This window comes from Salvelinus fontinalis, chromosome 5 (assembly GCF_029448725.1).
Source record: "Salvelinus fontinalis isolate EN_2023a chromosome 5, ASM2944872v1, whole genome shotgun sequence".
Taxonomy (NCBI): domain Eukaryota; kingdom Metazoa; phylum Chordata; class Actinopteri; order Salmoniformes; family Salmonidae; genus Salvelinus; species Salvelinus fontinalis.
In genome coordinates, this window is record NC_074669.1 from 46,584,382 (window position 1) to 46,715,719 (window position 131,338).

General features: G+C 42.2%; 4 protein-coding genes across 8 annotated transcripts; 3 read left to right on the top strand and 1 right to left on the bottom strand.

The window, feature by feature from the left end:
• Positions 1-13,790: 13,790 nt before the first annotated feature.
• On the top strand, positions 13,791-36,650 carry LOC129855705 (serine/threonine-protein phosphatase 4 catalytic subunit B). Of its 2 annotated transcripts, none has more exons than XM_055923648.1 (9): positions 13,791-13,929; positions 14,394-14,697; positions 14,791-14,842; positions 28,495-28,545; positions 28,760-28,861; positions 29,207-29,380; positions 34,601-34,727; positions 34,873-35,062; positions 35,264-36,650. In XM_055923648.1, the coding sequence occupies exons 2-9, from the start codon at positions 14,588-14,590 to the stop codon at positions 35,391-35,393; spliced, it is 936 nt and encodes a 311-aa protein (XP_055779623.1). In that variant the 5' UTR covers positions 13,791-13,929; positions 14,394-14,587; the 3' UTR covers positions 35,394-36,650. The 2 variants fall into 2 exon arrangements, with proteins under 2 accessions (XP_055779623.1, XP_055779624.1); XM_055923649.1 differs by having other exon boundaries at positions 14,487-14,697.
• A 20,504-nt stretch (positions 36,651-57,154) lies between these two features.
• Positions 57,155-63,604, top strand: LOC129855706 (mucin-2-like). 2 transcript variants are annotated; one of them, XR_008759550.1, is made up of 3 exons: positions 57,155-57,298; positions 57,616-60,845; positions 61,451-63,604. XR_008759550.1 is itself a non-coding variant. In XM_055923650.1 (3 exons), the coding sequence occupies exon 3, from the start codon at positions 62,021-62,023 to the stop codon at positions 63,221-63,223; it is 1,203 nt and encodes a 400-aa protein (XP_055779625.1). In that variant the 5' UTR covers positions 57,156-57,298; positions 57,616-60,845; positions 61,451-62,020; the 3' UTR covers positions 63,224-63,604. The 2 variants fall into 2 exon arrangements, 1 of the variants encoding a protein (XP_055779625.1); XM_055923650.1 differs by having other exon boundaries at positions 57,156-57,298.
• Positions 63,605-64,747: 1,143 nt separating this feature from the next.
• On the top strand, positions 64,748-85,234 carry LOC129855707 (tetraspanin-4-like). The gene is made up of 8 exons (XM_055923651.1): positions 64,748-65,439; positions 66,898-66,967; positions 75,778-75,969; positions 76,152-76,226; positions 76,530-76,625; positions 83,447-83,560; positions 84,018-84,101; positions 84,434-85,234. The coding sequence occupies exons 2-8, from the start codon at positions 66,899-66,901 to the stop codon at positions 84,500-84,502; spliced, it is 699 nt and encodes a 232-aa protein (XP_055779626.1). The 5' UTR covers positions 64,748-65,439; position 66,898; the 3' UTR covers positions 84,503-85,234.
• A 19,413-nt stretch (positions 85,235-104,647) lies between these two features.
• Positions 104,648-110,370, bottom strand: LOC129854780 (paired box protein Pax-6-like). Of its 3 annotated transcripts, none has more exons than XM_055921931.1 (8): positions 110,109-110,370; positions 107,424-107,559; positions 106,844-107,011; positions 106,605-106,687; positions 106,233-106,389; positions 106,029-106,099; positions 105,663-105,807; positions 104,648-105,533 (listed from the first exon to the last, which is right to left on the bottom strand). In XM_055921931.1, the coding sequence occupies exons 2-8, from the start codon at positions 107,509-107,511 to the stop codon at positions 105,466-105,468; spliced, it is 780 nt and encodes a 259-aa protein (XP_055777906.1). In that variant the 5' UTR covers positions 107,512-107,559; positions 110,109-110,370; the 3' UTR covers positions 104,648-105,465. The 3 variants fall into 3 exon arrangements, with proteins under 3 accessions (XP_055777906.1, XP_055777905.1, XP_055777907.1); XM_055921930.1 differs by having other exon boundaries at positions 107,424-107,562; XM_055921932.1 differs by lacking the exon at positions 105,663-105,807 and having other exon boundaries at positions 107,424-107,562.
• Between the last annotated feature and the right edge of the window lie 20,968 nt (positions 110,371-131,338).

Sequence of the window (131,338 nt, forward strand, 5' to 3'; positions counted from 1 at the left end):
GACACTGCCCTCTGGTGGTTAAATAAAATAAAAACTGTCATTGAACCCATTGAAATTTGGCGATCTCAGTGGAGAAATATTGTCAAGAAGAAGAAAAAAAAAAGGAAGAAGGAACGTAACACGGTGTGTACATTATTACAAATGAGTGCAGTGAACGAAGTAATTGCAGAAACTTCTGAAGTGAAGAATTAGAGGACAATTAAGGAATACAAGGAATAAGGAAACTGAACAATTAACTGTGAAAATGGCAACCATTGGTCGAGTACCAGAGTTTGAGGCTACAAAAGAGGATTTTGATTCCTATTTGGAGCGTTTTGAGCATTGGCTGTCTGCAAATGAAATCAAAGATGAAAAGAAAGCAGACGTATTTCTCAGTGTTTTGGGTCCAACTGAGTATGGATTGCTGAAAGGTCTCATTGAACCAATAAAATCAGTGGAGTTGAACTATGCAGAACTGACTGAAACTCTTTCAAGACATTTCAAGCCTAAGCCAATTCTCATTGCAGAACGTTTCAGATTTTACCAACGTCAGCAGAGTCAAGGGGAAACCGTGGCTGACTACATCCTTGCTTTGAAAAGGCTGGCAAGTACATGTGAGTTTGCACAATTTCTTGATGATGCTCTTCGAGACAAGTTTGTATGTGGTCTCAGGTGAAGCATATCACAGAAGGCTTCTGTCAGAGAAGGACCTGACCTTTTGGAAAGCCTGTGATATCGCACTTGGACTCGAGCTTGCCCACAGGGATACTATTGAGCTATCGGGATATGCAGAACGTCAGAAAGGTGTTCACAAGGTCAGTGATGCACGTGGTGAAAAAGGTTCACAAAAGTCACACTTTTCTCAGTCCCGTCCTCAAGGTTACACAAGAACAAAGCAGCCCACATCTCAAAGGTCTAAGCCAAGTTGCTACAGATGTGGGGGAGATAATCATCAGCACAGTGAATGTCGATTCCAAAATGTAAAGTGCCACAATTGTGGAAAGGTTGGACATTTACAGAAAGTGTGTAAAGCCTCAAAACGCACAGCAAGAGCGCACAAAGTGTCAGACGCAGCACAAAAAGAGGAAGGTACTACTGAAACAGTATTGGAACTGTCCACAGTGTACACAGCTCAACAACAAAAAGATGGAATCTATCTCAACATGGAGTTAGCGGGAAAACCGGTAAAAATGCAGCTGGACACCGGAGCGTCTGTATCTCTGGTTCCAGAGAGACTCTACAAAGAAAAACTGAAAGAGTGCCCTCTTCAGCCAGCGTCCATCCGCCTTTCTTCATACACTGGTGACACTATTCCTGTGTTAGGGCAGATCCAGGTACCAGTCCGGTATGAGGGGAAGGAGTGGACGCTACCGCTTGTCATTGTTAAAGGAGAAAAATCAGCCTTGCTAGGCAGAAACTGGCTACAAAAGATCAAGTTGAACTGGGGAGAAATCTTCAGTCTGAGAAAGGACAAACCAGTGAGTCAGGCTACACTCACTATCATGCTGGAGAAGCACAAAGAACTTTTCAAAGATGGCTACGGCGAAATACAAGACTTCACAGCAAAAGTCAGAGTGCAAGAAGGAACCAAGCCTATCTTTCACAAACCACGTCCAGTTCCCTATGCTCTTAAGGAAGCAGTAGAGAAGGAACTGGACCGCCTACAGAAGAATAACATACTCACGAAAGTAGCGAGGAGCGACTGGGCCGCTCCGATTGTTGTAGTCCCAAAGAAAGACAAGACCGTCAGAATGTGCGGTGACTACAAGGTCACAGTAAATCGCTGCATACTACCAGAGGAATATCCACTACCAAACGCTGAAGATCTGTTTGCCACTCTAGCTGGTGGGAAGGTTTTCAGTAAGCTGGACCTGGCATTCAGCAACTGAAGCTGGATCCGGAGTCAGAACAGTATCTGACCAGCAATACACACAAGGGGCTATTCAGATTCAATTGCTTGGCCTATGGAATCTCGACAGCTCCAGCGATATTCCAACACACAATGGATCAGATCTTGGACGGTATAGACAACGTTGTGTGCTTCATGGACGACATCCTCGTGTCAGCACCAACCATTGGAGAGCACCTTGTAGTGCTGGACAAAGTGATGTCAAGACTGGAGAAATACGGGGTGAGAATGAAACGCAGCAAGTGTGAGTTCCTCCAGGACTCAGTGGAGTATCTCGGATACATGATTGATGCACAGGGCCTGCACCCAACCAACAGCAAGGTGGAAGAAATCGTAAACGCACCAGCACCCAGAAATATCTCAGAGCTGAGGTCATTTTTGGGGCTCCTGAACTATTACGGAAAGTTTGTGGCAAACTTGTCCACATTGTTGCATCCGCTTCACCAACTGCTGCAGGCCGATACAAAGTGGAATTGGTCCCCACAATGCGAAGAAGCATTCAAGACTTGCAAACAGCGTCTGCTAAAGAGCAAGTGGCTTGCCCACTACAACACAGAGATGAAGCTGAGACTCGCGTGTGATGCATCTCCATACGGAGTAGGAGCCGTCATCTCACATGTTCTATCGTCAGGTGAAGAACACCCTATTGCATTTGCATCACGGACTCTGTCACCAAGTGAGAAAAATTATGCTAAAATTGAGAAGGAAGCCCTGAGCATAATATTCGGAGTGAAGAAGTTTCACAAATACCTGTACGGAAGGAAGTTCCAACTGCTGACAGATCACAAGCCTCTGTTGGCCATCCTTGGACCAAAATCAGCTATACCAACCCTTGCTGCACTTCGAATGCAACGTTGGGCCATGATATTGTTAGCCTACGACTACGAGATTGAGTACGGACGATCCAGTGATCACGCAAATGCAGATGCACTATCAAGACTACCATGCAATAGTGACTCCGACAGTGAAGATGATAGAGCAGTCTTCCAGATCTCTCTCATTGACGAACTGCCCATATCTGCTTCAGACATAGCAGAGGAAACAAGGAAAGATCCAGTGCTTTCCAAAGTCTTGGACTTAACATTAGGAGGTTGGCCAAACTTCGTAAATGACGATAACCTTCGTCCATTCATCGACAAGACAGACCAGTTGTCCACTGATCAAGGATGTGTACCTCACAAATTCCAGAGGAGACTGCTATCTGACCTGCATGAGGGACATCCAGGGATCACTCTAATGAAAGCACTCGCTCGCAGTTATCTGTGGTGGCCTGGACTGGATCAGGACATTCAACAGCATGTTGGCCACTGCTCACCTTGTGAAGCTGTTCGCAACAAGCCTGCTGCTGCACCTCTTTATCCATGGTTCTGGGCTGCTACACCTTGGGAACGCATCCATGTGGATTACGCCGAGATTGACAAGCAACATTTCCTTGTTGTCATCGATGTCCATTCCAAGTGGATGGAAGTGTTCCCTACTCAACTGTCCACAGCTGAGAAGACCATCAATCTTCTCAGACACCTGTTCGCATCCTTTGGACTAGTCAAGGAGCTCGTATCAAACAATGGCCCTTCTTTCACGTCAAACGATTTTGAAATGTTTCTCAAGAACAATGGAGTAAGGCACATCCTGTCACCACCTTACCATCCGGCATCAAACGGAGCAGCGGAGAGAGCCGTGCAAACCTTTAAGAAGGCCTGGACTAGACTCGAGGTTCAGTCTGTACCCACCCACCAAAGGCTTCCCCGGTTCCTGTTTACTTACCGTAACACACCACACACAGTAACGGAATGTACACCAGCTGAACTGTTTCTGAGACGCCAACCACGTACCCGCCTGACATTGTTGAAACCAGACTTGTCAAGCACTGTGGCAACGCACCAGCTACAGCAGAAGAAAGCTCATGACAGACACTCAAAGACTGTCAGAGAATTCAAAGAGTGGGAGAGGGTGATGGTACGTGATTTCAGACACCCCAAGAGCCTGTGGAACTCAGGTGTGATCTTGCAACGCAAAGGACCTTTGACTTACCAAGTCCAAATTGGTCATCGCCAGGTCAACGTTCATGTGGATCATCTGCTACGGTCCAACGCCCCAGCAGAGACACGCCGAGAGAACAATAACGACCCCCAGGACTATTCTCCTGACTGTGGACGTACGGGAGAGACAGAGCCTGACCTTCCACCCGAACCTGGCCCACCACCGGAAGCCCAGGAGGAGCGGAGATATCCTATTCGACAGCGAAAGGCACCTCAAAAGCTTGACCTGTGAGTTGAGCTGTTTAAGGTAACAGACAGTAAAACAAACAAACACTTTAATATGTCCTAGATAAAAGGAAAGAAAAAGGACATTACCTGGGTTAGTTATTAGGACACAAACTCCATCTTCGGGGCAGAATAATCCCCTGGATTTGTGCTGGGCTCTGAAAAGTCTGCTTCAACCCAGTAGTTGAAAATTGTTAAGAATGCATTGTTCAGATATTGAATTAGTAGTTCCCTAACATATTTACCTTGTTCTCTGGGAGTTAAACACTATGGGGGAGGAGTGTAGTATCTGGGATCTACATCTGTTTATATTAGTTACTATGCTGTTACTAAGCAGTGATGTATTACGACAGTGTTACGTTACTACACCTAATAGGAAATGCACATGCGCACTAGTGTGCCCGGGAACTGTAGAGCACAAGAGGTTTTGACTAAACGAAAACGAACTCCCGTCTCCTGCCTGGTCATTTCTCCACAACACAAATATTACATACACCAATGCAAAGTGTTGGGCCTTTTCACAGGCAATGGCCTTGACTGAGAAACCCAGATTCCAAGCATTTCTGCTGTATTCTGCCACACTCAAACTTCCTAGTGGCGCAGAAAATGTGACCACAACTTACACGGTATGTTCTATTAGAATCGTTGACAGAGTCTGAGGATTGAACTTTTGAAAGTTAATTTTAACGTGTTATAATATTGTTCAGGTTAACTCAGAAAGGTGCTCTATAACCTAATCTTGATACAGCGGGGATGTGGTGGGGGGGTATTTTGCGCAGCTAGCTTTCCCAGTGTCAGGTTTGTAGGAAAAGAGAGCAGCTGTGTGTGTTTTGTTTCTATGTTTGTTTAGGTGTTTCGTTTAACTACTCTCAGGTTCTTATGAGAGTGGGCTTCAGGAATGGGGGTCTGGCGACCATAGTAAGGGATGGATTTGATCTCCAATTTCATGCACAAGATTATTTTTGAATATATCACATGATGACACTACAGCTAACAAGTTGGAATGCTAATGGGATAAATGGCCAAAATAAACGAGTGGTTTGCTTAGATTACTTTTGTAGACATAACATTGATGTTATATCTCATGCCCAAAGATTTGGAAACAGGCATTATTATGTTGCAGCGTCATCCTCTGTAGATTCCAAAACTCGTGCCTCCCACGTCAGAAGACATAGTTTATCATGGACTGTTCTGTAAAAATATGGTAGTGATGACGGTAGGATATTATATATCAAAACTGTAATCTCAGGTAAGAAAATTGCTTTCCTATCAGTTTTTGCGCCAACCTAGTATGATCCTACATTTTATGAGAATCTAATGGAGTTGCTGGCAAATATTACAGATTTTTCTCTGATCAAATTAATGTCGTTTTATCAGCTCTGGACTGCTCTGGCTACTAATCTCAAACAGCTCCCACACCTGTGTCAGTGGTATTTAAGAACCTGGTCAAGGATTTTAGTCTCACTGATATCTTCCGATTTGTCAATCCTACGTCTAGACAATTGAGTTTTTTCCTCTGCTAGACATAAATTATACTCCAGAATAGATTATATTCTAGCTTCCGGCACTGCATTTGCAGATATTCATAATGCAACAACATGCCCACATCCATTTCTGATCATAGTTTCAATATAATATTATTAAAGAGCAAACAATTTTGTACTTTATTTGAAAAATAACTCGATGTTTATCTAACACAGAATGTTTGGTCTGTTGAAGATATCCTATGGATGTCACGACTTCTGCCGAAGTCGATGCCTCTCTTTGTTCGGGTGGTGCTCAGCGGTCGACATCACTGGTCTTCTAGCTATCGCCGATCCATTTTTCATTTTCCATTTGTCTTGTCTTGTTTTCCCACACACCTGGTTCTAATTTCCATCAATATGTGTTGTGTATTTAACCCTTTGTTTCCCCAATGTCTATGTGTGGTATTGTTTATTCTGTTTCATGTTATGCGCACGTTAGTCTGTTGCGCTGGGTTATGTTAACCCGTATTGTTATTTCGTGTTCACTTTGCCGTGTGCTTTTGGTTTGCCTAAATAAAAGGCTCCGTTGGCAACCCAATATCTGCTCTCCTGCACCTGACTCCCTTACAACCATTCACGCATACCTGACAATGGAACTCTATAACGGAATGTATTAGGAACTTCTCAGTGTCATTTACATCTCACCTTAATAAAACCAGAATGAGAACAATTAACAAACTAGAAACATATTTGGCTAATCAGGAACGAGAACAACAAAACTCTTACGCTGATGACAAAAAGAAAAGGATAGATGTAGTCAAGTTATAACTTCATTCATGCTCAGACGTAAGGCAGAATTCTTAATTCATCGAACCAGACAACTATTATTTTAATGGAGCTAAACCTAGTTATCTTTTCGCAATGAGACTCAGAAACAGGGAGACATGCTCTAATATTACAGCTATTAAAGCACATAAATTATTGTTAAGTAATCCTTTGCTAATCAATGCGGTTTGGTTATTTTTACTCTACTTTATGTAAATCTGATATTACTTTGGATAAATATGCCTCAGCTGAATTTGTCCTTACCTTTCCAATGAAGAATCACAATCCCTTGGGAACCCATTTCAATGGATGAACTTAAAAAGAGGCACTAACAAAGATGAAAAAAGCTATATCCTCTGGTTTGGATGGGATTCCCCCAGATTTCTACCTTGCCTTTTACTCGATGTGTGAGGATAGACGCTGGAGATGGGAAGCAAGTACAGGGAGAGAACATTTAATGAAACACGGACAGGAACAGAATACAGACAGCGTCTGGACAGGGGAAAACAAAACGACAATAATGCTGACACAGGGATCTAACCGAGGAACAGGCAGATATAGGAGGGGCAATCAACAAGGCAATGGAGTCCAGCGAGCACTGATGCGCGTAATGATGGTGACAGGTATGCGTAATGTTGGGCTGCCTGGTACCCTCGTGCACCAGAGAGGAGGAGCGGGACCAGGAGTGACAGTATCCCCCACTCCCACCTGGGCGAGCCTGATGGGCCAGCCGAGGCATGGGTGCTGGACATGCCGGCTGAGGCGTAGAAGCCCGACGAGCAGGCTGAGGCATGGGAGCCTGATGAACCTGCTGAGGCATCGGAGCCCGACGATCCAGCTGAGTCGTGAAAGCCTGACGATCCCGCTGAGGCGTGGGAGCCTGACGAGCCGGCTAAAGCGTGGGAGCCTGATGAGCCGGCTGAGGCATGACGTGGGAAGTGAGTCTGATGAGCTGTAATGATGGGCAGCCTGGTGCCCTCGAGTGCCTGAGAGGAGGAGCGGGAGCAGGCGTGACACAATGCAATGACAATGAGCACTGATTTCATCAAAAGTGTATTACAGTGGCTTGGAAATAGAATGCAAAAGGAGGCAAATAATTAGTAGGAAGACTTTTGTCATAATTATGTTATCGCCAGATTGACTTGAGATGCAGTATTATGTTAGCTAGCTAGCTAGCTAAGATTGAGCGGAAACCACCGGATTTTAGCCAGCTAACGTTAGCATTACTAGCTCGCTATTTTTGACAAAATTTACTAGCTACTGAGAATGTTAAAAACAATGGCATGATGTGACACAGTGACAGAGGTGCAACCTATGAATGACAACATTTGTTTTACATTTGTCTATTTTGCTATGCTCTCAGACTGTGTGTGTTTGTGTGTGTCTGCCAGCCTGTCTGTCTGTATTGGAGTTCCAGATGTGCCTTGAGGAGTGGTGGTGGCCACTGGAGGGAAACGTTAAGGTACAATTGAAGTTGGAAGCTTATATACACCTTAACCAAATACATTTAAACTCAGTTTTTCACAATTCCTGACATTTTATCCTAGTAAAAATTCCCTGTCTTAGGTCAGTTAGGATCGCCACTTTATTTTAAGAATGTGAAATGTCAGAATAATAGTAGAGAGAATGATTTATTTCAGCGCTTATTTCTTTCATCACAATCCCAGTCGGTCAGAAGTTTACATACTCAATTAGTATTTGGTAGCATTGCCTTTAAATTGTTTAACTTGGGTCAAACATTTCAGGTAGCCTTCCACAAGCTTCCCACAATAAGTTGGGTGAATTCTGGCCCATTCCTCCTAACAGAGCTGGTGTAACTGAGTCAGGTTTGTAGGCCTCCTTGCTCACACATGCTTTTTCAGTTCTGCCCACAATTTTGGGATTATTATGGGATTGAGGTCAGGGCTTTCTGATGGCCAGTCCAATACCTTGACTTTGTTGACCTTAAGCCATTTTGCCACAACTTTGGAAGTATGCTTGGGGTCATTGTCCATTTGGAAGACCCATTTGCGACCAAGCTTTAACTTCCTGACTGATGTCTTGAGATGTTGCTTCAATATATCCACATAATTGTCCTCCCTCATGAAGCCATCTATTTTGTGAAGTGCACCAATCCCTCCTGCAGCAAAGCACCCTCACAACATGATGCTGCCACTCGAATTCTTCACGGTTGGGATGGTGTTCTTTGGCTTGCAAGCCTCCCTCTTTTTCCTCCAAACATAACGATGGTCATTATGGCCAAACAGTTCTATTTTTGTTTCATCAGACCAGGGGACATTTCTCCAAAAAGTACAATCTTTGTCCCCATGTGCAGTTGTAAACTGCAAACTTCTTCCTTGCTGAGTGACCTTTCAGGCTATGTCGATATATGACTCGTTTTACTGTGGATATACACTGCTCAAAAAAATAAAGGGAACACTTAAACAACACAATGTAACTCCAAGTCAATCACACTTCTGTGAAATCAAACTGTCCGCTTAGGAAGCAACACTGATTGACAATAAATTTCACATGCTGTTGTGCAAATGGAATAGACAAAAGGTGGAAATTATAGGCAATTAGCAAGACACCCCCAATAAAGGAGTGGTTCTGCAGGTGGTGACCACAGACCACTTCTCAGTTCCTATGCTTCCTGGCGGATGTTTTGGTCACTTTTGAATGCTGGCGGTGCTTTCACTCTAGTGGTAGCATGAGACGGAGTCTACAACCCACACAAGTGGCTCAGGTAGTGCAGCTCATCCAGGATGGCACATCAATGCGAGCTGTGGCAAGAAGGTTTGCTGTGTCTGTCAGCGTAGTGTCCAGAGCATGGAGGCGCTACCAGGAGACAGGCCAGTACATCAGGAGACGTGGAGGAGGCCGTAGGAGGGCAACAACCCAGCAGCAGGACCACTACCTCCACTTTTGTGCAAGGAGGAGCACTGCCAGAGCCCTGCAAAATGACCTCCAGCAGGCCACAAATGTGCATGTGTCTGCTCAAACGGTCAGAAACAGACTCCATGAGGGTGGTATGAGGGCCCGATGTCCACAGGTGGGGGTTGTGCTTACAGCCCAACACCGTGCAGGACATTTGGCATTTGCCAGAGAAATCCAAGATTGGCAAATTCGCCACTGGCGCCCTGTGCTCTTCACAGATGAAAGCAGGTTCACACTGAGCACATGTGACAGACGTGACAGATTCTGGAGACGCCGTGGAGAACGTTCTGCTGCCTGCAACATCCTCCAGCATGACCGGTTTGGCGTGGGTCAGTCATGGTGTGAGGTGGCATTTCTTTGGGGGGTGCACAGCCCTCCATGTGCTCGCCAGAGGTAGCCTGACTGCCATTAGGTACCGAGATGAGATCCTCAGAGCCCTTGTGAGACCATATGCTGGTGCGGGTGGCCCTGGGTTCCTCCTAATGCAAGACAATGCTAGACCTCATGTGGCTGGAGTGTGTCAGCAGTTCCTGCAAGAGGAAGGCATTGATGCTATGGACTGGCCCGCCCGTTCCCCAGACCTGAATCCAATTGAGCACATCTGGGATATCATGTCTCGCTCCATCCACCAACGCCACGTTGCACCACAGACTGTCCAGGAGTTGGCGGATGCTTTAGTCCAGGTCTGGGAGGAGATCCCTCAGGAGACCATCCGCCACCTCATCAGGAGCATGCCCAGGCGTTGTAGGGAGGTCATACAGGCACGTGGAGGCCACACACACTACTGAGCCTCATTTTGACTTGTTTTAAGTACATTACATCAAAGTTGGATCAGCCTGTAGTGTGGTTTTCCACATTAATTTTGAGTGTGACTCCAAATCCAGACCTCCATGGGTTGATAAATTTGATTTCCATTGATAATTTTTGTGTGATTTTGTTGTCAGCACATTCAACTATGTAAAGAAAAAAGTATTTAATAAGAATATTTTCATTCATTCAGATCTAGGATGTGTTATTTTAGTGTTCCCTTTTTTTTGTTTGAGCAGTGTAGATACTTTTGTACCCGTTTCCTCCAGCATCTTCTCAAGGTCCTTTGCTATTGTTCTGGGATTGATTTGCACTTTTCGCACCAAAGTATGTTCATCTCTAGGAGACAGAACGCGTCTCCTTCCTGAGTGGTATGACGGCTGCGTGGTCCCATGGTGTTTATACACGCGTACTATTGTTTGTATAGATGAACGTGGTACCTTCAGGGGTTTGAAAATTGCTCCCAAGGATGAACCAGACTTGTGGAGGTCTACAATTTTTCATTTGTGGTCTTGGCTGATTTCTTTTGATTTACCCATGATGTCAAGTAAAGAGGCACTGAGTTTGAAGGTAGGCTTTGAAATACATCCACAGGTACACCTCCAATTGACTCAAATGATGTCAATTAGCCTTTCAGAAGCTTCTAAAGCCATGACATCATTTTCTGGACTTTTCCATGCTGTTTAAAGGCACAGTCAACTTAGTGTATGTTCACTTCTGACCCACTGGAATTGTGATACAGTGAATTATAAGTGAAATAATCTGTCTGTAAACAATTGTTGAAAAATTACTTGTGTCATGCACAAAGTAGATGTCATAACCGACTTGCCAAAACTATAGTTTGTTAGCAAGAAATTTGTGGAGTGGTTGAAAAACGTGTTTTAATGACTCCAACCTAAGTGTATGTAAACTTCCAACTTCAACTGTATCTGTGACCAACAGATGCATATCTGTCTGTATTCTCAGTCGTGAAGTCCATAGATTAGGGCCTAATTTATTTATTGACTGATTTCCTTAAACGCAACAACCAACAATTCCATTAAATGTATTTATATTTTTATTCAGTATATTATGTGAGCTAAACATAAAAATGAAAAGAATTAATGAAAACATTTTCCTTAAAGTATACATTTTTTTAAAGTACTAATTTTAGTGTCCCCACTACAACAACAAAAAATACTTAAATACATATAATATTGTCCTTGAAACATTAAATTGAAATACTGTAGAATTCCATTCATCTTATAGAGGACTGCTCCTTCTGGGGAGTGCAAATGGATTCAAAGCCTCTCATTGGCCAATACATAGCATTAACAATTTAGGGTTTGTGTACATCAATGGGTATAAAATTGTTTGTGCATAGTCAATTAATATTGTTATTATTTGACGTTTTCACGATTGGAAAAACGCTTTCAAAGTAAACGTTTCGACAGCATCATTGCATTTTTGTACACAATAATTACATACGTTTCCAACGAAACACTGCGTTTGCCTTGCAGGATTGCGTTGCAGAGGCATTTGCAGTGCGTTTGGTGTGGTGCATACCTTGAATTTATCGAACGTATGCGTCAAATTGTATGACAGAAATGGTAGCAGAAGTTGAATGTTGAACTTTTGTTACATACATATCCAGATGATGCTGCATATTATTTTGCGAAATGACGCTGTTGTAGAAAAGTTATGTAGACAGTCAGGCCCCCATTGATTTTGTTATAATGTTTGACCATAAGAAGACAGCAATAGCCATGTCAAACTGTAGGATATTTGCTTAATGTTAAGGATAGGGGGTGCTGTTGTCACTATTTATGGAAATCGTGTAATTTTTGAAACTGCTTCCTACAAAATTCTTGATCGTACAATATGCATATTATTATTATTATTGGATAGAAAACAGTCTATAGTTTCTATAGGCGTTGAAATTCTGTCTCTAAGTGGAACAGAACTCATTCTACAGCAATTTCCCTGACATGGAGTCAGATTTCACACATTTTGGCCCCTGTTCTGGAGTCAGTTTTAAGGCCACTGTTATTCCTATGAGTATACGGACACTGCTTACGTCTTCCCCTGGATGCCTTTACGTGATGACGCTTTGAATGGTATCGATTGCCCAATCACAGCCACTATAAATGAAAAAACCCTGTAGGTAGGAACTCTTTTCTTGGTGCGTCATGCGCGCGGAGGATACCGACCTACTGTTTTTCCAAGCATTAGTGTAGCCAGTTATATTTCTCCGGTCATATTTTTACTCGTTATAGGAGTTAAAAACATCATAAGGTAGTTAATTTAAAGCGTTTTATAGCAATTTATATCCGTTTAGTGCGATTTTGGGACATTTATTTCTGAGCCACTGTGAATCTCTGGGCACCGTTCCAGTTCATGCCGAACGCAATGTGCATTTCTGCATGGCAAGAGGACAGCTTTCGACCAAAAGACGATTAGACCCAAGAAAGGATTCTTTGACCAAGATTCTGATGGTAGAACAGCTCAAAGTAGGAACAATTTATTATGATAAATCGTGTTTCTGTCGAAAAATGTTAGTGGCTTAGGACGCCATTTTTTTTGACTTAGCTTCGCTTGGCGCAAACTGTATTGAAAAGTAAGGATAATTTAAAAAATGTAATTCCGCGATTGTATTAAGAATTAAATTGTCTATCAATCGCTGTCCACCCTATATTTTTTAGTCACGTTTATGAGTATTTATGTATACGACTAGATCACTGTCTAATATGGCGCATGAACATTTTCTGACCAGCTGGGCTACTTTTCTCATTGTCTAACCATGATTTTGGTGGCTAAATATGCACATTTTCGAACAAACTGTAAATGTATGTTGTAATGTGATGTTACAGGAGTGTCATCTGAAGAATTCTGAGAAGGTTAGTGAAAAAATTAATATATTTTGGCGATGTTTACGTTATCGCTCTCTTTGGCTAGAATCAATGCTGGGGTAATGTTTGCACATGTGCTATGCTAATAACGATTTATTGTGTTTTTGCTGTAAGACACTTAGAAAATCTGAAATATTGTCTGTATTCACAGGATCGGTGTCTTTCGATTAGTGTATGCTGTGTATTTTTACGAAATGTTTGATGATTAGTAGTTAGGTAAACACGTTGCTCATTGTAATTATTCTAGTCCATTTGTGACGGTGGGTGCAATTGTAAACTATGACATCTACCTGAAATATGCACATTTTTCTAACAAAACCTATCCTATACCATAAATATGTTATCAGACTGTCATCTGAGGAGTTTTTTTCTTGGTTGGTGGCTATCAATATCTTAGTTTAGCCGAATTGGTGATAGCTACTGGTGTTGGTGGACAAAGAAAAAATGGTGGATTATGCTAATGTGTTTAGCTAATAGATTTACATCTTTACATATTGTGTCTTCCCTGTAAAACATTTTAAAAATCGGACATGTTGGCTGGATTCACAAGATCTGTGTCTTTCATTAGCTGTATTGGACTTTAATGTGTGAAAGTTAAATATTTAAAAAATATATATTTTTTGAATTTCGCGGCTCTGCCTTTTCAGTGGGGGCGGGGGGGGGTTGTGCTGCTAGCGGCACCTCGGGGCTAGACAGGTTAAAAACTGAAAATTCCCCTCCCGTTTCATGACTACGAAATGCGCGTCCCCGACAGCGGAAGTTGCAGACAGAGCCCGTCCGGCGGTGGTTATGTGAACCGGTGAAAAAGGAAAATAACCGTGGAATAAAACAGCTATATGTCTGTATTTCGAGTTCTTCTTCTCCAATATTCAAAGGTATTTGTGTTAACTTGGTTTAAGCCATTTTCGCCTAAAAAACATAGGTACCAGATTGCTAGCAAGCTAAATTAGCTAGCTAAGCAACGTTAGCATTTCGTACTACTTGATGAACGGGCCGAGATTGTTAGCTAACTAGTTAGCTAATGCTAACAACGCAGTGCGTGGTAGAGAAGATATCTATCTGGGTATTAAATATTAACACAAATATACCCATAATACCAACCTTAATGAAAAGACTAGCCGACTGAGTTAACGTTACCAATTAACTAACGTTATGTTAGTGTTGAACTCACTTCATGCTAACTAACTCGCTAACTTCGCTAGTAACGTTAGCTAGCTATAAGCTAGTTAGTTTATTGGGATTTCCACTATTTGAAGCTCTCAGACTGAACAGAACGACATATAACAATGTGTTAATGTAACCATGCTCTAAAACATGTCATATATTATATCTTTCATAGATCCCTCTCTATTGCACCAATCTGCCGCTCTCTCTTTGTGACTAGAACTGCCTGAACAGCTAGAGAGAGTGTGTTTGTGTGTTCCCGGACCAGGGTGACTGTGTGTGAAGTATATACACCCTGTGTTTGCGAGGCTCTGTGGGAGACTCCTCCAGACCCCAGAGTGAGGATTGTGTGTGAGCCTCTCGCTCCATATGTGTGTGACAATGGGGGACATCAGTGATCTGGACAGACAGATAGAACAACTTAGGCGCTGTGAACTCATCAAGGAAAATGAAGTCAAAGCACTGTGCGCCAAGGCCAGGTAATTAAACATACACAGGCCATATCACAACATTTCTGATACTACCTAAATCTTCATCACTAAGCCTGTCGTCTGCTTGTGTTTGTGTTACAGGGAGATTCTGGTAGAGGAGAGTAATGTACAGAGGGTGGACTCTCCAGTTACAGTGAGTATTTTCAGAATAGAAGACATCTTGATTACTTCGTAGATCTGCCTAGACTGCCATTATTTGCACTTCCCAATCTGATCCCTCTTGTTACATGTGTAATGTTGGATGGCTGAATACATTAGGGGAATGGAAACGCTAGGCTTTAGAACACCAGCTAACTGTAAAGGCCAGTTTATACTTGGTCTAACAACATGTTTGTAGGCAATTATGCAACAAGTGTCGCTGGTCAAAACATTTAATTTATACTTGGTGGAATATCTGTAGTCTGTCACTGCGACTGTCAGTTTCCTTGTCGTGCAGACATTAAAAAAAGTCTGCACTGTCAACGTCTGTTGTCGTGGTTACCGTACTGTCACAGCAACCAGACCAAATCCTCCTGTGACCAGATGATGCAGTTCTAAAATTCTCAGAATGAGAATGACCTACTTTTATTTCGTCACACTGTGGCAGTAAGCTATTTTCTGTAAGCTCGCCATTACCTTGTAAATAATTGTTGTTGTGGGTTTACTTTTCTGTAATAATGAATAAGAAGTAACTCAAGTTTAGACGTTGTCAGCTATACTCTGATCATTATTTGAACTGGCTAGACAATGAACCAAAACATTGTTTAGAAAATTGCTTTTAGTTGCCTGGCTTGCTAGATTGACATTTACTGAATTCATTTTTGAACAGATGGATATATTGGTCTTAAAATAGAGAAAGTATGCTATTTGGAGCACCGGGCTGCTGTTGTCATGCAGAGGCTGTTTTGTGTTAATACTTTTTCATAAGTATAAAGTTCGATGTCGGATGACAATAGAATGTTCATGATGTCCGTAAGACAATTGTCTACAGACATGTAGATAGACAGACTGTAAACCAGCCTTAATTGTAAATCGCCATATTGGCATTGTTGCATCATCAGTAGGAGAGTTTTGAAACTCCAGAATTGACTGAGATCATGGCTAGGGCTTTGCGGGGAACGCATTACCGGCACACCGCCAGTCAAATTCCACATGACCGCTTAGTCACGGTAATTAGGCTTTTCCAAGCTCTGATGCTGCTGTTCATTTAGTAGCCCACCAAACTTGCTAACTGCCTGGTACTCCGCACTCTTGTCCCTCTAATCGCTCTGACATCAATGCAAATGTATTCAAAAATCTAATCTAACACATTCTAATCTAACACACGCAACATTTATATAGGTTATGCAATTGCAGGAGAAAACATGTTGATGACCGCTAATAAAAAGAGGATCCATCAGCTTTCTATAGGCTAGGCCTACTATATTTATTATTCAACTTTACTAATATTAACCCTTGTGCTTTGCTGAAAATAAATTATGTTCATTGTGGTATGGGTCAGATTGACCCGGACAGTTTAAACACGCTCAAGACAGTCAAATAATCAAGTTAAAACAGCCAAAACTTTATTTAGTCTTGTCAGACCTTTCAGAAAGAAGAAATACAAGAACATTAGATTTTTTTAAAACTCAACATTTAAGAACTATTTGTTTGACATATTTCCTTTTTTACAGCAAGCATTTTCAGTTTCCCCAAGTATTGTATTTTCCAGTAACACTTAGGTGTGATTTGACCCTATTGGTCAAAATGATCCCTTCAGTCTTTCTCTCTAAATGTTGAACACAATGTATGTGTGTGCTTCCTGCATATGTATTTATTGCATTCTACACTGCTGGTTTTACTGTCTTTGTGTGGGGGGCCCTGGAACAATTTTGATTACATTGGAAGCTGACAGTCCTACCTTGACTTCGTTGTGGGGACAGTGACCATTCTATATTACCACTTTAGACCTCCATGTCCTCTCTTCTCTGGATGATGGTTGTTGCGTGCTCTCTCTCTCATCTGATGGAGGGGATGGTATAGCAGACTCCTCCTCTTCACCAAAGAAAAATTCACAATCTGGATCATCAACAGCATTGTCCTCTATCTCTGAAATATCCTCTGTCTTTGAAACCTCTTATTCTATTTCACTGTCACAGTCCAGAATTTGTGATAAGGCTTCATTGACTGAAAATCTTTTGGAGATAATTTTTGAGTGTCTGTGTCAGAGATCTGCTGCTCTCGCACTGAGAAGGATTACCTTGGGAAACTCCTTTTCACCCAAACATAGTTATAATAGTGCAACCAGAACCAGTGAAAACAAAATACAAAGACACTTGTTTATTTTGGACCTGTGCCAATATCTATACACATGAAAACCTCTGGGTCAAAAGGATCCACAACATCATGTTTGTATACAAAATCTACACAGACATTCCACAACACATCAGTGTGTCCAAATTTTGAAGTTAGGTTCATGACCCTAAATGAGGAAAAGTCCTTTAATTTCATGGAGAGAAAGGGAGGTTAACTAGTATTTTAGACAACTCAAAAGTGGAAATGGGTCAAATTGACCTGCAACATAACAGGAGGGTTAAGCACATTACTTATTTTTACAACATGAGTACAGCCTACCTGGCATGAAATAAACCACGTGGAAAAACGTCCCTTATTTAAGTGCATAGATTACATGTATTTTTTCCCAGTGCCCCTGTTTCGAGACAGGTTCATGATAATGGTCCATTCTAAATCAAAGAAAATGTCACACATATATTATTTACTATATGTAAAGACAATATTAAATCAAGAATAGTTTGATGGGTGACAATATTAGCCCATCACTTGTGAATGATACCCAGCATAAGAAACAATGCCTTTTTTTGCAACTGCTTTACAAGGGGTGTAGAGCATATCTGGCATATAGATATATATCTCTCTCCTTATATATATATATATATATATATAAAAATAAATAAATAAAAGCTGCGAGTGAGTTTCAAGTTTGGGGCAAATCATTTTCACCATTACATGCATAATTGCATTTGCGGTCACTTTTCATAATGGTGTTTTCCGCTAATGGAACAATTGCGCTTATATCCTACTACCATGTGCTAATTTCTGAGCTTATAATGTGAAGAAATAGTGTAAGTTAAACGTTATGATCTGTTGCCTCACATTGCATAAAAAGTTTTTTTGATGCTAGTTGGTTGTATTAATTTGGGATCTATCGCATCCCACAACTGTCTCAGACTGTGTGGAATATTTAATTCTCGCACAGAATAGAATAGGTTGACTTTTGTACTATGGGGGATAGTAGATTGACAGGCTAGTGCTTTTGCTGTTTGTTAGGCCTGCTCATCTTGTTGGCTTACAAAAAGTAAATGTGCACAGTTCATCCAATATCTTCAATATGCACGTTGGAATGGGATAAGGACGCACACAGTTGCGTCCCCGATTTGTCCGTCTTAACTTGTATCCTGTGAGAAAGACCCGACCACGTGAGGGAGAGACGCTTCGGATTGTGCAGCACACTCAGGCAGAAGGGTTCAATGCAGCACTCCGGGCCGCAAAAGGCATGGATTTATTTTCTGGTGCTTTGCTTGTCAAATTGTGAATGAGAGACTATTGGAGTGTGTACAGCCTGTGCAAAAAACAAAGTAGACCTCATGCCTTTTCAAGTGACTTTTTTCAAATCATCATTAGCGTCTCATCATGCAGCCTTACAATGTATTAAAAATCCAAACATATAGCCCAACGTTTGTAGAACAACTAAAGTTACATTAATAACTCTAAATTAAGCATATAGGAGTAACTATTTCTTTGTTAGCCGCTCAACATAGAATAGCCACATATGCACACTCCCTCAAATCGTTTGGAGAAAATATATTTTATTCAGCTTTGTTCAATTGTATTCTTCATACTATAAAATAATATCAATTAATGCCACGCAATTATAAGCAAATGAACTATTGTAGCCCACTGCCATTTGACATAGCCACATCAGGACCTAACATAAGGACAACTCAGAATATGCTATTATTTTCTTCTGAAATCGACAATTTCCTTCATTTCATGCTTCTTTATACCTGTATAAAATAAATAATGGATATATTGTGAAGGTATAGGCTATATTGCATGGATTTCACCGGCTGATGAAATTTCGCAACCGCCACAGTCCTAATCATGACCCCTGCGTATATTAATGAGCCATACTTTGCTGTTGTCAAACCATTTATGAAAACATGATACATAGTTTGGAAGCTGAGAAACAGCCCTTTGAAATGATGTCAATCAAAAAATCACTTGTGTGTTATACATCTTAAACACCTTTTTCCCAAACAACTGCCATTTACACAACTTCCTAATTAAGATAAACACTTAATAGTATAGTGAGTCTTCCTTGTTTTGTAAGGATTGATAATCTGAAATCAGAATAGTACTACTATTTACTGTGAATGAGTGACAGCTGTTTTAATGACTGGTGGTATTTTTCTAGAATTTTATGGAATGTTCTGTGATCAGACACTTTATTTGCATAATATAGTAAATACATATATGCACCAAAACATATTACAAATTGCATTTAGTCTTACATTTGATAAGGAAAGACACACACACAAGTAATATAAATAAAACAAAAACTTTATGGAAAGAATAAGGTTAGGGGAATACATGATCTCATTCCACCCAGAAAATAAAGTGCAAGTTATATCATGCTGTCATAACCATAACATTATATAAAACATTAATCTCAGGGATACTGTCATCAAAATTTAACTGGAATACAAAATATTATAAGAATAAGGCATATAATAACAATTGGCTTTTACAACTTAAATTTCTTCTTAGGCCTATACACGAAGAGTCAAAATGGGAACAAATTAAAAGCATGCAAGAAAGGGGAAATGACCAGTGACAATCTGAGCTATTGGGTGATGACTAGGAGTCCCTTTTAATATTACCTATGTATGGTATGTACAGTACCAGTCAAACGTTTGGACATCTACTCATTCAAGGGTTTTCCTTTATTTTTACTATTTTCAAAATTGTAGAATAATATGTGAAGACATCAAAACGATGAAATAACACATGGAATCATGTAGTAACCAAAAGTAACCACTTTTTTGATCTGTTTAACAAATGTGTCCAAACTTTTGACTGGTGTTGTATATCTATGTATGAGTCCTGTGTGATTGTCCCTCAGCCCTGTTTGCAGCCTCAGCAGCATGTTGTCCAGTCTTTCCAGCCCCTGCCTATCCTTTTTACTGTGGGTTCAACTATTGACTGCCTGGTACACAGGTAACATGTCCATAGTGTCTTCCTTCTCAGATATGTCTGAGAGCTGACAGTGCACCACAGTGTCATAGAGAGCAAGTGAGTGAGTATAAAAATAACCTTGGACCTAGTTTATATATACAGTGCCTTCGGTAAGTATTCAGACCCTTGACTTTTCCTACATTTTGTTACGTTACAGCCTTATTCTAAAATGAATAAAACATATACAAAATCCTCAGCAATCGACACACAATACCCCATAATGACGAAGCAAAAACAGGTTTCCAGAAATGTGTGCAAATTTATTAAATAACTAAAAACAAAAATACCTTATTTACATAAGTATTCAGACCCTTTGCTATGAGATTTGAACTTGAGCTCAGGTGCATCCTGTTTCCATTGCTCATCCTTGAGGTGTTTCTACAACTTGATTGGAGTCCACCTGTGGTAAATTCGATTGATTGGACATGATTTGGAAAGGCACACACCTGTCTATGTAAGGTCCCACAGTTGACAGTGCATGTCAGAGCAAAAACCAAGCCATGAGGTCGAAGGAATTGTTAAGACAGGATTGTGTCGAGGCACATATATGGGAAAGGGTACCAAAACATTTCTGCAGCATTGAAGTTCCCAAAGGACATAGTGGCCTCCATCTCTCTTAAATGGAAGAAGTTTGGAACCACCAAGACTCTTCTTAGAGCTGGCCACCTGGCCAATTTGAGCAATCGGGGAGAAGTGCCTTGGTCAGGGAGGTGACCAAGAACCAGATGGTCACTCTGACAGAGCTCCAGAGTTCCTCTGTGGAGATGGGAGAACCTTCCAGAAGCACAACCATCACTGCAGCTCTCCACCAATCAGGCCTAAATGGTAGAGTGGCCAGACGGAAGCCACTCCTCAGTAAAAGGCACATGTTAGCCCGCTTGAAGTTTGCCAAAAGGCACCTAAAGATTCTCAGACCATGAGAAGCAAGATTCTTCTGGAGGAAACCTGGCACCATCCCTACGGTGAAGCATGGTGGTGGCAGAATCATGCTGTGGGGTTGTTTTTCAGGGGCAGGGAGACTAGTCAGGATCAGGGCAAAGATGAACAGAGCAAAGTACAGAGAGATTCTTGATGAAAACCTGCTCCATAGCTCTCAGGACCTCAGACTGGGGCAAAGGTTCGCCTTCCAACAGGACAACGACCCTAAGCACACAGCCAAGACAACGCAGGATTGGCTTCGGGACAAGTCTTTGAATGTCCTTGAGTGTCCCAACCAGAGCCCAGACTTAAACCTGATCGAACATCTCTGGAGAGACCTGAAAATAGCTGTGCAGCATCACCTCCCATCCAACCTGACAGAGCTTGAGAGGATCTGCAGAGAAGAATGGGAGAAACTCCCCAAATACAGGTGTGCCAAGCTTGTAACGTCATACCCAAGAAGGCTTGAGGCTGTAATCGCTGTCAAATGTGCTTCAACAAAGTACTGAGTAAAGGCTCTGAATACTTATGTATGTGTAATATTTCTGTTTTTTATAAATTAGCAAACATTTCTAAAACCCTGTTTTTGCTTTGTTATTATGGGGTATTGTGTGTAGCTTGAGGGGAAAAAAACTTTTATACATTTTAGAATAAGGCTGGAATGTAACAAGTGGAAATATTCAAGGGGTCTGAATAAATTCCAAAGCCACTGTAGGCCTAATAGTACACAACAATAATCAATGACAGTTACCTTCCAGTCAAAAATCTTGGTAGACGCAGCAGTATCACGTGGTGGTTCAAACTTCCTCCTGCTTGTCCATTTCAATCTCGTCCTCCCCAAGTAGCGAAGACCCTTCAGCACATTAAAAATGGAACCGTGAATGGAAGGGAGTTGTACAAGTTATCAATCGGCTTGCAAGGTGACAGTTACATTTTATTCTCCAAAGGTTTTCCCTCTAACATTTGAGAACATGTAACATCATTTAATATTTGATAGTCCATAATCCTTAAATCTATTTACACACCAGTGAGTCAATCAAATTAACATAATACACAAATTCCCATCCAAATCCTTCAGTTTAAGCTAGAGATATCAGTTTTCTTTTGTATGGGCTGTGTCTCATTCCAACGCATCCGCCTATTGGCCTTCCACATCCGTGGTGGAAAGTGGCAGAGCTACAGGGCTGTTTGTCAGAACAGGAGACATCTTGAAAATTGCTCTCCTCACGAAAACATCTGTAGCGTCCAAATATTACCACAACTGTTTTGCTCTTACGACCCCCAGAAGCCACACGGGACTCGTCTGAAGTCAGTACCGACGATATGCCAAATTCTGTCTGTAGCGTCCAAACTGTTTGGGCTACAAACTAGTATGACCCCACTATGGAAAGGGCAGACTTGTTTTTCTGTAAGCTCGATGTGCAGTTTCTGTAGAGCGAAATCAGATCAAGCCTGAACTGTGCAATGTAGTAGGGAGTTGTAGTTTCCAACAGGCCAATATTCTACATAATTACCACGTTTTCTGTGCTTAACTAACTGCAATGACCATACTCCATTGCACACCTGCTTAAACTTGTCCGGTCTGTGCGGAGCAAGACACTGAGACAGAGAGGAGGGAACACAGGATTGAGAGGGATAAAAAGCAGTTGCTTCGCAAGCCTGAAAATACATGATCTAAGGCGGGGTACGCGCAATGCCATCGGGGGTACGCCAAATAAAAATGTGATTCACATTTTCAAACAGCCCATTTATATTTTCCAATGTGGCTATGCATTTGGGTGAGTTTTTTTCCCTCGCCTGAGTAGCTTTGTTTCACTGCCAAAAATAAAGTTAAACCATCTAGTGTTGAGCGAAATAACAACACAATTTCAAATACAGGTAGCCTAGTCAAATAATTAACATCCAATCACATTAACTGTTGCTGTCTCGCGGGAATTTCACTAACGGTCCGTATGTAGCCAAATGTAGCTGCTGCTCATTCTGTTTGCTCTAAAATAAATAAATGGTTAAAAGTAAGGCCCGTGTCCATGGATACACATACCAGCTCTACTGGTAGTACTGCTACTACCAGCAGTACTAAACCTGCACCTGTTGACAACACAAGTTGTTCTGCTTACACAAGCACATCCAATGCTAGCATCAGTAATTCTATGTTTGTTTCTAGCCCAGCTAGTATGGACACTGACAGTTGTGAATCTGATGCAGCCGAAGAGCTACTGCCCCCTTACCCAGGAAAGCACAGAACAACAGATAGGGATGTTGGACCATCGAAGAGGCGCAAATATGATGAGAACCACATAGATTTGGGGTACACTTATATTGGGAGCAGTGCCTTTCCTCAGCCACAGTGTGGTATATGTGAAAAAGTAAAAAAAAGTACTCTCACAACTCAATGAAACCTTCACAGTTGTGCAGACATTTAGAAACTAAACATGCCTATTTGAAAAATAAGCCACAGGAATTTTGAGTGAGAATTGACGACTTTCGAGTAGTAAGACATGTATAAAAGCAACAGATACCATTAATAAGACGGGGCTAGAAGTGTCTTATATGGTGAGCTACCGAGTGGCTAGGACAGGCAAGCCCCATACTATTGTGGAGGACTTTATTCTTCCTGCTGCCGCAGATTTGACTGGGACAAAGCGGGGGGAAAGGCCAAAAAAAACTGTACAGACAATGACTTCATCAAACAACTGTTTCATGACGCATCAGTGACACGGCAGAAGATGTTTTGAAACAATTACTGCTTCGCATACAAGCCAGTGAATTCTTTGCGTTACAGCTGGATGAGTCAACAGACGTGGCGGGCCTGGCACAGCTCCTGTTACAGCTCCTGGTATACAGTTGAAGTCGGAAGTTTACATACACCTTAGCCAAATACATTTAGACTCAGTTTTTCACAATTCCGAACATTTAATCCTCGTAAAAATTCCCTGTCTTAGGTCAGTTAGGATCACCACTTAATTTTAAGAATGTGAAATGTCAGAATAATAGTAGAGAGAATTATTTATTTCAGCTTTAATTTCTTTCATCACATTCCCAGTGGGTCAGAAGTTAATGCACTCAATTAGTATGTGGTAGCATTGCCTTTAAATAGTTTAACTTAGGTCAAATGTTTTGGGTAGCCTTTCACAAGCTTCCCACAATAAGTTTGATGAATTTTGGCCCATTCCTCCTGACGGAGCTGGTGTAACTGAGTCAGGTTTGTAGTCCTCCTTGCTCGCACACGCTTTTTCAGTTCTGCCCACAAATGTTCTATAGGATTGAGGTCAGGGCTTTGTGATGGCCACTCCAATACCTTGACTTTGTTGTCCTTAAGCCATTTTGCCACAACTTTGGAAGTATGCTTGGGGTCATTGTCCATTTGGAAGAACCATTTGTTGAAAAACGAGTTTTATTGACTCCAACCTAAGTGTATGTAAACTTCTAACTTCAACTGTATGTCCGTTATGTTTATTGGGGGTCAATTAAGGAAGACATCCTCTTCTGCAAACCACTGGAAACCAGGACAACAGGAGAGGATATTTTTAATGTTCTGGACAGCTTTGTGACATCAAATGGACTTTGGTGGTCAAGCTGCGTTGGTATCTGTATTGATGGCACAAAAGCCATGACAGGGAGACATAGTGGAGTGGTAACGTGCGTGCAAGCAGTTGCTCCCGATGTCACTTGGGTACACTGCAGCATTCACCGAGAGGACATTGCTGCCAAGGGAATGCCTGACAGCTTGAAAGATGTTTTGGACACTACAGTGAAAATGGTTAACTTTGTTAAAGCAAGGCCCCTGAACTCCCGTGTATTTTCTGCATTATGCAATGATATGGGCAGCGACCATGTAACACTTTTACAATCTACAGAAGTGCGCTGGTTATCAAGGGGCAAAGTATTGACACGTTTAAAAAAAAAATGAGAGACGAGCTTAAAGTTTTCTTTACTGACCATAAGTTTTACTTGTCTGACTGCTTGCATGATGATGAGTTTCTCTCACAACTGGCCTATCTGGGTGATTGTTTTTTTTCCACTGAATGTGACTAGGATTACAGGGACTCCGCAACTATATTCAATGTGCGGGACAAAATTGAGACTATGATTAAGAAGTTGGAGCTCTTTTCTGTCTGCATTAACAAGGACAACACACAGATCTTTCCATCATTGTATGATTTTTTGTGTGCAAATCAACTCAAGCTTATGGACAATGTCAAATGTGATATAGCGAAGCACCTCAGTGAGCTGGGTGCGCAATTACACATGTACTTTTCCGAAACGAACGACACAAACAACTGGATTCGTTATCCCTTTCATGCCCTGCCTCCAGTCCATTTACCGATATCTGAACAAGAGAGCCTCATCGAAATTGCAACAGGCGGTTCTGTGAAAATTGAATTTAAGCAGAAGCCACTGCCAGATTTCTGGATAGGGTTGCGCTCAGAGTATCCTGCCTTGGCAAATCGATACTGTTAAGACACTGATGCCCTTTGCAACCATGTACCTATGTGAGAGTGGATTCTCGGCACTCACTAGCATGAAAACTAAATATAGGCACAGACTGTGTGGAAAATTATTTAAGACAGACTCTCTCCAATACAACCCAACATTGCAGAGTTATGTGCATCCTTTCAAGCACACCTTTCACATTAACCTGTTGAGTTTTTCACAATTTGATGAAATAGTGGCTTAGTGTCCTTAGCGCCCCATTTCCCACACTTGTTCCCGTTTTCTAAACGCATGTGCTATACAAAACAAATCTATCACTGATATTCACACTTCTACGCAATACAACATATTTAATTTAACTTCACACTGTTCACTGTATAATAGAATACTGCATAGAATGATTAATTTGCTCATATTTGCAAAGGCCTGCCTGTGATTTGGCTGGAGGAATGGGATGACTGAATATACATGCATAATGGTCTGCATGTCATTGTGGCAGTAAGGGGAAAACACTTAATTAAACTTTTACTCTTCAGTTAAGACTCACACATACTCTCCCTCCCTCACACACTCTGTCTCCCTCATAAACACATACTCACTGCTCCCAACTTTAAAAACGTTAGGCACCAAACAATGTAAGGAGCACCAGAAAGAGAGAGATTTTTGTTAGTTTAATCTTACATTAGGCCTATATGAATCCTACCTTTTGAAACACATCTCATGAGTAGTAGACCCTTTTCCTTTCTTCCTGTGCAAATCAAATATGCCTAGACCTACTGTCAAGTTACCAGGTTGTTAGCTACCTAGGTAACTTGACTGAACAATGGCCCGGGATTAGTTTAAAACAGCCCAGCCAGTGACATGGTTTGTGAAATTATATCAAATGCGTGCGAAATTGCGCAGGAAGAATAAAAGGTTGCTCCAGTAATGTGAGTCATATTTTTTAACCTTTCATTGCTACCCATCCTGGATCCGGGTTTTCTGTCATTAAAAACCCTGATTCGCATAGCCTAGCCTAGCGCCAGAGGGTAATCATAAAATATCATTTCATGAAATCACAAGTGGAGTATTGCAAAACACAGCTTAGCCTTTCCTTAATCCATCTGTCATCTCAGATTTTGAAATGATGCTTTACAGCATAAGCAATACATGCAATTGTGTAAATGTATCGATCGCTCGACAAAACAATAAGAACAGCTAGCGTCAGGTAACTCGGTAACAACATCCAGCAAAGCAATCAAATTGATCGTTTACCTTAGTTGATTTTCGGTTGGTTTCACTCACGAGACTCCCAGTTAGACAGCAAATGTTCCTTTTGTTCCATAAAGATATGTTTCACATCCAAATAACTCTGTTTGTTTGTTGCGTCATGATCCAGGAATTCACAGGAAAAAGCGTTCGCGACAACGGCGAAAAAAATTCCAAATGATATCCATAATGTCCACATAAACATGTCAACCGTTGTTTCTGATCCAACTTCATTGTGTTTTTCACAAATCTATTCGATAATAAATTAGATGGGACAGTTGGCTTCTCACTAGAGCGAAAGAAACAATGGCTACCTTTTCAGATTTACGCATGATTCACCCGGAGAGCCCCCACCTGTCCACTTACTCAATGTGCTCTTACAAGCTCATCCTTCAAAATAAAGGCCTGAAACTACGTCTAAAAGCTGTTGACACCTTAGGGAAGACATAGAAAAAGAGGTCTTATTGATGAGACTTCACATATGCAATAGGAAGGCTTTCGAACACAGAGCTCTCAAAATTAGTGCCACTTCCTGCTTGAAATTCTCTCAGGTTTTCACCTGCAATAAAAGTTCTGTTTAACTCACAGACAAAATTCTTACAGTTTTGGAAACTTCAGAGTGTTTTCTATCCTAATCTGACTATTATATGCATATTGTAGTTTCGGGGGATGAGAAATAGGCAGTTTAAAATGGGTACGTATATTTTGCCATATGTTTCAATTGTGCCCCCTATCAAGAAGAAGTTAACCCTTTGCAAAGCCTATCAGACTGTCCTGTGCTCTTGGATATACCAGGGATGAAATTATATAGAATGTAGACCTATCAACTTTGCTCGCTCTGCATGCTGCTCCAATGTATCAAATGTACAAATGTAACAACAGAAGACTGATCAGTGTCTGCATCCCCCCTCGCCATCACGGCTAAATTATATTTTAAAAACTGAGGAATAGATGCGCAGGAAGAGCGGATGGAGAGAAGCTGGTGATTGATAGCTGGAATGGGATGCGGCTAGCGGATTACAGCTGCCACATATGAAAGTGAAGGGGACATTATTGGACCGGTGCTAACAAGAGACTTGTTGCTGTTGCTTACATTTTTTTTACAGAATTTATTTAAAAAAATAATAACAGGTGCCAGCGGGTTCTTTAGATCAGTAGGGCTGAAAAATGTCATAGTATCATATGAAACGGTACTATGGTATTCTAAAATGTTGGTATCATGACGTTTTGGTACCGTGACACTACTGTGGTACTGGTATACCATGCAACACTTCTTCATATCTAACTTAATCATTTGCCAGTTTGTGTTAGCTAGGTCTCGCTCATACCTAATGACAAATTCTCTTCAAATTGTCAATAGGAGTATTTTAGTTTTTAGTTATCAATGAAACCATTTACATAAAAAAGACAAGACGAGCTAAATCAAGTAGGCTGGCTAGTTAGATACTTTGCCTCATTTTGGCTGATTGTCAACATTTCATTTCACGGACTCATCAATTGGAAAAAATACTCTAAAATGTACATATAATTACCAACATTAAAGCGAATTGTATACAGTTTCATACCTTAATATTGTTGTCCTGATCTTAATGACAGCGCTGTCAAAGTTGAGACATTTTTCAGGTCCAGTAGAGGCACGGCACCTCCCAGTGGCCACATTCACTTTGTCTCAACGCCAAAACTCACAATTTGCTCACTCCTACCAATGACACATTGGCGTCAGTTGTTACAATGGCAATTCAAGATGCCGCTACCCATATACCTCTAATAAACGTTGTTCAAGATCAAAATATAGATTTTTCTATTTTAGAAGCACATGTTTAGTATTAGTGAATTGAATACATGTTTGCTCAGCTTTACTTCCTGAATTGTTTCCCTTTAATTCCCTACAATTCTTATTTTCTATCACAGGTGTGTGGGGATATTCATGGACAGTTTTATGACCTAAAGGAGCTGTTTAGAGTAAGTTCAGTCTCCTTTCTGTCTGTATTTCCTGAATTTCATCTGTATGATTTCTCAGTGCCTCTTTGTGCGGTGTCTGTACAGTTCCAAACTCAACATATGCACCATTTTGCTTCATAATGCCATAAACTCCATGTCATTTACATACATGTCATATTCTGCTGTGCCATTTTTGATGTGTCATTATTTAACACTTCAATTGCGTGTGTGCAAGGTAGGGGGCGATGTTCCGGAGACAAACTATCTCTTCATGGGTGACTTTGTGGACCGAGGCTTCTACAGCGTGGAGACGTTCCTGCTGCTCCTAGCACTCAAGGTACTCGAGAGAAGCCAAATCAGAGCTATTCAATTATTCTGAGGCTAGATGTTTTCATTTTTCAGACACTCTTTTACTCCCTCTAGTAGTGTTTCTAATGCTATGCAGGGTTGGAGTTAGTTCAATTTAAACGTATGTAAATTCAGGAAATGCAATGATTGGACATTTTTTATACTTTGTCATTGTACTGTGCGAAGTGTGCGCTTTGTGTCTAGCCCCACTACTAACCTAAGCTCTCTATGGGACAAAGTCGGACCTACTACCCCTCTCATTTGCTTTTTGGCCAGTAGGGTCCCTTTGAAGGACCCATTCTAACAAGTAACTTACCCCTTCCTCCCCCCACAGGTGCGGTATCCAGACAGGATCACTCTGATCCGAGGGAACCACGAGTCACGGCAGATCACACAGGTCTACGGCTTCTATGACGAGTGCCTCCGCAAGTACGGTTCGGTCACCGTGTGGAGATATTGCACCGAGATCTTTGATTACCTGTCCCTCTCTGCCATCATCGACGGCAAGGTGCGCTCCCCGGCCCCTTCAGTCACATTTCTCTGCTTCTCTCTGATTGTTATTCGTGCCATCTTACCAACTCCTATGGTCATACCAAGGAGGGACGTGACAATGAACATAGGAGTTGATAATACAGCACAAATAGATCTGGGACCAGGCTAGATTGCTATGGTTAGATGGCTAGTCTCACTAAATAGCTAGGTCTCACTGAAACAGCATGACTCGTGACAATCTCCCCTCTTTATATCTTTCCTGCTAGCTTAGGTTTTCCTCTGTAATTAATGCAAGTAACTCTGGATCACAATCGCACCCATCGGTTCAAACATGTTTTGTTGCTTTATTGAGAAGAATGTTTTTAAAGAAACCTGTTTCTTGAGTTGGATTGTGTAAGGCCTTAACTATACAGAACAAAAATATAAACACAACATGTAACGATTTGAAAGGTTTTACCGAGTTACAGTTCATATGAGAAAATCTGTCAAATTAAATAAATTCATTAGGCCTTAATCTATGGATTTCACATGACTGGGAATACAGATATCCATCTGTTGGTCACTGATACCTTTAAAAAAATAAGTTGGCGGTGTGGATCAGAACCAGTCAGTGTCTGCTGTAACCGCCATTTGCCTCATTCAGCGCGAAACATCTCCTTCACATAGAGTTGATCAGGCTGTTGATTGTGGCCTGTGAAATGTTGTCCCACTCCTCTTCAATGGCTATGCAGTTGCTGGATATTGGCAGGAACTAGAACACGCTGTTGTACACGTCGATCCAGAGCATCCCAAACATGCTTAACCTGTCTGGCTCTGGCGTTCCGCTAGCGGAACTCCTCCCACATTCCACTGAAAAGGCAGAGCGCGAAATTCCAAAGATATTTTTTAGAAATATTTAACTTTCACACATTAACAAGTCCAATACAGCAAATAAAAGATACACATCTTGTGAATCCAGTCAACATGTCCGATTTTTTTTAAATGTTTTACAGCGAAAACACCACATTTATGTTAGCTCACCACCAAATACAAAAAAGACAGACATTTTTCACAGCACAGGTAGCATGCACAAAGCCAACCTAACTAACCAAGAAACAACTTCATCAGATGACAGTCTTATAACATGTTATACAATAAATCTATGTTTTGTTCGAAAAATGTGAATTTGAGGTATAAATCAGTTTTACATTGCAGCTACCATCACAGCTACCGTCAGAAATAGCACCGAAGCAGCCAGAGTAATTACAGACACCAACGTCAAATACCTAAATACTCATCATAAAACATTTCTGAAAAATCAATGGTGTACAGCAAATTAAAGACAAACATCTTGTGAATCCAGCCAATATTTCCGATTTTTTTTAAAGTGTTTTACAGCGAAAACACAATATAGCATTATATTAGCTTACTACAATAGCCTACCACACTACCGCATTCATTCAAGGCACGTTAGCGATAGCAATAGGCACGTTAGCGATAGGGAATAAACCAGCAAGAGATACTAATTTTCACTAACCTTCATAAACCTTCATCAGATGACAGTCCTATAACATCAGGTTATACATACACTTATGTTCTGTTCGAAAATGTGCATATTTAGAGCTGAAATCAGTGGTTATACATTGTGCTAACGTAGCATCTTTTTCCCAGAATGTGCGGATATTTTTATGACACCAACTATTCTGACCAAATAACTATTCATAAACGTTACTAGAAAATACATGTTGTATAGGAAATGATAGATACACTAGTTCTTAATGCAATCGCCGTGTTAGAATTCTAAAAATAACTTCATTACGACATCCAGCTTAGGTATAGCGAGAGAGTACCCAAAATCTGGGCGCAAACGACTAGTACAACATGTTCGACAGATATATGAAATAGCATCATAAAATGGGTCCTACTTTTGATGATCTTTCATCAGAATGTTGTACAAGGGGTCCTTTGTCGGGAACAATCGTTGTTTGGATTTAGAATGTCCTCTTCTCCAGTCAATTAGCACGGAAAGCTAGCAAAGTAGCGCGGAGCTCTCCTTCCTGAACAAAGGCACACAACGCAACACGCCTAACGTCCCGAATAAATTTCAATAATCTAATAAAACTATATTGAAAAAACATACTTTACGATGATATTGTCACATGTATCAAATAAAATCAAAGCCGGAGATATTAGTCGTCCATAACGACAGCTTATCAGAAGGCAAAACCAGGTCCCTTCACGCGCGCTCCAGAAAACAGGAAACTGGTGACATGTCATGCCGAGAGCTTTTATTCGACCCCAGATCAAGTTATACACTCCATTTCTTCTCTCACTGCCTGTCGACATCTAGTGGAAGACGTATGAAGTGCATCTATACTAATAAATATCAAGGACATTCATAGGCAGGCCCTAGAACAGAGCATCGATTTCAGATTTTCCACTTCCTGTCAGGAAGTTTGCTGCAAAATGACTTCTGTTTTACTCACATATAATTCAAACGGTTTTAGAAACTAGAGTGTTTTCTATCCAATAGTAATAATAATATGCATATTGTACGAGCAAGAATTGAGTACGAGGCCGTTTAAATTGGGCACGATTTTCCCCCAAAGTAAAAACAGCGCCCTCTGTCCTCAACAGGTTAATGGGTGACATGTCTGTGTGCAGGTCATGGAAGAACTATGATATTTTCAGCTTCCAGGAATTGTGTACAGATCCTTGCTACATGGGGCTGTGGATTATCATGCTGAAACATGAGGTGATGGCTGCGGATGAATGGCACGAAAATGGGCCTCAGGATCTCGTCACTGTGCGTTCAAATTGCCATCGATAAGAAATGCTCCACACAACGCCTTACACGTGGTCTGCTGTTGTGAGGCCGGTTGGACCTACTGCCAAATTCTCTAGACGTTGGAGGTGGCTTATGGTAGAGAAATTAACATTAATTTCTCTGGCAACAGCTCTGGTGGATGTTCCTGCAATCAGCATGCCAATTGCACGCTCCCTTAACTTGAGACATCTGTGGTAAAGGTCGACCGATTAATCGGAATGGCCGATTTCAAGTTTTCATAATAATCGGAAATCGGTATTTAATTATTAATTTTTACACCTTTATTTAACTAGGCAAGTCAGTTAAGAACACATTCTTATTTTCAATGACGGCCTAGGAACGGTGGGTTAACTGCCTTGTTCAGGGGCAGAACGACAGATTTTTATCTTGTCAGCTCGGGGATTCAATCTTGCAACCTTACGGTTAACTAGTCCAACGCTCTAACCACCTGCTTCTCATTGCACTCCACGAGGAGCCTGCCTGTTACGCGAATGCAGTAAGATGCCAAGGTAAGTTGCTAGCTAGCATTAAACTTAACTTATAAAAAACAATCAATCAATCATAATCACTAGTTAACTACACATATGGTTGATATTACTAGTTTATCTAGCGTGTCCTGCGTTGCATATAATCGATGCGGTGCGCATTCACGAAAAAGGTACCTAACCATAAACATCAATGCCTTTCTTAAAATCAATACACAAGTATATATTTTTAAACCTGCATATTTAGTTAATATTGCCTGATAACATGAATTTCTTTGTGTCACTTCTCTTGCAACAGAGTCAGGGTATATGCAGCCGTTTGGGCCGCCTGGCTCGTTGCGAAATGTGTGAAGACTATTTATCCCTAACAAAGACAGCCAACTTTGCCAAACGGGGGATGGTTTAACAAAAGCGCATTTGCGAAAAAAGCACAATCGTTGCACGACGTACCTAACCATAAACATCAATGCCTTTCTTAAAATCAATACACAGAAGTATATATTTTTAAAGCTGCATATTTAGCTAAAAGAAATCCAGGTTAGCGGGCAATATTAACCAGGTGAAATTGTGTCACTTCTCTTGCGTTCAATGCACGCAGAGTCGGGGTATATGCAACAGTTTGGGCCGCCTGGCTCGTTGCGAACTAATTTGCCAGAATTTTACGTAATTATGACATAACATTGAAGGTTGTGCAATGTAACAGGAATATTTAGACTTATGGATGCCACCCGTTAGATAAAATATGGAATGGTTCCGTAAAGAATAAATGTTTTGTTTTCAAGATGATGGTTTCCGGATCCGACCATATTAATGACCAAAGGCTCGTATTTCTGTGTGTTATTATGTTATAATTAAGTCTATGATTTGATAGAGCAGTCTGACTGAGCGATGGTAGGCACCAGCATGCTCGTAAGCATTCATTCAAACAGCACTTTCGTGCGTTTTGCCAGCAGCTCTTCACTGTGCTTCAAGCATTGCGCTGTTTATGACTTCAAGCCTATCAACTCCCGAGATTAGGCTGGTGTAACCGATGTGAAATGGCTAGCTAGTTAGCGGGGTTTGCGCTAATAGCGTTTGAAACGTCACTCGCTCTGAGACTTGGAGTAGTTGTTCCCCTTGCTCTGCATGGGTAACGCTGCTTCGAGGGTGGCTGTTGTCGATGTGTTCCTCGTTCGAGCCCAGGCAGGAGCGAGGAGAGGGACGGAAGCTATACTGTTACACTGGCAATACTAAAGTGACTATAAGAACATCCAATAGTCAAAGGTATATGGAATACAAATGGTATAGAGAGAAATAGTCCTATAATTCCTATAATAACTACAACCTAAAACTTCTTACCTGGGAATATTGAAGACTCATGTTAAATGGAACCACCAGCTTTCATATATTCTCATGTTCTGAGCAAGGAACTTAAACGTTAGCTTTCTTACATGGCACATATTGCACTTTTACTTTCTTCTCCAACACTTTGTTTTTGCATTATTTAACCAAATTGAACATGTTTCATTATTTATTTGAGGCTAAATTGATTTTATTGAAGTATCATATTAAAATAAGTGTTCATTCAGTATTGATGTCATTATCACAAATACATATATTTTTTAAATGGCCGATTTAATCGGTATCAGCTTTTTTTGGTCCTCCAATAATCGGTATCGGCGTTGAAAAATCATAATCGGTCAACCTCTAATCTGTGGGATCTGTGGTCATGCTGTTTAATCGGCTTCTTGATATGCCACACCTGTCAGGTGGATGGATTATCTTGGCAAAGGAGAAATGCTCACTAAAAGGGATGTAAACAATGTGTGTACTACATTTGAGAGAAATAAGCATTTTGTGCGTATGAAAAATGTCAGGGATCTTATATTTCAGCTCATGAAACATGTTGTGTTTATAGTTTTGTTCAATGTAGATTCTTTCTCTCTCTATTTCTCTCATTGTGTAGATATTCTGTGTGCACGGTGGCCTTTCTCCCTCTATTCAAACTCTGGACCAGATCAGAACTATCGACAGGAAGCAGGAAGTGCCTCACGATGGCCCCATGTGTGACCTGCTGTGGTCTGACCCAGAAGGTAAGATACTGGTAAATAACCCTTCCACCCCAAAAACGTGTAGCTATAAGCAGGATGGTGACGATTCCACCAAGTCGGTCTCACACATTTTAGCATTTATGCCCCAACGAAAAGGAATGAGACAACTCAAGTTTCTCTCTCCCAGACACCACAGGGTGGGGTGTTAGCCCGAGGGGGGCGGGCTACCTGTTTGGCAGTGACGTGGTGGCCCAGTTCAATGCGGCCAATGACATCCACATGATCTGCAGGGCCCACCAGCTGGTCATGGAGGGCTACAAGTGGCACTTCAATGAGACAGTGCTAACTGTGTGGTCCGCACCCAACTACTGCTACAGGTCTGTGTCCTGTCTCCATCTTTTTCTTGCTTGCTTGTCGTTTCGTTTTTTTCTCCCGTCCTATATATTCTGCATTTGGACTGCTGCGTTTATGGCCAAACTCGGCTGTGTATGCATGTTGTTAGCTTATAGCAATGTTTAGGTCACCATAGCAACCGTCTATCTCTTCTGCTCCCTCTCTCCCTCCCCTGTAACACACAGATGTGGTAATGTGGCAGCCATCTTGGAGCTGGATGAGCACCTGCAGAGGGAGTTCATCATATTTGAAGCCGCTCCGCAGGAAACCAGGGGCATTCCCTCCAAAAAGCCAGTGGCAGACTACTTCCTGTGACCTCTCACCCTGGAGGGAATATGGAGCCTTTGGTCGTGTTCCTCTGCTCAGACGTTGCATGCATCAACCAATGGTTGCGTGCCACGTCATTGACTGTCGTCGACTGCTATATTGCTATAACTTGATGTGGTTAGCTGATACTTAAAATGTCTATCCAGGGGTTGTAAGATCTGGCATGCGTCAGCAATGCCTGGGCAGGGGAACGCGCCCTTTATGTTAGGATGGATTCTGGTGTCTTGAACCTCTTTGGTTCTGTTTCAAACTGACCCCTAGACCAGGGGTAGACAACCCTGTTCCTGGAGTGCTGCAGGTACTGTACAATTGTCTCAAAGCACCACATTGAGCTACTAAGCTTATTGATCAGTTCAGTGATTGCCTAAATTCAACACATTTGGTCTTCCAGGTCGGTTTAATCAAAAACAGGAAGTGCCTTCCGCACACCAGGACCAGGGTTGCCTACCCCTGCCCTAGACACTTCTTGATTCCCCACTGTAGAGATGAAAGAGCTGTGTCAGTGTGAGCAATATGGCAGAAACTCCACCTAGCCCTCTATCCACCTACCCTATCAGAGGATGAGGTGGAGCTATTACCATACTGCTGATACTGTCCAGGCCTTGGTTGGAAGATCATGAAGTATCTAGTTGTGACTGCTTTGGGGGTCCGAATGAATCTGCCCATTTCAGCTCTTTACAATGGCCATCACGTCGTTCTTTTCTTCCTCCCTTCCTATTAACTTCTCTTATCCCCTCTCGCCACCATTGAGTTGTTTGGTATTTGCCCTTCCCTCTGATCTTGTAGTATTTTTACATTTGAAAATGTGAACATTGTCCTACAGATGGAGGGATACTTGAAAGGAGATGAAAGAATATTTTAATCTGCAGATATAGGAAATTAACCCATTTCTGGGTTGAATTTTCCATATGCATAATTTCTTACACATTTTTCTTTTCTTAGATTTTTGTATAACTGTGTAAAGGATGAACTGCAAAAATAATTTTTCTTCAGTTTGCTATTTCAGTTTCCTGTTTGCTTGTGTTTTCTCTAACTCAGTTTTCAAAAACATTGTTCTCAATGCTACTCAGCATATCCTAAACGGCACCTACACTCAAACAAAAATAAACTGGTTAAATGGAATCACTACACACACAAGTTTTTTTTTTACTTTCTGTACCTTGTTGATGCCTATTGATCCACAAATCTCTGTAGGGTTCACTGTTGACTTTTGATATTGTGAAAATAAAATCTTTTTGTATCAAATCTCCTTTTCTGCTGGAGTGGCTATAGTTTGGACGTTTCAAGTTCTGTTTATTTAGCCAGTTGATGCATGGAGTGGAAAAAAATAAAACGTTTTTGACCTAACCTTCAATTATATATCCAGACATGATATACTGTTGAGTGTTGTTCCCAACCAAAGTCCTAATTGCAATATTACAAAAGGTATGAAATGAGTAAGTGTGGTGATTTTAGCTAACATCTTAGTAATTTAGCAGGCACACATGTCCAGCGTGACTGTTTTATATATTTCTACATAAATGTTTATATTTAAATATATAATGTGGAAATTCACAGAGCAATAATTTGAGAGAGTGAGATGAGCAGATGGGCTCCTGCATTGTTCAGCATGTTTTTGCAAAAAAGATTAAGAGTTGGATAAACTCCAAAGTTGGATAAAAATCCAAACCTACAACCTAATTTTGGACCAAATTACCTGGAAGAATTCCTATCACCAAATATTCTTATTTCCAAGGTACAGTGGGGAGAACAAGTATTTGATACACTGCAGATTTTGCAGGTTTTCCTACTTACAAAGCATGTAGAGGTCTGTAATTTTTTATCATAGGTACACTTCAACCGTGAGAGACGGAATCTAAAACAAAAATCACATTGTATGATTTTTAAGTAATTAAGTTGCATTTTATTGCATGACATAAGTATTTGATACATCAGAAAAGCAGAACTTCATATTTGGTACAGAAACCTTTGCTTGGAATTACAGAGATCATACGTTTCCTGTAGTTCTTGACCAGGTTTGCACACACTGCAGCAGTGATTTTGGCCCACTCCTCCATACAGACCTTCTCCAGATCCTTCAGGTTTCGGGGCTGTCGCTGGGCAATAAGGACTTTCAGCTCCCTCCAAAGATTTTCTATTGGGTTCAGGTCTGGGGACTGGCTAGGCCACTCCATCCAGGACCTTGAGATGCTTCTTTTGGAGCCACTCCTTAGTTGCCCTGGCTGTGTGTTTCGGGTCGTTGTCATGCTGGAAGACCCAGCCACGACCCATCTTCAATGCTCTTACTGAGGGAAGGAGGTTGTTGGCCAAGATCTCGCTATACATGGCCCCATCCATCCTCCCCTCAATATGGTGCAGTCGTCCTGTCCCCTTTGCAGAAAAGCCTCCCCAAAGAATGATGTTTCCACCTCCATGCTTCACGGTTGGGATGGTGTTCTTGAGGTTGTACTCATCCTTCTTCTTCCTCCAAACACGGTGAGTGGAGTTTAGACCAAAAAGCTCTATTTTTGTCTCATCAGACCACATGACCTTCTCCCATTCCTCCTCTGGATCATCCAGATGGTCATTGGCAAACTTCAGACGGGCCTGGACATGTGCTAGCTTGAGCAGGGGGACCTTGCGTGCGCTGCAGGATTGTAATCCATGACGGCGTAATGTGTTACTAATGGTTTTCTTTGAGACTCTGGTCCCAGCTCTCTTCAGGTCATTGACCAGGTCCTGCCGTGTAGTTCTGGGCTGATCCCTCACCTTCTTCATGATCATTGATGCCCCACGAGGTGAGATCTTGCATGGAGCCCCAGACCGAGGGTGATTGACGTCATCTTGAACTTCTTCCATTTTCGAATAATTGCACCAACAGTTGTTGCCTTCTCACCAAGCTGCTTGCCTATTGTCCTGTAGCCCATCCCAGCCTTGTGCAGGTCTACAATTTTATCCCTGATGTCCTTACACAGCTCTCTGGTCTTGGCCATTGTGGAGAGGTTGGAGTCTGTTTGATTGAGTGTGTGAACAGGTGTCTTTTATACAGATAACGAGTACAAACGGGTGCAGTTAATACAGGTAATGAGTGGAGAACAGGAGGGCTTCTTAAAGAAAAACTAACAGGTCTGTGAGAGCTGGAAATCTTACTGGTTGGTAGGTGATCAAATACTTATGTCATGCAATAAAATACAAATTAATTACTTAAAAATCGTACAACGTGATTTTCTGGATTTTTGTTTTAGATTCCGTCTCTCACAGTTGAAGTGTACCTGTGATAAAAATTACAGACCTCTACATGCTTTGTAAGTAGGAAAACCTGCAAAATCGGCAGTGTATCAAATACTTGTTCTCCCCACTGTATATACAGCAAATGCTCTAGCAAACCAACGACCAGCAAATGAAGCACAAGAAACCTGAAAACACCATCCAACCTGGAACTGAGTGAGTAATGTTTAGTCTGAAGTTACTTTTAAAGCCAAGAAGAAAAATAAATTACAATTATATATTTGACTTCATAAGGACTGAATGCTAAGTTAAGGCTACCAAGCTTGCTAGGACAGATCAGATCAATTAGCACAGGTGTGAGGTGTCAAAGCCCTTGAGCCCAACAATGGCAGGAGAGTTTCACAGCCTCCCCCACCCAAATGCAGAGGCCTTTGAAGCCCTCTCCATCTGTGGTCATTACTATACAGTACCCCCTTGATTCATCTATTTTGAACTGATATGCTGCCAGGACACTTCGATTGTCAATTGCCTCAATAAGAAACAATATTGTTGCTTTGATCACATCAGAAAATATCCTCCCTGCAATCCAAAATACAACGGCCGCAGGACAACTTTGTTTGGACGTCGTAAAGGACCATTCGCCAAAACTAAAAAGTTATAGCTAGCTAACGACCTTCTCCACGTGGAAAAAAACAGTGGAGAGAGACTTGCTAGCTACGTTAGCTAGCTAGCTGGGATTTTCTACAAGGAATCTGCCTCCCGAAAAAAGCTTCTCCCAAGTGGGTGTGACATCTACTCCCGTTGCATGCTGCACTGCTGCTCGGACCACCTGGCGATCTGTTCACAGTGCCCTGGCCTGTCTCCCTCTGTCTGGTACAGGTACCCCTGCCATACTCCCCCCTCTCTCCCGAGCTTTCGCTCGCCTCCAGTACACGCACTGTTGCGGAGAGTGATTCTTGGCTAGCCCGAGTCGTTATATATTTTTTCTTGTGCTTTATACTATTTGCCCCATGACTCCTGTGTGCTTTGTTGACTATGGATTTGCTTGATTACCCAACCATGGGCCAGACTATGTTTGTTCCCACACTCGAGACTCTGACTCTCTATTGGTTACATGGACCCTTGGCCTCTCATCCTATTCCAACCACCTCACGCCTTTCTTTGTATTCATGTTACCTGATGAAATTGCTGTACAATAAGATCTTGTTGCCATCAAATGCACATTCAAATTTCATAAATCAACACTGCAGAGCTCTCCCTGTCCTCTGCCTTGCCTTATTGTATTACTGTTGATGATATCTGGAAATGTGTATGTACACCCTGGCCCATCTACTGTTATAGCCCCAATTCTGACTTGTGCTCTGATATCTGCTTCACTGATTTCTGCTCTCGTAAAAGCCTGGGTTTTCTGCACGTTAACACTACAAGCTTATTACCTAAAATTGATCAATTGAAATTTTGGGTTCACAGCTCCAATCCAGATGTGTTACTGAGACGTGGTTAAGAAAGTGTTTTGAACACTGATGTTAACCTTCCTGGTTATAATGTTTTTTTCGGCAAGACAGATCTTCCAAAGGTGGATGAGGGACAATCTTTACCAAGGAACACCTTCAGTGCTCGGTTGTCTCCACCAAGTCTGTCCCCAAACAAATTGATTTCCTGGTTTTAAGCATTAAACTTTCAAATAGCTCTTTGTTGACTGTTGCTGGGTTTATCGTCCACCATCAGCACCGGCCTGTACCCTAAATTCCCTAAGCTCTCTCCTGGCCCCTTACACTAAGTCGGAATTAGTCCTGCTACGTGACCTAAACTGGGACATGCTTAAACCACCTGACCAAGTCCTAAAGCAATGGGACTCCCTAAATCTTTCTCAGATTATTACCAATCCCAAAAGATATGACTCCAAACTAGAGGTTGACCGATTATGGTTTTTCAACGCCGATACCGATTATTGGAGGACCAAAAAAATGCAGATACCGATTAATCGGCTTCTTCCTTGCTGAGCGGCCTTTCAGGTTGTGTCGATATAGGACTCGTTTTACTGTGGATATAGATACTTTTGTACCTGTTTCCTCGAGCATCTTCACAAGGTCCTTTGCTGTTGTTCTGGGATTGATTTGAACTTTTCGCACCAAATTACGTTCATCTCTAGGAGACAGAACGCGTCTCTTTCCTGAGCGGTATGATGGCTGTGTGGTCCCATGGTGTTTATACTTGCGTACGATTGTTTGAATGTGGTACCTTCAGGTGTTTGGAAATTGCTCCAAAGAATGAACCAGACCTGAGGAGGTCTACAAATTTTTTTTCTGAGGTCTTGGCTGATTTCTTTTGATATTCCCATGATGTCAAGCAAAGATACACTGAGTTTGAAGGTAGGCCTTGAAATACATCCACAGGTAAACCTCCGATTGACTCAAATGATGTCAATTAGCCTATCAGAAGCTTCTAAAGCCATGACATAATTTTCTGGAATTTTCCAAGCTCTTTAAAGGCACAGTCAACTTAGTGTATGTAAACTTCTGACCCACTGGAATTGTGATACAGTGAATTATAAGTGAAATAATCTGTAAACAATTGTTGGAAAAATGACTTGTCATGCACAAAGTAGATGTCCTAACCGACTTGCCAAAACTATAGTTTGTTAACAAGAAATTTGTGGAGTGGTTGAAAAAACGAGTTGTAATGGTTCCAACCTAAGTGTATGTAAACTTCCGACTTCAACTGTAGCCTCGCTACTGTTATTTTATTGTTGTTCCTTAATTATTTGTTATTTTTCTATTTTTACTTCAGTTTATTTGATTAAATACTTTCTTAACACCTATTTTTCTTAACTGCATTGTTGGTTAAGGGCTTGTAAGTAAGCATTTCACTGTAAGGTTTACACCTGTTGTATTTGGCGAATGTGACAAATACAATTTGATTTGAAACAAGAAAATGAAAAACAGGTTCAGCCCCTGGTTCGACCATGATCTGACAGAGTTACTCCACCTTAAGAATTCCATTTGACAAAAGGCTTGGCACACGTGTACTCAGACTGACTATCTCTCGTTCAGGCAAATGAGAAATAAGTACACTCAGGCTATCCAGAAGACCAAAGTTAGTTACTTTAAGGAGCAGTTCTCTCTCTGTGGGTGTAACCCCAAGAAGTTCTGGAAAACGGTTAAATACCTGGAGAATAAACCCTCCTCCTCACAGCTGCCTATGTCCCTTAATGTTGATGATGTGGTTGTTACTGACAAGGAGCACATGGCTGAGCTCTTTAATCACCATTTCTTTAAGTCAAGATTCCTGTTTGACTCAGCCATGCCTCCTTGCCTGTCCAACATTTCCACATCTCCCACCCCTTCTAATATGACTAGCCCCGATACTCATCCCTCTTTTTTCCCTGCCCCACTACAAAGTTTCTCCCTGCAGGTGGTCACTGAGTCTGAGGTGCTATGCTAAAGGAGCTCCTGAAACTTAACCCCCAAAAAAGATCTGGGTCAGATGGTTTAGAGCAGGCCTTGGCAATTATTTTCCATGGAGGGCCACATTAGAATATATTTTTGCCATCGCGGGCCAGAATCATATTACAGGATTATACATGTATGACTGTGTTGACAGATATACAGTGGCAAGAAAAAGTATGTGAACCCTTTGGAATTACCTGGACTTCTGCATAAATTGGTCGTAAAATGTTATCTGATCTTCATCTGAGACACAACAATAGACAAACACAGTCGGCTTAAACTAATAACACACAAACAATTATACTTTTTCATGTCTTTATTGAACACACCGTGTAAACATTCATAGTGCAGGGTGTTAAAAGTATGTGAACCCTTGGTTTTAATAACTGGTTGACATCAATAACTTCACCCAAACGTTTTCTGTAGTTGCGGATCAGACCTGCACAACGGTCAGGAGTAATTTTGGACCATTCCTCTTTACAAAACTGTTTCAGTTCAGCAATATTCTTGGGATGTCTGGTGTGAACTGCTCTCTTGAGGTAATGTCACAGCATCTCAATCGGGTTGAGGTCAGGACTGACTGGGCCACTCCAGAAGGCATATTTTCTTCTGTTGCAGCCATTCTGTTGTTGATTTACTTCTGTGTTTAGGGTTGTTGTCCTGTTGCATCACCCAACTTCTGTTGAGCTTCAATTGGCAGACAGATAGCCTTATATTTTCCTGCAAAATGTCTTGATGAACTTGGGAATTCATTTTTCCGTCGATGACAGCAAGCTGTCCAGACCCTGAGGCAGCAAAGCAGCTTCAAAGAATGATGCTCCCGTCACCATACTTTACAGTTGGGATCAGGTTTTGATGTTGGTTTGCTGTGCTTTTTTCTCCACACATAGTGTTATGTGTTCCTTTCAAACAACTCAACTGTAGTTTAATCTGTCCTCAGAATATTTTGCCAGTAGCACTGTGGAACATCCAGATGCTCTTTTGTGAACTTCAGACATTCAGCAATGTTTTTTTTTGGACAGCAGTGGCTTCTTCTGTGGTGTCCTCCCATGAACACCATTCTTGTTTAGTGTTTTACGTATCGTAGACTCATCAACAGAAATGTTAGCATGTTCCAGAGATTTCTTTGTCTTTAGCCAACACTCTAAGATTCTTCTTAACCTCATTGAGCATTCTGCGCTGTGCTCTTGCAGTCATCTTTGCAGGACAGCCACTCCTAGGGAGAGTAGCAAAAGTGCTGAACTTTCTCCATTTATAGACAATTTGTCTAAACGTGGACTGATGAACATCAAGGCTTTTAGAGATACTTTTGTAACCCTTTCCAGCTTTATGTAAGTCAACAATTCTTAATCTTGGGTCTTCTGAGATCTCTTTTGTTCGAGGCATGGTTCACATCAGGCAATGCTTCTTGTGAATAGTAAACTCAAATTTTGTGAGTGTTTTTTATAGGGCAGGGCAGCTCTAACCAACATCTCCAATCTCGTCTCAATGATTGTACTCCAGGTTAGCTGACTCCTGACTCCAATTAGCTTTTGGAGAAGTCATTAGCCTAGGGGCTCAAATACTTTTCCCAACCTACACTGTGAATGTTTAAATGATGTTTCAATATAGACAAGAAAAATACAATAATTTGTGTGTTATTAGTTTAAGCAGACTGTGTTTGTCTGTTGTTGTGACTTAGATGAAGATCAGATCTAATTTTATGACCAATTTATACAGAAATCCAGATAATTCTAAAGGTTTCACATACGTTTTCTTGCCACTACTGTATCTAATGTCAACCACGTCCATTTTACTTTTTTAACATGCACAGAAATGAACCACTTCCATGTTCTCCTTTTGATAGGTATTTTCATTATTCAACATGCCAGGAACTACAAGGAGGGAAAAGTACACTTTTCATTCAGTACCACGGACAGAACTCTTGTTAATGGGTATGCACAAAAACACAAGAAAGAGAGAGAGCTCAACATGACATGTAAACTACTCAATCAGTGTGAGGAGTGAAATCTATAATGGGCATTGACTAGAGCATTGAAGTCAGGTATAGTTTCTGACGTCGCTATGCGCAGGATTGCTGAGAGGTGAGAGTCAGTAAGAGATGATCAGTGCCTTGAGTTGTTATATTTCATCACTGAAAATGTCTGTTCACATGCATAGGCTGACCCAAACAGTACAAACATCTTCTGAGCATGACTCCTAATCTTCGGAAAGTTTTGTTCATGGAGAGATGCATAGAACCTCGTCAATGACATTGTTCTCCGATCACTGCATCAGACTGAAGACCGATAAACTCAAGTTGCAGGTCTGTGGGAGTGTTATCCACATTGAAGGTGAAAGGAGAGGAAACCAACAGCATGTCATTTTCCAACACTTTGACATCCTCAAAATGACGATAAAACTCAACATTCAAAGCACGCAGCAGCGATGTATACTTCTCACGCTGGTCATCTGATAGGGAACAGACTTGTAGTGTCAGAAGGTGGATGAGATTGTTGGCTTCTACTTGGCGGGTCAGGAGGAGTAATTTTCTCTTGAAGGCTTTGACAAGGCTGTACATCTGATGTGCAAAAAGGCCCTTCCCTTGTAGTTTGTAATTCAGTTCATTCATGAGGGCCATGATGTCCATGGTGAAGGCAAAATCAGCCAACCATTCTTTATCTTGCAGTTGAGGGAAATCCACATATTTTCCTTTCGTTTGCAAAAGCTCAGCAATCTCCGACTTCAGGTCCCACACCCTTTTAAGCACCTTCCCCTAACTCAGCCATCTCACATTTGTGTGGTAAGGGAGATCTGCATGACCCAACTCTGTCTCTTCCAACAGTAAGACAAACTGCCTATGGTTTAAATATTTTGCTCTGATGAAGTTCACCACTTTAGTAACAGTATCCACAACATGGCTCATTTTCAGAACACATTTACATAGCACCTCCTGATGAATAATGAAATGCAGTGTAACGATCGTTATCAGATTCCTCCTCCTCGGATGAGGAGGAGCATGGATTGAACCAAAACGCAGCGGGTGTTGAATACATAATGATTTATTAGACACGACGAAACAATGACACGAACTATACTTGAATAAACTACAAAATAACAAAACGAATGTGTAGACAGACCTGAACTATACGAACTTACATATAACACGAAGAACGCACAAACTGGGAAAATAGACTACACAAAAGAACGATGACAAACAAACCGAACAGTCCCGTATGGTGCGATCACCCACAAACAAACAGTGTGAACACACCTACCTTAATATGACTCTCAATCAGAGGAAATGAAAAACACCTGCCTCTAATTGAGAGCCATATCAGGTCACCCAAAACCAACATAGAAACAGAAAACATAGACTGCCCACCCACACTCACGTCCTGACCAAATAACACATACAAAACTAACAGAAACCAGGTCAGGAACGTGACATGCAGGAAAATAATTTTCTGATCTGGGTTCAGCTCAGTTACTTGATCTTGTATCCTTTTCAAAAGGCCAATGTTTTTTCCAGTCAAGTTTGGCCACTCATCAGTGGTCACACTGGATAACTTTTAAAAACTCAGTCCCAGCTTTGCCACACACTTTATTAACCGCCTCCAATAAATCTTTCCCTGTAGTTGTGCCATTCATTGACTGCACTGAAGCAAGCTCCTCTGTAATTTCAAAGTCTGGGGTTATGCCTCATAAGAATATCAACAACTGCGCCGTGTCACGTGCATCACTGCTCTCATCCAGGGCCAAGGAGAAATAGGTGAAATCCTTTACCTTGTCTTTCAACTGTTGTTCCATATTCTCTGCGATGTCCTCAACACGCCGTGTCACTGTTCGTCTTGACAGGGAGACATTTTCAAACAGCTCTTTCTTGTTGGGGCGAAGTATTGCTGCAGAGTCAATTAAACATTCTTTAATGAATTCGCCCTCAGCGAATGGCTTGCTATGTTTAGTAATTTTGTGGGACAGTACATAGCTAGCTCTCACAATTCCGTCATTTGCTGAATGCAGTTTTGTGAAAGTCTTGCTGCTTTTGCAACTAAGAAAGCAACTCTTTGGATGCACTTGCCCTCTGCTCAGAAGACATATTTCTCTGCATGCTTCGTCTGGAAGTGTCAGGACAAGTTGTAGTCTTTCAAGACAGCGATGCTCTCTTTACACACTAAGCACGCAGCTTTCCCTGATACCTCAATAAAGAAATATTTTGATGTCCACTCTTGCTGGAACACCCTACATTCATTATCTACTTTCCTTTCACTTGAAAAATATTTTCTAGCTAGCTACTAAACTCAGCAAAAAAGGAAACGTCCCTTTTTCAGGACCCTGTCTTTCAAAGATAATTAGTAAAAATCTAAATAACTTCACAGATCTTCATTGTAAAGGGTTTAAACACTGTTTCCCATGCTTGTTCAATGAACCATAAGCAAGTCATGAACATGCACCCGTGGAACAGCTTACAGACGGTAGGCAATTAAGGTCACAGTTATGAAAACTTAGGACACTAAAGAGGCCTTTCTACTGACTCTGAAAAATACCAAAAGAAAGATGCCCAGGGTGTCTGCTCGTCTGTGTGAACATGCCTTAGGCATGCTGCAAGGAGGCATGAGGACTGCAGATGTGGCCAGGGCAATAAATTGCAATGTCCGTACTGTGATACGCCTAACACAGCGCTACAGGGAGACAGGACGGACAGCTGATCATCTTCGCAGTGGCAGACCACATGTAACAACATTCAAAGACTCATGGACACTCTTACTAACAGTTATGGTTACTTCGCATGATGTATTGTTGTCTCACCCTTCTTGCCCTTTGTGCTGTTGTAAATAGGTAGCCATTTGATTAGTCTTATGATTTGGGGATAGAAGCTGTTAAGAAGCCCTTTGGACCTAGACTTGGCGCTCCAGTACCGCTTGCCGTGTGGTAGCAGAGAGAACAGTCTATGACTAGGGTGGTTGGAGTCTTTGACAATTTTTGACACCGCCTGGTAAAGAGTTCCTGGATGGCCAAGCGGCCCCAGTGATGTACTGGGCCGTAGGCACTACCCTCTGTAGTGCCTTGCAGTCGGAGGCCGAGCAGTTGCCATACCAGGCAGTGATGCAACCATTCAGGATGCTCTCGATGGTGCAGTTGTAGAACTATTTGAGGATCCATGACAAATATTTTGAGTCTTCTGCTGAGTCTCCAAATATTTTCAGTCTCCTGTTGGGGGAATAGGCTTTGTCGTACCCTCTTCACAACTGTCTTGGTGTGTTTGGACCATGATAGTTTGTTGGTGAAGTTGACACCAAGGAACTTGAAGCTCTCAACCTGCTCCACTACAGCCCTGTCGATGAGTGCTCGGTCCTCCTTTTCCTGTAGTCCACAATCATCTCCTTTGTCTTGATCACATTGAGGGAGAGGTTGTTATCCTGGCACCACAGGGTCAGTTTTCTGACCACCTTTTCTGTCTCATCGTTATCGGTGATCAGGTCTACTGTTGTGTTGTCGGGAAACTTAATGATGGTGTTGAAGTCGTGCCTGGCCATGCAGTCATGGGTGAACAGGGAGTACAGGAGGGGACTGAGCACGCACCCCTGAGGGGCCCCTGTGTTGAAGATCAGCGTGGCAGATGTGTTGTTACCTACCCTTACCACCTAGGGGGCGGTCCGTCAGGAAGTCCAGCATCCAATTGCAGAGGGAGGTGTTTAGTCCCAGGGTCCTTAGCTTAGCTTTGAGGGCACTATGGTGTTGAACGCTGAGCTGTAGTCAATGAAAAGCATTCTCCAGTAGGTGTTCCATTTGTCCAAGTGGGAAAGGGCAGTGTGGAGTACAATATCTGTGGATCTGTTTGGGCGGTATGCAAATTGTGTGGTACCATGTGGTGCTGCTGCCATGTTGTGTTGCTACCATGTTGTTGTCATGTTGTTTTGCTACCATGCTGTGTTGTCATGTGTTGCTGCCATGCTATGTTGTTGTCTTAGGTCTCTCTTTATATAGTGTTGTGGTGTCTCTCTTGTTGTGATGAGTGTTTTGTCCTGCATTTTATTTTTTTATTTTTTTAATCCCCCCATCCCTGCAGGAGGCCTTTTGGTACAGCCCAAATAACTCTAAAACCCGTGTTTGCTTTGTCATTATGGGGTATTGTGTGTAGCTTGATGAGGGGGAAATAAAGATTGAATCCAATTTAGAATAAGGCTGTATCCAAACAAGATGTGGAAAAAGTGAAGGGGTCTGAATACTTTCTGAATGTACTGTAAAGTGGATAGCGGAGAACATGCCTTAGTTTACCCTAACTTCTAGGACAGACCAGAGACATATGCAGTTTTAGAATCTGTTCTTCATCCTGTAAGCATTACATTGCAATACAGGAATTTTGATAGTGCACAGGGCTGCGGGCCAGAAGGTTGTGGGTTAGCAGACCAACATAGAAGTGGAAAGATGTTCTTCATAATAAATTCATTGCACGAATCTGTCATTGCATTAGCGGGTCTGAGGAAAAGTTGCCTTTTATAAACATTTAATGCAATTCTCCATAATTTTACATGACTGGAGACCTTAGCCAATTACAGGCTAAGAATGAACAGAGATAGGCCTATGCATAAATGTGATCATATATCTCCAATGCCAAATCAGTGTGTCTTGTTTGCAACGAAACTGTCCCTGTTTACAAATAATTTAACCTGAGACATCATTATTAATCTAAGGATGGTACTTTCAAAAGTACCTTTCCACCCTAGACAGGGTAGGCCTACCAATGCAGAAAAATGTAAGCTTTAACTGCTGGCTACTCTTGTTCTGTAGCTTAACCCAATGACAAAAGATCACAAGTTTTCCCTAAAAGCTGTCTGGGTCTGAACATCTTCTATTTTACAGAAAGTGAATAGCTCAATCAATTGACAGTGACAGAATTAGATTACTTTCCAAGCACAGTCAAGATTGTAGCTCAGCCAATGAATATCATAGAAATGAAATATACATTCGGAGTCTTTCCCGGATATTTTACAGCTTGTTTCTAGCATAAACCATTTTGGACGAAAGCGCTGTTACAGATCACTTTATATAATTGGGTCCATATTAATTTCTTCAAAATCTTAAACTAACAAGGGGTTGTTCTATGCTTTTAGGCATTTTCTTTAACAAAAGGTAGGCCTGTGGCATATGCATACCCTCTCATACCCCCTCAATTCGAGTCCTGGTTTTAACTTCACTGACATTGAGGTAGGCTATTTAAAGAGTGCATGGTGGGTGGAGGAATTGGCTGACAAATCTATAGATAGCAGCCTAGCCTAATTTCGTCCATCAAACAGGTAAACTTACCTCTTATTTCTTGAATAGGAAGAAATAGGCTCCAACGCAAAAGCCCTCTTGTTTTTAGTAAAGTCAAATTCAAAGGAAGACAGTTGAAATGAATTCTGCTTACTCAAATTACCTTCTTTCAGCAACATGAGCTGTCCATTTCCGATTTATTGCCGTGGCTGACGCTTCAAGTTCCAGCACCACAATGTAAATTGCTCTAATCTGGTTTATTGAGAGGTCAATAACGCTGATAAGTAGCTTCATCATGGGCAAGAAACATATTGTTTTATTTATTAAAATCAATTACAGTAGTAGCAAGCTACAGTATCAAAGTTGATCTCTCCAGTCCTCCTTCTCATATTCGCGCTTTCCCTCTCAAATTGAACAGAACATAGGCTAGTCCGCATGCACAATATTGAATTTTGGACTAATAAAAAAGTATTTTCTGAAGAAGCCTTTGACTCTCCTCCTGAATTGTCCCTGTGGGCCTACACAGCACTGCCTTGGTTAGGCAGCACATAAAGGATTTGATCAGCATGAGAAGAGTGTAATGCAGCATAGTTTTATTTACACAATCCCAGCAGTGCAAAAGACTCAGGAAGGAAGTACATTTTCTTAGAAATATAACTTTGCTTTGTGCTTCTTTGAGCATACACTTCGTATAGCCTAGCATTTAGCCTATAGGCTATGGATAATTTGTTTGAGACCACTCTAAAAAGCCTATAGGCGCACTTGATGTTGCAGACTCAGCTGGGAATCAGAGATGAGGGGCAGCATCATGCACACATCGATATATAGCCTAATAAGACTAATAATAGCCTAATAATTCTAAAACACTGAGAAATATTGGAATTTAATCAATTACAAATGACATGACCCCCCCCCTGGACTAGATTTAAAAAAAAATTCTCAACCCTGCCCCTAACTGAAATTGAACAATTTTCTTCCAGGTTCCCATTCGAACCATCCCTTAGCTCCATTCCAGTTCTTTTTCATCCAGAAAAACTCCCCAATTTTAACGATTACAAGCATACCCATAACATAATGCAGTCACCACTATGCATGAAAATATGGAGAGTGGTACTTAGTAATGTGTTGTATTGAATTTGCCCATAACACTTTATATTCAGGACAAAAAGTTATTTGCATTGCCAATTTTTTTGCAGTATTTAGTGCTTATTGCAAACAGGATGCATGTTCTGTAATATTTTTCTTCTGTACAGGCTTCCTTCTTTTCACTCTGTCAATTAGGATAGTATTGATGGAGTAACTACAATGTTGTTGTTCCATCCTCACTTTTCTCCTATCACAGCCATTAAACTTTTTAACTGTTTTAAAGTCACCATTGGCCCAATGATGAAATCCCTGAGCGGTTTCCTTCCTCTACGACAACTGAGTTAGGAACGACTCGTGTAAAAAACCTCCCGGGTCTTTGTGGTTGAATCTGTTTGAAATTCACTGAGGGACCTTACAGATAATTGTATGTGTGGGGTACAGAAATGAGGTAAACATTTTAAAATCATGTTAAACACTATTATTGCACACATAAGTCCATGCAACTTATTATGTGACTTGCTAAGCACATGTTTTCTCCTGTACTTATTTAGGCTTGCCATAACAAAGGGGTTGAATACTCAAGGTATTTCTGCTGGTTAAAACATATTTTCACTTTGACGTTATGGCGTATTGGGTGTAAGCCAGTGACAAAAACTCTTAAATGAATCTCTTTTAAATTCAAACTGTAACACAATAACATTTTGAAAAAGTCAAGGGCTGTGAATAGGGCTGGTACCATGACCGCGCTCAAATTCCATGTGACCTTTGAGTCACGGTAACTAGGCTTCTCCAAAACTATGCTCTGATGGTCATTAGTAGCCTACCAAACTTGCTCATGGCCAGTAGCTAATGGCCAGTACTCAGTGCACTATTGTCCTTCTAATCACTCTGACATCAATGCAAATGCAATCGAAAATCAAATCAAACGAGAGCCCTGACATTCAGAGTTTGAGTGGAATAGGATCACCTGTTGCGCAGCGAGCATGAGCTCCTCATAGCTGGTTGATGCATGGAACGAAAAATGTGTTCTTGTTGCCCGAACATTTCTATAGGCTATGTTATGCAAATGTGTGTGAGAACCGTTTTGATGGCCTCTATTAAAAAGAGGATCCCATCAGCTTTCTATAGGCTAGGCCTACTATGTTTATTTCTCAACTTTCCATATATTAATAAGCACATTGCTTCACTTTACAACTGGAGTAGCCTACCTGGCTGGCAATAAAATCATCTGCGGGAAAAGCATCCTTCATTTGCTCTTCAAGTGCATATGGATGATGTATTTTTTTTACCCTGCTCCAACAGGTGCATCATAATTCTAAATCAAAACTAATTTCACACATATTATTGAGTATATGTTAAGACAAGCTTACAGAGCCTAGTGAAACGTGTTATTATACTGTAAGCCCAGTCATTTCGCAATCGTGTGTGAAAACAGAGTTTTGAATGGCCACTGTTTAAGAGTGGATCCTAGCTTTCTTATGCTGCTATATTTATTGCTAAAATATTTTTTTAAATCATATAAAATTAAGCACAAAAGTAACTGCACGTAACCTCCATTTGCTATTCGAGTGCAGGCTATGAATGCCATTATTCTGTGCCATTCTAAATCAAAAATTATTCCACACATATATTAGTAGGCTATATGTAAAGACCAGATTGAGAATACTGCTTGAGAATATTATCAAGTGCTTGTCAAATTGTGAATGAGAGATTACGAAAAAATACATATTTTAATTTAACTAGGCAAGTCAGTTAAGAACAAATTCTTATTTACAATGACGGCCTACTACGGCCAACTCCCAATCACGGCCAGATGTGATACAGCCTGGATTCAAACCGGTACTATAGTGACGCCTCTTGCACTGAGATGTAGTGCCTTAGACCGCTGTGCCACTCGGGAGTCTATAAAAGTGTGTGCAGTGTGTGCAGCCTGCGCAAGAAACAGAGCAGAGCGCTTCCCTTTCATGCAACTTTTTTGTATCACAACTAAAGTTGCATAAATAACTAAATTAAGCATATAGGAGGACCTGTTAATTTGTTAAAACTCAACACAGAATACTGCGCACTCCCTCAGAAATCGTTTGGGTAAAAATAATCTTTCTATTTTATTCAAATATGTTCAATTGAATTATTCTTAGTATAAAATCATTTAAAATAATGCCATGGGAATTATTTTGATGGTGTAGGCTATATTAAATTGATTCATTGGATTTTTAAAAATGTAGATGTTCCAAAGGTCCTCATCAGTGGCTTGTAGACTATGCTTGGAACATTTAATAAAAATAATTGAGCTTGTCTGGGAGGTCAGGGTCCTCATTTGAAGGGGGGATAACATTCTTTTGTAGTTTGTCATCTCCTGTAAGCTTTTCCAGACTAATCTGGAGTCTTTGGCAGTGAATTGTGCATCACATTTTTTTTTGTGATTTGTTTTGGCCTTCCTTATTGCAGAGCGTATTTCATATTTGGCTGATTTGTATTTTCCTTTCCCTTTCCTTCTCTGAGGATCCTCCACTAATCCCTAGGTGGGAATACTTTCCGAAGGGACTACACACTGTTGCCTGAAGGAGGGAACAAGGTAAAACATACTATGGGGAGTCAACGACAAATCCTATTCATCTGAAGCAAACTGAAATCACGCCCAACGGGCCAATGGATGCCGAGCCCGCCCTACAGAAGCCCCGTTTTTCTGGCTATAATACCGGGTCTCGCATCCATTTCCTCAATTCAGTACCACCCTTCAGCGAGCACAAACCCCCTGCCGACACAGGGCCTTCATGGAACAGTATTTATATTCATAACTGTATGTTCCCTTTCAGTCGGTCACTCGGTATAACATACTATGGGGACATACAGTCACGCCCCAAGCCAGCTCAGAGTGCACCAATCTAGGAGGCCCATGGCAGCCCAAGAACACTGTCAAGTTCGTCATATGAATCGGACCAAGGTGCATCGGGGTATGCGTACATTCTTCTTTATTAAAGAAAGAACACTGAACAAACTAACAAAACAACAAAACGAACGAAACGTGAAGCTATATGAAATAGTGCAGACAGGCAACTAAACATAGAATAAGAACCCACAAACACCAAAGGGAAATGGCTACCTAAATATGATCCCCAATCAGAGACAACGACAAACAGCTGCCTCTGATTGGGAACCATATCAGGCCACCATAAACATACAAATACCTAGACCTACAAAACCCTAGACAATACAAAAACCCTAGACAATACAAAACCCCTAGACAATACAAAACCCCTAGACAATACAAAAACTAGTGTATCCACCCTAGTCACACCCTGACCTAAATAAAATATAAAGAAAACAGAGATATCTCAGGTCAGGGCGTGACACACACAGGTTCCACTTGCTCCAAAAAGGGGTTACAGAAGCTACCTTTTCCCCTAATACTTACCCGAGAAGCCTGAACTGTCAGAGCCCCATTTAGGGAACTAGAACCGGCTGCAACTTGGCTATGCGGTTCCAAGAACAATACTTACCTTGCGAGCTTGAAATGTCAGAACTCGTACAAGGAACCCCAAATCCAAGACAACAGAACACCTGTCATGACTTGATAAAACACACACGCACACTGCATAGCACCGACCAGAGTCGATCAACCACGGCAGCCCGAGGCTCAAACCTACAGGGAAACTGTGGTAACCCGGGAACCAGGGTTGTCTGGGCCAGCTGGGAGCCACCCAAATCAACAACAGACCCTCCTGACGGACCCTCCCCACAGTGGCCTGAATCAAGTCCACCAAAGGAACGCATAGAGCAGGGTACGAGACCACTGATACACCAAAGCATCCGTTCCCAAACCCATGATTTAGAACCGGGTTCAGAACGAGACCCAGAAACTGAATGCGCTGAGCCAGAGTCAAACAACTTTTCTTGTGATTTACTATGAACCCCAGAAACTGAATACAGGAAACCAGTGTGGCAGTGTGGCGCTCCACCTGTTCCCTCGACTCCACAACGGCCAGCCAATAGTCCAGATAGGCTAATACTCTGATACCCTAGCACCGCACCGGGTTAAAGCCACCTCCACCATCATTGCAAAGGTTACAGGGCAATAGGGAGATGGGGAGGATGCATAGCACATGAAAATATGCATCCTTCAGATCAATAGACGTGAACCAATCACTGGGATGCACCTACTGCAATAGTCAGCGAAGTGTGAGCCTTGAGGTGCTTGTTTAAAAAGTCCAGGATGGGATGCAACGTTCCATTGCTCTTGGGAACTAAGAAGTACCAACCACTCCGTACTTCTGACACAGGGACTACCTGAACAGCCTGCTTTTGAAGGAGAGAAGAAATCTCCTCTCTCACGACAGGCACTAGGACCTCAGGGACCATTGAAGTAATGACGCCACGAAAAGGAGGAGGGCGCACAGCGAACAGCAGACCATACCCCCTCATCACCGATGGTGAAACTGCGCATGCCCGCCACTGTATGGAGCATGCTGCCAGTCTCCCATACATTATCTCCTGAACGGAAAGAGCACCAGTCTGAGGATTGGAATATATATTATTTGTTATGCTCATTTTCATATCCATCACTCTTGACAACCGTGAGTCTGAACGTGGGGAAGGAACTGTGCATTCTGATACCCGGCCTACACCGGGTTTGGGTACCTCAGCAAGCAGTAACCGACCCACATAGGAGCATTGTTGGCACAGTAAATGCTTGGGGAGGAGGGCCCCAAGCCAAACAACCTTGTTGGCAGAACTGGCTCATCCAATTACATAATCCTGTCCCTCTCAGGAATCCTGAGAACCTGAATCGCATAGCTATCGTGTGCTTGAAAATGTTGTAAGTTGCGTGACACAATTTTCCTTCAGAGGAGCTGAAGAGTAAAGAATTAAAGAAATGGATGCGAGCCCCGGTATTATAGTCAGGAAGGCGGGGCTTCAGAGGTCGGGCTCAGCATCCATTGGCCTGTTGGGCGTGATTTCAGTTTGCTTCAGCTGGATAGGATTGGTCGTTGACTCCCTATAGGATGTTATACCGAGTGACCAACTGAAAGAGAACTTTCACATGTGAAAATCGAACCCTTACATTTGGAATTGTATTTTAACGTGAAAAACGTTCAAATGTCACGCGTAGTTTCATGGTATCACATGTTGAAATTTTGTATCCCCATGTCACATTTATTTCACATGAGATCATGTTTTCACATGCTCAAATGTTTTCACGTGTAGTTTCATGTTATCACGTTTCTTTTACATATTGTCCCGTTATCACATTAACTTCCCATAAGATCACGTTAAACTCGTGATCACCTGAAATTCATGTGTTTTCTCTGTGCGAGCGTTAACATAAGTGAATATTTCATTGGGGGGCCTGTAGTAAGTCTCTCTCTCACTCACTCACTCACTCACTCACTCACTCACTCACTCACTCACTCACTCACTCAGATAGGATTAAGTCGCTTCTAGACTAAGGTAACCATGATCTAAAGTCAGTCTTGACTTTTCTTCCACTTTTCTCTGGTTAATATTAGGAGTTGGGGAACGTAGACTGATCTTAGTTCTGTGCCTAAGGGCAGCTGCTACCCAGAGAGACCACCCTGGGTGTATCTGGACAGTCTCAGGACATCTTGAGGGGTCAAATATCCCCAAGCCTAAATTCAACCACCTCCTCTCCTCCTGTGATGAACCCGTTCCACTCCTTCGTGCCCCATTGTTCTGTCCTCCACTTCATGTCTTTCTCCTCTTGTCTCTCAGCTAACGTTTCATCCTCCTCTTCTTCTTCTCTACTCTCTGTCGTGGTTTCTTCTCCCTCGTTCTCCATTTGCTCCACGTGCTTCTACACCTGCATTGCTTGCTGTTTGGGGTTTTAGGCTGCGTTTCTGTACAGCAGTTTGTGACATCAGATGATGTAAGAAGGGTTTTCTAAATACATTTGATTGATTTGGCATGCTCTCACTGACAACCCTCTGTCAATCCCTCTTTATTCCAGATGACACTGGTCTGTATGGCTCTCTTTCTTCACTGTCTGCGTGGCTTGATGAGTTAATACGGTTGTCCTTTCTTCACCCGGTGCACAGAGCCAGTGCATTTGTGTGGTAATCCATACCTCGCACACCCTCAGTGTCAGTGACTCGAACAGATTAGGTCAATCTCAGGTTGGTAATCTCAGTTAATCCCTAATTAAATACGGACACAGCAGATACAGGAGGTACAAAAAATAGAGGGAGAGTAGGAGAGTTGAAATGATAGAAAATAAGAAAAATATGAACGGCAGTAGAGAAAAAGTAAAAGGACGTGATCGACAGAGCTTTAGAGGGAACCAGTTTGTTTTTAACTGTTTGTTCAAACAATGTAATTTACACATCCTGTACACGTATGTTCATAAATTCATCATCTATGGAAAATTATTTTACAGAATTGAACAAAATTCCCCTTATCTGCACTGGATCATTTTTTTGTTAAGCAGGCATTATGAATAATTACACTATGAGTAAATTGTTTGACATCACTGTTGACCTCAATGGCAAAAACGATAATTACAGACTTGAATGCTATCTGTCACTTTTCTCACCAAACGTCCGCTTATCACTTTGAATCTGTAACGTGTGAAATGGATTGAGTCAACAGGAAGCGGGTTGTAGATCATGTTTTTATTCCAAACTGCCGTCTGAGGGGACTGAGCAATGGAGGATGGAGGCAGGGCCATGTCATACCACATCATCATACCACATCCTGCCTCACCCTCCAACCTGCACCTTATGGCTCTGTTGGCATGGTAATCAAACGGAACGTTTCCTCATGTCAACTTCGAATGGGTGGCTTCTGGTTCGCGGTATCCCATGAGGCCATACGGCAGGGTGCGATGACGAGTGGTGCCGCAGAAGAGGAAATCACGAGTAAAGAGGAAGAGGCAGTGAGATGAGAAAGCTGGACAATTAGGTATGTGTACTTTTCTGTTTATTTGCATATATATTGTATTATCCATGTTGAGCAGAGTTGATCTCCAATTGTGTGAAATCACTAGATGTACAACTTTGTCATTGAGAACTGACAACTTACTGAGTATGAGACTGAGTGACAATGGGAAGATATTGGCAGAGTGTTCAAAAGTGTGCTACAGTATTAGAAGCAAAACAAAGTAATCTGATTAACTGGATGCCTCTGTCTCTCTCTCGTTTTCACTCTTTATTTCTCATTCTCTTTCTCTCCATCCCACTATTCCTATCTTTCTCTGTTCCTCTCTTTCTCGCACACAGACATGATGAGATTGACTCTGATTTATCTCGCCATGTGCCTTCCTCACCTCCTCGCCACTCTTGTCTTCCATTCTACCACTGCGGCTTCACCAAGCGCCACAGAAACAACAGCAGCTCTAGACCTTAGTATCAGCACTACAACATCAGACCCCCTGATACTTCCACTCTCCACAACTGAAAACCACTCTGGTAGGACTAGTGGCATGTTCAACACACAAGTGAAGAAAAGCGCTAGCTTAGCAGCTGTCAACAACTCAGGCAGAACGACTCAAGGAAGAGGCATTCTCAGAACAGGAACTGCCACTTACGCCACCACAGCCGTACAGAAGAGCAACAGGCACATAACTGCAGGAGACTTGAGGATGGAAACAGAGAGCCACAATCACCATGAGACTCTTCCCCTCAGCAGACACAAAGCCTCACCCACAACTGACCACCCCAGCACCACCTCTCTCCCCGGGGAGGAAGGGACTGAGTATCATGACAGCAGCACCACTGAAACAGCCAGAGAACTGAGCACACCAAATTTCATAGAAACAGGGGGTGCTGACACCATTAATGACTCCAGGCTAGCAAAGCCACACTTAGACAGGTCACAAGCAGCAGACCAGCACACTGCTACACAAGGACTAGAGATTGCATCAGGAGATTACCACACAACACAGAGAGACTTCTTCACAAACACCCCAACTAGTAGAGTGACAGGTTTGAACAGAGGTAAACAAAGCAAGGCCAACAGCGTCACAACAACAACAACGGTTTCACCTACGTACACAGTCACACGTCCTGGTTTTTATGAGCACATGACTGTGACTTACAGGGCTCCAGGCTACAAAACACAACCTGACGACACAAGCCAGTCTATGGACAACCAGGACCACACCACAGCCACAGTTTCAATCCCCCATGCTGACAATAGGACAACTTCATATATCAATGCAAACACGTTTACAGATAATGACACAGGCAAGGACACAAACACACTTTCATACAGTAATACCACAACCTCTAATAATCGTAACACAACAGTGCTTTTGAAGAAGAAGACTCATTCATTCAGACACAACCGCACAATCTCAGGCTATGACAACAGGCTGAACAACACAACTGAAAACACTGTGCACGATCGTCCAGAGTGCGGAGAGGCAGATGAAAGGTCCCCATCGTTGCTTCCTGGCTCTACTAGACTGGTCTGTTTCATTGTTTTGTGGGCTCTGGGATTGACTGCTTCTCTCTTCCTTGGTCTCACTGTCTTCCTGTGGGTGCGTTTGTCAGTCCAGAGAGAGAGGGAAAGGAGAGCGAGGAGAGGAGGAGAGAAGGTGTCAGGGGTGGATCTGGAGAACCTGTGGGTTGACCAGATGTCATCGGTGGAAGAAAGGGTTGAATTCTGGTACACCAACGGCTCCACTATGGGACGCGAGCATAAACGGAGGGAGAGAGGGAGAGAGAGGGAGAGGAAGAGGAGGGAGCAGGGGAGGCAGAAGGGGATAAAGTGTGACAACCTGTGGACTCAACCCAAAGTGACACTGGAGAACATCACTGATTTCTGGTATGCAAATGGAAGAGTGATACCAGAAGAAACTACAGACCAAACGCTGTTGGAGACCTGCGTATGATTCTGTTTTTTGTACTACAGTACTACAATTTACCTGGAATTACTTTGGACAGAAATGTTCACCATTATTTTACCAATTCCATGGCAGATTTGAACACTGTAATCCTGACCGAGTTTAAACATTTCCAAAATGAATTGATAATCTGTATGTTTATTGGCTTTAACAAAAGTGTAAGTATATGATCTACATAAATCTACTGAAAGCTAGATTAAGCCTGGGTCTGATCAGAGAGAAAGAAGAGGACAGAGAGAGGAATAGAGAGAGATTAGAACAACATGTCTAACTGGAAATAACACTTGATAAGAGAGTTTCCATTTTAAGACAATTCAGACCTTGTTAAGAGACACATCATCATCGTGTGTCAGACAGCAACGAGGAGATAGGTGCCATTTCTACAAACACACTGACACAAATACAGTTGACTCCTAATACTGTACATGCACTGTTATTAGGAGCTAGTCAAATAAAAAGGACTGCACTGGGCGTAAACAATTTAGCTTAATTTATCTGACTGACCATGTTTACACGCGCACAGCATTCCAAATAATAGCTCATAACCTAGTTAAGGTCTTATTCGAGATAAGCTGTTAAAATACATCTTTGATATCCCGCTTACGAGTATCCCTGTATAAACAGAATATTCCTAAATTTACCCATGATACTATGCAAAACCGAGCCTGTACAAACAATGTAAAACAACAGTAAACTGAATAATATATTTGTATGACACAGTATCCCGTCTACGATCAGCATATCCCAGGCATTTTAACTGGGTTTCTCATAACCGGGACACAAGCTTATTTGGGTTATTGTAAACGGGATATGATGCTAATATGCTTCAACTAAAAAACTGAATACTACTAGAATATCCCAAATAGTAATGGAAAATTGGTGTGCCTGTGAACATGGTAACTTACCAGGAATCGACTATAGGTCTACCTCACAATTTATAGTGGATCGGGACATTTGATCAATAATGTATAACTATAAATACAGTACAAAATATACCCTTGTAGAATTTAACACCTAACCAGCTGAAGTATGACATATAATGTCCCAAGACATGAGATTCATTTTTTTAATTACATAATAAAATTGAATTTATCATCACTCTCTCTACTTTCAATTCTCATGTTTTGACAACCTACTCCCTTTGACTGCCTGCTCCCCACACACACACCGTCAAACAAACACACATCCAAGTAGGCCTGTGTGTAGGTGTGCAAACACACTCTGGCTCAAACATTTCAACACACACACCTTCTCTTTGTAGGACCAACTTCTCATTTTTCCTCGAGAAAATAAGCACAAGTTACTATTAAGTTATTTGGCATCTCTCCAATCCCACCTCTTTTGCAGTTAACAAAACTGTTTTATGAAGAATTTGATACCCTGAGGGGAAGAGATAGAGAGAACCAACTAGAGAGAGAAAGGGAGGGGGAGAGAAAGAAGGGAGTGAACAGGAGGGAGGGAGGGAACGAGCAAGCGAGTGAAAGGTGTTTTGGACATGCACTAGTGCATGAGATGTCATTCACACAGTACAGGAGTTAAGGCATGTGCCTTTAAGGTGGATTCATAATTTCAATCCAATCGTTTTCTCCAAGCAACATGTGGGTAAGTACGATTTTTGTTTTTTATCAAATGGCACACATTTATATATGTCTGATCTAAACAGACACTGATCTGATTAACTGTGTGAAGAGGCAAGAAAAAGGAGGGAGAGAGAGGTTTAGAAAATACAATCAGGTGAACTTTCTTAGGCTTGTGTTAAATTTACTGACACGCTCTTGTAGTAAGATGGTCCTCCTAATGTATCTCTTCATAATTATTTTTAAATACATTTTTAGGGGCCATTTTCTTTAAATATGTTATTTTTATTAATTGGTCTTTAAGTCTTCATCTTTTATCACTGTCTTTTTAAGACAGGCCAACTTGCTTTTAGAAACTCCTTTAGATTTTTCGCCCCCCATTCTATTATAAGTAACAGTCAAATGCATGGTGACATCGTGGACAAGAATAAACAACAAAAAGTTGGTAACTTCCTTAATTTTTTAGGTGTGTACTAAGCAAACATTTTACATCTACAGCGGTTCAGACAGTGGACGCTGTGAGGAGGTAAACATATTATACAGTACATGTGGCAATGTACACATAAAATAACCTCTACATTCCTTCTTCCATATCTTCCTTTACCCTTCAATCTGTCCTTTTCTCTATAGGTCTCGTGCTTTTTCTTGGTTCACCGTTGCTGCAATCTCTCACGCTACACTTGAAATAGGCAGCTGATATACAGAAAAGTAGCGTGAAGTGCAGGGGAGGGGAGGAAAGCTGAAGGGCGAGAGAGGAAGAGAAGGGCTGTGTCTTTCCGGTCTCTTTGCGCCCAAGTGCACCCTAGTGAACAACAAGCCCAGCAACCAGGAGAGACAGCAAGAGAACAAAAGTTGGACTATGTAAGTGCACTTCATATGCCTAACACTCAGTCAAACCTTAGATTATTAACAAAGGCAAGGCCTGAAAGAAAGGGAAATTCCGAGAGCAGTGAAGATCAAAGCCTGACACACAATCGTAGTCAAACCAAGAACCCCGGTACCTGATGACGAATATCGCTTTTTTTTTCTAGAGTGTACATTCTTCTGCTCTAGACTTGTACAACAAACCTCCAATACCTTTCAAGCCACAACGCTGTCGCTGACGCACCCCAGAAAGAGGAAGACAAACGTAATCTGAGAGATCAGCAAAACCCTTTAGGGACGGTTGACCTCTGTGACCCCTCTCACTTCTTGCCCAGTATGGAGCGGATACGGCTAATACTTGGGGCTCTGCTCCTCTCCCTCTCTCTGCCCAGTCTCCCTGCCCAAGATAATGTCACCGTCACTGTACCTGAGAATGTCACCATGGCAGCACCTATTAATGAGGAAGTCACGATGGCAGCCTCTACACCGGAGGCCACCATAGAGACAAAGCCTGTTCCTGTCACTTGGGCACAGCCTGCCCCTGAAATCATCACCCCGGTAACTGCTATTCCGAAAGTAACTTCTGTTTCAGTACCTACCACTGATGCCATCACTATGGTAATAACAAACCCTGAGATCACCATCGTTCAGGAGTCCACCTCTGATGCACCAACTACTACTTCAGAGGCTGAGACGATGACACCTTCCCCTGTGACCACTGAAGGGCCTATAGATATGACCACTCCAACTGGCCCTAAACCCACCCTCTCCCAAGACGTCCTTACGACCGCCTCTTATCTCCCAACGACTTCCCAGGACCACCTGACTTCTGTTATCCCAGTCTGGCCCCTCCTCACCACCCCTCGTCTGACGGAGGACTCCACTTACACACCTGAACCTATCCACACTGCCTCAGAGATTACTGCCTGCCACACAGAGGGACTTACCACTGCACCCACCTCCCCATTGGTCAATGCCGCTCCCGGCCATGCCACGACCCCCGCTACCACCCACACCTCCACAGATCCAGACTCTACAAGTGCTGGGATCAGGGGGAAGACAGGTCAGCCCAGCTTGTTATGGGTCATCATCGTCACTCTTCTGATCGTGGTTATATTCGCGGGCGTGGTCTACTGTGTATGTCTGGTCATCAGACGAAAGAGGCAGAGCCACACCGCGCACTTTGTGTCCAGCCTCCGGAACGGGAAGAGTTCCAAGCGGAAGAAAGGGGCGGAGGAAGACGCCTGGGCAGGGCCAGTGAAGCTAGGGGGTGGGGACAGGAAGGAGGATGAGGGTGGGGAGGAGGGAGGGAGCCCAGAGGACAACAAGAGAGAGGGGGCTGGAACGGATGTGGTGCTGAGCACATTCATAGCCAACGAGACTGAGGGAGAGAGGGGTGGGCCTGATGGGGGAGTAGGGGTGGCTGGGAGCAAGGAGGCAGAGAAATGGGAGGAGAAGGAGCCTCTGCTGTACATTGATGAGGGAGTGGAGGAGGGGCAAGAGAGGATGGCTCCTCCTTCACTTTCAAAATCGAACTGAGAAAAGACAGGAGGGGAAAGCGGAGAGGGGGAAAGTGAAAAAGAAATGGAGAGGGGAGAAGGGAATGGAAAGAAAGAAAATTAGAGTGAAAGAGGTAAGAAGAATGGAGGAGCGGCATTCTGTCTAACCACTGCAGTTTAAAATAGAAGAGTTTTCCATAAAAAGTTTTTCTAGGTGATAATGTAAAAGTAAAAAATATTTTTGTACTACTGAAAAGGCCTTTGACATTGTATGTATCTGTGATTGTGTGCTCTGTCAACATAACTCAGGGAAGATAGAAGTGATTGTGTGTATGGTCATAAGTTTTACCCTTGGTATTTTGTATGCTGTTTTGTCTTAACATTTTTTTGTTGAATAAAGTTTTAGATATGCAGAGTGCAATATGAATACTTTTTGCTTAACAATTTGCGATCTTCAAATGCACTTAATTTCTGTAACTGCTTAAATCAATAGCACTCAATTCATAGGTGCAAATCTGAACTTCCACTGAGACATTTTCACTTAGTCTCCCATTGACATCAATGCATGACTAAGTGAGTATTCAACTTCAGTGGAAGTTAGGATTTGTCCCATAGAAAAGGCTTTGTTTACTTGATTTGATTTGGGGCTCCCGAGTTGCGCAGTGGTCTAAGGCACTGCATCTCAGTGCTTGAGGCGTCAATACAGACACCCTGATTTGAATCCAGGCTGTATCACAACCGGCTGTGATTGGGAGTCCCATAGGGTGGTGCACAATTGGCCCAGTGTAACCGATGTGAAATGGCTAGCTAGTTAGCGGTGGTGTGCGCTAATAGTGTTTCAATCGGTGACGTCACTCGCTCTGAGACCTGAAGTAGTTGTTCCCCTTGCTCTGCAAGGGCCGCGGCTTTTGTGAAGCGATGGGTAACGATGCTTCATGGGTGTCAGTTGTCTATGTGTGCAGAGGGTTCCTGGTTCGAGCGAGGGGACGGACGAAAGCTATACTGTTACACCAGCATCGCCTGAGTTTGGCCGGTGTAGGCTGTCATTGTAAAGAAGAATTTGTTCTTAACTGACTTGCCTCGTTAAATAAAGATAAAATCAAATATGTGTTGCTGATTATGGCCACTAGGTTTGTGCTCTTTCCCTGATCCTTTATGATCAGAGCACAGTTCAATTATGTGACCTGCAGTAAAGAGCGGGTGTTGTGATGACACACAGGTCTTCCGTTCCACTGGTCTGTTTTTGCTGAAGTTGCCTCTGTTGCAAACGTCTGGCAGAGATAACAGCAGAGATCAAGAACAGTTGTTCAGGCAAACAACTCAGTCACAGAACCCCTCTGATGTGATCACAAATTAAACTTAAAGACACAACAACCGCTTTTAGTAATTGATCCTTGGAAAATATAACATTTTATCCTGGCCACTACACCCCTCAACCTTCCTCAACTATTTTTTCAGGAAGGGGAGTAAGTGTGGGTTGGGGGAGGGGGGTGCGTAAAACAGAATCAGAGGAAATGGAAGAGAAACAAATCTGCAATTCTTTCAAAGAAACGCCTTAATCTCTGTTGATTAGGATAATCTGACAGAGAATAATGTTTGTTTAGAGAGAGAGAAGGAGAGAGGTAGAGAGTGGAGGGAGTGAGAGAGATGTGGTGAGTAAGGGGACGGAGATGAGGAGGAAGAAGGGGCTCTGGAGGAGGGACGGCAAAAATACTGAGGAGAGGAGGGGGGAGCAAGAGAAAAGAGAGCGGCAACAACACAGTCACATCTGGAAGTTGTTGAGAAGTAGCGAGAGCGAGGGAGAGAGAAAGAGAGAGAACTGTATTGTGAATTGAAAAGAGGGAGAAAGGATAAACAAACTCTAGATTTAGAGATAGTTGATACATTTAATGAGTCTATCTGAGTTAAAGTTTTACGGGAGGACAGAGTTTATCTAAAAGTTGACAAGAATTCTACAGTGGACAGAGAGAAAGGAACAGAGGAAAAGAAAGAGAGAGCGCAAGAAACTGTAATTCTATCCTAAGAACAATCCATACCAAGAGGGGAGGGCGACAAAGAGGGAAAACTAATGTAGCTTTCTAATCTGGAGGACCGTCTAAAACAGAACAAAGTGGACTGAATCAAAACTTATGTTATTGAGTTGAAGTAAAATCAACTCAAAGGAGAAGAGTCCAGAGAACAAAAGAGGACTCCTAGTTTGGAATTCTTCTACGCACTTGTCTTCCTATCAAGCCTGTGGAGTCAACCGTCAGACAGGTACAGTAGACTTAATTAAAACACACACACACACACACACACACACACACACACACACACACACACACACACACACACACACACACACACACACACACACACACACACACACACACACACACACACACACACACACACACACACACAGTCTTGTACAGCTAACCTTGTGGGGACACACAATTCAGTCCCATTCAAAATCCTATTTTGCCTAACCCCTAACCTTAACTCATATTCTTACCCTTACACTAACCCAAAAAGCTAACCTTAACCCTAACCCTAGCTCCTAACCCTAACCCTAAAACTAACCCTAACCCTTAACGTTAATCTAGCCCAAACACAAACTCTAATCTTAACCGTAAACTCCCTAGAAATAGCATTTGACCTCATGGGGAATAACAAAATGTCCCCAGTTGGTCAAATGTTTGTTTGTTTACTATTCTTGTGGACACACACACACACACGTTAAAGGTCTCGGCCATTGCAGGTATGCAATGGTGTATGCATGCAAGTGTACGCATGAATCCTAGTAATGGCATATATTGATTTATGCTAAATTGGTTGTGTAAGACTGAGACTAATTTATATGTAATATCATTTACATCAGAACTTAAGCCAAAGTAGTTGTTTTCTTCTTCTGTAGGTCTGCCTCCAGTTATGTCCATTCTAAGCGTTGAACAAATAAAAACGCATAAAATGCTTTTGCATTGTTCACACTATTAACATGAATGTCTTTTTGCTTGATCAAGAATTATTCCCCATTTTCAAAGACTGACTCTTACTTTACAACTATTAATAAAAGACGTACTCCTCTGTTTCATTCTGTTCAAAGTATTTTTAAGTCTATTCTACCACACTATTCTGCCCTCTGGCATTAGCATGCCTTTAGAATGAGCTCTACTTCCAGTCGTGTTATGAGTCATGTTTATCATGTCTCTGGCTGGTCATGGTAACCTTCCACGACCGCCCCACATGAGTTAAATTAGCACGCACACATGCACACACACACACACAATTAGCAGTCCGGCAGGAGAAGGGAGGTTCCTTCCTGTCCGCTCCAACAAGTTGACTTCCTGTGTGTGGAACAAGTCACTAGATTCCACCACAGTGGCTGTGTGACCTATCAGACCCCCCCAGGAACACAGCCTAGGAAACAAGTACACCATACACACTGTACTGGCTGGCTAAGAACACTACAACACAGGCATAGACTCCCCCCCCCCCCACACACACACACAACTAACCTCAGCCACACCATATAAATACCTTTACAAGTAAACTAACCACAATACACAAAACCATCTGCCACCACAACCACACCTCAAATGTGCTGCATGTCCAAGGTGTACTTGAGTAGAGTTAAGTAGATTAAACTTCTCAAGTCTTGTCTAGAACTTGTTATAAACTAATTAGCTTGAACTTGATATTAGTATATAACATAATTTGTTCTCTCCCTGACAGGATGTCAGCCTCTCGGAGGTGCCTGTGCTGCGTGAAATACCTCATGTTTGTCTTCAACCTCATCTTCTGGGTCAGTACCTTTACATCTCTGTTCTTTGGCATGCCTCAGCTTTTTGAAGGCACAATCTGTACGATTTTCTGCTGTCCAATGGTAATTTAAATGAATAACATATAGTACAGTATACCCATTGTTTGAATCTTGAAGAATATAACTTACCAAACAAAGTGGGAGGGACAGGCTGTTGAAATCACAGATTGGGCTTTTCAGCTCCAATTCCAGTTCTGATCTGTTTCTGGTCTTTGTCTAGTCCTGTTTGTGTGGTTGTATTATGGTGTTCCTCTAGCTCTCTTCTTGTCCTGTTCTGGCTCAGTTTTGGTCTGTTCCACTCTGGCTTTGTTCTAGTTTTGTACTGGTTTTGTTGTGATCCTGTTTTTATTATGTTCAAGTTTGGTTTATTTATTTGTCTCCCAAATTAATATATTTGTGATCCCAGATAAACGTGAATATGACCTTAGGCTGGGGAACAAGTTCACCATGCACCACACATAATGTACAGTATTGGCCAACAACACAAGGATGTGAATACAAACTCTGAATTAAAAATAATAAAGTGCAAAGTCTTAAAGGGCCATGGAGTAAAAAATAAAAAAGGGGTCACAAAGTGGGAAAACACATGATACAGCCTCTAGTTGGTGCCACCAAGACATAAAACTACACTCCAATAACTCTGGACATACAGTACTAGTCAAAAGACACATCTTACTCATTATAGGGTTTTTCTTTATTTTTACTATTTTCTACATTGTAGAATAATTGTAAAGACATCAAAACTATGAAAAAATACATATGGAATCATGTAGTAACCAAAAAAAGTGTTAACAAATATATTTTATGTTAGAGATTCTTCAAAATAGCCACCCTTTGCCTTGTTGACAGCTTTGCACACTCTTGGCATTCTCTCAACCAGCTTCATGAAGTAGTCACCTGGAATGCATTTCAATTAACAGGTGTGCCTTGTTAAAAGTTAACAGTTCAAGTAACAGACAAATCTCAACATCCACTGTTCAGAGGAAACTGTGTGAATCAGGTCTTCATCAAATCAAATCTAATTTTATTGGTCACATACACGTTTAGCAGATGTTATTGCGAGTGAAGTGTAATGCTTCTGTTTCTAGCTCCAACAATGCAGTAATATCTAACAAGTAAAATTTAACAATTTCACAACAATACACACAATACATACAAATCTAAAGGAATGGAATTAAGAATATATAAATATTTGGATGAGCAATGTCGGAGCGGCATAGACTAAAATACAGTAGAATAGAATACAGTATATACACTACCAGTCAAAAATGTTATAACACCTACTCATTCAATTTTTAATTTCAATTTTTTTTAACTATTTTCTACATTGTAGTGAAGACATCAAAACTATGAAATAACACAAATAGAATAATGCAGTAACCAAAAAAGTGTTAACTTCTTGAGGGCAGGGGGCAGCACTTTCACTTTTGGGAAAAATAGCATGCCAAAATTCCACTGCTTGCTACTCATCCCCAGAATATAAGATATGCATATTATTAGTATTAGATTTGGATAGAAAAAGTTTCTAAAAATGTTTGAATCATGTCTGTGAGAATAACAGAACTTATGTAGCAGGCAAAACCCTGAGGACAAACCATTCAGAATTTGTATTTTTTTGATGTCACTGTCTTTTCAATTTGTTTTTTTAGAGACACCAGATTTCTAATGGGCAGGGGGCAGGGTTAACTCATGTGGGGCTTGCAGTTCCTACCGCTTCCACTGGATGTCACCAGTCCTTGGAAATCGGTTGAGGTTATTCCTTTGTGTAGTGAAGAAGTAGGGTTATCGTAAATGAGGGTCACATGAAGTAAATATTTTGAGAGAGTCACGTTACGAAAAAAGGTGCGTCAGATTGTTTTCTTTTTGTATTGAACACAGATCATCCCGTCTTCAAATTGATCGATTATTAACGTTTAAAAATACCTAACGTTGTATTACCAAAGTAGTTTGAAATGTTTTGGTAAAGTTTACATGTAACTTTTGATATATTTTGTAGTGACTTGGCGAAAGTTGAAAGCTGTGTTTTCTGGATGAAACGGTCCAAATAAATTGACATTTTGGATATATATCGACGGAATTAATCGAACAAAAGGACCATTTGTGATGTTTATGGGACATATTGGAGTGCCAACAAAATAATTTCGTCAAAGGTAAGGCATGATTTATATTTTATTTCTGCGTTTGGGTGTCGTGCTTGCAGTGATGAAATATGCTTCTCTCTTTGTTTACTTTTGTGCTATCCTCAGATAATAGCATCTTATGCTTTCGCCGAAAAGCTTTTTTGAAATCTGACATATTGGCTGGATTCACAACGAGTGTAGCTTTAATTTGGTATCTTACATGTGTGATTTAATGAAAGTTTGATTTTTATATCATGTTATTTGAATATGGCGCGCTGTATTTTCCCTGGCTATTGGCCGGTGGGACGTTTGCGTTAAAAAAAAGTTTAAAAAAAAAAAAAAGTTAAACAAATAATCTGATGCAGGTCATCTGATGCAGCACTCTGGTAAGGGTAAAATAGCCCTTACATAGCCTGGAGGTGTGTTGGTCATTGTCATGTTGAAAAACAAATGACAGTCCCACGAAGCCCAAACCAGATGGGATGGCGTATCGCTGCAGAATGCTGTGGTAGCCATGCTGGTTAAGTGTGCCTTGAATTCTAAATAAATCCCTGACAGTATCGCCAGCAAAGCACCCCCACACCATAACACCTCCTCCTCCATGCTTTACGGTGGGAAATACACATGCGGAGATCATCCGTTCACCCACAATGCGTCTCACAAAGACACGGCGCTTGGATCCAAAAATCGCTAATTTGGACTCCGGACCAAAGGACAAATTTCCACTAATGTCCATTGCTCGTGTTTCTTGGCCCAAGCAAGTCTCTTCCTCTTATTGGTGTCCTTTAGTAGTGGTTTCTTTGCAGCAATTCAAACATGAAGGCCTGATTCACATAGTCTCCTCTGAACAGTTGATGTTGAGATGTGTCTGTTACTTGAACTCTGTGAAGCATTTATTTGGGCTGCAATTTCTGAGGCTGGTAGCTCTAATGAACGTATCCTCTGCTGCAGAGGTAACTCTGGGTCTTCCATTCCTGTGGCGGTCCTCGTGAGAGCCAGTTTCATCATAGCGCTAGATGGTTTTTGCGACTGCACTTGAAGAAACTTTCAAAGTTCTTATTTTCTGTATTGACTGACCTTCATGTCTTAAAGTAATGATGGGCTGTCGATTCTCTTTGCTTATTTGAGCTGTTCTTACCATAATATGGACTTGGTCTTTTACCAAATCTTCTGTACACCCCCCTACCTTGTCACAACAACTGATTGGCTCAAACGCATTAAGAAGAAAATAAATTCCACAAATTAACTTTTAAGAAGGCACACCTGTTAATTGAAACTAATTGCAGGTGACTACCTTAATGAAGCTGGTTGAGAGAATGCAAAGCTGTCATCAAGGCAAACGGTGGCTACTTTGAAGAATCTAAAATCTAAAATATACTTTTTTGGTTACTACATGATTCCATATGTGTTATTTCATAGTTTTGATATATTCACTATTATTCTACCATGTAGAAAATAGTAAAAATAAAGAAAAACCCTTCAATGAGTAGATGTTCTAAAACGTTTGACCGGTAGTGTACATATGAGATGGGTAATGCAAAAATATGTAAACATTATTAAAGTGACTAGTGTTCCATTATTAAAGTGGCCAGTGACTTCAGGTCTATGTACAGTATATATGGCAGCAGCCTCTAAGGTGCTAGTGATTTCTATTTAACAATCTGATGGCCTTGAGATAGAAGCTGTTTTTCAGTCTCTCAGTCCCAGCTTTGATGCATCTGTACTGACCTCGCCTTCTCTGGAGAGCCCTGCAGTTGCGGCTGGTGCAGTTGCCCGACAAGATGCTCTCAACTGTACATCTGTAAAATTTTGTGAGGGTTTTAGGTGCCAAGACAAATTTCTTCAGCCTCCTGAGGTTGAAGAGGCACTGTTGCGTCTTATTCACCACACTATCTGTGTGGGTGGACCATTTCAGTTTGTCAGTGATGTGTACCCCTAGGAACTTGAAGCTTTCCACTGCGGTCCTGTCAATGTGCATAGGTGGGTGCTCCCTCTGCTGTTCCCTTTAGTCCACAACAATCTGCTCCTTTGTTTTGTTGACATTGAGTGAGCGGTTATTTTCCTGGCACCACTCTCCCAGGGCACTCACCTCCTCCCTGTAGGCTGTCTCATCATTGTTGGTAATCAGGCCTACTACTGTTGTGTCGTCTGCAAACTTGATGATTGAGTTGGAGCCGTGTGTGGCCACGCAGTCATGGTGAACAGGAAGTACAGGAGGGGGCTGAGCACACACCCTTGTGGGGCCCCTGTGTTGAGGATCAGCGAAGTGAAGGTGTTGTTTCCTACCTTCACCACCTGGGGGCGGCACGTCAGGAAGTCCAGCACCCAGGGCAGGGTTCCGACCCAGGGCCCCGAGCTTAATGATGAGCTTGGAGGGTACTATGGTGTTGAATGCTGAGCTATAGACAATTAAGAGTATTCTTACATAGGTATTCCTCTTGTCCAGATGGGATAGGGAAGTGTGCAGTGAGATTGCATCGTCTGTGGATCTATTGGGGCTGTATAAGCAAATTGAAGTGGGTCTAGGGTGTCATGTTAGGTAGAGGTGATATGATCCTTGACTAGTCTCTCAAAGCACTTCATGATGACATAAGTGAGTGCTACGGGGTGATAGTCATTTCGTTCAGTTACCTTGGCTTTCCTGGGTACAGGAACAGTGGTGGACATCTTGAAGCATGCGGGGACAGCAGACTGGGATAGGGAGAGATTGAATATGTCCATAAACACTCCAGCCAGCTGGTCTGTGCATGCTCTGAGGACACGGCTAAGGATGTCGTCTGGGTCGGCAGCCTTGCGAGGGTTAACATGCTTAAATGTATAACTCATGTCGGCCACAGAGAATGAGAGCCAACAGTCCTTGGTAGCTGGCCGCGTCGGTGGCACTGTGTTATCCTCAAAGTAGGCGAAAAATGTGTTTAGCTTATCCGGAAGCAAGACGTTGGTGTCCGCGATGTGGCCAGCTGGTTTTCCCTTTGCAGTCTGTGATTGTCTGTAGACCCTGCCACATATGTCTCGTGTCTGAGCCTTTGAATTATGACTCCACTTTGTCTCTGTACTGACGTTTTGCCTGTTTGATTGCCTTACGGAGGGAATAACTACACTGTTTATATTCGGACATATTCCCAGTCACCTTGCCAAGGTTAAATGCGGTGGATAGCGCTTTCAGTTTTGCGCGAATGCTGCCATCTATCCACGGTGTCTGGTTTGGGTACATTTTAATAGTCACAGTGGGTACAACATCTTCTATACATTTCCTGATAAACTCAGTCACCGTATCCGTGTATTCGTCAATATTATTTTCAGAGGCTCCCCGGAACATATCCCAGTCCGCGTGATCAAAACAATCTTGGAGCATGGATTCCAATTTGTCAGACCAGCGTTGAATAGTCCATAGCACGGGTACTTCCTGTTTGAGTTTCTGCCTACAAGAAGGGAGGAGCAAAATGGAGTCGTGATCAGATTTGCCAAAGGGGGGGCAGGGGAGGGCCTTGTAGGCATTTCGAAAAGTTGAGTAGCAGTGGTCCAACGTTTTCTCAGAGCGAGTGCTACAGTCAGTGTGCTGGTAGAACTTCGGTAGCGTTTTCCTTAGATTAGCTTTGTTAAAAACCCCGGCTACAATAAATGCGGCTTCAGGATATGTGGTTTCCAGTTTGCATAGAGTCCAGTGTAGTTCTTTGAGGGCCGTCGTGGTATCGGCTTGAGGGCGAATATACATGGCTGTGACAATAACCGAAGAGAATTCTCTTGGGGGGTAATACGGCCAGCATTTGATTGTTAGGTATTCTAGGTTGGGTGAACAATAGGACTTGGGTTTCTGTATGTTATCACAATCACACCATGAGTAGTTAATCATGAAACATACACCCCCGCGCTTCTTCTTCCCGGAAAGATCTTTATTCCTGTCCGTGCGATGAACTGAGAACCCAACTGTCTGTACGGACTCAGACAGTATATCCAGAGAGAGCCATGTTTCCATGAAACAGAGTATGTTTCAATCCCTGCTGTCTCTCTAGAAGGAGATCCTAGCCCTGAGCTTGTCAACATTATTATCCAGAGACTGAACATTAGCGAGTAATGTACTCGGAAGCGGTGGGTGGTGTGTGCGACTAGGAGTCCACTCCGAATACCTCTTCTCCGCCGGCTATGTTTTAGATCAGCCTCTGGAATCAGTTCAATTGCCCTGGAGGATACGAACAAAGGATCCAATTCGGGAAAGTCGTATTCCTGCTCGAAATGCGGGTGAGTTACCACCGAAAGTTCTTTCCGGTTGAATGTAATAACACAAAAAAATCTGGGCTAATAATCGAATAAATAACACATTAACCTCTCTGGGATATGTGGGACGGTAGCGTCCCACCTGGCCAACATCCAGTGAAAATGCAGAGCGCCAAATTCAAATAAATTACTATAAAAATGTAACTTTCATGAAATCACACATTCAATATACCAAATTAAAGCAACACTTGTTGTGAATCCAGCCAACGTGTCAGATTTCAAAAATGCTTTACGGCGAAAGCAAACAATGCTATTATCTGAGGATAGCACCCCAGCTAACAATCACAGACCATCATATTTCAACACTCCCGGCGCGACACAAAACGCAGAAATAAAGATATAATTCATGCCTTACCTTTGACGAGCTTCTTCTGTTGGCACTCCAATATGTCCCATAAACATCACAAATGGTCCTTTTGTTCGATTAATTCCATCGATATATATCCAAAATGTCCATTTATTTGGCGCGTTTGATCCAGAAAAACACCGGTACCAACCTGCACAATGTGACTACAAAATATCTCAAAATTTACCTGTAAGCTTTGTCCAAACATTTCAAACTACTTTTGTAGTACAACTTTAGGTATTTTTTTACGTAAATAATCAATAAAATTGAAGACGGGATGATCTGTGTTCAATACCGGAGGAAAACAATGTGTAGCATGCTTTCTGGTCACGCGCCTCTAACAAACAGTACACTTCACTGGAGCATCATTCTGAACATGGCTAGTTCTTCATTTCTCAAAGGAAAAACCTCAACCAATTTCTAAAGACTGTTGACATCCAGTGGAAGCAATAGGAACTGCAGGAAGGTCCCTTATACATCTGGATTCCCAATGAAAACCCATTGAAAAGAGAATGACCTCAAAAAATGTAATCTGAATGGTTTGTCCTCTGGGTTTTGCCTGCCAAATAAGTTATGTTATAGTCGCAGACATGATTCAAACAGTTTTAGAAACTTCAGAGTGTTTTCTATCCAATACTAATAATAATATGCATATATTAGCATCTGGGACTGAGTAGGAGGCAGTTTACTCTGGGCACGCTTTTCATCCAAACGTGAAAATGCTGCACCCTATCCTAGAGAAGTTTTAAAAAATACTGCAAAATTCATTGCCCTGGGAGCTAAAAGCACAACTGCCCTATCTGTCGGCACCCTTTTATCATGGTCGAATTGCTGCAAAGAAACCACTACTAAGGGCCAAGAAACACGAGCAATAGACATTGGACCGGTGGAAATCTGTCATTTGGTCTGATGAGTAAAATGTGAGATTTTTGGTTCCAACCGCCGTGTCTTTGTGAGACGCAGAATAGGTGAACAGATAATCTCTGCATGTGTGGTTCCCACCGTGAAGCATAGAGGAGGAGGTCTGATGGTGTGGGGGTGCTTTGCTGGTGACACTGTCAGGGATTTATTTAGAATTCAAGGCACACTTAACCAGCATGGCTACCACAGCATTCTGCAGCGATACGCCATCACATCTGGTTTCTGCTTAGTGGGACTATCGTTTGTTTTTCAAAAGGACAATGACCCAACACACCTCCAGGCTGTGTAAGAGCTATTTGACCAAGAAGGAGAGTGATGGCCTGCTGCATCAGATGACCTGGCCTCCACAATCACCCGACCTCAACTCAATTGAGATGGCTTGGGATGAGTTAGACCACAGAGTGAAGGAAAAGCGGCCAACAAGTGCTCAGCATATGTGGGAACTCATTTAAGACTGTTGGAAAAGCATTCCAAGTGAAGCTGGTTGAGAGACTGCCAAGAGTGTGCAAAGCTGTCATCAAGGCAAAGGGTGGCTACTTTGAAGAATCTCAAATATAAAATATATTTTGATTTGTTTAACAATTTTTTGGTTACTACATGATTTCATGTGTTATTTCATAGTTTTGTTGTCTTCACTATTATTCTACAATGTAGAAAATAGTAAAAAATAAAGAAAAACCCTTGAATGAGTAGGTGTGTCCAAACTTTTGACTGGTACTGTATGGTAGTTGCTAGGAACATATGGAAACACGATCAACGGGAGACTCCTGCCAAATCTCTACGTATGTAGGTCAAGCAGGCAGCATTGATGATCTCATTCTGTTTTAGCTTTTAAAATGCACAACTTATAACACAGGGTAGCATGATCCCATATGTAAGTGCTTTTATACATGTAAACACATACGGATCACAACAGGCAGGGTGAGTCCCAATGCAAAAACTTCCTTTCCTATGTACTATTTTCTAACTATGGATGCAACTACTTCTGACTCGAAAATCTAAGTTAATCCAACAAATGGATTACTTTTGAGTACTGAAAACATGGGTCAAACTTTGATTTTGGAAAGAACTACCACTACGTATTGGGATTCACCCGAAGTCACCTTTTGTGTCTCCTCTCTCCTCTGTAGCTGGGAGGGTGTGGCCTGTTTGGAGTGGGAGTGTGGCTATCATTCACCCAGTCCGAGTTCTCCTCCCTGCCGCTGTCTTTTCCCTCACTCTCTGCATCAAACCTACTTCTGGTCGCTGGGGGCGTCACCATGGTGACAGGCTTCCTGGGTTGCCTTGGCGCCCTGAAGGAGCAGCGCTGCCTGCTGATGACGGTGAGTCCCCATGACATCACAAAACATGGGTCAACCTCAATCATGTTAAATACCTTTACAAGTCAACTTACCACAGCACACAAAACCACATACACACGCACAGGTCCAAATAATTTTAAATATCTATTCTCATCCCCTAACCCATCCCTCTCTCCCATCTCTCTCTCCCTCCCTCTCCACAGTTCTTTGTAATCCTTTTGCTCCTGGTGTTGACAGAGGTGACTCTAACCCTGGTCCTCCATATCTTTCACAACGAGGTGAGTCCAGTCTACCATCCATCTACAACCCTCCTGGCCACTAACAAAGATCTAGTTTCACCCACTGATGTTTAACAACCCCAAATGGGGGTCATTAGTAAAGTTTTACCACTATATTACCACTAAATTAACAACCAGTGTTTTAAAAAAAAACGATATACCGATACAGAGGTTGATGCAGAAGACAAAGAGGTGGTACAGTCATCTACATTCTACATTCTACATTCTCATATGCTGAAAGTATATGAAGGCCCCCACTTTCTCTTTCTTTCTTTCTTTCTCCCTCTCCATCCCTTCTTTTAGCTGGACACGAAAGCTCAGGATGAGTTAAAGAAGGGGATGAAGGATTACTTGACAGACGAAGGACTGAAGAAGTCATGGGACAATGTGCAGAAAATGGTAGAGGGGGATGGGGGTTAGGGGAAACCCACCAATCTCTAGTTTGTCACTTTATATGGTGCTTGTGTCTGTTCTGTGTATATTTTGTGTATTTCGTGATAAATCACTTAATCTGACTGACGAGGATAGGTAGGACTTACACTGAGTATAGAAAACATTAAGACCACCTGCTCATTCCGTGACTTAGACTGACCAGGGGAATCGAGAGGTGAAAGCTATAATCCCTTATTGATGTCACTAATTAAATCTACTTCAATCAGGGTAGATGAAGGGTAGGAAACAGGTTAAAGGAAGATTTTTAAGCCTTGAGACAATTGAGACGTATTGTGTATATGTGCCATTCAGAGGGTGAATGAGGCAAGAAAATATATTTAAGTGCCTTTAAATGGGGTATGGTAGTAGTTGCCAGGTGCACCGGTGCAATGCTGCTGGGTTTTCACACTCAATAGTTTCTCATGTGTATCAAGAATGGTCAAAGAGCCAACTTAACACAACTGTGGGAAGTATTGGAGTCAGTATGGGCCACCATCCCTGTGAAACACTTTCAACACCTTGTAGAGTCCATGCCCCGACGAATTGAAGCTGTTGGTTAAATTATTTAAAATTTGTGTCATTATTTCGATAGGCTATACAGCCTACACTTTCTCGTTTTGAACTTCTAATGTGAGTGGGATGGGTTAGTTTCATGACAACTACACGAGCAGACACTCACCGATTTGACAGCTCTAATGCAGTTACACATCCGACATCGCAAAAACACCAGGGGTGTGTTCAGTTCACTTGAACGTTTGCTACGTTGTGGAACAGACGTACTGAATGACACGTTCCCCTCAAAACGTTCTTTTTTTTATTTTTTATTTTTTTATCCCATTTTCTCCCTAATTTTCGTGGTATCCAATCGCTAGTAATTACTACCTTGTCTCATCGCTACAACTCCCGTACGGGCTCGGGAGAGACGAAGGTCGAAAGCCATGCGTCCTCCGAAGCACAACCCAACCAGCCGTACTGCTTCTTAACACAGCGCGCCTCCAACCCGGAAGCCAGCCGCACCAATGTGTCGGAGGAAACACCGTGTACCTGGCCCCCTTGGTTGGCGCGCACTGCGCCCGGCCCGCCACAGGAGTCGCTGGAGCGCGATGAGACAAGGATATCCCTACCGGCCAAACCCTCCCTACCCCGGACGACGCTATGCCAATTGTGCGTCACCCCACGGACCTCCCGGTCGCGGCCGGCTGCGACAGAGCCTGGGCGTGAACCTAGAGACTCTGGTGGCGCAGTTAGCACTGCGATGCAGTGCCCTAGACCACTGCGTCACCCGGGAGGCTCCCAAAACGTTCTTGAACAGACTTTGAGGTTCGTTTGCTCTGTTTGGTGGATGTGCCGGAGTGTGACTTGAAGCAATGACTGGCATATTTAAAAGGCAGAGTTGCATTTTGAAATCAGAATCCAACACCTCCCTGTTTTTTAACAGGTCGTTCAGTACAGCACAGTTTACGTTCAATTTAACGTTCTATTAAGTTTTATGTACTGCACGCAGCCCAGCTATGCGGGTGTAGGCCAGAGATCCCGGCCTTAGTGATCATCCCGGCCTTGGAAATCAGCTAACTTCCTGCATTTCAACACATTTTGGCATGGTGCAGAGAGAAACATTTGCAGTTTTATAATCCTATTCCACACATTTTGTCTTGAGGCTAAGAGAAAATGTTGCTGTTTTAAATCAAATTTCCTGCAATTCTACACTTTTGCTCTCCGCTGGGCACTATTCCATGTTGGTTCAACTAAATTTCATTGAAATGACGTGGAAGCAAGGTTGATTCAACCAGTGCGTGACCAGTGGGCCATCCCATGCTTTTGTTCACATTTTACCATGAGGCTGAGAGAGAATTGTGCAATTTAACAGCTAATTTCCTGCAATTCTACACATTTTGCTATCATATGCTATCTGGGGGCCCCCCGACCTCCCGATGGGGGCCCCAAAACCCCCAAAATTAAAAATGTCACGTTTTTGGGGGGTTTGGAGGCCCCCTGGAGGTCAGGGGCCCAGGGCACGTGCACTCCATGCCCGTTTTGGTAATCCGGCCCTGTACCCTCTCCCGTTTCAGGAAAAATCTGAATGATGGGCTGGAGAAACGTAACCACTCTCAAATTTATAGACAGAGCTATGGATGCTAGGGGGTATCCTACAAAGCACGCTCAATCTACTCAGAGTTATCTAAAGCTAACCAGCTTCAAATTCCAGCTCAGGCTTCATCCATACTACAATGGTGGATATTGCTCGTCCACCTGCCGCTAACTCTAGCAGGCTTGTAACTAGAGGTCGACCGATTAATCCGAATGGCCGATTAATTAGGGCTAATTTCAAGTTTTCATAACAATCGGAAATCCGTATTTTTGGACACTGATTTGGCCGATTAAAAAAAATATATATATACAGTCATATGAAAAAGTTTGGGCACCCCTGACAATTTCCATGATTTCCATTTATAAATAATTGGGTGTTTGGATCAGCAATTTCATTTTGATCTATCAAATAACTGATGGACACAGTAATATTTCAGTAGTGAAATGAGGTTTATTGGATAAACAGAAAATGTGCAATATGCATCAAAACAAAATTAGACAGGTGCATAAATTTGGGCACCCCAATAGAAAAATCACATCAATATTTAGTAGAGCCTCCTTTTGCTAAAATAACAGCCTCTAGATGCTTCCCATAGCCTCTAATGAGTGTCTGGATTCTGGATGAAGGTATTTTGGACCATTCCTCCTTACAAAACATCTCCAGTTCAGTTAGGTTTGATGGTTGCCGAGCATGGACAGCCCGCTTCAAATCATCCCACAGATTCTCAATGATATTCAGGTCTGGGGACTGGGATGGCCATTCCAGAACATTGTACTTGTTCCTCTGCATAAATGCCCGGGTAGATTTTGAGCAGTGTTTTGGGTCGTTGTCTTGTTGAAATATCTAACGCCGGCATAACTTCAACTTTGTGACTGATTCTTCAGCAATATTCCCAAGAATCTGCTGATATTGAGTGGAATCCATGCGACACTCAACTTTAACAAGATACCCAGTACCGGCACTGGCCACACAGCCCCACAGCATGATGGAACCCCCACCAAATTTTTACTGTGGGTAGCAAGTGTTTTTCTTGGAACGCTGTGTTCTTTTGCCGCCATGCATAACATCCCTTGTTATGACCAAATAACTCAATCTTTGTTTCATCAGTCCATTGCACATTATTCCAAAATGAAGCTGGCTTGTCCAAATGTGCGTTTGCATACCTCAAGCGACTCTGTTTGTGGCTTGTGTGCAGAAAAGGCTTCTTCCGCATCACTCTCCCATACAGCTTCTCCTTGTGCAAAGTGCACTGAATTGTTGAACGATGCACAGTGACACCATCTGCAGCAAGATGATGTTGTAGGTCTTTGGAGGTGGTCTGTGGGCTGTTTTTGACCGTTCTCACCATCCTTAGCATTTGCCTCTCCGATATTTTACTTGGCCTGCCACTTCTGGCCTTAACAAGAACTGTGCATGTGGTCTTCCATTTCCTCACTATGTTCCTCACAGTGGACACTGACAGCTTAAATCTCTGTGATAGCTTTTTGTAGCCTTCCTCTAAACCATAATGTTGAACAATCTTTGTTTTCAGGTCATTTGAGAGTTGTTTTGAGGCCCCCATGTTGCCACTCTTCAAAGGAGAGTCAAAGAGAACAACAACTTGCAATTGGCCACCTTAAATACCTTTTCTCATGATTGGATGCACTTGTCTATGAAGTTCAAGGCTTAATGAGCTCACCAAACCAATTGTGTGTTCCAATTAATCAGTGTTAAGTAGTTACAGGTATTCAAATCAACAGAATGACAAGGGTGCCCACATTTTTGCATAGCCTATTTTTCACATCTGATTTAATTTCATACAACTTAATATTGCTACACTAAAAATCTTTGTCTGGACAATACCCCAGTACTCAGCTTTTATTAGAAAATGAATGGCATGCCACTGTGGTCAAGACAGAGTAAATTATTATGCAGCCTCAGAGAGGTGCCCAAACTTTTTCATAAGACTGTATATATATGTATTTTTTTTGCACCTTTATTTTACACCTTTTATTTAACTCACGTTCTTATTTTCAATGACGGCCTAGGAACGGTGGGTTAACTGCCTTGTTCAGGGGCAGAACGACATATTTTCACCTTGTCAGGTCGGGGATTCAATCTTGCAACCTTACAGTTAACTAGTCCAACGCTCTAACCACCTGCCTCTCATTGCACTCCACGAGGAGCCTACCTGTTACGCGAATGCAGTAAGAAGCCAAGGTAAGTTGCTAGCTAGCATTAAATTTATCTTATAAAAAACAATCAATCAATCATAATCACTAGTTAACTACACATGGTTGATTATATTACTAGTTTATCTAGCGTGTCCTGCGTTGCATATAATCGATGCGGTGCGCATTCGCAGAAAAAGGACTGTCGTTACTCCAACGTGTACCTAACCATAAACATCAATGTCTTATTTAAAATCAATACACAGAAGTATATATTTTTAAACCTGCATATTTAGCTAAAAGAAATTCAGGTTAGCAGGCAATATTAACCAGGTGAAATTGTGTCACTTCTCTTGCGTCCATTGCATGCAGAGTCAGGGTATATGCGATAATAACAAACGTTTTGTTTTCGAAATGATAGTTTCTGGATTCGACCATATTAATGACCAAAGGCTCGTATTTTTGTGTGTTATTATGTTATAATTAAGTCTATGGTTTGATATTTGATAGAGCAGTCTGACTGAGCGATGGTAGGCAGCAGCAGGCTCGTAAGCATTCATTCAAACAGCACTTTCGTGCGTTTTGCCAGCAGCTCTTCACTGTGCTTCAAGCGTTGCGCTGTTTATGACTTCAAGCCTATCAACTCCCGAGATTAGGCTGGTGTAACCAATGTGAAATGGATAGCTAGTTAGCGGGGTGCGCGCTAATAGCGTTTCAAACGTCACTCGCTCTGAGACTTGGAGTAGTTGTTCCCCTTGCTCTGCATGGGTAACGCTGCTTCGAGGGTGGCTGTTGTCGATGTGTTCCTCGTTCGAGCCCAGGTAGGAGTGAGGAGATGGACGGAATCTATACTGTTACACTGGCAATACTAAAGTGCCTATAAGAACATCCAATAGTCAAAGGTATATGGAATACAAATGGTATAGAGAGAAATAGTCCTATAAATACTATATTAACTACAACCTAAAACCTCTTACCTTGGAATATTGAAGTCTCATGTTTAAAGGAACCACCAGCTTTCATAAGTTCTCATGTTCTTCGCAAGGAACTTAAACGTTAGCTTTTGTACATGGCACATATTGCACTTTTACTTTCTTCTCCAACACTTTGTTTTTGCATTATTTAAACCAAATTGAACATGTTTCATTCTTTATTTCAGGCTAAATAGATTTTTTTTATTGATGTATCATATTAGGTTAAAATAAGTGTTCATTCAGTATTGTTGTAATTGTCATTATTACAAATAAAAATTAATTAATTGGCCGATTAATCGGCATCGGCGATTTTTGGTCCTCCAATAATCGGTATCGGTGTTGAAAAATCATAATCTGCCGACCTCTACTTGTAACTGCGCGTGCATGTCGCACATGGCTAGTCGAACACCCAACTTTTCATTGAGACAATGCTGAAACGTCAATCCGTGGGCGAGTCAGTGCCATATTTTCAATTGTGCCGAAATCAAGATGAAAGAAAAGTTATCTTGCAAATTCAGCAGCGTGAAATAGGCTTTTAGAAGTGCCGTTATTGTATTAATTATCGTTAATATGCTTATCAATGCACAAACTCCTTTTTCCCCCCACTCCTATAATATTTATTAAGTCATACAAAAGTGTTACATTGCGTAAAGTTGCATTATGTCATTACATTGCGTTCTGTCATTACCAAATGTGTAATTTTATATTTTAACCAAAAAGTGATTAATAAAATATTTAAAATCAGTCAATGAAGGGGATGATGATGCAATCTTTGCAAGAGGGAGGGATCTCGTTCTCAACTCGCAGTTCAGTCATTTCATGCAGGGTAAATGGAGTTAGCCGTGAGTTCTGACTGATTCGTTGCCATAGCAATGTACCTGGCAAAAGGTGAGCTACATTCGTATGACCGGTTATACCTAGCTGAACTCAGAGTTGACCTAAGTTACCTCCTAACTCCTCAAACCTGCTTTGTAGGATAACCCTCAGAACTGACCATCCATTTTATTACTTTGTTTACAAACATTGGAGTAAAACAAGCGTATATTTTGGGGGGTTCTGGTGGGGTACGACAGTTGAACTAAGTTTATGAGGCATTTATAAGTTATATTCTTCAAGAATCAATGGCTACATATCATTCATTTATATGTCCAAATATGGATGTAGCAATTGCAGATTGTCCCTTTTCAGGGACCTTATTTAACCAGTCAGCATGCTACTGTAGCTGTTCCAGTAGACTTCCAGCCATTCCGCAAACACTAGTTAGCATTGGCTCACAAAAATACCTCTAACTTCCTTCATACTGGACACAGAGACATACAAATAGTATCCATGAGTTCATCAGACTCTGTAAGTAGAAAAGGGGCCAACATCTGGCACTATCCCTTTAAATATCCTGAATTGGCTAGAAAGTTACATCCATGTACATACTGTATAGTATCAGTGAGTCTGAGGGGCTGTGCAGTTGCTGATTCAGGGACATTTTTTAGGGGCACATTTTCAAACAAACAAACTAACAATCTGAAAGAGAGTCAGAGACCAACAGAGATAATGACAAATGCAATATTTGTTTCTTAGTTCAAGTGCTGCGGCGTGACCAACAAAACAGATTGGTACCTCGTGATCAACGGAACGCTCCCCTATTCCTGCTGCTCCGGTGGGATGGACCAATGTGTTGAAGAATGGACCGAGGTCAGACCACTTCTCAAATGTAGGGGGGGACGGGGAGGAGGGAGAGTCAAGGTTCAACAGCCTGCTCACAAGACATTTCCCACCTGTCTACATGTCTTGCTGTGCGATGTGCATGTGCGCTCACACTTACAAGAATGTAAAGAATGACCCTGACTGTGATAACACAATTTATTTTCTCGACTGCGTTCTTTCAACACTCAATTCTCATCAACACATTGCTCTCCTTCTCACTCACATCTGTCCTCCACTCTTCTCTTCTCTTCTCTCCTCTACCCAACCCCCGTCTCTCTCTCTGTCCCCCACCCTCCCCCTCATCTACTGCTCCTTTGCCTTTGCCCTTTTCTCTTCCCCTTTTCCTCTCACATTTCCCTCTCCTCCTCCTCCCATCCCTCCCTCTCCTCCTTCACCTTTGTCTTTCTCTCTTCCCACGGTTTCCTCTTCCTCTTCCCTCTCTCAGCCGTGTTATCAGAAGGCCAGACAGTGGCTCCTGGACAACATCCTCTCTGTCCTGGTGTTTGGAGTCTGCATTGGCATTGTCCAGGTAACTACGACATATTAATTGATCAATCAATTTCCACCAAGCAGGATCATTGTTAGTCAACTAAATTTGCTTAACACCCAGATATACCTTAACTAGCATGTTTATGAAGAAAGCTTGAATCTGGGTTATTGAGAATATTTAGTCTGTTGTAACATATCTAAACTTGATGAACTAAGAAATATGAGCTCAGTGAACTAAGAAATATTAGCTTCAATCATTGAGTCCAAAAAATCTAAATATTTATGAAAGTTATCTGGCAAACAGTTAACTTATCCGGTTTTGTGAAATTTATGTCACCATTTTATAACTCAAACATTCTCTTGTCATTTCAGATCCTAGCTCTGATTTTCTCCCTGCTGATGTACTGCCAGATCCTCCGTGCTGAGAAGTACCTGGACTGATCTGGGACTGGTCCTTCACAGACAGGAGAGGCTGAATGAGAGACTCCCTAGCTGGCACAGAGTTCATCTAACGTTTCTTTAAGGTTTTCCTTCGGTTATTTGAAAAATAACTTCTCCACACCGCTGTGGGAACTAAAAAAAAGTGTTAGCTGGGTCTTGAATGTTTATATACCAGCTGCTGGGGATGGTTTTTCAGAACATTAGATCCAGATCAAAATCATCCTTTTTTTGCGTGTTCAATTCTGTTTAAGTTTAATAAAATATATTTGAATGAGAACACATCACCCATTTGAAGGGTTATTTTCATCTGGATTGATGTTTCTTAGAACACTGCACCAAAAACCATGGGGCACATTCCAGGTAGTCTTCATTGCGGTCATGTTGCTCAGATCTCACAACGCCTGGCGAAGTGTAATTCAATTGGCTCTGAGAGATCTGATCATCTGGAATACAGCCCTTTACTTATCATGTATAAGGAAGGACATTATTTGTAACTATTGGGGACTACGTGCTACTAGTCACTTTCACTATTGGACGATACTAATGATATTGTTTAGTAGTGAAAATATAAAGTGCTTGCCCTGATGTCCATGGACAAGCAGTGAGACTTGCCCCAAAGAAACACTTACAGTATTATGTTCAACTGCAGCATATTTTAAACAGAAGTCTAAACTATACGATTTAAAGTGAGCCTTATCCAAAGCAAATAAAATGTAAATACATTGTAATTTGTATGCATGTGAAGTGGTAGTTGTTTTGTGAACTTGAGCATTTTGTAAAATACACAAATGTATGACTCTGATTGTGAATGGGGTAATAGTTCAAACAACTTGTTTTCCATATTGTGCGTATGAGGTGTTGTCGGTATGAATTCACTTCTCTTATAGTTGAGACGAGCCTATGCTTTCATATACTTATTCCGTCCAATAGACAACTGAAGAGGTAATTGACGGGGGGGGGGGGGGGGGGGGGCACACCATACGAGGGTATGTAGTTCGTAACGGTGTAGGTAGTTCGTAACGGTGTAGGTAGTTAGTAAATGCAGTGTCAGGTGATCTAGATCTAGTTATACACCAGAAGCCTCACCTTGTAGTTGATGGCTTCCCCTTCCATAGACAGTACCTGGACGAGCTAGCGTAGCATTTCTTCTTTCTGAGGACAGGAGAGATGGATAGATGGGTAAAAATAAAAGAATAGCCATACAGCAGCATAGCATGTGTGTGTGTTTCCACTCACCAGGGGGAGGACTGACCGGGGTGGTAGCAGGGGTCGTGGCTGGACCTTTGGGGTCTCTTCATACTGTGGGACCACTGAGCAATCCTGTCCAGAGTCTCAGCCACCTCCTCATAGAACTCAGGAGGGTGTGCTGCAGAGAGGGATGGGAGGAGAGAATAGTATGAGTGTAGAAAATGGGCCTCCAACTCTGGTCCTGGGGAGCTACTGGATGTTGCAGGCTTTAATTACACCTTTTGTTCCAACACTCCTGTTTGAAATGATCAACTAAACATTCAACTTTGAATCAGGTGTGTTGCAGTGTTAATTTCATCAACAATAACTATGACGAAAAATGGTCATCAAGAACCTGTTGTTCCTGACAAAAACAAAATTACGATTACGAGACACCCTGAAAAAACTATAACTATTACCAGTTGCTTTTCATTTTAGTTGAAAAAATATAACGAGACGATAAGTCCACGTGGGACTAATAGACATTCATTTTGACATGAAGTTCATTTTCATCTGTTTCGGCAGCGGTTCAAACTCATAAAAGACACACCCTGGTCCACCTACCCTTGCCTTATGCCCTTGGGGAATTCCCGTCATCATCTTGGCGGGCGGTCCAAATGATTAGCCAAGCAAGGGAAGTTTGCAACGTAAGCCCGTCAGCCCTCGTTCAGTCGAGTTTGCGAGTGTACAATTATGTTCACTCCGGGGCCTGAAACTCCTCATAATGGAGAAGTCAACATACAAGTGTATGTAAAAACGAATGTAAAAAGGATAGAAATTGTGCTACTAATGCACAAACACGTCTCGTAAAAGTAATGTTTTTGTTTGGTTAGCTTTTGGAAATTGTAGAAATAAAACATCTTCCTTCTTCAGAAGTTCCATCTAGGCAGGCTAACGTCAATTAGCTAATTAATTTGCTAGCTATCATACAGTAGGCGTATATTAATAATGATATAGTTAATATAATTAGACATGCAATCATAATTGACTATAGCGCATATAAAGCACCCACAAGCTACCGGTGGCTGAAAACACAATCATTGCGGGATGAAAGTGTCACGCCCTGACCTTAGAGAGCTTTTTATGTCTCTATTTTGGTTTGGTCAGGGTGTGATTTGGGTGGGCATTCAATGTTCGTTGTTCTATGTTTTGTATTTCTTTGTTTTGGCCGGGTATGGTTCTCAATCAGGGACAGCTGTCTATTGTTGTCTCTGATTGGGAACCATACTTAGGTACCCTTTTTCCACCTGTGTTTTGTGGGTAGTTATTTTCTGTTTAGTGTTTTCTGCACCTGACAGGACTGTTTCGTTATTCACTTTGTTATTTCTGTTTCAGTGTTCAGTTAAATAAAAGTCATGAACACTTACCACGCTGCGCTTTGGTCCGATTCTTCCTCATCAGACGACGACACCCGTTACAGAAAGAACAGTGTTGCCAACTCCTCAGTAAGGAAAGTAGCTACTGGCTGTCCTAAAAGTCGCTAAATTACGTCATTACCTAATTTGCATATTTGGCCATGTGCATGTAATTGTGATGGACGCTGTAGGAGAGAGGAATAACGTCGTGGGAGAGAAAAAAATTGAGTAAAAAACACCCTAAATATGTTTAGAACTACAAATGAACTTTCTTCAGTCGATTCTTGTTTTTGTCACAATTTCAACCCTCCTGCTTTATCCGGGCTTGGGACTGGAAAAAGTGACCCAAAAGAGACACTCTGGCGGAGTTACTTAGTTTTTAGTTTAGTTTTCTTAATTTGGTTTGGTTTTTAACCTTATGGTCCACTTAGGACCCTACAACAAGTCACAGTAAAACATTAACATTTTTAAGGTAACATTTTTTACATTTTGTTGTATACAATCTACAGTACATTAACAATCTAAATGGACCAAAAAGAGACAATAGAAAAAACTGTCAATGGCAATGTGAGAAAATTATGGTAACTAGTCTGGCCCTAATTCAGTTTATTTTTTTAATGTAAGCCAGGGCGGGATCAGCCAGCGGTGGCTTCCCGCATGCGCGATTCATTTGCAGCCTGGACTCGGAGGAGTGAACATCCGCTATGACTGCAGCTGGGACGGACTGCTGTGAGAGGACTGGGCCGCCTGTGAGTGCTTTGGGACGGGGGTGTGGCCCACGGCAGCACCCGCTGCTCGTTGAGAAGAGTAAGAACGATACGTGCTTTCACGTCAGAGTCTCCAAAAGTCTCCAATAACACCAGAAAAAGTCGCTAGATTTGTCCCTAGTCGCTTTTTTGAAAATGTGTCGCTAGAGGGGTCTGAATACTCGCTAAATATAGCAACCGAGTCGCTAAGTTGGCAACACTGTGAAAGAGTGACGAATTTCTGGGCAAGGGCGGTCCATTTAAATATCATTCCATCCTCCCTTGCCCCTTTTTTAAATTATATATATATTTATTTTTTTAACAAATCAATATAGGAAGTACATGTGGGAACACACATATATATAAATAATATACAAAGGACAATTGGGCTTTGGGGTACAATATCACATTACACAAGGACCTTAAGGGACATACATAAATGTATTATTCAAACAGCTTTTTTGTTAGTAGAATATTTAATTGTCTTAAAATACAGTTCAATTTATTTTTGTAAGGTAAGAAAATGTCGTGTTTTGTTTGTAAATTTACATTTGTCAATATGAAATTTGGCCAAAAGAATAATGAAATTAATTACATAAAATTGTTTCAGCTTATTTCTATCGTAGGTAAAGAATCCAAGCAGTACATCTCTCCACAATTGTGTAAATAAACTTCAGAAATGTGTTCAATTATAAATCTACTGATGTCTTGCCAGTTTTCTTACATGAATACAATGCCAAAAAGATGCAACACCGTTTCTGGGTGGTCATTACAAAAGGTACAATTTTAGTTGATGTTTTACGTAAACTTCTTCATATAGTGGTTGGCAGGATAATATTTATGAATAATTTTAAAAGAAACTTCCTTAAAACTCCTGCGCCCCTTGCCCTGCAAGTGTATACTCGTTAGACGTCATGATAGGCCATCAGAAGTGTCCACTTAATTTGAGGGCTGAGGGGATAGGGTGTGTCTTTTAAGTGTTGTGAATGCAAGCCTTTGTCCAATCATAAGCATGCATACCTGTGTAGAATACATAATGCAATCCTCTCATTGGCCGATAACATCTTTCTGTTGTGCGAGTTGATTGAGTTGATCTGGCTCTCGCACACACACAGCTCTAGGTCACTTCAATCACTTGTCTGTCTTTCTTTTGAACTGATGCACAGCCAGGACACTTCAATTGTAACAAACTAATCATGTATTTGATTATCTTTGCTTTCATATAAGTCATTTTGCTCTGATCACATCCGAAGTTATATTTTGCCATAAGCGCTGTTTTCATGTAGAGCTCTCGCGGTTGGCAAAGCGAGTTGCGGTTGCTTTTTCCGATTGGAAAAAGGAATGCTTTTTGCTGAATATTATGAGCACAGTAATACTTCTGTCATTGTTGTAAAGCTCATATTCTCCCCTTTTCAAGGAAGTCACTTATTTACCCCCCTCGACGGTTATGATGGGGAGAAAATCAGAGCTAAATTGTTAACCTGTAGGCTTTATATCCTATAGCAGCCTATGGTTAATGTATGTATGGCTTGCATTGGTTACAATGTTGCCAGCTAAGGTATGCGAGGTGATTGATAGTAGGCCTAGTTGGACAAGGCTATCTGAATGTGCACATGATGCACATAAGAGGTAAATATGAATTATTTAAAGAAAAATATTTACCTAAATGACTAAAACTAAACAACAATTGTCCAGTTTTTGTTTACTGATAATAACTCAAACTAACAAAGGATGAAATTACAAAAATGTGACAGACTAAAATATATTTTAAGACTACATTTAAAATAGCTGCCAAAATGAACACTGGTGTGTTGAGCGTCATCATACACCGTGGGTTAGGGTTACATCTTAAATTACACCCTATTCCCCAATACTTTAGACACGTGGAATAGGACGTCATTTCAGAGTCAATAAATCAAATATAGCTACAAGCCGCAATGCCAGGGTTCAGCTATGGACCCACTGTGCCACCATCAGGAAAACGTTGACACATTGCCCTGGGAAGAGTTACTTCTGTACTGTTTACATGCCAAGTATCTGAACTCAAAATCAAACTGATCATACAATATAATATGCTTTTGATGAGTTTTGGACTATTTTCAATTATGTTTAATACTTTTTCTTCTATAGAACCGCTGAACCGATCGGCACCAAATTGGGTATATAGCGTCTATAGATCTTCAAACACAATATTTTCCAAGACTCTTGCTCAAACAATATGACCGTTATGAGCCAATGAACTTGATTTAATTATTTCTATGCGGCCAAACTGAACCATACTATACAGGTTAGCTAGACTCATATCCCTGAGTCATCCCTCTGTCAAACAGATCAAGAGATAAACATGTGCCTGTTACAGCATCACTGTGTGGTTGATCTGAATGTGCTTAAATACAGTGCATTTGGAAAGTATTCAGACCCCTTCACTTTTCCCACATTTTGTTACGTTACAGCCTTATTCTAAAATGGATTAAATACATGTTTTCTCTCACCTACACACAACACCCCATAATGACAAAGCGAAAACAGGTTTAGATTTTTTTGCCCAAAAATTAATAAAAAATACTTAAATACCTTAATTTACATAAGTATTCAGACCCTTTGCTATGAGACTCGAAATTGAGCTCAGGTGCTCCATTGATCATCCTTGAGATGTTTCTACAACTTGATTGGAGTCCACCTATAGTAAATTCAATTGATTGGACATGATTTGGAAAAGCACACACCTGTCTATCATTCTTAAATGGAAGAAGTTTGGAACCACCTAGACTCTTCCTAGAGCTGGCTGCCCAGTCAAACTGAGCAAATCGGGGAGAAGGGCCTTAGTCAGGGAGGTGACCGAGAATCCTATGGTCACTGAGAGAGCTCCAGAGTTCCTCTGTGGAGATAGGAGAACCTTCCAGAAGGACAACGATCTCTGCAGCACTCCACCAATCAGGTCTTTATGGTAGAGTGGCCAGACGGAAGCCACTCCTCAGTAAAAGGCACATGACAGCCCGCTTGGAGTTAGCCAAAAGACACCTAAAGGACTCTCAGACCATGAGAGACAAGTGTACCTGGTCTGATGAAACCAAGACTGAACTATTTGGTCTGAATGCCAAGCGTCACGTCTGGAGGAAAACGGGCTCCACCCCCCACAGCATGATGCTGCGACCACCTTGCTTCACCGTCGGAATGGTGCCAGGTTTCCTCCAGACGTGACGCTTGGCATTCAGGCCAAAGAGTTCCATCTTGGTTTCATCAGACCAGAGAATCTTGTTTCTCAAGGTCTGAGAGTCTTCAGGTGCCTTTTGGCAAACTTCAAGAGGGATGTTATGTGCCTTTTACTGAGTAGTGGCTTCCGTCTGGCGAATCTACCATAATGTTTTGGTACCTTCCCCAGATCTGTGCCTTGACACAATCATGTCTCGGAGCTCTACGGACAATTACTTCGATCTCATGGCTTGGGTTTTGCTCTGACATGTACTGTCAACTGTTGGACATTATATAGACAAGTGTGTGCCTTTCCAAATCATGTCCAATCAATTGAATTTACCACAGGTGGACTCCAATCAAGTTGTAGTAACATCTCAAGGATGATCAATGGAAACAGGTTGCAGCTGAGCTCATAGCAAAGGGTCTGAATACTTTTTTTCTTTCAAATTTGCTAAATGTCAACAAAAGAATTCACGTTGTCATTATGTGGTATGTGTGTAGATTGCTCAGGATTTTTTATTTATTTGATCCATTTTAGAATAAGGCTGTAACGTAACAAAATGTGTAAAAAGTCAAGGGGTCTGAATACTTCTGAAGGCACTGTATTTCAACAAATGCCTGTCCAGGGGAGTATAATATGTTGTCCTTTTTTTCAGACAATAATGCTTGATGGCAGACATTTTTCCTGGAGTGGACTACATGGGGACCCAGCTTGTGCTGTTGGATCTGTCTCTATCTCTCTCTAGATCGATAATATGCTGGATAAAGACTTGGGGGACTCCTACTGGACCGTGGACTTCCTGACGGGCCACCCCCAGGTGGTAAGGGTAGGTAACAACACATCTGCCACGCTGATCCTCAACACGGGGGCCCCTCAGGTGCGTGCCCTCCTGTACTCCCTGTTCACTCACAACTGCATGGCCAGGCACAACTCCAAAACCATCATTAAGTTTGCTGATGACACAACATTGGTAGGCCTGATCCCCGACAACAACGACAGCCTATAGGGAGGACAGCCTATAGGGAGGAGGTCAGAGACCTGACCGTGTGGTGCCAGGACAACAACCTCTCCCACAATGTGATCAAGACAAAAGAGATGATTGTGGACTACAGGAAAAAGAGGACCGAGCACGCCCCCATTCTCATCGACGAGGCTGTAGTGGAGCAGGTTGAGAGCTTCAAGTTCCTTGGCATCCACATTACCAACAAACGAACATGGTCCAAGCACACCAAGACAGTCGTGAAGAGGGCACAACAAAACCTATTCCCCCTCAGGAGACTGAAAATATTTGGCATGGGTCCTCAGATCCTCAAAAAGGTTTTACAGCTGCACCATCGAGAGTATCCTGAATGGTTGCATCACTGCCTGGTATGGCAACTGCTCGGCCTCCGACCGCAAGGCACTACAGAGGGTAGTGCCTACGGCCCAATACATCACTGGGGCCAAGCTTTCTGCCATCAGGAACTCTTTACCAGGCGGTGTCAGAGGAAGGCCCTAAAAAGTGTCAAAGACTCCAGCCACTCTAGTCATAGACTGTTCTCTCTGCTACCGCACGGCAAGCAGTACCGGCGTGCCAAGTCTAGGTCCAAGAGGCTTCTAAACAGCTTCCACCCCCAATCCATAAGACTCCTTAACAGCTAATCAAATGGATACCCAGATTATTTGCTTTGCCCTCCCCCCTCTGGAACGCTGATGCTACTCTGTCATTATCTATGCATAGTCACTTTAATAACTCTACCTACATGTACATATTACCTCAATTACCTTGACACTGGTGCCCCCTCACATTGACATTGACTCTGTACCAGTACCCCCTGTATATAGCCCCGCTATTGTTATTTACTGCTGCACTTTAATTATTTGATATTCTTATCTCTTACTTTTGCTGGTCTGCCTCTCTAACCTCCGTTTCACAATCCTGGTCCTGGTGACCCAAAGTTGCGCATATTCTTCTTTTGACCTTACACTACACAGCTGATTCAAATGATCAATGTATCAATCTTTGATTATAATCAGATGTGTTGTGCTAAGGCAAAAACTAAAATGTGCACCCCTTTGGGTGTCACGCCTGCTCCCGCTCCTCCTCCCTGGCGCTCGAGGGCGTAAGAGGAGTAATGACCGAGTGTGGTGCCATGACTACAATGGTTCAAGACAAGGTCGACACTGCCATTTTGCCCATAAGCAAGGCACTTAACCCCCACAATTGCTATCCACCCAGGGGTGCAGCACAGCAGGTTGTTGGGAAAAGCAGAACACCCATTTCTGTTTCCAAGCAATGGACAACAAAGTATCTGTTCTCTCCATGATCTTGTCACAAGATGACTCTTTGCGCATCTCTACACCTACACCACTCTTGCCTCCATTTCCCCACTGTACAGGTATTTATTGTATTGTACTACACTGCCATTACTGTATGTATGGATACTATTTAATTGTGCTATCCTGTATCTTCAAAACAAATAAAGTTTATTACTATGCCTACTTAACTTGACACCGTGAAAGACTCTCTTACTATGCCTACTTTGAAAATTATTGTGAATTACTTGTTTATTGTGAAAGATTGTAATATCGTGAGAGACTAATATATCGCATTATAGCATGTTTAATTTGCCAACAAATGAGAGCTGAAATGAGAGCTAAAGTCATAACTTTAAACTTGAGATGGATTAAATGGAGTACTAACTGAAATCCGGACACTGACAGGCCTATAACATCTCACATGTAGCCAAATATGAAATGAAATTCTGCAGAATTCCGTATTTCTTGATACTCCAAATGTTATTTTTGTCTCTGGGAAAAGTGTGGTGAGATTTATTTCTTGAGCAAATGCGAAAATGGATGGGTGTCTTATTCAGAGATTGATCGTTTCACATAACAGCTGTCAGTATTTCAAACACGTAAAATATGCATCACTGTTTTTAATCTGAAAATGTTTACAAGGGAATAATATTCAGGCTACCCTATTTAGAGCTATTGCGTTCCCTCCCTGGTCCCGTCAAGAGAAGCAACATTGAAAGAACTTTACAGATGTCAGCTAGATGATGCATTCATTCTATCATTTAAGACATGTATTCTTGTGAGTACTGATTTATGTATTATGTATTAGCCTATCATTTATTTGTCTTCTAGGGCAATAAGTTATGACTGGATAGAAGCTGCAGGCCTAGCCTAGGCCTATTTGACTAGACAATTTGACTAATATAGCTTATCTGAAATTCTAAGCAGACAAATATACAAATTTGACGTAAGTCTATTTTAGCCCTACACCCTGGGAAAAAAGTTGTCCCACTGTCTATGCAGGTCATACAAGGAGGCTAAGGTGTCCGCTGCACAGCTCCCCTTATGCCAGTTGCTTCTCACCACTACCTAGGTAAAGTAGCCCAAGTCCTCTGAAGTGTCTGGCTAGCTAGCTCTGCCTCCAACTTCTCCATACACTGACTAGACTACAAGTAACCCATCTTCTCAGTCTTTATAAGTAAACTTTGTTTCTGCTTGTAACATGCACTTGATATGTTGAGTTCTCTGGTGCAGCTAGCTAGCCAGATGTAGAGTGGGGCCACTTGTTCTAAATTAGTTTTATTGTTTAAGTTCCAAAAAATATCTATTGGCTGGTCTGACAGCTTTTGACATGTTGCTCCTATACTGCCCGAATCTGAGTGATGAAAGCGGGGAGAACAGGCCGTGGCTCGGGTGGTGGAGGTCCTTGATGATCTTCTTGGCCTTCCTGCGACACCTGGTGTTGTAGATGTCTAGGAGGACAGGCAGTGTGCACCCAATGGTGCATTTGGCTGAGCATACTGCCCTCTGTAAAACCTTGCGGTCAGCGGCGGTGGAGTTGCCTTACCAGGCTGTGATGCAGCCCAACAGTATGCTTTCGATGGTGCTCCTGTAGAATACTGAGGGCCCTCGGGACAGACCAAATTTCTTCAGCCTCCTGAGGTTGTGTCACTGTCATGCCTTCTTCACCATGGTGTCTGTGTGGTTTGATCATTTCAGCTCCTCAGAGATGTGTATGCAGAGGAACTTGATGTTTTTGACCGTCTCCACGGCGGCTCTGTTGATGAAGGGGGCGTGCCCAGCCTGGTTCCTCCTGAAGTCCACAATCAGCTCCTTTATTTTGCTGATGTTGAGAGTGAGGCTGTTTACCTGGCACCACGCCGTCAGAGTGCCTTCCTCCTCTCTGTAGGCCATATCATCGTTGTTGGTAATCAGGCCTACTACTATCGTGTTGTTAGTCAACTTGCTGATGGAGTTGGAACTGTGTGTGAGGCCATGCAGTCGTGGGTATACAGGGAGTACAGGGGGGGACTGAGGACGCACCCTTGTGGGGCCCTTGTGTTGAGGAGGTAATATTGCCTACCTTCACCACCTGGGGACCGCATGTCAGGAAGTCTAGGACCCATTTGCACAGGGAGCTGGTGATACTCAGGCTGCAGTGTAGGCCTACCGGTTTTCACTACCACCGGATCTTCAGAAATACTCAATCTTTCTACCCTTTTGACAGCCTCTGCATAGGACTTTCTCCTGCCTTGATTTTGGCAACCTCACTCTTTCACCCTTATAGGGCACTCCAAGGATTGCACTGTTTATTATGTATGCATAGTCACTTCACCCCTACCTACATGTACAAATTACCTCGACTAACCTGTACCCCCGTACATTGACTCGGTACCGGTACCCCCTGTATATAGCCTCGTTATTGTGTTACTTTTTTATAATTTTTTTCAGTTTATTTACTCTTTCTTGAACTGCACTGTTGGTTAAGGGCTTGTAAGTAAGCATTTCACATGTATTCGGCACATATGACAAATAATGTTTGATTTGAGTTCGTGCTCTCCACCACAGTTACATTTTGCTTCTTGGCTATTCTTTTCTACTAAACACACAACATCTCCTTCATAGTGATCTTCCCCACATCTCAGCTTCTCTCGTGTGCAGACACTTCTTGCATCTCCAAATATTTTACAGCAAGAACATTCTAAAGTCTGTTTACAAAATCTTTGACAATAGTACACACATCCAAGCTGCACTAGAGTAAGACGAGACTGCTTCTCCTTCCTGCTGTTAACCATATGATTCATCAAACGTGCATCAAACACTCCTGGAATTTTCATTAATAGAGTAATGTCAACATCATCCGAGACTCCAGACATTTCTCCATTGACAGGTGCCCTGCGCCTTAGCGCAATGCATGATACATAATATCCATCAACTCAACTGATATCCAACACCCTTTTTTTCCTGGTCCGCAGAAACCAGAACAAGCCTACTTCTCGCGATCTTCACTGATTCTACTTTACCCAACGCTTTCTCCATTTTGGATGTTTCGAACGAGTTCCACAAGTCGGGCATGTCACAGTTTAGTTTGAACCCCTTTTAAACGCCACCCCACACAGGATTTAATGTTCTCCAGCACACAACCCCAAGACAGAACCCCAGGACAGGTAAGTATGCTCAAGGTACGTTTTTTTATTTTCAATTCATAGGTTAACATGGATTGTACCCTGTTTCCCCACCTCCCACAACACCCACGATTTCCCGGACTGTGTCGACACAGAAGAGCCTCCCCTCAGGAAGGTTACCCTCCCCCGTACTCCCTCAGGTAAGTATCAGGCATGTAAAAGTGATACACTGCATTATTCTGATATTGCACTGCAACAATATGGTGAAAGGCACAACACATCTCACTCCAATGCACACTGAATTATTCTGATATGGCACTACAACAAGGTAGTTATTCTAAGGGAAGGCACTGCAAACAATATGGTGAAAGGCACTACAATCTCACTCTGGTGCTGCACACAATATGGGACTCAACCCTGGCCCTACTCTACTCTGCCAACCCCTCTAAATGACAAAATAGGGAGGGGGAAAGACAGACAGGACAAGACAACATATACAGGGTGGGGACAGGTTCTGGATTTCTAGGGTCCGATGAGAACCATATCCCCACAACAATAAAATAGTAAACGTGTCAGTCTAGCGATATCCAGATCCGCACAGCTCCCTGTCCTAGAGCACGCCCGGTCTGAGACTGCTTGGCGATGTCACCGATGGCCCCGCCTCCGGTCCTGAACGAGAAGACAGACAGACGGCAGGGAAACCTGCCAACAATAGTGATTTTCAGTGGCGTGGCGAAACAGCCCAGAGAGAGAAAGTACTGTAACACAGGAAGAATCACATCCCTTACTTGGCGGAGCTAAAGCTCCTAGTTTTGTACCAATGCCTCTCTCGAGTGACCTCCCGGGTGGCGCAGTGGTCTAGGGCACTGCATCGCAGTGCTAGCTGCGCCACCAGAGTCTCTGGGTTTGCGCCCAGGCTGGGCTGGGTTCGCGCCCAAGCTCTGTCGCAGCCGGCCGCAACCGGGAGGTCCGTGGGGCGACGCACAATTGGCATAGCGTCGTCCGGGTTAGGCCGGTAGGGATATCCTTGTCTCAGTATGTAAAATGTAATAAAATGTATGCACTCTACTGTAAGTCGCTCTGGATAAGACCGTCTGCTAAATGACTAAAATGTAAATGTAAAAATGACTGTGACATGCTCTCAGATCACCAATCAGCTCCACAGTCCCAGTTCATCATCAGCGCAGCCGCCCACTTGCTCACTCGAATTAGCTGGTAAGACTTCTTGTCCTGCAGACACTGGTCCAGTGCAATCACAGCAAACACACATTTGTAACCCCTTTTTCTCCCCAATTTCGTGATATCCAATTGCGATCCAATTACCATCTTATCTCATCGCTGCAACTCTACAACGGGCTCAAGAGAGACGAAGGTCGAGTCATGCATCCTCTGAAACATGACCTGCCAAACAGCGCCTCTTAACACCCGCCCGCCTAACCCGGAAGCCAGCTGCACCAATGTGCCGGAGGAAACATTGTTCAACTGACGACCGAAGTCAGCCTGCAGGTGCCCGGCCCGCCACAAGGATTCGCTAGAGCGCGATGAGCCAAGTAAAGCCCCCCCGGCCAATCCCTCTCCTAACGACGATGGGCCAATTTTGCACCGCCCTCTGGGACTCCCGTTTACAGCCGGTTGTGTGACAGCCTCTGTTGGAACCCAGGTCTGTAGTGACGCCTCAAGAACTGCGATGCAACGCCTTAGACTGCGCCACTCGGGAGGCCCAAGACATAGACACGGAAAGTCATGCTCAACTCTCAGCACCGAACAACACAAAACACAGAGCTTTTAAAGGAAATGACAGCCAATCCCCAGCTACCTATCTGATTAGCTAACTCACTGCAGGCGCCTATGATCACACCAGTCCCGCCACCCACTTAACCATTTATCTACCAATCCATCTCGTGACAGGCATATCCTTTTTGTTCAACAACAAAAATTACTCCTACCAAATACAATGGGGTGTTATCAGAACTACACATTATTTCCCACAACAATTTAACTTTTTTCCCATTCTTCTGGACCAAAGTCCATTCATCCTTATTTCCACCGCCATGAGGTTCAAGCACCATATCCGCTTCTACCAAACGTAACAGCTGCACATTTATGGCAGCACATTTATGGCAGACTACACCTATTGGTGTATTGCCGCCACCTACTGTACGGGGTCTTCTTTTATATTACTGCGGTCCGCAAACAAATGCTATAAGTGCATGCCGCCACCTACTGTTTTGGCTGTATATCAGCCCAAATAATTAACAAAATAAAACTAAACAAAATAAACCAAACTAAACTCAATGTACTCATTTATTCAGATTAAACTGCCAACGCCCATCTACTACCGGCTTTGGTGCCAGAGAAGGAAGAGCATCTTCGGAAAAGTCCTGGAAACCCAAAAATCTTTAAGCCGCAGATACTATTCTGCCCTACCAAGCAAAAAGGCAGTAACTGCTCAGTTGGTCAAAAACGATTTGTCTTTTTTGCTACATTAAATACATGCTTAATCATATGGACAAGTATCCTGCCTCGTATTGTGTTTTGGGGAAAAATGGGGGTCATATTAGCAGTAACTGCAATAAGTTACTGTGAAACCAAGGTAAATAACAGCAGTTTTTCTAGGTTCCACGCTATGAGCAGTTACTGCCTCTTTGCTTGGTAGGGCAGTATTATGTCCAGTTTCTTGGACTTTTTGTTTTCGTTTGTGCAGTACAATTAATCAAATGTGCAATAAAGACCATAAAAACTACCCTCACAATCAGAATATCAGTTTCCCTCAACTGTTGAACAACACTCTGAATCTCCACAGTCTGCGGATCATCCACCGCCATTTCTTCAGCTCCCTTTGCTCCTTCAACTATTTCACGTGCCAACATGTAGGAGACCTGCTGTATAGTCCTGACCCTTGTCACTTCATACTACTTTAACCTAACCGGGCACTCCGGGGAATTGGGAATGTGGCTGCCATCACAATAACATCGTACACCCTCAGATTCTTCAATAACATTTCTTCGGCACACACTTGTTACATGTCCATACCTTTTACAATTCCAGCAAACAACGGCTTGGACATAAAAGATGTCCGCTCTCTGAAAGTGGAAGCTCTTTTCATGTCACTTCGATACAGTTACACCAGCAGCTCCCAAACTATGTGGGGTCTCCTGGTATGAAAATGGGTTTTCAGGAGAATTTTCTAAATCCTGAAAAAAAAAATCTATATCTAGAAGATAAAATTCAACCAGAGAGCGCCCTTAGATCATGGAAAAAGGCTGCACTTCACCGTTGCATCATTCTCACGGTTAATGGCTAGGCCCGCTACGCTATGAAACCACACATTACTGCAGGGACTTTGATATTACTGGCCACAATTGATATGGTGAAAACAATGTGTGGGGAGGCAGAGGCACAGGATCTCACATCAATACCTTTGTCAGATAACACTGTTGAACAAATAATTTATGCTGTTACTAGCAATCAAGAGGAAACTCTGACTGAAGGACTCAAACTCCCCAGTTTATGCTCAACAAATGGACGTTAGCTGTGAGGACCAAGATGCCCATGTATTGACTTTTGTTTACTGTACATGTCGGGGGGGATGCTATTCATGAGGACATATTGTTCTGTCTCACAATTCCCGAGTATGAAACACTTGATGTGTGCTGCGTGGATATATTGACGAAAACCAGATTCCATGGGATCGAATGGTGGGCTTTTGCATAGATGGGGCTCCATCTATTACTCCCTCTGCCATATGGACGCATTGTATGATACACAGAGCGCAACTGGCGGCAGAAGAGCTAAGCACAGACCTCGGAGACATACTGCAGCAGATAACTTCGATTGTAAACAAAATCAAACCACATCAAGTGCACGCACGCATGTTCGCAAAACTAGGTGGAGATATGGGATCAGAGCATGACAATGTTCTTTTTGTTATCGAGGGTGAGTGTTGGAAAGATTTTTCACATCGAGAGAGGAACTGTTGTCTTTCACAATGGATGTAAAAAAAAAAAACAATACGTTGACTTTCTGTCTAATGAAAAGAAAATGTGTTTCCTTGCCTATTTAAAATTCATACAGTATTTGCAAGCATGCAAGGGAAATACAAAAACCGAGTGATCGATTCAGAGGAAATAATTCTTATTGGAGAGTCTTTCAAAAACTAACCATGCCCAATTCCCTCGGCTGTGCATGTTTCTAACAGAAAACATCATTGTAAGTGTCCCACACGAGTGATGACTGCTCACCTCCAACGCTTGGAAGAGCACTTTGGGACTTACTTCCCAATCCGTTTGACTGTGATCCTGGCTCAGTTGACATGTGGGTAAGGGAAATTGAACATCTGATCGAGCTGTCATGTGACCGAATGCATTCACGGGTCACTAAGGAGGAGTTTTTGGCTACACTTGCAAGGCGAGGGAGGAAGGAATGGTTTTTAAATGGACCACCCTTGCCCGGAAATTTGTCACTCGTTCATCCCGCGATCATTGTGTTTTCAGGGGGGTGCTTTATATCTGTTAGTCAATTATGATTGCATGTCTACTTATATTAACTATATAATTATTAATATATGTCTACTGTATGATAGCTTGCAAATTAATTCGCTAACTAACGTTAGCATGCCTAGTTGGAACTTCTGAAGGACTTTTTTTTATTTCTACAATTTCCAAAAGCTAACCAAACAAAAACATAATTACTTTTAGGAGACGTTTGTGCCGTCATGTGCATTAGTAGCACAATTTCTAACCTTTTTACATTCATTTTTACTTAGACTTGTATGTTGACTTCTCCGTTTATGTTGTTTTTACATTTTGGCTGACTTTTCTTAGCCAATGTACAATCATCGCGAATTGAATTATGGTGAGTTTCAGGCCCCGGAGTGAACTCAACTAAAAACGAGGGCTGAGGGGTTTACGTTGAAAACTTCCCTTGCTTTGCTAATCATTTGGACCGCCCTCCAAGATGGTGACAGGGATTCCCCCAAGGTAAGTGGATGAGGGTGTGTCTTTTATGAGTTTGAACCGCAGCCTGTGTTCCTGTCTCAAAGGGAATAGCATGCCGTCTCCCTCTGAGCAATAATGCCGCGTTTGGATGTGACATCAGAGATGAGGTGCGCACTGTCGACCACGCCCCCTGACTTTTGAGAAGCTCTGACGCAACATGCATCACGCATACCCATCATTAGTGGTGGTGAGATAAGATTGTCAGACTCATTTCCAATTTACTGTTATAGCCACACATTAAAGGTATGTGAAGGTGAGTTGAGAAGACAATCAGAAATAATATTAGAATGTTTTTCAATTGACTCCCATAGCCCCAAATGAAAAAGTAAACATTGGCTGTTAATTACAGAATGATTTTCATATGGTTGGGGTCCTGAGAATTTTCAGATATCAAAATGGGGTCATTGGCCAAAAAAGTTTGGGAACCCCTGAGCTACACACTCTTTTCACAGCACTTCGATACAGCTAAGTCCAGAAGTGATTTTCGTAGCAGGTTAGGAGAGCTAACCTAACCCTACTCCTTTTCCTAACCTTAACCTACATTTCCTAACCTGCTATGTTAATTACAATTGGCTCATTCATCCCCCTCCTCTCCCCTGTAACTATTCCCCAGGTCGTTGCTGCAAATGAGAACGTGTTCTCAGTCAACTTACCTGGTAAAATAACGGTAAAATAAAATAAAAATTATCACAATCTGCTGCGTAAATTCTCCCAATCTGCTAGGAAAAAGTCACTTCTGGTCGTAGCTGTATCTAAGTGGCGTGAAAAGAGTTTCTCAGCTCCTTACAGTGCGTTCAAAGATCAATCAACATTTTTCTAACTACTGATTCATTGGATTTAGTTCAATGTTAGGTTATAAAATATCAAAAAGTAATAAAAAAAACAGCACAGTTTTTCATTATGTATCGTACTATTTATTAGTAGCCTGTACAGGCTGTACATATACTCATCAATAAATACATGACATGTGTCTAACATCAATGGCATGGAATCGTTGTGAGGTCCAAAAGCAAGGTGGTGCTGTTTATGATGATGATTCAAGAGTCTTATGAAATGCTCTCTTAATTTTGATGACCCCCCTTCCAACACCCAAACACACACTTGTTGCAGAATCCTCAGCACGGCCCCCCCCAAACCCTGCCCAGCGTCAGCTTAAAATCAGACACTGGTACAAGGATTGGGAGAGACTGTACAGAGAGAGACTGTACAGAGAGAGACTGTACAGAGAGAGAGAGCGAGAGAGTACTGCATGACAGACAGGTTTGAAGGAATAATAAAAACACTACTGATAAGACCATGCTCCATCTGAAATGATAGAAAAACGTCTGACCACCTTCAGGTTATATGACTTACAAACAGAAGTACATAAACAAAGTACATTCAAACAAATACTGAACAAAACATACAAATAAATGCTGCATTGATACGGAAATACAATATAATTAACAAAAACATTATGGAGCTCTCTCTCCAGCCAGCCTATCTCTCTTTCACTAACTCGCTCTCCCTCTCTTTCTGTTGTTTTCTAAAGTCTCTGCATGGACAGTTTCCTGACTTGCTTCTTGTAGTGCTCCTCTTACCGCGTACGCCTTCAAAGCCATTCCCTCGCCGTCATGTTGAACACATTAAGCAGTCCTCTCTCTCTTTCTCCCCTTTAATTTAGCCTGGCACTCATCTTCCTGTCCGCCCAATGCCCTGTCTCGTGCCCTTCTCCCTCTCTACGTCTTTGCTCCCTCTATCTATCCCCCTGTCAGGCCCTCCCTATCTCCCCCCAAATCACTGTTCCTCTGAGCCAGGACCAATGGGGAGCCAGCCAGCAGGGTGAGGCATTTCCTTTGTGACAGGAAGCTGTGGGGGGGGGGGGGGGGGGGGGGTAATGAGAAAGTTAGAGAGAGAGATAATGAGTGAGAGAAGGATGGAGGGGGTGAAGAGAGGGCTAGATGTCAATGTTGAAAATTCACCCTAGAGACACAACTCTTGGTGGATTGTGTTCATTACCATCATACAGTATAAGGGTAGATGATGTATGCTTCTTTGGTTACTTTGACTGAACTCACTCTAAAACCTGATAGGCAGCAGTGCTCTTTTACACCAAGGAAACTCTTCCTGTCCTCTGGAAATGTCCCAAGAGAGTGAATACAAACACATACAGGGACCCTTGTGAAGTTCAAGAGTGTATGTTCAAAGTTGAAAGTGGTTTGAAGTGAGGTCAAGTTTAGCTGGAGAGTGAGAGCGAGAGGTGTTTGAGTGGGCAAGACCAAGAAGAAGGGAGTAGAAAGCGGGATGGGAAAATATGTGATAGAGTGATAGACAGAGGGCCATGTTCAAAGACCGACAGTAGATAAGTGATCTCTGATAGAAGTTGAGTTGATGGGTTGGGTGGGTTAGGAGGTAGAGACAGTCCATAGGGGATAGTGGGGATGTGGTTGTTTGAGCAGGGGTTAAGAGTGTCTTGCGTGCAACATCCTCTCGGAATCTCCATACCTCGTTAACTCAATCTAATTACACAAATTTAAACATTGCCACGGAAACCCACAAATAATTATGTTAGCATATAGGACCTAATATGGCCGTGACTGAGTGTTTGTGTTGATTGTGAATATCAAGATTACAAGAACAGTATACGGTATACATATACACAGTTTGGGTATGTGTGTACATGCGCGTGTGTGTGCACATTCATGCCTGTGTGTGTGAGTGTGCACATTCATATGTGTGTGCGTGCATTTGCAAGTTTGTACGAGTGTGTTTCATGTCCTTGTGAGAATTGGTTTGTCAGTCAGTCAGGGCATTATTTACAGTGGGTGTGGTGATGTGAGTAACAAAAACAGGAAATCCACAGTCACATAGGCAGGAAATGCTCCTGCTCAGTGACAGAGTGAGAAATAAACAAAAGATAAAGACCATAGAATACACAAGCTCCACCAGAAGTCTCTGAGGGGTGGTTCACTAACATAGATCAATATGTTACTGAAGATTTGGTAAATATTCTCACATTGAAATTAGCCAAAGTCTTTTTGCGTTCAGAAAGAAAGCCACTATCAGGATTACTCTCTTTCCAGCCATTATTTCCCTGTTTGTACAGTATATGTGGTGTAAATTTAATTGGATCGATTTATTTAAAAATAAAAGCAATGCACATTCCAACTCTTACATTAATCAAGCTAATCGTCTTGTTACTGATAAATTACTGTTAAAGAACAGGCATTGTTTAGTTTCACATTTAGATTTTTATTTGTTGTTCAAACAGCTTCACAAAAAGGGAATACACAAAAATTATTAGCAGTTTAAAGACACACACATACACAAAATGCAACTACACACATACAAACACTCACTCATGCCTGCACGTACACACACACACACGCACTCACACACACACAGTGCTAAATGTACAGGTGAAGGAAAAGATTTTAGAAGGGGTAGGATTGCAAAAGTCAGATTGAAAGAAAGGAATGGAGAGAGGAGGAGGACAAAAATATGGCATCACAGTAACATCCTTATTCACTAGTATTGGTTTTTGATTGTCTTCAACTCTCCTAGGTCATTGGTTACATTAATCCCTGCTCGACTGTCATTGATTAAATGAAATCCATGCTTGACTATGATTGGGGATTTCATTTCAATGCTTGATTGATGAACAAACATCAAAAGGACTGAGTGAGTGAGTGAATGAGTGAGTGAATCTGCTGGGATCCAGCTCCAGTTCATCATTTGATTGCATTGTGCGCTGAGCTCAAGCTTAATTGTAATTACTAGTACCAGTACCAATACTTGATTGTCATTGGCTGCTTCAGGCCCATACTAGATTGTCATTGGTGGTTCCATGGCCATCCATGATTGTCATTGGCTGTTGCAGGTCATTGATACTTTTATTGGTAGTTTTTGTCATTATTAGAATGACTGATTGTAATCGCTTTGGATTGTAACGGATTGGGTGTTTGCGTATCTTAGTCTGTCACAGTCACAGTGAATAGGTGGATCTTCAGATACTGGCAGGTTTGGTGGTGGTCTAGTGTCATGCCGTAACTGTGTTATTCTCACTGGAGTCTTGTCCAGTACTGACCTAAGTCCTGCTCACTACCCGACACACCAGGAGAGAGATATCCTGGGAGACAGACAGAGAGAGACAAAGAGAGAGAGAAACAAAGACAAGAAGGATGAGTTAGCAAAGTGGTACCTAAACTAAATACTAGATCTTCACAGACACACATGCACACATGCTGCAGAGACTCACCTGTGTTGGAGCTGGCAGCGTGAGGGGGAGGAAGGTGAGGAGAGGGGTAAGAGAGGGAGTCAAACTTCCGGGCCAGGGGGGGAGGAGAGGAGGGGGAGGGAGGGAGCATGCAGGGGTAAGAAGGAGCGGACTGGGGTGGCAATGACTGGAGAGACAGAGAGAGAGCAAAGAGAAGAGGAGAGAGGGACAGTAACAGGACATGCAGGAAGAGAAAAGAGAGAAGATTGTTAACCAGTGATAGGACTGATGAGACAGAACAAAGATTCAGTGAAAGTTTTGGTTGAAAATGAAGGACCAATAGTCATGTTAACAATGAACGACATGGGGTTCATAGAACAATAAAAAATAAACATTTGTTGAATTTACCTGCATATTGGAGAAGACTGAGAGAGAGCCGTAGCCTGAGAGCGAGTTGTCACTGCGACTGTGCATTGAGGCTTCATCAAGAAACACAGAAATGTTTTAAAATAATATTGTATACAGTAATACACACATACTGTACATTAATTAACACACAAACACACACTTGTACACCTACAAACATATTTCAAAAAGTGAATGGTTTCTTACCTGAGCTGTTGCCATGGTGAGAGTGATAGACACCTGTGTTGAAGGAGGTGCTGAGGGGGGCGTGTGCCTGAGAACAGGAAGTCCCGCCCCCTGACCTCTTCTGATTGCGCAACTTCTCCTCCCTCCTCCATTTGGCTCGCCGATTGGAAAACCACACCTGTTAATCAATCAATCAACCAAACTGTAACCATTCAGGTGTGTTTGTGTTGGAATATAACAAATATGTGAAAACTGGTGGTCCCAGAGGAATGGTTTGAGAACTGCTCAGGTACTAATTTGGTAGCTGTCATGCTCTAAGCTGGCCACTAGGGGGAGTAAAGGATAAGAATAAAGAGACGGAGGGTTAAACAGACAGAGTGAATGGTTGGTTACCTGAATGCGAGCCTCTGGAAGGTCAATTTTAGCTGCCAATCTCTCTCTGGCAAAGACATCCGGGTAATGTGTCCGTTCAAACTCTGTAAGGTGGAGAAAAATTTGTCAAGAAGCCCACAATGGTTCACATTAACACACACATGCCCGTGGCATTAAACAGAGCTTTTCCTTCATGTTTATCACTATCATTTAATTGAATCTCCACAGGCCTCAACTGAAGCCTGGGGCTGGGGTTAGACCTTTCTCCAGCGCGTCAATCTGCTCCTGGGTGAAACTGGTGCGATTCCTCTGGAGCTTTCTCTTCAGCTGGAGGTGATGCTGGGCGTCCTCTGCCTCATCCCTCTCTCTTTGCACTCCTTCTCCTCCTCCTACCATCCGCACACTCACGTCATCCACCACACAGCCATCTAATGGAAAGGGGGAGAGAGATTGTTCTAGAACAGAAGGACAATTTAAGCTCTTTTCTTGGTGAAATATGTGTGTTTGTGTGTGTGTGTGTCCACCGTTGCTGTCTGCCTGAGTGTAACAAGCGTTTATGCATTCTCCATATCTCTACATGTACGTATACATTCAGTGTTTTGTGTTTGTGCACTCTGTGTGTGTGTGTGTGTGTGTGTGTGTGTGTGTGTGTGTGTGTGTGTGTGTGTGTGTGTGTGTTGACACACTGTTTCTGCTCAGTCATGTGGAAGATTCTCCTTTTCACCCTACGCTGACTCCACGAATCACACACACACACACACACACACACACACACACACACACACACACACACACACACACACACACACACACACACACACACACACACACTATCTGTACCGTGCTGTGTTGGTTGATGGTACCAGTTGTTTGGCCCAGTCCAGCTGGAGGTGTTCTGTAGATTCAGCATGCTGAGTTTCTCACACATAACACTTCCCCTTCACCTTCTCTCCTCCAATCAGAACAGAGATCAGAACTACTGGAAGACATGGGGAGGAGGAGATGAAGAGGAGAGAAAGGTAGAGGAAATAAGTGATATGTGTACACAACACATACCGTTCAAAAGTTTGGGGTCACTTAGAAATGTCCTTCTTTTTGAAAGATAAGAAAACATTTTGGTCCATTAAAATAACATCAGATTGATCCGAAATACAGTGTAGACATTGTTAATGTTGTAAATGACTATTGTAGCTGGAAACGTCTGATTTTGTTTTATGGAATATCTACATAGGCGTACAGAGGCCCATTATCAGCAAACATCACTCCTGTGTTCCAATGGCACGTTGTGTTAGCTAATCCAAGTTTATCATTTTAAAAGGCTAATTGATCATTAGAAAATCCTTTTGCAATTATGTTATCACAGCTGAAAACCGTTGTCCTGATTAAAGAAGTAATAAAACTAGCCTTCTTTAGACTAGTTGAGTATCTGGAGCATCATCATTTGTGGGTTCGATTACAGCCTCAAAATGTCCAGAAACAAATAACTTTTTCTGAAACTCGTCAGTCTATTCTTGTTCAGAGAAATGAAGGCTATTCCATGCGAGAAATTTCTAAGAAACTGAAGATCTCGTACAACGCTGTGTACTACTCCCTTCACAGAACAGCGCAAATTGGCTCTAACCAGAATAGAAAGAGTAGCGGGAGGCCCCGGTGCACAACTGAGCAAGAGGATAAGTACATTAGTGTGTGTAGTTTGAGAAACAGATGCCTTACACGTCCTCAACTGGCAGCTTCATTAAATAGTACACGCAAAACACCAGTCTCAACGTCAACAGTGAAGAGGCGACTCCGGGATGCTGGCCATCTAGGCAGAGTTCCTCTGTCCAGTGTCTGTGTTCTTTTGCCCATCTTAATTGTTTATTTTTATTGGCCAGTATGAGATATGGATTTTTCTTTGCAACTCTACCTAGAAGGCCAGCATCCCAGAGTCGCCTCTTCATTGTTGACGTTGAGACTGGTGTTTTGTGGGTACTATTTAATGAAGCTTGCCGTTGAGGACTTGTAAGGCATCTGTTTCTCAAACTACACACTCTAATGTACTTATCCTCTTGCTCAGTTGTGCACTTTTCTTTCAAAAACATGGACATTTCTAAGTGACCCCGAACTTTTGAACTGTAGTGTACATTTGGAGAGAAAGAGAGACACACACACACACACTTGTGCACTAGCCTCCCACGGCAACACACGGGGAGTTCATTACAAACACACTCAGTAATTAGGAGCTACATCCCCTCCACTCTGACACTGACTATACACACACGCATGAGAGGAGAGAGTACCACTGTCAGCTACCATTAACCACACAGGCAGAACACAACCCCAGACACTAACTACACTAATGATACACAGTCACAATGTAGGGACCAAAATACTCACAACATTACACACATAATTATACACACTCTGACTATGATGCACACACAGACAGAAGGGGAGAGGAAATATGTATGCACAACACGAAAGCTATACTAGTGATACAGGGGAGCAGAATTACACACAACACTGGCTACACCTTGTAATACACAGAGAGTCGAGGGGGGGGGGGGATAAAAATACTCACAACACCACATTACTCTAACCTTAAACCTAACTTCACATTAATATGGTACACTGAAAGGAGGGACAAAAGTACATACAACAATACACACTGACTATGTGTGATAGTGATACTGGTATACATAGAATTGGAGCAGAAATACTCACAACACTGTCGTTAACACTGTAACTATACTCTAATGACACATGATGAAATAGAAAAACTAAACACAAGACTCAATGGACTTTGGAAAAACACGCAATAATAGACCCAAATACAGTAACGATGGAAGAGACTAAAAACTCACAACACTGGACACACATTATCATGTTGTGGGGCAAAATATGCTCTAACACTATACACTTCATTTTACAGTTGATTCATTGATCCATTAGTCAATTACTATGATTAAGACTGAAATAAATGGGGACGAGACAATTAGTAGAAATAAATCCTGCCTTTTATCCAAAAGTTGTGAGTGTGCTGTGCATTGATGGACTCCCAACAATGACTAGAACCAGGTATCATAACCAGCACAGAGCCATACCGGTTAAAAGCATAAGACACCGGACAGGCAGATTTCATACATCATTATTAGCAGACCTTTAGCTTGAATACATACAAAGTAAAGTGGGCAAAGGTTATATATTACAGAAGAAGAGGAGAAACCCTGAAACATCAGCGAGTGAGAGCTAGTTCTCTGGCCATATATTCATACATCTTGCTATAGCGGGGTGTATCTCTACCTATTTGGCTCACAGTGCCTTTCCGTATCTCTATGTTGAGTCAAAGATCAAGTTATCTTGGTTCCGTGTGGTTTCACCCTCTCTAGTCTAGTTGGTACTTTTGCTATCTCTCACTGTCTGTCATAAATAGTTCCTTTATGTTTCGTCCAAATTTGTCTTGTTCTCTTATTCGGTCTCTGTCTGTGTCTGTCTCTCTCCCGCAACATTAGTGTAGGTTGGCAAGTTTAGTGAAAGGACACTTACCTACTCAAGAGAGAGGATGCCAATGGTTTTCCAAACTTGCGTTTCTCTAGTCTCTCCACTGTTTCCAAGGTTTCTCTCTTCCTCTCTTTCGTTATACCCTCATCCCTCTCTTCTGACCTCGCTTTTGTTGACTGTGTGTGCAAAGAGAAAGAGAGAGTAGGGAGGCGAGCCAGAGTAGAGATGAAGAGAGTTAGACAGAGCGAAAGAGAGGAGGCGAGGGAGGGGGGAGTGGGCCAGGGAGAGAGAAACAAGTCTGCAGGCACTCTGGTCCTCGGAGCGATGGATAGAGAGGGAGAGAGAGAGGGAGAGAGAAGGAGGAGGAGGGAGGAAGAGAGGGATGACACACAGACTCAGTGTCAGTGTCAGGTCTGGACTTAATGCCAGGAAAAGGGGTGATGGAGAGAGAGAGCGAGAGAAAGACAGAGAGAGAGACGAGAGGAAGGAGGGAGGGGTGGTAAAGGTATGGAGAGAATGGAAGAAACGCGAACGGAGGGTGACGATCACCTATATCAATTTTAAAACAAGGCCTAGTAACACTTTATTTGAAGGATGGCTTCTAAACATTATTCAATAGTGTACCCAATTTTATGTAAAAGCCATATAATTAATGATCTATATGATTACATGTCCTTGTAATGAATGTTTTTAGACATGCACCGGTATTTACTTGTTTATAAATATATAACAAATGATATATAAACGGTCTATGAATAACAACCTACGTAGTACAGGCTTATAAGCCATTCATAAGAACACCGTAGGTAAAGCTTTAAAACTGAAATGTGTTTGGCCTTATAGTGTTCCAAAGGGTTTGGACTGTAGAGAGAAACTCTGACCTTTCGAATACAGAGGACAGGGAGAGAGAGACCACTGGCCCAGTTCTGGCTCTTTCTGGAGAAACTGCATACATTTTCATGTGCAAATAAGAAAGAAAGGGTCTAAGAACACACAGTTATAGCAATAGTACAAACACTTTGAGGTATACACTTTCATACACAGTACTTTGATTATTTTTTACACGCACACACACACACCAGTGACACCCTCACACACCAACTTGGTCAGTTGCTATCCTTACGGACTACGAAGTGAGGCCCCTCCCCACATACACACACCCTACACAGTACAAGCTGCCAAATACGCGTGCTACGGCATGTTTGGCTTGGTTTCTCTCTGACTGCACTTTGTCACTCGTGACACCCCATTTGCATATTTCATTGGATTAGCCCAGAGAACTAGAGAGCTCTTGACAGTACAACAATGAGAAGAGAGACTGCATCTACAGTTTGAGCAAACGTATGTTGAGTCCTGTAGGGTAATATATCTGTAATACATCAGAATATAGTGGAGATGTATTCAGGAGAACTATATTACTCAAATCCCCTTTATCTATCTTTAGTTTTATTCAGTGACTTAGAGAGCTCACTATGTTTTACAGTCATAATACAGCATCTTTTGCCTGATATTCTAAAAACACACTACAAACAGATATTTTTGGGGGAGGTAGACTGGATTGTTTGTTTTTCGTAACACACAAGGTTGGGGTCAATTCCATTTTAATTCAGGAAGTGCCCGAAAAGAAGGATCCCACACACTGTACTTGATAGTATCACTGCTCTTTTAATAGGCTTTTACGTATCGTCAGAAGTGCCTAATTTACTTTCAATAAGGATGAGTTTTCACGTCTTGAATTGGAATTTTCTAATGACCTGAATTGATTGAATTGAAATACAACTGACCCAAACCTTAACAGAAGTGCACAACTACTTCAAGAACAACTACTTATAGAAGACAGAGAGAGAATGGAATGAGGAAGAGCATGTTGTTGTTATGAAGACTATAGAAAAAACAAGACGACTTAAGTATGACTATGATATTAGAAGAAGAAGAAAGGGGGACAGGGAGAGAGAGACGGGAGGAGGGGGGAAGTGGAGAAGGAGGGTGCCAACATGTTTTATTTCCGGTTGACAAAACTCTGCGCTCGCTCGCTCCCTCCCTTCTTTCCTTCCCTCCCTCCCATCTCAACCTCCCTCTCTCTCTGTCATTCTCTCTCTGTCACTGGCTACAGAGAATAATCTGAGGTAAGAGATAGATGACAGAAAAAATAAGGGATTTTGTTTTCCAAAAACAATGAAGGAAGACTAGAAGATATCTCTGGAAATGTGTTTTAGATGTTTCTATGCATGCCGTCTTTGTGTGAGTGAGTTTGTGGGCATACATGTACACTGTATCTTCTGTGTATACCTGTATGCACAAGTGTGTGCAGGGCAGGCTCCAGTCATAAGCAGTCACTTAGACCCCCAATCCCCCCAAATATAAACACAACATGGAAAGTGATGGTTTCATGAGCTGAAATAAAATATTACCATACTCACAAAAAGCTTATTTCTCTCATTGTGCATTTGTTTACATCCCTGTTAGTGAGCATTTCTCCTTTGCCAAGATAATCCATCCACCTGACAGGTATGGCATATCAAGAAGCTGATTAAACAGCATGATCATTACACAGGTGCACCTTGTGCTCGGGACAATAAAAGGCCACTCTAAAATGTGCAGTTTTGTCATACAACACAATGCCACAGATGTCTCAAGTTTTGAGGGAGCGTGCAATTGGCATGCTGACTGCAGGAATTTCCACCAGAGCTGTTGCCAGAGGATTGAAAGTTCATTTCTCAACCATAAGCGTAAAACGTCGTTTTAGAGAATTTGGCAGTACTCACACCTGCTCGTCTAACTAATTTCAAAATCATGGGCATTAATTAGTTGGTCCCTCCTTTGCTGCTATAACAGCCTCCACTCTCCTGGGAAGGCTTTCCACTAGATGTTGGAACATTGCTGCGGGGACTTGATTCCCTTCAGCCACAAGAGCATTAATGAGGTCGGGCACTGATGTTGGGCGATTAGGCCTGGCTCGCAGTCGGCGTTCCAATTAATCCCAAAGGTATTTGATGGGGTTGAGGTTAGTCCTGTGTGCAGGCCAGTCAAGTTCTTCCGCACCAAACTCGACAAACCATTTCTGTATGGACCTCGCTTTGTGCACGGGGGAATTGTCATGCTGAAACAGGAAAGGACCTTCCTCAAACTGTTGCCAACAGGCTGGAAGCACAGAATCGGCCTACCACTTCATGGCTGAGTTGTTGCTCTTAGACGTTTCCACTTCACAATAACAGCACTTACAGTTGACTGGGGCAGCTCTAGCAGGGCCGAAATTTGACGAACTGACTTGTTGGTAAGGTGGCATCCTATGACGGTGTCACGTTGAATGTTACTGAGCTCTTCAGTAAGGCCATTCTACTGCCAATGTTTGTCTATGGAGATTGCATGGCTGTGTGCCCGATTTTATACACCTGTCAGCAAAAGGTGTGGCTGAAATAGCCAAATCCACTAATTTGAAGGGGTGTCCACATACTTTTGTGTATATATAGTGTTTTTTAGAAATTCAGTCGTGGTCTCAATTTACTGTTGAGAGTAAGAATAGTAGAATATACAAGGGGCAAGTTTGAAATGTGTTTGTGCATCAGCTAGTTTTTTCTTGTTATGTCAGTCATTGACAGTCACTCAATCAGCTAACAATTGTTATATTTGTAAATTTGTCTTGCCAGCTATGTAAACTTGTAGTAATCATGGCCGAATACCGACCGGTCACACAGTACATGTGCCCAGGGGCCCTGACCTCCAGGGGGCCCCTGTTGATTTTGTTAATCACTTTTGCTTGTGAGGTGAGGGGGACCAAAAAAGGCTAGAGCCGGCCCTGAGTGTGAGTTCTGTCTATGTGTATGCCTGTGTGTATGTGTGTTACTTGAATATTCGTGCAGCTTTAGGGCACATTTTTTCAGTCTCTTGTTAGTTCATCCCTGTCACCCTCTCTCTCTCGCTCTCTTTCCCTCTCTCTCTTTTTCACTGCTGGGGGGAGGGGAATGGAGGTCACCATAGCAACCATGCCGGGACAAATTAATATCAAGCCTTTAAAACAAAACACACAAGCTTACGTGTGCATGCGGGTGTGTGTCAGTGTGTGTGTGTCCTTTTCCCTTCGTGATTCTGTTACTCTGTGAATTTCCATAAAAGGGGAGGGGCTACATTAATTATGAAATATTCTTTTCTATATCCATCTCTTTCACTTTGTCAATTTCCCCCACTCAATTCACTCTTCCCCTCCTCTTCCTTGCTTTTGTCTTTCCTTCTTTCCAGTCTCTCTCTTCCTCCTCTCTCCATCTCTTTGCTGTTGTGTGCCCCCAGGCTACAGTGTGGCACGTCCTCCCTCCATCCCTCCCTCTCCCCTCCTCTCTCACTGCCCCTGTCACCTTCAATTGCTCCATGGAACTAGACACACCGCCTTAGGCGAGGGAAGAGAGGAGCGAGAGAGGAGAGGAAAAAAGAAAGAGAGGAAGAGAGAGACGGAAAGGGAAAGGGAAAGGGAAAGAGAGAAGAGAGAAATGAAACCGAGCGGAGGGAAAAAGTGGCAGACAGGGTATGTGTGAAAGGGAGATAGTAAAAGAAAGGAGAAAGAAACAGCGAAAGCGAGTTTGAATTAGATAGAAAGAGAGACGAAGAGAGAGAGAGAGAGCTAGTGAGCGAGAGAGAGGACATAATAAAAAGGTGTGGTTAGAGGTGGGGATGAGAAAGTCTCAACTGTGTTGTTCAACAGCATCCTGTGTATAACTATCTAATAATAGCAACACCTGCTGTCAACCATTGTCCTGTCCTGAGGAGTCCAACACTGAGAACTAATGGATTCCTGTTAACTGATAGCAAATCGGTTCCATTCCCAGAATGTTGTGAGAAAGTCTTTAAATTCCATGAGTTAATGAGAACAATTCATGAAAGGACACATTTTGTAAATAACACAATTACGTAAATAATAAAATGAAGTAGGACTAAATAACACAATTAAGTAGGATCAATTCGGAATAAGTGGGACATTTTTTGCATTTCCGTCTGCTGTAACCTCTCTAGACATCTATCCAACATATTAGTCCAATACATCCTCAAGAAGTTTCCTAATCACAAAAAAATCTAATTGTTCTCATATTCACAGTAGGCATGACAAACCCCTTTGTGTACACTGAGTCAAAAGCATATTTCCGGTTCGCATTTGGTAGACTGGGACAGAAGGCTAAATAAACTGGGACACCATTATTATAGTCCCAATTGTACCCCAATAACAATTCAATTCAATTGTGTGTGATTTGGAAACATCTGAGAATTTCAGAAATGTATCATGTATTGGGCTAATATGTTGGATAGATCTCTGAAGAGTACAGAACACGTAAATGCAAAATGTGTCCCACTTTTATAGAATTCACTCAAATAACAGTACTAATAACAATATTACAAGAAAACATTTACAGGACATAATACTACAAGTACCAGAGCCCTGCCTAACCTACATTTAAAAAATATATATATATAATTTTTTTTGTATTTTCACCCCGTTTTTTTCTCCCCAATTTCGTGGTATCCAATTGGTAGTAGTTACAGTTTTGTCTCATCGCTGCAACTCCCAAACGGACTCGGGAGAGGCGAAGGTCGAGAGCCATGCTTCCTCTGAAACACAACCCAACCAAGTCACACTGCTTCTTGACACAATGCCCCATCCAACCCGGAAGCCAGCCGCACCAATATGTCGGAGGAAACACCGTACACCTGGCTACTGTGTCAGCGTGCACTGCAACTGGCACGCCAGAGGAGTCGCTAGTGTGTGATGAGACAAAGATATCCCTGCCGACCAAACCCTTCCCTAACCCGGACGACGCTGGGCCAATTGTGCGTCGCCCCATAGGCCTCCCAGTCGCGGCCGGTTGCGATGCAGTGCCTTAGACCACTACGCCACTCGGGAGGCCGGCATAGTATGCACATTTACATCACAATGTGGCACAGTGCATTATTTATGATCATTTTATAACCTTAACATCAAAATAGAAAACAACCTATGTGACCAATCTTATCATGTGCTTTGCAGGTGAGCTTCCTGTTTGAAGCTTGCTCTGCCCCCCTCTATGGCTGCGTTTCAAACTCAAAGTAGACAGCCCTCGGACCTAAACCCTCAGCCCTATGCCCTTGGGGGAAACCCCGCGGCCGTATTTGCCATTGGTCCAAATTATTAGCCAAGCAATGGAGGTTTGCCACGTAAGCTCCTAAACCCTCGTTTTTAATGGAGTTTGCGAGTGTCCAATTATGTTCACTACGGGGCCTGAAACGCCCCATAATTCAATTCGCGATGATTGGATATCCGCTAAGAAAAGTTGGCCAAAACTTAAAACCTCAACGTTAATATGGAGTCAACATACAAGTGTAAGTAAAAATTAATGTAAATAAATTAGAAATGGTACTACTAATGCACAAACATGTCTCAGAAAAGTAATGATGTTTATTCTTTGGTTAGCTTTTGGAAATTGTCGAAATAAAATATTTTCCTTCTTCAGAAGTTCCAGAAAGACTGGCTAACGTTAGTTAGCTAATTCATTTGCTAGCTATCATACAGTAGGTGTATATTAATAATTATATAGTTAATGTATGTAGACATGCCATCATAATACCCTGACTACACCGCTCGTGTTGTGTGCACGAGCGTTGCAAAATACATTTAGAAATCTATGTTATTCAATTATTGCACCCACACTGCTCACGCGTGTCAAAGAGCGTTTGCGTTGCCAAGGGCTAAAATAGAAGTCCTTTCTATTTCTGACGCAGATCGCTCTGCAAGTCCTGCCTCTCCCATCTCCTCATTGGTTTATAGAAGCAGGTACCCACGTGCCATCTCCTCATTGGTTATACCCACATGGGTGATTGAAAGACGAACTGTGTTGCCGGTCGTCATAGTAATACTATGAAAGTTTACATGCCAATCACCATATAAATTCAAAGATGAAAAAGCCTGGAAGGAGGAGAGATGACTAGAAACGATTCGGTTGACCGTTTTATGTGTGGATTAATTGTCAGAGTAGAGGACCTTGTGCATTTCAGGTAAAATAACAACTCAATGTTTATATCCCAGGACAAATTAGCTAGCAACAGCAAGCTAGCTAAATAGGACAAATTAGCTAGCAATTGCTAGCTAAATTGCCATAAATGTTTAATGCTTTTCGACCTGTCCTCAAATTAATGCAATTGGTTCAGAGTTTGTTTTGATATTTTAACCTGCGTGTCGTGATTGCGTTTGGTGTAATCATAATTGACTGTAGCGCATATAAAGCACCCACAAGCTACCTGTGGCTAAAAACACAATCATTGCAGGATGAACGAGTGACGAATTTCCGGGCAAGGGTGGTCTATTTAAATATCATTCCTTCCTCCCTCGCCATTTTTCCTGCAAGTGTATACTCGTCAGACGTCATGATACGTCATCAGAAGTCCCCACTTAATTTGAGGGCTGAGGGGATAGGATGTGTATTTTAAGTGTTTGGAATACAGCCTATGATGTCACACCAATGACGTGATGTGATTTTGATGATGTGGTTTGTCTGAAAGGGCTTAACAACAATAGTTAAGGGCTGCATTCCAAACACTTAAAAGACACACACTCTCCCCTCAGCCCTCAAATTAAGTGGACAATTATGATGACGTCTGACGAGTTTACACTTGCAGGGCAAGGGGCGAGGGAGGGAGGAAGGAATTAATTTTAAATGACCGCAGGTAGCCAAATGGTTAGAGTGTTGGGCCAGTAACTGAAAAAGTGTGTGCGAGCAAGGAGGCCTACAAACCTGACTCAGTTACACCAGCTCTGTCAGGAGGAATGGGCCAAAATACACCCAATTTGTGGGAAGCTTGTGGAAGGCTACCTGAAACGTTTGACCCAAGTTAAACAATTTAAAGGCAATGCTACCAAATACTAATTGACTGTATGTCAACTTCTGACCCACTGGGAATGTGATGAAAAAAATAATAGCTGAAATAAGTAATTCTCTCTACTATTATTCTGACATTTCGTATTCTTAAAATAAAGTGGTGATCCTAACTGACCTAAGGCAGGGAGTTTTTTACTAGGATTAAATGTCAGGAATTGTGAAAAACTGAGTTGAAATATATTTGGCTAAGGTCTATGTAAACTTCCGACTTCAACTGTATGTGCTAGGAATGAAGAAGTCCGGAAACGGAAAAAGGAGGATTTTGCTGAAAGAAATATCTGCTGTGGTTTTTAGATTGTTCTGCTCAAAAGGCATCCAAGTCTGCCCTCAAGTGTTAGGTTTCCAGAACAACGTAAGCATACATTATGTAATCAAATAACCCTCTCTAAAATGAAATGTTTCCCCCAAAGCTGAATGCAGACTAACTTCGCTTCTATTAAATATTACGTTAGTCTGTCTTTCCGATATTATTATGGACTTCATTTTCGGACTTTACAGTGGGAAAGGCTTTACAGTGGGAAAGGTGGGGTTTTCCATCCTCTCTGTTTTCATATGAATGGATTTAAATTGCATTGGGTTTGACCAAACAGTGATGCCTGTCATTCATTGCCATATGTTTATAAACCTCGGTGTCCCTTTACATTGCTGATGAAAACTTTGTTAAAAATCTTGAAATATTGATAGTGAGTATTTCAAGATTTTTAACAAAAATCACGCTATGGTATGGAGGTTTGCACCGTGCACATTCGCGTGTCAACATGGCGCTTCAAAGCCAATCGAAATCAGTCTCCGCTCCGTTAATCCCATTTCCTCGTTTCTATTGGTTACGTTTCTTGTCATCGTGTTTGGCAATGGTCGATTGAGCAATGCGTGGCACCGCCTCCTTTATTGTAGAATTTAAAGAGGCATGTAGATCTTTACAAACCCAGAAACAACCGTGAATGAGACGTGTTGCTAAAAATTGGTACGTTTATGTATTATTATTCATGCATATGCTCCAGTAAACGAATTGAGGGATTTCGGTTGTATAAAATAAAAACGTGTACAGTTCGTTATTGGAGTATTTGTTTATTTATTTAACTAGGTAAGTCAGTTAAGAACAAATTCTTATTTAAAATGACAGCCTAGAGGGTTAACTGCATTGTTCAGTTAGAACGACAGATTTTTACGTTGTCAGCGCGGGGATTCGATCTAGCAACCTTTCGGTTACTGGCCCAACGCTCTAACTACTAGGTTACCTGCCGACCCAATTAAGAGTAGCCTAGACTCATTGACATAAATAGGGCGAAGAAGTTTGACCAACTTTTTTATGCCCATATTTATCAAAGTTGCATTAAATAAACATTGTATAAACCAATAATGTATTATCTTGAGTGAGTCCCATATCATCTGGCAAGTATCATCTCTGTCTGTTTGTAGGCTAAGTTCTGTTCAGTGAGCTGTAGCGTCTCTTTCTCAGGACAGAAGATGCTGCGGCAGTCACTACCGTCCCTCATTCTCATCCTCGGTGTGGCGGTAGCTGTGCCCGCTAAAGAGAAGCGTGTCCATCGCCATAGTGACCTGAGTGACCATGCCCATGACGACTCCACTGGTTTCCATTATGACCACGAAGCCTTCCTGGACAAAGAGGAAGCCAAGACCTTCGACCAGCTGACCCCCGAGGAAAGCAAAGACAAACTTGGGTACATTATGTCACACGACACCCATGCTGGCGGCGTCCCAAATGGCCAATATGCACAACTTTTGACCAGGGCCAATATTTCTTATGTTATGTATTTCTTTAGACCCAGACCCATATTCCTTATGTACAGCAGTACCTTTGACCTGGGCTCATAGGACTCTGGTCAAAAAGAGTGAACAATGTATGAAATAGGGTGCCATTTGTGATGCAGCCCCACTCTCAGTGCTCTAGGTTAGAAGTTACCCCCAGGCGCATATCTAGGATCAGCTTGCCTTCTCTAAACTCCTATCCTTAACTATTAGGAGGAGAATGCAACTGACCTGAGATCAGAGTTTATGAACAACTTCATCCTACTCCAATAGACACCCCTCCCTTTCTTTCTTTCTTTCTCATTCCCTTGTGGTGCATTATTTCATACACTAATTCTGTATCCCTAGCCCTACCCATCTGGCTAAGTCAACATTACATCCGCAATCATTTTTGTTTTACTTTCAATCCTTTTTCTCTCTTTCTACACATTCATTCATTCCCTGCTCTTCTCCCTCCTCCAACCACCTACGCTTGCACTCTTCGTTTGACTACAGTCATTGTGTTTATGTGAAGACATCTCACCCCCTGCCTCTGTCTTGGCATACTGTTAACCTTGACTTGTTCAATCAATCAAATGTATTTTATAAAGCCTGTTCCAAATTAAGATTCAATGAAGTCTGCAGAACAGTTCGGGTGTCGGCTAATACATGGGACATTGACTTTGAAAAAAATCTATTTTGGTCATTATACTACAGTAAGCGAGGTGGATTTACACCCAGTAACGGAATTGCGGTAACATAATTCATCATGGGTCCTTGATCTGTACTACACAGAAATGTATAATTTTGGATATCAATGTCATTCTCTTCATGGTGATGTATCCTAAATATTCACACAAAGGTATAAATATGCAATATCCTCCTTAGCATATTTGGGTATTATTCTACTATTATTTTAATGGGCTCTGCCCCAAACAAGACCAAATTTGGGTGTAACATGTGTTACGTTCCCCAGAAAGAAAACCAAAAATGTTGCGGATCTAACAAAGACTCACTGACAACAAACTAAACAGGTGGGGTTTTAGGAGGGGTTCTAAAAGACACTCATGGGGGTGTCCACTGAAAATTGCATAGCAACTGGGACCTAAAAGACACCCACCATGAGTACCCACTAAATTTGCCAAGTAAGAGGCTGTAAGGTGTGTGTGTTGGTGACAGGGAAGTCAGGTGCAGGAGAACGAACTTGGTATAAACGGAGTCATTTAATAAGAACTCACAAACAAACTCCAAAAACCGAAATATACAAAAAATAATAAAATGGGTACAAAACCCATCGCGCACCAACACATACTAGCACTAACACACAATCTCCAACAAGGACATGAGGGGAAACAGAGGGTTAAATACACAACATGTAATTGATGGGATTGGAACCAGGTGTGAAGGAAGACAAGACAAAACCAATGGAAAAATGAAAAATGGATCAGTGATGGCTAGAAGATTGGTGACGTCGACCGCCGAACACCGCCCGAACAAGGAGAGGGACCGACTTCGGAAGAAGTCGTGACAGAGGCATACAAATGAAAAAACCCCACCAAACTTAAAGACAGAAAGCAAACCAAAACGTTTAGCAAAACGAAAACAGGGAAGATCAGACAAAGGAATGTTTTTCTAGACATCAAATAGGGAGCGCCAAATAAAGGTGTTGACACTGCACATCTCAACTGAAGCACTGGGCCAGCCGCTCTTAAATATCACTTGGGCCAGCACAGGTGAAACACCTTCTAATTTACGAGATAGACAAGCCAGCAAAGATGTAACATACTGACTAACAAGGTGACACCAATCGGTGCTCCTGTCACGCCCTGACCATAGAGAGCCTTTTATTCTCTATGTTGGTTAGGTCAGGGTTTGACTAGGGTGGGTTATCTAGGTTATTGTATGTCTATGTTGGCCTGGTATGGTTCCCAATCAGTCAGCTGTTTATCGTCTCTGATTGGGGATCATATTTAGGCAGCCATTTCCCCACTGGTTTTTGTGGGATCTTGTTTGTGTGTAGTTGCCTGTGAGCACTGCATTTTGCGTGACGTTTCGTTTTTTTGCTGTTTATTGTTTTTGTGAGTTTCATCTGATTAAACATGTGGAACTCTACGTACGCTGCGCCTTGGTCCGTTAATTCATTAGACGATCGCGACAGCGCCCTACGTGCTCATGTGCTAAAAGTCCAAACTCAAAACACAAATGGCAAAACCTTAACCTGTAACAAATGTATATACAGTATGCCTTCATTTCTCAAAAATATACTCTTAGCATTAATTTGATACCCAATTTGACATGCTCCTATGAACTTCATGTTGGTGCTCATGGGTCCTTTTACATGGAAATGACCTTATACAGAAACCAAGCCTAAACCCTAAAGAGCAAGCAATGCAGATCTTGAAGCACAGTTACTAGGAAAAACTCCCTAGAAAGGAAGGAACCTAGGAAGAAACCTAGAGAGGAACTAGGCTCTGAAAGGTGGCTAGTTCGCTTCTGTTGGTAGTATGCTTAGTTGGCTTGTTCTGTCCCTTTGGCAGGAAGATCGTAGATCGCATCGACACAGACAAGGATGGTTTCGTGAGCCGTGGGGAACTGCACCAGTGGATCAAACAGAGGCAGAGTTCTGGGCCAGTATGAATAAAGCGTCACAGAGTAGGAGCGATCAGTTTAGCCTATTAGATCATAATAAGTAACATTACATGGACAGGGGGGACCTGATCTTAGCTCAGCACTCCTACTCTGAGACGCTTGATACATACAGACCCTGATCTTTGCTTTACAAAGCCATGTCTTGACTGAGAATGTCCTCCGCTCCCTTGCAGATGAGTAGTTTGACGACGTGGATGACAAGGCTAGCTACAAGGCCATGCTGACTAGAGACAAAAGGCGCTTTAGGACAGCTGACCGCGACGGGGACGGCATCGCCACCAAGGTCAAGTTCACTGCCTTCCTTCAACCTGAGGAGTATGACCACATGAAGACCGTTGTCATACAGGTCAGTCAGAGGACTGGGATCAGTCAATAGTCACAGGATCAATCAAATTCTGAGGAACATCCATGTGGTGCACTTTTTTTCTCCAGCCCTCTTCTAAACAACAAAACATTTTCTGTTTCCCTTCAGGGAACAGTAGAAGACATTGACAAGAACGGTAATGGAAATATCACCCTTGACGAATATATTGGTTAGTCTCTCCTTCAACCTACTATCCTTTCCAAACAGATAGCATACAATATGTCATCAACCAAACATAGTATCTGGTTCTTTATACATTTTATGAGAACAACAAATATTTCATTTTTTTTATTACTGATTTATGAGTGATATTCTTGGGTCCACAACCAACTGTATATGTTAAATGAAAAGTGCTAGTATGCATACACAAACAGAAGATAACCCAGAGGTGCACAGTAGGCATGATTTTGAAAGTGATTTTCTCCCCAGCGAATGGACCAGTGGTTTTCAAACCTCTCCTCGGTGACCCCCCCAGACATTTCACAATTTTGTTGTACACCTGAACTAGCTCATAACCCCTGGAATAGACTTTAGAATTACAACACCTACTGTATAAGCTGTAACCTGTTCTTTCCACCACAGGGGACATGTTCACACCTGAGAATGGAGAGAGTGAACCAACCAGACTGGGTGCTGATGGAGAAAAAACACTTCACAGAGTTTAGAGACAATAACAAGGTACACTAGTCTGCTGCTACTGGATCACCTTAACAACATCCTCTCCTTATACATTACTATAACATCATTATAACATCACTTTTTAAGTCAGTACACTTAAGGTACCCTACCCCTCAGACCAGCTATGTCAATACTTACACACACACACCCCCCTCTTTCTTTGGACATACTAAGTTAATAGGTTTGTGTCTGTTGTGTTGTCAGGATGGTTTGTAACAGCTCTATGCGTGTTGTGTTGTCAGGATGGTTTGTAATAGCTCTCTATGCGTGTTGTGTTGTCAGGATGGTTTCCTGGATAACCATGAGGTAGCTCAGTGGATCCTGCCAGGAGAGATTGACCATACTGACAATGAGGCTAAGCACCTCATCCACGAGACAGACACAGACAAGGTACGCATCTCCCCAGTCTTCCTGCCTGAACTCTCACCCTTACCCCAAACCCCCATACCTGTACACTCTTATACATGTTTCTTATTCCACTTCCACACACAATCTTATCCCCTCCAAAGCACGCCTAGCCAGGTGTCCTCTTCACCCCTCCCCCATCCCCTCTAAAACTCACACCTCCGCCATCTGTGTACCCCTTTTTACCCTCACCCTACATCTAATCACCCTCATAACTGCAACTATCGTGCAGTGTACACCCCCACCCGTTCACGCCCCTTCCTCTCTGACCTTCTCACACCTTCCCCCAACCTCACACCTCGACTTCCCATACCAAAACCAAATAACATCCTTTTACAACTGACAACTGTACTTGGTGACATGTGCAACGCATAGACCTATGATACATTACAGGGAGTAAATTAAATTTTTATTTAATTAGGCAGTCAGTTGGGCTCCCGAGTGGCGCAGCGGTCAAAGGCACTGCATCTCAGTGCTTGAGGCGTCACTACAGACTCCCTGATTCGAATCCAGTCTGTATCACAACCAGCCAGGATTGGGAGTCCCATAGGGCGGCGCACAATTGGCCCAGCGTCGTCCGGGTTTGGCCGTCATTGTAAATAAGAATTTGTTCTTAACTAACTTGCCTAGTTAAATAAAGGTTACACACACACACACAATAACAAATTATTATTTACATTGACGGCCTTCCCCCTGACGACGCTGGGCCAATTGTGAGACTCCCAATCACAGCCGGTTGTGATACGACCTGGAATCGAACCAGGTCTGTAGTGATGCCTCTAACACTGAGATGTAGTGCCTTAGACTGCTTCACCAATGCTCCCCTGCGGTGTACTGTTATCCACCAAATACACGCCTGTTAGACTTCCCCACCCTCACCTGGAAAGACCTTCCGTTCTGCTCTTGAGCAAGGCACTTAACCCTAATTGGTCCTGTAAGCCGCTCTGGATAAGAGTGTCTGCTAAATGACTCAAATGTAAATGTAATGTTCGTATCCTGTATATAAGCTCAAGCTTGATTAGCAACCCCTCCTTCCACATCATATCATATGCCTTCTACACAGAGAAAAAAACAGCCACAATCGTCTCCTTCACCTGGACCTTCCTGACCTCTGCTTCTAAGCAGAGCACTAGGTCCATAGTTCCCCTCCCTTTCCTGAACCCACTCTGATGTGGCGATACTAGCCCCCTGCTCTCCAGGAAGTAAGTTAGCCTCTCCATAATCATACTTTCCATAATCTTATACACAGTGCCTTCGGATAGTATTCAGACCCATTGATTTTTTTCCACATTTTGTTACGTCACAGCCTTATTCTAAAATTGATTTAACTGTTTTTTCCCCCCATCAATCTACACACAATACCCCATAATGACAAAGCAAAAACAGGTTTTTAGATTTTTTTGCTAATTTAATAAAATAAAAAAACTATCACATAAGTATTCAGACCCTTTACTCAGTATCTTGTTGAAGCACCTTTGGCAGAGATTACAGCATCGAGTCTTCTTGAGCTTCTCCCATTCTTCTCTGCAGATCATCTCAAGCTCTGTCAGGTTGGACGGGGAGCGTCGCTGCACAGCTGTTCAGGTCTCTCCAGAGATGTTCGATCTGGTTCAAGTCCGTGCTCTGGCTGGGCCACTCAAGGACATTCAGAGACTTGTCCCGAAGCCACTCCAGCATTGTCTTGGCTGTGTGCTTAGGAGCGCTCTGGAGCAAGTCTTCATCAAGGATCTCTCTGTACTTTGCTCCGTTCATCTTTCCCTCGATCCGGACTAGTCTCCCAGTCCCTGCCGCTGAAAAACATCCCCACAGCATGATGCTGCCACCACCATGCTTCACAGTAGGGATGGTGCCAGGTTTCCTCCAGACGTGACGCTTGGCATTCAGGCCAAAGAGTTCCATCTTGGTTTCATCAGACCAGAGAATCTTGTTTGTCATGGACTGAGAGTCTTCAGGTGCCTTTTGGCAAACTCCAAGCAGGCTGTCATGTGCCTTTTACTGAGGAGTGGCTTCCGTCTGGCCACTCTACCATAAAGGCCTGATTGGTGGAGTGATGCAGAGATGGTTGTCCTTTTGGAAGGTTCTCCCATTTCCACAGAGGAACTCTGGAGTTCTATCAGAGTGACCATCGGGTTCTTACCAAGGCCCTACTCCCATGATTGCTCAGTTTGCTCTGACGTGCACTGTCTACTGTGTGGGACCTCCTATAGAGAAGTGTTTGCCTTTTCAAATCATGCCCAATCAATTTCATTTACCACAGGTAGACTCCAATCATGTTGTAGAAACATCTCAGGGATGATCAATGGAAACAGGATGCACCTGATCTCAATTTCGAGTCTCATATCAAAGGGTCTGAATACTTATGTATACATTTGCAAAAATGTCTAAACCTGTTTTTGCTTTGTCATTATGGGGTATTGTGTGTAGATTGATGATGTAAAAAAAATATTTTATATATTTTATAATAAGGTTGTAATGTAAAAAATGTGGAAAAAGTCAAGGGGTCTGAATACTTTCCAAAGATACTGTACATGTAATGTTAGGGTTATGTGGTTGTCTCAACTAGCTATCTTCAGATGAACGAATTTACTGTAAGTCACTCTGCATAAGAGCATCTGCTAAATGACTAAAATGCCAAATACAGATCTCATATTACTGTATTAAATCGTTTTTACATTTAAAAAAAATAATTGTCACATGATTAGACATGTATCATTTGTACAGTTATTTATTAAAAATGTCGTTATTTGTTACATTTGACTGTATAAAATCTAGCAGTACTAATTATTTCTCTGAGAATGAGGCGGATAATAGAATTTAGCAAAAAAACATGATTATTTGTCTCTGAAATGCAACCATCAAGTGATGTCATGACTAATCATGTCATGGCATGATTAGATATTGAAAAAATACACAACTCTTTAATAATTTCAGAAAATCTATAGCGTTTTTTAATGAAACTCTTTATATTTAGAGTTGGCAAACTAACAACTTCCTCAATGGTCAATTAGTCCTGCATAAATTATATTATGTGATATTGGTGCCCAAAAAGATGTAGGCAAATTAATCTCTATATTGAAAAAAAATCTGAAAATTCTGGAACCCTATTTTGAATTGTAGGCCTATTGTCAAACCAAACATGTATGACAATCACTGGTTAAGGTTGCACGTCAAAGTATCATGCATTCCTGCTTGGACATGCTAATTAGTTCAAGTTAGTATGGAGCCCTGTGTATGCTCTCACCCGAATATATAATATGTGAATTATAAGATCTGTGTAAACGCACGGCACCAGCTCAATCTCCCATTGCTCTACGATATCTCAGGGTTGCCACAATATACATTCTGCAGAGGCGCTGGTTCAGTTCTGTGTGCAATTAGGATAATTTAGTGGACTATGCGCAGGGTTGGGCAGTTTCCTGAAAAATGGAATCCGTTACTGATTACAGTTACATAAAAAAGTAAGTAATCTGTAACATAATCCTTTTGATTACTCAAAATGAGTATCGTAATCAGATTACTTTAATTTATAACACTCAGGCATCTTTTTTTAGGTTTTTAAAAACATGTAACTAATTATAACATTTAGTAACATTACTATTTTCAATTTGGGGACTAGTGTGAAATACGGCTCTTATAATTTACATATTGTATATTCTATGTGTGAGAGCGTACACAGGGCTCCATATCTACTTTTTCCTAACATTTTCAATTGGTGGCACAAGCCTATGATTTGGTCATGCCACAATTATATTGCGGGCTCAGAAAATAGAAAGAAATTGTAGTCTAATGATCATATCAAAACCCATTCAATGTGTTTAATTCTAAGTGTACTAGACTGCTAAAATTGTATGACTTCATTAACATTTTTTTTTACTAATAAACATGTCCAAGCAGAAATTATGATACTTAGATGGTTGCACAATAAGCCTATCAAATTAAAGATATAGAGATGAATTTTCCTACATCTTTTTTGACACTAATATCACATAAGATAATTCATTTGGGAGTAATTCAGCACCTGAGGAAGTTGTTAGTTCGCCAACTCTAAATATAGTCTAATTATTGCTGATAGTTTGCGTTGTAATTGATAGGCCTATTTAACATTACATTTAATGTAGCCTATGCACTCACCGTGAATGGCTGACTTGAGTACCCTTCACTCGAATATAAGCTGATAAATAAAATGTTGACCAACAGAAAGCTTGGTACCCTCTTCTTTTCAACATTAACAGCATGTGTTCAACACAGTGTTTGAAATGTTGAGCAACCAGAAAGCATTTTCTCTCCCACTACTCAGAGACAGAGTGAAAATACAATGTAAATAGGCTACAAACTAAGCATCAAGCAGCAGCTCTATGGAGTCCATACGACTGTCTGATTGACAAGTGGGCCAGGTGTAAATGGTATGGCAGCCTTACCTACTCATTCATTCAATTTGAATACAAAAGAACCCATCACCAGGACAGTAGATTCTTGCCGAGTTGAGAGCATGTGAGAAGTCGTTAGGGTGCGTGACATGACAGCAATGCTGACAAAATAAAATGTTCCTATTGATGTTAGATGAAGTAATCCTAAATATGATCAGATGTTTTTAATACATTTAACTGTAATCCCGATGATTTTTTTTTTTAAAGTAATCCGGGCTGGTTAGTTACTTCATTTTTGTAATCGGATTACATAATCCCCATTACATGTAATCCGTTACTACACAACCTTGCCTATGTGAATACTACTTGACGTAAAAACAACAAACAAGAACGCACGAACAGGAATGAACACACGAACGAACGAACGAACGAAAACAGTCCCGTGTGGTACAAACACTGACACAGGAACAATCACCCACCAACAAACAGTGAGAACAGCCTACCTTAATATGGTTCTCAATCAGAGGAAACGTAAAACACCTGCCCCTGATTGAGAACCATATCAGGCTAATTGACAATGAACACAACATAGAAAGACATAACATAGAAGGCCCACCCAGCTCACGTCCTGATCAACTAAACAAAGACAAAACAAAGGAAATAAAGTCAGGAACGTGACACTGTGAAATCAAACTGTCCACTTAGGAAGCAACACTGATTGACAATAAATTTCACATGCTGTTGTGCAAATGGAATAGACAAAAGGTGGAAATTATAGGCAATTAGCAAGAAACCCCCAATAAAGGAGTGGTTCTGCAGGTGGTGACCACAGACCACTTCTCAGTTCCTATGCTTGCTGGCTGATGTTTTGGTCACTTTTGAATGCTGGCGGTGCTTTCACTCTAGTGGTAGCATGAGACGGAGTCTACAACCCACACAAGTGGCTCAGGTAGTGCAGCTCATCCAGGATGGCACATCAATGCGAGCTGTGGCAAGAAGGTTTGCTGTGTCTGTCAGCGTAGTGTCCAGAGCATGGAGGCGCTACCAGGAGACAGGCCAGTACATCAGGAGACGTGGAGGAGGCCGTAGGAGGGCAACAACCCAGCAGCAGGACCGCTACCTCCGCCTTTGTGCAAGGAGGAGCAGGAGGAGCACTGCCAGAGCCCTGCAAAATGACCTCCAGCAGGCCACAAATGTGCATGTGTCTGCTCAAACGGTCAGAAACAGACTCCATGAGGGTGGTATGAGGGCCCGATGTCCACAGGTGGGGGTTGTGCTTACAGCCCAACACAGTGCAGGACGTTTGGCATTTGCCAGAGAACACCAAGATTGGCAAATTCGCCACTGGCGCCCTGTGCTCTTCACAGATGAAAGCAGGTTCACACTGAGCACGTGACAAACGTGACAGAGTCTGGAGACGCCGTGGATAATGTTCTGCTGCCTGCAACATCCTCCAGCATGACCGGTTTGGCGGTGGGTCAGTCATGGTGTGGGGTGGCATTTCTTTGGGGGCCGCACAGCCCTCCATGTGCTCGCCAGAGGTAGTCTGACTGCCATTAGGTACCGAGATGAGATCCTCAGACCCCTTGTGAGACCATATGCTGGTGCGGTTGACCCTGGGTTCCTCCTAATGCAAGACAATGCTAGACCTCATGTGGCTGGAGTGTGTCAGCAGTTCCTGCAAGAGGAAGGCATTGATGCTATGGACCGCCCGTTCCCCAGACCTGAATCCAATTGAGCACATCTGGGACATCATGTCTCGCTCCATCCACCAACGCCACGTTGCACCACAGACTGTCCAGGAGTTGGCGGATGCTTTAGTCCAGGTCTGGGAGGAGATCCCTCAGGAGACCATCCGCCACCTCATCAGGAGCATGCCCAGGCGTTGTAGGGAGGTCATACAGGCACGTGGAGGCCACACACACTACTGAGCCTCATTTTGACTTGTTTTAAGGACATTACATCAAAGTTGGATCAGCCTGTAGTGTGGTTTTCCACTTTAATTTTGAGTGTGACTCCAAATCCAGACCTCCATGGGTTGATAAATTTGATTTCCATTGATAATTTTTGTGTGATTTTGTTGTCATCACATTCAACTATGTAAAGAAACAAGTATTTAATAAGAATATTTCATTCATTCAGATCTTCGCAGGAAGCGGCGCAGGTCCTAATCCAGGCACTTGTCATCTCCCGTCTGGATTACTGCAACTCGCTGTTGGCTGGGCTCCCTGCCTGTGCCATTAAACCCCTACAACTCATCCAGAACGCCGCAGCCCGTCTGGTGTTCAACTTTCCCAAGTTCTCTCACGTCACCCCGCTCCTCCGCTCTCTCCACTGGCTTCCAGTTGAAGCTCGCATCCGCTACAAGACCATGGTGCTTGCCTACGGAGCTGTGAGGGGAACGGCACCTCCGTACCTTCAGGCTCTGATCAGGCCCTACACCCAAACAAGGGCACTGCGTTCATCCCCCTCTGGCCTGCTCGCCTCCCTACCTCTGAGGAAGTACAGTTCCCGCTCAGCCCAGTCAAAACTGTTTGCTGCTCTGGCACCCCAATGGTGGAACAAACTCCCTCACGACGCCAGGTCAGCGGAGTCAATCACCACCTTCCGGAGACACCTGAAACCCCACCTCTTTAAGGAATACCTAGGATGGGATAAAGTAATCCTTCTAACCCCCCCCCCCCTTAAAAGAGTTAGATGCACTATTGTAAAGTGGTTGTTCCACTGGATATCATAAGGTGAATGCACCAATTTGTAAGTCGCTCTGGATAAGAGCGTCTGCTAAATGACTTAAATGTAAATGTAATGTAAATATCTAGGATGTGTTATTTTAGTGTTCCCTTTATTTTTTTGAACAGTGTATATTAGAGGGATGTTCAAATGTTATGCACTAATAGTATTTTACTGAACAGAAATATAAGCGCAACATGCAACAATTTCAGTTAACAGTTCATATGAGGAAATTAGTCTATTGAAAAAAATCTATGGATTTAACATGACCGGGAATACAGATATGCATTTGTTGGTCACAGATACCTATAAAAAATGGGCCTCACAATGGGCCTCAGGATTTTGTCGCAGTATTTTTGTGCATTCAAATTGCCATTGATAAAATGCAATTGTGTTCATTGTCTGTAGTTTATGCGTGCCCACATGACGCCATACACAAAT

Excerpts from the sequence above, each read along its gene's own strand:
- LOC129855705 (XM_055923648.1), top strand. The coding sequence starts at position 14,588 with ATGTGTGTGACAATGGGGGACATCAGTGATCTGGACAGACAGATAGAA. Across the intron at positions 14,698-14,790 it reads GCACTGTGCGCCAAGGCCAG|GGAGATTCTGGTAGAGGAGA; the intron begins GTAATTAAACAT and ends TTTGTGTTACAG. Across the intron at positions 34,728-34,872 it reads GCTGTGGTCTGACCCAGAAG|ACACCACAGGGTGGGGTGTT; the intron begins GTAAGATACTGG and ends TCTCTCTCCCAG.
- LOC129855706 (XM_055923650.1), top strand. The coding sequence starts at position 62,021 with ATGGAGCGGATACGGCTAATACTTGGGGCTCTGCTCCTCTCCCTCTCT.
- LOC129855707 (XM_055923651.1), top strand. The coding sequence starts at position 66,899 with ATGTCAGCCTCTCGGAGGTGCCTGTGCTGCGTGAAATACCTCATGTTT. Across the intron at positions 66,968-75,777 it reads TCTTCAACCTCATCTTCTGG|CTGGGAGGGTGTGGCCTGTT; the intron begins GTCAGTACCTTT and ends TCTCCTCTGTAG. Across the intron at positions 76,227-76,529 it reads TCCATATCTTTCACAACGAG|CTGGACACGAAAGCTCAGGA; the intron begins GTGAGTCCAGTC and ends CCCTTCTTTTAG.
- LOC129854780 (XM_055921931.1), bottom strand. The coding sequence starts at position 107,511 with ATGTGTGAGAAACTCAGCATGCTGAATCTACAGAACACCTCCAGCTGG. Across the intron at positions 107,012-107,423 it reads CCATCAACCAACACAGCACG|ATGGCTGTGTGGTGGATGAC; the intron begins GTACAGATAGTG and ends CCTTTCCATTAG. Across the intron at positions 106,688-106,843 it reads GATTGACGCGCTGGAGAAAG|AGTTTGAACGGACACATTAC; the intron begins GTCTAACCCCAG and ends TCCACCTTACAG.